At 36.5% G+C, this 144,179-nt stretch overlaps 1 protein-coding gene and 1 long non-coding RNA gene across 4 annotated transcripts; both read right to left on the bottom strand.

Moving 5' to 3' along the window:
* Positions 1–32,176: 32,176 nt before the first annotated feature.
* On the bottom strand, positions 32,177–93,751 carry LOC128147493 (heparan sulfate glucosamine 3-O-sulfotransferase 1-like). 3 transcript variants are annotated; one of them, XM_052800108.1, is made up of 3 exons: positions 93,609–93,751; positions 33,757–36,404; positions 32,177–32,620 (listed from the first exon to the last, which is right to left on the bottom strand). In XM_052800108.1, exon 2 carries the CDS (start codon positions 36,283–36,285, stop codon positions 35,356–35,358), a length of 930 nt encoding a protein of 309 aa, XP_052656068.1. In that variant the 5' UTR covers positions 36,286–36,404; positions 93,609–93,751; the 3' UTR covers positions 32,177–32,620; positions 33,757–35,355. The 3 variants fall into 3 exon arrangements, with proteins under 3 accessions (XP_052656068.1, XP_052656067.1, XP_052656066.1); XM_052800107.1 differs by lacking the exon at positions 93,609–93,751 and adding an exon at positions 92,981–93,268 and having other exon boundaries at positions 33,324–36,404; XM_052800106.1 differs by lacking the exon at positions 93,609–93,751 and adding an exon at positions 92,981–93,268.
* A 10,392-nt stretch (positions 93,752–104,143) lies between these two features.
* Positions 104,144–121,082, bottom strand: LOC128146724 (uncharacterized). The gene is made up of 3 exons (XR_008236828.1): positions 120,578–121,082; positions 114,465–114,569; positions 104,144–104,330 (listed from the first exon to the last, which is right to left on the bottom strand). It is a non-coding gene; the product is annotated as an uncharacterized LOC128146724 (long non-coding RNA).
* Between the last annotated feature and the right edge of the window lie 23,097 nt (positions 121,083–144,179).

Here is a 144,179-nt window from a genome sequence, read left to right as displayed (position 1 = left end):
AGGAGCTGTGAAACTTACAAAGTATGATTTTGTTTTGATGCAAAATCCTGCAAGTGAGCTGGAATTCATGGAACTCAAGGTGGCAAGGAACCTTAGAAGGTTTAACATGAGGTGATCACTTAACAGGCTATTAATATTAAGTTTTACCCAGTCACCTTTGCTGTTGAGCCTAGTAATTTTGTTTTACCATAGTTTGTCTTTCAAAAGATTACCTAGTTTTGACTGAAATATCAAAAGATGGGACCCTTCTTTTTCTTGGTGATTCTGCCCCCTTCCCCCCCAATTAATCACCTTGTTTAAAATGTTGATTTGCATTTCTCCTTTTTTCAGCTTCTCATCATTGGTTCTTGTTAGGCTGTTCCTTAGGAATTAGATAATTCTCTGCTAGCTAGTGTTTTCTCCCCATAAAGATACTTTGTATTGCTTTGTGATGACTGAAGCCCAAACAGCTCCTCAGCAGCTGAGTTAGAGCAAAAATAAGACATGCATTCCAGTTCATCACTGATAGCTGCAAAGTTAGAAATTCAAACCAGTATCAATATTTAGTTCCAAACTTTTCAGTACAAAACATTTTTTTTTTGTCTTTTCACAGTATATTGCTTTTCATTGAAAGCACAAGGATTTCAGTATTTAATCCTATTCAAACAATTAAAAGTTTCATTGTCTATTTCTGGCAATTGTCTTATGTAAGGTATTTTCTAATAAAAATGAAATTATGAATTCAGAAAAGATTAAGGAATTAATTCTGAATATTCATTTAACTATTGCCCAAGAGAGTGAAATGGACAATTATGGCAGGTGATAATGTATAGTCATGATTTCCTCTTTTTAAATGGTTATTTAGATGGGAAATTATTTAAATATAGACTGAGTATTCTCAGCCTCGGTCTTGATTTTTATTTGGGCCTTAACCCGCTTTCCAGTATGAGAAGGAGCATTTGTGTGTAGTTAAATACAAAGGTAGCTGTTTCATCATTCAGTTGAGTGTTCTAAGATCAAACCAATTTTGATCCTACCAGTTCATTTTATAATTTTTTCAAATGCAGCCTGCCAAATGACGTTGCTGAATGAAATAATTAAGACCTGCTGTTTTCAGCCTTGTTTTATTTTAGATGTACAGCCATCTGAATTTTAAGAGAAAACTGCCTTATGGATATTACCCGAACTAGCAGCTGTCCAGAATGTCTCAGTTCACCTCTCATCAAGAAGGCATAGTTCAGAAAGAAAAAGAAAAAAAAAAAAAAAAAAAAAAAGGCAAGCTTTTTGGGTAATCTGGCTTTGAGGAACAAAGGCAAAGAAGTGATCAGTACTTTGAAGAGTATTTACAAGGGGGTGCTTTCTCTTGTTGTATCCCTCATGGCCAATGTAAGAGAGGAAGAGGCTGCTCTGCGGAATGTGTATCAACTGTTCAATTTATTTCATTTCTGTTTTTGCCAGGATCTTTTCTGCACCAAAATTTAGCATAGTCCTTTAGTCCTGTTACTGCCCAATAGTGTCTGACTGTACAGAGGAAATAATTTAGTCATCCTGTTTCAGGACGGATTTGCATTAACATTGGAGCAGGCTGCCCAGAGAACTTGGGCAGTCTCTGTCCTTGGAGGTTTTCAATACCTAATTGGATAAAGCTCCAAGGAATTTCTTCTGATCTCAAAGCTGACCCTGCTTTGAGCAGGAAGCTGCACCTAGAGACCTCCTCACATCTGTTCCACCTGAAAGTTGATCTTTGTGGAGTGGTGTTAGTTGATCCATTTTATGTGATAGGGCTGTAACATTGAGCTATATCTGTAGGAGAAAAGGGGTGCATCTTGGGATTGTTCCACCACAATGATCACATTTGAGTTAGCCTGATCATTTTCAATATACCAGTGATAACTTCTAAGGGTTTGAAGGAGAGTGAATTGTGAATTGACCTAGAGATGGTCACTGCAGAGCTGATGTTTTTGGTGGGCTAGTTCAATAGCTGGTTGCTGCATGTCCTGAACTTTGTAGCTGAAAGTCAAACTGCATCTCTAATGTTGCTAGCTCAAAACTTTTCCTTTAGTAAAATGAAAAAAGCAAAGGTGACTTGCCCTGTCTTTTATTTTTGGGCACATTACTTCCAAACTGGAACAAAAGTCACAGCATTTAATCCTTTCTCTTTTTGCAATTGTTATGTACAGCTTTGCTTAAAAAAAAAACCCCAACAGATTTATAACAAAAAATAAGTATTTCCATATACCTTGTCTTATTACTTTTTTAATATATGAAGATAAATAGCCAACTGTGATAAGGCAAAATTGTTATTGTGATTGTGTTTGTAATTCATTTTTATCAGAGGTTATAAAGACTGATTATAGTGGGTATGTTATTGCTGAATTCTATAATCTCATAGGTGGTTATTTTATCATTTTTGGCATGTTGTCTTTATAGGGGCTTAGTTATAATAGAATTGGCTTTATTACAGCAAATAATGAATCAGTTTAATAAGATTATGCTATTTTGAAACTTGACATTTAGCTCAGTCTTGTTTTTTCAATTAATCACAGTATGGTAATCTTTTTCAGCTAAGTTTCTTCAATTATCGTTAGAATGAAATAATTTTACATGCTGCTGAATTTTGCTATTGAGAAATTCAAACTGTAAGCCTCAAATAATTTCCCAGTTGCAGTAAAGATCAGGAGTAGAGTGGGCTAAATACTGGCTTAATATTCCCCACTTAGCTTCTAGTTGTTCTATCAAATGATCTCCCAGTTCTATCTTCGAGTGGCCCTGTTCTGTTATCATTGACATGTCCTTAATTCAAGAAAGATCGTAGTCCAAAACATTGATGAAAGGGAAATGGAATGAAAAGTGAGAATACTTTATGGAAATATTTTTTGTTATTTTGCGGGGCTGAGGAGGTGGAAGCATTTTCTAAGTTTGAGGGAGACTGCAATTTTAGTGGCAAACTAAGCGAGTATGATGTCTGTGGACTAGCCTGGCTTCTCCAAGTGCCTTGGTGAAATATTCCTGCTCCTTTACTGTGTCAGTTTCAACATGGCTTGTTCGACTTGATTTTTTTACTTTTCTTTTTTTTTAAGCACAATAACCCAGTAAAGTCTGTCAGTGACAATGAAAAAATGAATGTCTTTTAATCATGACAGTACACTGCTTGGACAAGCACCAGAACTGGGGAATAGGAGGGAGCAAGACTGTATACATGGCTTGGAAGCGGAGCTAAATTTCACCAATAAAGCAGGATTTGGAGGCACAGTTTGAGGATAAAGTGACACTTCATGACTGATGTAATCTAACGGCTTGCTATTCTGAGAATAGGTACATTCTTCCTCAACTGTTCTAGCTGCATGATTCCACCTTTTCCCTCACACCAGCTCTAGCACTTTACTGATTGTGTGATAAATTGGTTCAAGTCTTTAAATCATAGACAAACTATTCACTTTCTTTTCTTTGTTAGGTTAGTTTTCTTCTGGTTCAACAAGTTGAATTGACTCAATGCAGGGTATGATGTGTGGGAGAGCCAGAACAAGCGGAATGTGAAAGGAGGAGAAAGAACCATGTATATATAGTCAGAAGCAGGAAGAACAAGATCCCCCCCTTTTGGTAGTGACAAACTAGTAGATCAATTCAAGACCTTAATGTCTAACTTAATCCTATGCTGTTATTTTTTGCAACAGCCCAACAGTGGTTTTCATAAAAAAATAATGCTTAGTTATTATCTTTTATTTCATTTCAAAGTTAAATACTGAATGTTGCTTTTTCCTGGCCCAGTTCTGGGTAACACACTGATTTGAAAGTACCTGTATGATCCCCTTTGCTAGCTCTGGCAATTTACAGAATTTAACAATAAAAATTCTCAGTATGAGCATGATTTCTACTTTCTATCCTTGGTTTGATTTCTGACGCTAGCAGATGGCTTCTTAAAAAGATAATTTGAAATGCACTTTTTTCTATCATTTGAAGTCATATCTTCATATCTTCCTTTAGATATAATATTTAACTCAGTGGCTCACAATATAGCGTAACTTAGAATTGCTAGTGGTCCATCAACTTAGTTACTGTGACAATGATCCAGTGAATGCAAGAAGTCATAGATGTGCTCAACAGCATAATCTGTGTATTTAATTAACAATGGGAAAACCTTTCTGATTTCAGAAGCAGCATTTTCTTCCAGTTTACTCGAGAGGTTGGAAATACGTATTTTGAATGTCTGACTGTAATATGGTAGAGTGTATATTTATTAATGGTATCTAAATCTGAAGAGATTCCAGGAAGACTGGAAATCTACTGTGCAGAATACAATGTCTGACTTGCATTTTCTTCTTTCCAGTTTGCATAGTTAGTATTATCAGAGGTGCATTTGCCTGATTGTATTGTTACAATGAGACTTATCTAGGACTAAAAAGCTGAATATCTAAGAATGAAGCTGTCTGGGATTTTGGAGCTGATTAGAATTAAGTGACCTAGAACTGAGGTTCCTTCTGTATGTGATGATAGGATTACCTTTGAGCTAAATTATACAGAGAGTTAAGTCCATAATCAGAATTAAATGTACATGTTTGTTTTAACATTGAGAACTGGAAAATACAGGAAGATGTTTGGTATTTGGAAATATTCAAACAGAATATTCATCAGCTCACAATGATAGTCAAAGTGCTTATTGTAGAAGTTTCTGATAGAATAAAGGACTCAAGCATTACTTAATTTAAAGAATGTCAACATTCCACAGACTATGTGCTTAACATATGTAGGCCTAAATACTCTGCTAAATTGATGCTGATGGGAACAGGTTCTTCAAGAAAGTGCATATATAATCTATTCTGTGGCCTTATTATCCAGCTGCCCATATCACAGGCTTTGAAGCAGATCACATAGAGTTTGTTCAGCTGAGCTGAAGAAAGGCTTGTAGAAAGGTTTTTCTTTGACAGAGCTAGGGGAGATACCAAGGAGAGACATCCAAACAAGTACAAAAACATGCCCTAGAAGCCTGTAGCAGTACTTGGAGAAACATAAAGATCAACCTGTGAAGAAAAAAATAGAACTCACTGTGATTGAACCCTCAGTGCTTGGTCTGTGATTCAGGCACCTGTGATAAGCTATGGTGAAATTCTGAACTGTCCCATGGTAGAATTGTGTGGGAAAGCTTTTCCTGTGCAGTTCAATTAACAACTGAAACCAAATTTGAATATGGTTGATGTGATAATGTCAAGTCTGAGATTCTTAGGTATTGGGTTTGTTTTATTGGGTTTGTATGTCTTTACGTTCAATGCATAAATTGATTTAAACTCAGGAGCACTATGAATTGGATGACTATGCAGGGAAGTGAGATAATCTGACTAAAAAAAAATATAAATGCACATAACTACAGAAAATCGCTAAGTAGTTTGCTACTTAGCAAGTAAAACCAGATGATTGTAAAACCCCATCTTTTCATATGAATTAAATTGTCCATTTGAGCTCTAGTGAAGTCTTTAGAAAGATTAATCTTGATTTAAAGACATCAAATCACAGACAAATAATAAATGTTTCTAACAGGCAATTTACCTTCATGATTAAGATCGTGTGCCTTATTCTCATTTGAACTTCAGCCTCCAGTAATATCCTAGGAGTCAGTTTTCACTCTTGTTTTCTCACTTCATGGTCTCATGTTAGGTAGATAGGAGATCAGGGAGGTGATTACTTCTCAAACAAAGATGGGACACTTTCTGTTTACTGAAAAGAGGAAGAGATTAGCTCCCTTTACTTGACCATAGTTATTTTCATAATTTATATTAATATAAATCATTATGAATCATTTACTAACAACCACTGCAGTCATAAATAATATGGCCTGTTCAAGGGAAATTTGCCAGAAGAGAAGGAGCTGAATGCATTATAAACTACTACTATGGCTCTGAACAGTATTCTTGTTAGGCATGTATCTGGGTCTTCACGTGCATGCTTATTGGGAAGACAGAAGAAATATTAACTTTCAAAACTGAATATATACATAATTCCATACCAGCATGGGACATTACATTAGCAAGTAAATGAAGCATAGATTTTAGAATATGTCCTGCACCTTGCGAAATACAGCTGAGGCAATATAATTTCTAAATTGAAAGTTTTGACGATTGTAAATTACATCACTAGATGGCAGTAATAGCCAAGTGAAATGAAATAGCCATCTGCAGTATCTCGGGGTTTTATTTTGAATTTAATCTCTTAACATCGAATCTAGATATAAATGTTAGGCATGACATTCTGCTATGGCCAAACCCAGGTCGGATATAAATTATGATCATTCATAGGTCTGTTAACAGGATATAAGATACTACAAAAGGCCATTCGCAATGCTTTCTAGGGCTTTGAGGATGCTATTAGAATCTTCAACAGCCAGGAAGTTGAGTGCCCAGTGTTCAAAGCAGCTGTTACTTCCCAGGTCTCAGGTGCTATGCACAGTATCTCTGTGTGTCTGAGGGACAAAATAATATTACCACTACCCTTTTCATATATACTTTAATAACAGTATAGATTAGGTGAGACTCGGCTTCAGTCTCCCTTGCTTGTATCTGAATAGTGCTTTCTTCCACAAGAAGCAATTGGAAAGGAATTAATCAGCCTGTGAGTACAGGTAGTAAAATCAGCCCTTGAACCTAAGAGGATGTCTTTTTTGCTGCCTCCAATGACTGCACGAGGAGCAGGTAAGTAAGAACTATTAAAACAGCCAAGCAGGACAGGGCTGAGATTCAGTCCCAAGTAAACCTAGAATCAGAGACAAATTCTGGGCTTTCCTCTGTGTTTTCTGTTAACAACTTACCGAGAGCTGAGAGATCTACTGATTTATTTTATTTTATATTTTCCTCCTCCCCTTCTTCTTAAAAGAAGTCAGAAATACACTAACTAGTGTACATTCCCAGACTCAAACCAAACTTCCTGAGAAGAGCTGAACTCAGGCAATGAACCTGCTTTCATGTGAGCATAATGACCTTAACAAAAATGAAGGTGCAGCAAACTAAGCCTTTGAGTGGACTTTTAATAGCAGAAAGTCATTCTGCCAAGTTTAGGTAAGGAGGCTTTACGCATCTATTCCTCCCCTCCCCCTATAAAAAAAACAGTATGTAATTACCAGCATTGAATCTAGCAGCAGGAAGTTAACATTTCACAGAGTTTCAAAATGCAACTTGATTAGCCTTTCAATGTTAAAACTAAAGCTGTGAGAGCTCAGGAATATCTGCCAGCTCAGCAGACTCCTGGGTTTGTTTGCTTAAAAAAAAGTTTTTGCTATTCCTTTTGCTATCATTAAGGTGAACTTAGTTAAAACAATCAAAAAATAGAACAAATTTAGGATAGCTTGAGGTCCCTATAAATTAGAACAACAAAAGATTAGTGAGAACAAAAAACAGACTAGAGGGAGAGCTTCATTTGGTTTTGATATTTAACATGTATAAACACAACTCTTCTTACACAAGAAGCTGGATGTCTGAGCCCCAGAACCTGTACTGTAATTCTGATTTGCATTGACACTGCAATTTACTTTGAGGAGGAGATAATTTTGTTTATATTTAAATATTATGAACTGGTTTTATGTTTAAATATTATAATCTTGCCATGCATCTGCCATCATAGGGTCTTCATTTCTTTTGTTTTTTACTACAATCTTTGTTGTAAATTTTAATGTCCATACTTAAAGATGAATGGTCTGTTTCATGTCTACTGCAATTTAAGTTATATGTTGCACTATCTTTTGCCTTCCCATGACAGGGGTATGAAGAGTTTTGCACTGTTTATTCAACTGTTGAATTCCCCGCTGGCATGGGTCTGATACTGCAAACTGTAATTAGTAAGATTAAGCCAGTCTGCATTACTTCTTATGTAGAAATTATCAGTGTAGATGTGTATTAGTTCCAGAGAAGCTGTAGAAAAGATTGACATGGCATATTTTCATGAATATTTTCACCATCAACACTGCATGAGTGGTTCTAGTCCCTGACCTCCTATTCCTATGATGAATTTGTACTTGCCTGAGATGGACAGTGTATATGCTGTCAGTATATATCGTCCAGAGAGAGAAAGAAGTATCTTTTCTTCTGTCTTTTCGTTACCTTTATGCTAGAGGTTACTTGTAAACTATATTAATTAGAAAAACTGAAACGTATTGTTTTACTATAAGCAGTGACTCTTGAACCTAAAGTAATAGACAAAACCAGTATCTAGGATATATTCAAAAGAAAATTTTCATGTTGAGACTTTACTTTTTACATCCATTGATTACAGGGTTTTTTTGCATTGCTCAAAGACCCAAAACCCTGACACAATGAACTTGAGGGTTCAGAAGACACAGTTGTTTGAGATTGGCTGGGTGTTGAATTTTAGAGCAGAAAACTCACCCCTTCCTCCAGAGGATTTTCATAGATACAGTCACATCTTTTACAGTCATATAAAAGACAAACTGAAATTACAAATAAACAAAAATGGCCATTCAAAATGTAAGTTTAATCTGCAGTAAAATTAGACTGTACAATCTTTCTCCTAGTTCAGTCCTGGACAGCATGTAATTTGTGATAAATGGTGGGGAAGTAGCAGAGAGACTGTAAAATCTCCCCATCGATTGCCACTCAGCTGCAACTGTTCATAGGCATACATACATACGTAACAGAGATATTAGTTGTTGTAATCTTCCCATTTAATTTCCTTTTTTCTCCTCAGTCGTTTCTGGTATGTGTTCAACCAATCAGTTCTCACTTATATTTTGGTCCAAACTAGAGAAGTCAGCCTAGAAGACTGACCTCCATATTTTCACATAAATTCAGCTGTTGGCAAGTGTTGACATGGCACATTGCAGTACTATGTACTTGCTTAGATCTCAAAAGCACTATAGCTTTAGAAGATTAACGTTTTCTTAGGCTAGTTGCTTTGCTGATAAAGCAAAGTAAGTTGCCCAGGACAGAACAATGCAGTAATTAATCTCTTTTGCATTTGGAACCCGAGTTAGCATGGCTATATCAGCACAATCTTGCATTCTTCCGTGTAGGCTGACTTTCCTGTTGTGGAAAAAACTCCTGAAATTTTTCATGTTTCTCTGCCACGAATGAGTGGCATGGAATCCTGGCAAGGAAGAAATCAATAGCAAAAATTCTTGGAGGTTGTTGCTGTCAGGGTGTTGCCACTAGATGCCAGTTTCATTTTGTTAGTGAGAAAGAATAAAGTGATATCAGGTGTGTGCCTTTTGAAGCAGAGGTACGGTCAAAAGCACAGCTTTATGTTCTCTTTGCATGGGAGTGCAAAGGAAATTAATGCTTGGGTATTATAGTCCAGGAAGCTTCTGTGTTTCTGCATAGAAACTCGGTTTCTTAGTTTAGGCACCCAAATTAGGTGTTTCATATTAAAGCATATAACTCCTGTTAGCATGGAAACTGCAAATTAATTTTATGTCTGTTTAGCTTTTTCCTGGCCTGATGATTATACACACCAGCTATTTGTTATCTATTCTGTTTCTTTACACTGTCTTCCAGACTATGTAAAATGTTCTTTCCCTTTATGGAAAGACCTTCACTTTTTCTGAGGCTGAAATTTCTTTAAATCAATCTAGCTGAAGCATAGCCTTTTAGCTCTGGTTCAGCATCCTACAGGCTCTTCCTACAGCTTTTAAGTTTGAAGTCAAGTCCTTTATCACCCTGTTACCTTGGAATCTGCCTGCTGGGGCTCATACTCTGCTTGCAACAAATTTGCATGACAGCTTTTTTTCTAGGATCTTTACCTTTTCTTTTAATACTTTAAAGGCAGCCAAAGAGATTGAGAAGCATTGTGCCAATTTAGTCTTCCCAGGAGAAAACCTCCTTATTCCCTACAAATACTGGTGACTTGATGTTCCTGTAACAAAAAATTTCTTCTTGCCATTACCTTCATTCATTGTTTGTGTATCTCATTTTCCTGGCACAGGAAACGGGCTGCAGAAAGAAACCATTACACGCTTGATGCCAACCTCCTGCACTGCCTGTCACCTCACTGAGGGAATTGGGATGGGCAGAACATAACCCATGGTGAAAATAAAGGAAGCTGAGATTTGCAAGTGGGAGTGGGTAGGAGTTTGGCTTGACCTGAGCCTGGGGAAGGGGGCAGAAAGATGTTTCTGTAAGTGTTTGTTTAATTACTTAAATTTTCTTTTTCCCAATACCTGAATTAGTGATTAGAAGTTTGTGTTAATTGGCAATAAATTAAATTAAGTAAAAATAAATTCCCTGAGTGTTAAGACTGCTTTGCCTGTGACAGTATTTAATTTCTTCAGATCTGGAGGCAAAGTCCACAAGGAAACTTGGGTTCATAAGTTCCGCTATACTTTGGTTTTGCTGCCTAGTTTGCCTAGGACACCCCAGTGGTACAGAGTTGGAAACAGCTGGGAACAGCTATTTCTGGACACTCATCTGAGAATAACTCTTACCTAGTTTACATCCTTGGGCTAACCCAAAACTTTGTCCTCTTGCCAGGTGACAGAATTAAGAGTTTCAAATATTTTCATGTGTACTTAGTTGTACTCTTAGGAATTGCCTCAGATGAACTTTCATTCTGTAAGTGTACTATGAAATTTTAATCACCAGACAATCCTTTTCTGCCTTGAATCCTAATTCCCCACTGGTTTGCACCTTGTGTATTAATTTGCACATATGCAGAGTGAAATTAGGTGTTAAATGAAACCAGTCCAGTTTGGTAACAAATTGCATACCCTTTGAACAGGTGTAAATTATCGTGATGAAATGTAAAGAGTAAGGAATTGAGCCCTTTGTGCCAAAATGAAGTGATTTTGTCTGATTGCTTTCCCGTGATGTGGAAAATATAAAACATCTTTTTCCTGTCTTTATAACTATGAAAACATCTATGTATATAATCAGATTATACCAGCCAATAATCAACACTTAAGGCCTGAAATTGTCATCTTTCTCTTTCTTAAGATATTAACAACCAGTACAGTAATAGTTCTTCAAAGAAAATCTTTTCATTTGAATAACAACAGTTCAGTGTAAGCACCAAAATTTTTGTCAAAATAGCTTTTTTCTGAGATAATGAGCATTGATTACTAAGTGGGAGTGGTATCCTGTGGCTTCCAAAACTAATATTGACTGTATTCTGATGAGTAAATTGCACTAAAACCCATTTTTTATATGCACTGGTTTTAATGTACCATTTAATATCAATTTAGAAATCAGTCCTTAGTGAAAATAAGTATTTACAGAATAATAGAAATATTGGTTGGAAGAGACCTTTGAGGGTCATTTAGTCTGACCTCCTGCTCAAAACCAGACTATTGCAAACTCTAGATAGTCAGCTGTGGCTTCTTAATGCAAAAAGGGGGCATACAGGAAGAGGAAACATGAATAGATGCCAAAGGAAGATGCTATAAAAGCATTGCTTAGGGATGAGATCTCTAAGGCCAAGCTTAGCTGGAGCTAAAACTAGGTAAGGACATAAGAAGTAGCCATAAGTGATGCTACCAGTATGTCAGTAACAAAAGGAAAACGTAGATCTGTTGATGAAAGGGTCTAATCCTGTATTACGCTATTTCTGAAGCTTTTCATTTGCCTGCAGTTGACTAAGCAACAACATAAGCATTCTTGATGGCTAGATTCACAATGCAGGATTACATTAATGAATCAAATACAACTACATTATTTTAGCTAGTTGTTTTACAACCTGGTTTTAATTTGCAATATCAAGTTCTGTGTATGTCAGTAGGACCAGAAATGGATTTTAAAAGTTTTCCTTTTCCCTATTCCTCCTTTGTGACTAATTATACCTCGAGTTGTTATAGCACTCTACATCAGAAAGGAAAAAGTCATTTGTTATCATCATGACAGGCATTGCAGTTATAAAAGTTGTATGTTTCCTGTTGATACTAGGCTATAGCTCATGAAAGTTCAGCTGTTTACAGCTAAGTCAGTGCAACTATGTGAATTTCTATCAGGTAAGGATCTGGCCCCTAAGAAAATAAATCTAAAACAAGCTTCAAGTTCCTAGGTGATAATGCTTTAACAGGTTTTTATTTAGGCTTTTGGATATTTTCTCATTAAAACAATTAAATCAAAACAAAGTAATTCTGATGTTTACAAAGTACTTAGCATTCAATATCATTGCTTTTGTAACTTATTTTTTCCCCATTGTCTCAACTTCTCTAATTCATTTCTTCCTCTTGTCTGCCAGTAAAGGTCCTTCCCCATCCTTAAACAAGAAGGTGTCCAAACATCCTGTTTGGTACTCAGACCACATTCCCTTTCTCAGTGTTTTCTGTGCCAAAAGAAAATGAGGAAGCAAATTCTCTTGGAATTTGGAAAGAAACTATCTCTCTGGCTTTATTCTGAATGCTGCATTACAATCCCTTTGTTCCTTTGCTCCTGTACTTGGAAAAGTTTGAATTTCCCAATGGTGTCAGTATTGGCAAACATGTTAAGTTACTGTTAAAAAGGAATCCCAGTAGAGATTCTTAAATAGCTATGTTTTTTTGTTGTGAGATTGTTTCCATCACTATAGGTCAAGCCCATGGGAAATGACTTTCAGCAGTTTTTGTGCATACATGTGCTTTCTCTCTCTTCTTGTGTTTGCTTATGCTTTCTCTCTGACACTCACATATTATTAGCCTTAATTTATAGAAAAAAAACTGAAAGCTTTGAAAAATAAATTATGGAAACTGGAACATGCATCTGACAACAATAAGAACAGCTTTCCTAATTGAGTGTATCTGTCCTTTATTAAGAAATAAGATGTCCTGTCTGTTTTCTAGGTTTTGTGGTGTGACTATTTAATGTTTATAGCTATTCATCAAATATTATTTGAAGTATATACACTTTGTGTATAAAACGCTTTAGATGAGTGCCTCATGTTTCCATTCTCTGACGATGTTCTACAGCCAATGACTTAATGATATCAGTTGGTTAGCGCTTAACTCTGAATTCTTCATTTTCAGTCTATGACTGCAATAGGGGCATGCTTTCTTATCTGTGCATCATGACAAGCAAATACACTTTCAAAGCTTACAGTTCACTCTCTTGTTTGTCCTAAAAGTGAAAGGCCAAAAATATTCTGAACAAAGAAAAGCAAAGAAGTCATGAACGAACATCCTTTTGATCTTGCAGCAAGGAAGGAAAATTAATTGGTAGAGCTACCAAAGGTGGGCATAAAAAGGGAATACCACTAGAAAAAGCCAACTGAACTACTTCAGCTAAACACTTGGCCAGTTACTTGTATGGCTAAGCTGCTAGCACTAGTTTGAAGTCTTCAGAGGGATAATGGCCTGAACTTTACAGTTGCTTGAATTTGCAGTGTTTTACTTGTAGGAGTCGGTCAGAAAATCAGCATTGTCTCAACATTGTCATCAGGAACATGAACAGTACGTTATCTGACAATGGCCTGTTTGGAGCGCAGTGGCCGATCCCAAGAACAGAACGCGTGGTACAAGGCTCCGTTAAAGATAACCGCACAGCTACTGTCCAAAAAGGATGGATTGCAATTGTTACCATAACATCGATGAAGAAATCATGAACTTTAGACGAACTTTGCTTCATTATAATACCAGAACACACCTCCAAGACTTGCCACGCCTCGGACACTGACCCTGCGCCTGCGTGATAGCCTCGCTCGAGAAGGGCGGAGACTCCTGAGGCAGAGGTGGAGCAAGGTGTGTTACTAAGCGTAAAAGATGACTTCTGAACAACGGAAATTTGAAGCTTCCCCACCAAGGACCATGACGATCGACGACGCAGCATTAGCTGGACCCGGGACCGTTAGGACGTCTTGAGATCAGCGGTGGTAGCTATAACTTCTCTTTCTCCTCTCTCTAAACTTTACTTTAATTTTCTCCTTTCTTTCACCCATCTCTAACTATTGCGTGCCTCTTCACAGGCAATACAATAAAGTTTTACTGTGTGATTATTGCTATCCCCTTTGGTGTTGGTCACCTTAATTTTGCACTTCCAAGATCGTAGCAAACGAACCATCACGAGTCCACCGAGTGGACCATGACATTACTAAAAGTAAATATTCTAAAAATCCCAAACCAAAGTATTAAAAATGTTAGGACCACAAGTCTATTCTTGTTAAAACTCATGTATTTTGCCAAGACTTTCAGTGAAAACAATCAAGCTTTTGTTGCCTCTGGTGATTATTATGTTGCTACTACTGTAACACTGGTTAAATTAATCCTGATAATGCCTACAACCCTAGTGGTTATATTGTTCTAAAACTACTTTCAATATGAATAAATGATTGGAGCAAAAAATTGCATAGGTATTTAGAGGACAAGTACTTTTAAAAATGTGTATTACACTCAGTACCATAAAATCACATTAAATGCAGCAGGTTTTCTGTCTGTCATCTAAAAGAAGTTTATTAGTTCCAGAGTCTGCCATGACTAAGAGCTGTCATTTCTCATCAAGTCAAGCTCTGAAACCCCAAAGCTCAGACAAGACAAGGTGACTGTTTTGTCAGAAAAGTCCCTGAGGGCGTTGGGGTGATTATCAGACTCTGAAGGGCAGCCTAGTTCTTCTAGACAACTAGCTTCCTTAAGGCCTGTTTTTCTAGGAATTAGCACAGATCTGCTTACTGTGGGCTTCATAGCAGATTAAAACATCTTTCCAAGAGTCAATCAGAGCTTTTAAATAAAAACATGACAACATAACTTAGAGGAACTCTTGGCAGAACTCGACAGCTTGGTGTCATTTGAGTATTTGAATGAAGACACTAGTTGACGTGCAAGCAGAGTAAAAACTGCAGCCAAGAGAAGATTTGGACAAAACTCCTGTAGGTATATTTTGCAAGGCATCTTCAGAGTGGGTAATCTTTTCAAGTGCATTTAGACTGGGGGGAAAAGGAAAGAACAAAAGGAATGTGGAAGACTTAGCCTTCAGTAAATTCATATAGGACACTGGAGGAGCAAGAGAACAGACACCTTGAAAACTGATATATGTTTAGGGCAATAGTTAGTAGGGGGCTGGGGATTTTAAAATTTTTTTAAATTTTTGTTACTAACTCCTTGAGGAGACAAGGCTTACTTCATAATGCTGTCTCTGTTTCTTTCCATCTGGTCATTGCACTCATAAGAACATTTGAAATGATAGCTACTTTCAAGCAAATTTGAAATATACTTAAATTCCTATGAGATCTGTGGAAACTGGCACTTAGATGCAGGAAATTTATTCAAAATAACGTCCCACTAAAGGAAAAGCAGGCAGAATACACCTGGTTCTTTGGAATAAGGGTAAGGTTCTTGTAGTGAGTAAAGCTTGGTAGGGGGACCAAAGGATACAAATTCATAGGAAGGCTCCATTACTTCTGCTGTTTATGATTTTTTTTTTTTCTTTGAGAATACTTTTCTTAAATTCTGTGCGACAGCTAGGAAGGAAACATGTAAACTTTTAAGATCACATTCTTCATGTTGGAAAGAGATTGTCTTATAAATACTCTTACATATTTTGTTGTCTGCAAATTCAGTTTTGGACTATACTCCTTACTGCCATGTTTAAAGATGGACATTTCATGGAATAAAATTTTGAGAAATACAAACTGTAGTGAATCGTATTATTAATAAAGTCAAAAGGTGCTTGAAATGTTTATCCATTAACTAGTTCTAAACTGGTGATCATATTTTTATAGCCTTAATACAGGCTTATCAGAAGTTACAGCTGTTATTTGTCTAGAATATAGAATCATAGAACAGCCCAGGTTGGAAGGCACCTCGAAAGATCATCTGGTCCAACCTTTCATGGGAAAGGGAGCCTAGATGAGATTATCTAGCACACTGTCCAACCGCATCTTGAAAACCTCCATTGATGGGGACTCTACGATGTTGCTGGGGGGTTGTTCCAGTGAATGAAATGGTCTCACTGTATTAAGCTGTGAAATTTCTTTCAACTATTAATAATCTGCCTTACACACCAAGAAGATCTTTCAAGGAATTAGATGAATTTCTTTCCCTGTAGTTAAAGTCTGACTAGCTAAGCCTAATTATTCCAGTTATTACAAAGTTTAATAAACCTGTTAAATGCAAAGAAATCTGTATTTCCCATTTCCTGAATTGAAAGGTATTAGATGAAAAAAAGATTTATTTCATGAGTTGGAAGGTTTCTAGGTTTGTTATTTCTGGAGCGAGGCTTGAGGAAAGCACAGAGGACTTGAAATTAAGACATGCAAAAATTGAATTTAAAATAGAGGCAGTTGTTGGTAATACAGTTATGTTTACACAGTAGGAATAGCTTATTAAGGAGATGTCATAGTGACCGCTTCCAGCAAGTGTGGAGTAATTGGCTTGAGTGGCCACTTGATGTCATCCTGGTGCTACAAAATTTGTCTAAAAACCTTTGATTCAGGGAGAATGATTGTTTCAGTGAACTTGGCTCATCTATATTCCTAAAATTTTTTTCAGTTCTCTGCAAACCTTTGCTTCCCCCCCGCCACGGTCATGCAGAATCTGTTTAAAAGCTTTCTGATGGAATGCTTAGTCTCTTCTTTTTTCTTTGACTTGAAATAGCTGCAAATTTTTCAAGAAAATGTGACTCTCACTTATCCCTCATGTAACTAGGTTGATATCAATAGTTACGTTAATTCGGCCCAAGTAATCTATCAATGCTACATGAAAAATGTGTAGGAAATCTTTCAAGGGTTTGAGTGATGGTTTTACTTCCAAGATCATTCAGCTGTGTTATGCCACCCCTGTCCCTTTTTCTGACCAACAATAGAAATTTACATAGACAGTTAAATTGTCCAAGAAAATTTGTTCTTTAATGTTTTCTCCTTGGCATCCAACTTGATATAAAGGAGTAAAAGATCTCATATGATCATTGTGCATTTCTTTGTTAGGGAGGGGAAAGGGCAGAAAGGATGTCTGTCTCTTAGATAAACTTAATAGGATTCAGAACAAAATTTTATATGGGCTTTGTGGGAATTAATTTTCTCTGACACTTTTGCCAGAGTAAAATGTCCCTGATCTCTTGAAGTATCTTTCTCCTACCACTCTTCCTCCTTCTACCTAGGCAGATTCCCTAGATCAAGTAATTTTATACTGTTTTTTTTTATTTCCTATGACTTCTTCTTTTCTCTTAACTCATTCTGTTCTTTATATTGGTTCTCGGTTCAGTTGTAAAATACTTGCTTTGCGAGACTGCCACTTTGTTTTCATGACTACGTTATATTTACAAGAGATTACAAATTTGTGTTGTCATTTGAAACTTTCACAAATTCTATCTCATCGTGTAATCTAGAAGATCATTTACAGTCTATAAACTGATACAAGAACATCTTGGTTTTTAAGTTCAAGGAATGAACAAGTGCATGCACAGGCTTACTGGTAATCTGAGAAAGCCTATGTAAGAAACTGGTAGTTGTATTTCTGTACATGTTTGTGATCCCAGTGCCTTCGCTGACAGTTGCCTAAGAAAGATAAAGCTGAGACTGAAGGAGTCCAGATGGGTGTTAAGAAAGCGATTAAAGGTATAGTAGTACTTCTAGAGGAACAAAGAGAGACTGAAAAGAATCAGGATAATTCAGTCTGAATAAGGTGAATAATAGGGATTTGACTGAGGTGAGAAGATTAGTAAGAAATGACTACTGTATTCTTTTTAGCTCTGTCTCAAAGTATGAAGTAGGGAAATAAAGTGAAATTAAAGGACAAAGGCACTTTTTTCCTAGAGTAGAATCATTCATTGGCATTTGCTGTTTCAGGAGGTCATTAAGACAAGTCAGGAGCTGATTGTAAGCTGCCTTTTAAGGGTTCATTAACAGAAATTAGTACAAATTTTTTCCTTTGAGTACTTTGCAGAACACTACTGAATAAATTGGATACAGGTTCAAAAACAAGGACCTAGAGCACAATGGCATATAAAAATAGGAGTTATATGAATTAGAGAGAATAACTCTACTTGAACTCCCACAATTATGGCCCCAACAACTGTTTTGGTTGCCAGAGTGGGGATGAATATGGTTGTTTTCATCCAAGTTTATAGAAAAAATTCTTCATTTGTTCTTCTCATTGACAACAATTTGGGCAAGATTCATCTGTTCAAACTTGAACACTTCCAGTGTAAATATTTGCAAATGTTAACTCTTTTGAAGATTTCAGTGAATGGAAATAGATACTTTTAGGGCATAATTTGTATTATCTTGCATAGATGTCTAAAATAGGTCAGATGAACTGTGTTCTAGAAGTGAATGTTTTTTCCCCTGCTGCATGTTACTACTTATTGAACAAATCTAGACAATAAACTTATATGCATGTAGCTACAATGTAAGCATCTAAAGTTAGGTGAGATGAATCTCATATTGATCATTGCTCACAGTTGCTCACACTTGTCTTTTATAGTTGCAGTCTTGCAAAACGTTAAGAGAGATTATCTACAGCCTCTTCTGCTTCTACTTGGTGCCTCCATTCCATAAATTCTTCTATATTCACTCCTGCAAAAGTGCTATTACAAAATCATATAGCTTTTATTATACTTGGTGATGGGTTTCATCAGATGTTTATGGAATCAGTCCTCTGTTACAATACAAAAATCAGTTTTGCACTTACAAGTTAAAATTGTAACTACAGCGAATTGTGTTCAGTACAAGGAATCATGATGGGTATAACCATAGAGACCTTATATATTTTCTGTCAAATTTTGTGTTTAAGAACTAACATTATGATTGAAACAATAGACAAAAGTGTAGCTAGGGGACTAGCAAATAGAGGTAATTACAAGAGTGTAGTTAAGTGATTAACTAGTATTTACTCATAAGTTTTGCAGCTCTTTGCTCTTATGACTAGATGTTCCTGTACACTGGATGAGAACAATGTTGAAATTGATCACATGTGACTGAAATTGCGCTAAGCTTCAAGATCAAAGAACAAGGACAAGAACAGAGACTTCAAGGACAGCCAGCAAGAACTTCAAATGGGTCGGTGGTCGCAAAAGCAGCCTTCGACTCAAATGGATCCGTCATTGCGCATGATCGGATGTAGGCAGTACTAAGATAATCAGTTGCAATCATTTTTATGTATATGTATACTAATCTGATTAATATGCAATTAGTTATTCTATATAACCTGTTAGTGCTAAAGCTGTGGTATGCACGCTAGGTGGAACTATCCCCCGTGCATCCAGCGCTGCAATAAATGAAGTGCCTGCTTCTTAACTTCTCATTGCTGTTAAGGAGTTTTCTTCCGGATTTCGGCAACATGTTTATATTAAAAGTTTTAAAATGGGACTGTTTGGGGTCTGCTAAAACCATTGTGCACAAGAGTTGGCTTTTTTGTGTTTTTCAAAATTCAGACAATAATATGTTTAACTGACATAAAGTCTTAGTGAATTTCCAGTTGTTGCTAATCCACATGGAGTTCTCATCTGTCTAATGGCAGTCTGCATACTGTAACTGCATTTTGTAAAATATACCTCTGTTCCTGCAGATTGGGTGTCTTAAGATTGAATCTCATTTTTGCAATAGCTCTTTTCTGTCATCCTAGCCATCAGGAGAAACTCAGAAAGGTGTAGATGCAATTTGATACGATGTATTTCGCCTGAATGTAAGTGCAGATGAGAACCTGGCTTCTAATGGAGGCAGATGGCCAGCCACCAAAAGCATTTTTAGTATCACTTTGATCATATTAGTTCAGACATGCATGGTTACTTCTCTGTCTACTTTAGGTTTTGCGTGTGTTTGATTGCCTTATAATCTTGAATGATTCATCTTCACTACGCTTCCATAAAACAGGAACGCTGCATTTCCTAAGTGGGGGCAACCTGTAGTTGTTCCATAGCGCCTTATATATGCTGGAAGGAGAGTGTTTACCTAGGGCACTATTCCATTCTTCTGATTGATGTCCTACAGAAAACCTCTGGGATTCAGGGAGGCTTAAGTGACTTGTCCAAGACAGCACAGAAAACAGAAGTCTTGCTGTATCAACACCTTAAGTAGTGTTAGAGCTAAATGTTCCTAGCTGTGTGTAGATGGTTATTAATCTGTTACTGCAAGATTTTGTCAGTATTGATGAATCTTAACCTTTTCTATACTTCAGTAGTTTAGAATATTTTTCATCTATCGAGCAAAAACAGTTTAAAAATTTGGCATATGTAAACTTAGCTAATTTAAGCATTTAGATGACTTTAAATAGTTAAAATTTATATGTCCTGAATTAATAGAAATCTGAAATGAGATAAGATTTTCCTAGTTCATACAAAGGAGAATGAAAGCAGAGAAATGACAAATTGATGTATGAGAAGCAATATATAAGATGTAGCTGATAAATTATCTTCTGATATGTTAATGAATTTCAGATAGAGAAGTTGGCAATATGATGATTTATTGAGATTTTAATAAAGTAAATTAAAAATTGAAAGGTGATCTGGGTGAAAGAATCCCCAGGAATCTTTTGAAAAAATAATTAGGAGTTTGAACATTTTAAGAGGCATTTTATAGACATAGACCCTGATATTCACATATACACACATTTGCATTTTAAATAGATACATCTGAAAAATCTACTGAGCCTACAGTCAGTACCAGTTCTCCTTATACTTACATAGAAATCACAAATTTTAAAATACTTATTTAGAAATATGTACTGCAGTCTTGTATGTGGTAAAAAAATCCATATTTAGTGCTAGACTCTTCGGCCACCCAGAAAATCCTGCATGCCTGTTTGACACTGATGAGTAAAGATAATACACAGACACACGCAAAAATACTTGAACAAATTGGATATTTGTGATTAAAACTTAGCTTTAGTAAAAAGGAAACAGGTAGGACTTCTTCAAGAAAAACTAATTGTGAAGTGCTATTTCTTCTGTTTTGCTTTCTGACAAGAAACATAAGCAACTACCTGTAGAAAAAATAAGAAACTATTGCTGTGGCAGGAAAAACAGTAATTGTAGCTGTCAGCTCAGACTGCTAGTCATTCTACTTAACTGGGTGAAACTTACACAGCTAAGATATATCTTTAAGAACAGCCACCGTGGCTTTAGTTTGTCTGAAAAATGTTCTTATTGGCTCAGCATCTGATTCAACATATTTCGTTGTTAATGTTCATATCGTCATTTTCTATCATTAGAAGCATATTATGTAATATAAGTTTGAGACCTAATTCTTATCATACAAAATATTTCTAAAACCATCAGTATTCTATTTACACTACAGTGAGTATTCAAACAATATGGATTAATCTTGAGGAAAAAATCATCTGATATATCTAAAAATAACAATATAACGGATTAGATTCAATGCACTCAAATAATATATTTACATAAAATACATGAGAAACACTACCCCATTTAATCTATCTAATGTTCTCCTTATATGATACATCAATTTTTTCTTTACTCTTTACCTCATTATTTCTTTTTTAAAATAAAGATCTATTTAGCATTTGTTGATCCCCACCCCAGCATCTAAGTAAATCTGCATATTACCACAACAAATTTTAACTTTTTCCACAAGAAATATGGGCACTGTTTTATATGCCCCATGTCTGACAGGAATGCTTTTAATGTTGACTTCTGCTGTGGGGTTTGAAATTTGTCTTGGTACAGAAGCTCTGTTGAATGACTGCTTTTGCAGTAAGTGAATGCATGTCTTTTCCTCTCTCCCTTCTCAGATGTTCCCAGTAGTTTGATTCTACCACCCCCACCCCTTATTGAAAGACATGGATCCATTGCATTTAAGAAATTTGGATGATAATTTATTTTCTGTTCCATTTTTCTTTGTCAAGGTTTATCAGTAGATCAGACTGATAAAACAGCACTGATATGCCACTACAGAGAACAGGCTACCTGCCCCTGGGGACGTTTTGCCCATAGCAGAGGTATAGGCACAGTATGGCTGTGTTCTGTCTGCACAGTTCAGGGAGCTGCTTAGGGAATAATACAGTCTTTGTGACTATGTATTGATTGGTGCAGAATTACGTACGTAAAGAATGCTAACAACGGTTCACATCAATAGAGGTATTGTCTGCAAAGGGAGTGTAGCTTTCTTATTTTTATTCAAAATTCTATAGCATCAGGTAAAGAAATTGTTCCAACAGCACTTGCCTTTCTGTTTTGCAAAATTTTCCCTGGTTAAACATGCATCCAATTTAACTATTGCTGAAGGAAGTCACAGTAAATTAACAGCTGGCTGGTAAGCCTGGAGCTTTGAAGAGAAAACTGCTCCTTCCTTTTTACAAAAAGCTTTGAAACAATTTAGTTTCTCTTTAGTTATTTGGTCACAGTGATTGAGGTATGGATAAATTGAAATAGATGTGAATTGGATGGAGGAGAGATTACGATCTACCAGCATACACTGCTGGCTTCCAAAGACTAGAAGGAAATTTCACATTGTAATTTTTTACAAAGTGCCAGAGTACAAGTATTTGGTTGAGGATAAACTAAAAGATTATCGTGAAATTGTTGCTTCCCAGAACTTTAAAAAAATTTGATCTTTCATTTGTTAATGGGTTTATAAATGCAAACTCGATGTCATTCCCATCTGTAACAGACTTGCTAACTTCTAGGTGGTATTCATCAAGAAAACACAACTATATTGACTATTAAATCAGACATTTATTAAACTATGTAATTTATACTTCATTCTTGTAGGCAGGATGCCTGACAGTATTGCAGCATGAATATATCTCTAATCTGATTTAACTCCTTTCTTGCATAAACATAAAAGAAAGCTTCATGACCGAGTAATAGCAAAATCCACATGAAATGTGGATTATCCAAGTAATCTAAAGAATGCTGTAGGGCAGAGATTGAAAATTTGGAATTTCTGTTTAAAATGTGTAGGAGTTGGTCAGAAAAACTTCATTGTCTCAACATTGTCATCAGGAACATGAACAGTACGTTACCTGACAACGGCCTGTTTGGAGCGCAGTGGCCGATCCCAAGAACGGAACGCTCGGTACAAGGCTCCTGGAAGGTACCTGGCTAGAGCCGTCAGAGATAACCACATAGCTACTGTCAAAAAGGATGGATTGCAACTGTTGCCATAACATCGATGCAGAAATCATGAACTTTAGACCAACTTTGCTTCATTATAATACTAAAACACACCTCCTGGTCGAAGGCTACCCGCCTCCAAGACTTGCCACGCCTCGGACACTGACCCTGCGCCTGCCTGATAGCCTCGCTTGAGAAGGGCGGAGACTCCTGAGGCAGAGGTGGAGCAAGGTGTGTTACTAAGCATAAAAGATGACTTCTGAACAACGGAAATTTGAAGCTTCCCCACCAAAGACCACAACGATCGACGACGCAGCATTAGCTGGACCCGGGACCGTTAGGACGTCTTGAGATCAGCGGTGGTAGCTGTAACTTCTCTTTCTCCTCTCTCTAAACTTTACTTTACTTTTCTCCTTTCTTTCACCCATCTCTAACTATTGCGTGCCTCTTCACAGGCAATACAATAAAGTTTTACTGTGTGATTATTGCTATCCCCTTTGGTGTTGGTCACCTTAATTTTGCACTTCCAAGATCGTAGCAAACGAACCATCACGAGTCCACCGAGTGGACCGTGACAACATGTTGCACAAATCTTTCTAAAGAATAGGACGTCTCATTATAAGGGAAAAAAGAATGTAAAGAATATGTATTACTGATTATTATCAACAAAAGAATATATCCCCTAGATTAAAAAACCTGGGTGTTCATAGAGTTTGATCTAAATGTTCCAAGTTCCTACCATGAGCCAAATTCAAATTAAATTAGCAGGAGACTTTGGCTTTGAATTATGCCATTTAGCATAAAATTAAATGAGGATCTGATGAGTAGAGGTTGGCCCCTGTGATTTATAACTGTTCACCTTACGACCTTTTTGTATCATCTCCTCTCTGATACTGCAGATCCAGATAGTTCTCCAGCTAATTAGCTAGAAAGAGGAAGTGTGTGATGAATCTCTCTCCAACTTTGCCAACTTCCATGTTTGAAGTTCAAGTGTCAAGGTAATTGCTCTTTTTTCCTCAAAAGTTTCAGCTATTGGAAATTTGGGAATATATTAGTGTAAGTGTCTTGGCTTATTATTTTTTAATTAAAGAAAATGCCTATGTTTTCTGGTTGTAGAGAAAGAAAGCATGGATATATGACACTAGAACACCCTTAAAGCTTAAAAATGGAAGGTAAAAACTGAAGAATATAAAGAAACCTGTGATTTTTCTTTCCATCTCCTATTTCTTTGGGACTGGCTTATTTTTTTAAGCCACCTGTGATGGCAGATGGTGCCAGCATACTTTTGAACTTGGTTATCTTCTTGCCTGTTTTTGCCTAGCATCGCACCTCACAAGGGTCTGGTTTGGTTACTATACTTAGGTGTAAAGCACAGTCTGATTTACCAAGCGTTTGAGAGCAAGATGGCCTGTTATCATTAGCATAATCTATATCCAGTTGCAACTAAAGAAGACATGCAATTGTTTTCCATTTATATGACTGAAGTACATGATAAAAAGATGAGATTAGCTAAGACAGAATCCCTGCAGATTTAACTTCTCATGATTGGTTCAGGCAGGAGGTCTGAGGAAAGTGTTATTTCCCTAGGCCTTTTGCATGGTGATGAGGTACCATTCCTGCAGGTCAGCAGGTTATGCAGTCTAGGTGCTGTTATTGACCAGCGGCTGCAATTCAAGGACCTGAAGCCACTGTTAACTTTATTGCAATGAAAATGAGATCAAGCTCTGTTTGAATTCCCTGATGGTAGTCATGATGCATATCTTTGTGAAATGGCAGACAGATTAAAGAAATACATGCAGTACATTGAGCAACTTGCATAAATGATCCGTTGCCTGCAGCTGGTTCACTACGTAGTTGTGTGTTACTGTTGCAAGGAGAGATTAGCAGAAGGGAGCATGACTCTTCACAATGTTTTGCTATCTGTCTCAGCTGCCTGGTAGCCCAAGGTTTAAGATTTTTCATGTTAATATTTAAAGTCCCAAGAGGATTGCATCCCAAGTGCATTTTTGAGCTTCTGATGCTCTGTATTCCATTTCAGTCTTGACGGTTAGGAGAGAGAGATTTTGGGCCTGAGGGCTTTCTGAAATGGAATAAGCTGAGAGTGTACAGTATCTTTTCCTCTGGAGTACTGGGTGTGTGGATTGTTTTCCCTCCAGAGCTCAAATGTGTCACAAATTTAGTATATTTAAAAATACGCTTTCCACCTATAACCAGAAAGCTTTGTGCAACAATACTTTTAGTTGTAATTATTTCACTGTTAGTAGTTATGATTTAAAGTAACAGACTAAGGAAGACAGACTGCAGAAATGTTCTAATCTTATTAAAGAGTCATCACTCTTTGCCTTGGACATTGCTTATGAAAAATTATTAATTTGACTTTTTCAGCTTACTTCCTAGTGTTTTTGAGAATCTTTGAGAAGCTATTATGCTTGCTTATTTTAAATCATAAAATATTAAATACTTGAGACAAGATTTTTATGCTCTTCACTTGTAAAATGCACAAAGGGCAAGCTACTAAAGAGGCTGAGGCTCTTTTGCTAACGGTATCTTTATTACTCTATCTGTATTTCATCTGCCTGTCATGACTACAAGACGAGTAAATCCGAATTCATCCTTGCATCCAGTGAAATTCTGACACATTTACTTATCTTGAATAGGATATAACTGTATCTGAGGTCCTACTGAAGACACAGGTAGTGTGAATAAAATATCAGAATACAGCACATTCAAATCAATGGTCCAGATCTGCAGTCTTAGCTCAAGTGTTGTGTCTGTTACAGGTAGAAGTTTTTTCTGGTCAAAGGCTACAGAATCAGTCTTCCATTTGCTTTGCTTATTTTGATCTTCCTATCAATAAGGTACTGTAAATGCTAAAATGTTTATTCAGACTTTTCTATTGCTCTTACTTTTGGCATTGTATTATACTATGTATAAATTGGTTAGATATAATCTTATAAAATTTTTCAACCACTACTACACTTAAGTCAATTGTGTAAAGTATGGCAGTTGTTCTTGCCCAGCCTTTTACCACTTAAAAAGAATACTGCTGCACTGTCATTCCTTGATATTCAAAAAGATATAAAGGATCACCAGTGAACAACAAAGAAGTGGTCAGTGAACACAACTTTTAATCAGCAGCAATAAAAAAAACTTTAGGTAGTTCAGATAAAATGCTTTCAGAAGTAAAACAAAACTATTTAAAATAATTGTGTTACTGTTAGTGTTGAAAATACTGTATTTATATTTATTTTATGAACTGGTGGTTTAATCAGCACTGAAGGCATATTGGAAAGTGTTAGAATACATACTGTCATTTGGCTCAGCTTTAGGCAATTATACATGTAAACATAATTACTATGGTACTCTTCTTTTTAAGCATATTGGTCTCAAGTTGGTGATGACTGAATCTGCAATGTGTTTTCCTGACTTTTTTTGAATTGAATTAATCCAATATTAATTTATTTTAGATGTGCCAGAAGCATCATCCTATTACTAATAAGTTGAAACAGACAGCAGGAAATGCAGGTCCCTTCCTAGCATTGCCAGAATGCATCTCTGTGTGTATCCAGCAATCTGGGTGATATGTTGACAGAATGAGGCCAGCAATGCAAATAAAGGAATTCCCCCCCCACCTCCTTGCAGTTTATTGCTTGCCATCGACTAACTCACTGACTAGAATTTCTACAGAAAAATCAAATTAAGAGAGAAATAGCTTCTATATTAGCATTACTATCAAGTGTTCAATTTGTGTGTTAAGGGATAAGAGTATTATGTTTCAGAAACTACAGTTATTTCATTTGGCTTAGCCACTTAAGACTAAAGTAGCATTCTTTATGTATATACATTTCAGGCTAGATCCACAGCTACAAATTAGAGTAGTTTTACTGCAGTCACTGTAGCTGACTGAAGTCAGTGCCACTTTACATTAGAGGAGCACATGAATCCAAATGCTTATGTTAAATATCAAATTAGTACTTCTTTTTTAAAATGGAAGGTGATTTTTTTTTTTCCTATCCTCCAAAAAATATCCTTAATCATTATGCCTGCTATGTGTGTTAGGATTAGCTATTTTGTCTTAATTGCTTGAAACTATGTAATCTGATTATCTGACATACTAACACAGCACAGAGACAAAATTTATTTATTTTTGAAAGCCATAGTATATGTTTCAGCTTTTACTTTTCTCAGATCAGGAAAGCTCAATTTAAGATCAAAACTATATATTCCATGAAAAAGAAAAGCCAGAATTCATTAATAAATGAAAAACACCACAGAGAAGAATTTATAGATAGAAAAGAAAATCAAAGATAGTGGGTGACTGGCGGTGAAGTTGCGTTTATGTGAAATAAATATCCTGGGCTTTAGTATTAACATGAGGTAACATAATCCTGTTCCCTTTGATCATAATACACAGATGATCAGGATAGGGAGTCATACAAGCATATATAACTGTACCCAATACTTATTTGATAAAAAGGAGTCACAGACAAAGGACCCTAACAAGATAACAAGCTTCTGTATTTTCTGGCTCATTGTATCTAGTAGCTATGGAAAGCTGGATTAGTATATTTTATTCATACTTTTCTGGGTGGCTGTTTTTGTCTAGAATAATTACCATCTGTGACAACTCGGTTTTTGGACAAAAATAATGGAGGACCCAGTAGCTAGTAAAAGAAATTAAATGGGGCTTCCAAAATTAGTTTGCTGTTACCAATGGAATACATACTGCAATTTGGCAAAAGTCTGTCTTGCGGGTAATTTGAGGGGGAAAAAAGGCACCTATCTACTCATTTCTACACAAGCACCTTAAGAACTGGAAAAAAGATTTTTCTCAGATTGAAGCCTGAATGTCTGTTTGATGGAAGGGGGAAACCACTTTTCCCAAACTCACAAAAGATGTTGCAAGCCGTCATTTGGATAGCTGAAGCAGCCCTGATCTCTCTCTCTATAATCTGGGGCATACAATACTCAGTGTGATTCAGCAGGTACCCATATTAAGTGACCATAGTTTTATTTCATATGCCATTTTTTCCACTCATGTGGAAATATAAGACTTAGCTATCACCCTACCCAATCTTTGTACTTTTAATGCAAGTGATTAATATTGTGAACTCTGCCTATATAAAATTGAAATCAGCTGGCAAAAATGGTATTTGTTATGAAAATACTTTTTCAAGGGAGAGGTGGGAGGGTGTGACACAAGGTATAAAAGAACTAAAAAGAAAGTGAACAGTTTTCTAATGCTGCTAATAATGTAGTAACTTTTGAATGGTAATTTCTTATTTAAGTCACTGAAACCACAGTATTTTTAACTTAAGATGAATTTGAATTTTAAAATTCCAAGTTTGTTATTAAACAACGTAGGGGAGGCTTCCTCCCCCCCCCTCCCTAAATTAAAGGAAGTGAAAACACACAGAAAGTTTATTTTTGACAAGTATGAAAGGTAGTTTACTTGGACCCTGTTCTGCTGTGCTTACTGTACATAAACAGGCCCTAAGTATATAACCCATTAGCCATTTTCTTCCCAGAGAATCTGTTAATCTGTTTTATTCATTTTGTTGTACGTACACTTGAAAAAAAACTTCAATCACATAAACATGGGTTGTCTGGCAAACACATAATGGATGAAGCTTACTTTGAATCTGAGAATACAATACCCGTTGTCTGCAAGGTGAAAATATTAAGAGCAGTATATAGTGCTAGCTCACAGAAGATGCCTAGTGCATGGCCTAAACAGACTTCAGTTTATTAATACAACAAATAATAAGTCACAGATAGCTCATACTGGAACGGTTGCCCCTGGTTCAGTATGCCTTCAACACGATCACTTTAGTGCACAGCTGTAGATTCTGCTTGGTTTTGGTTTAGACTGAGTGTATTTTGCAAGCTGTGTATGATGCATGAGTGCGTGTGTAACTATAGCATATGTTGTTTATGAGCCTTTAATCTTCACTCAAGGCAGCAATGCACCCCCTGCAGTTTACAGTGTTCCATCTGTGTTACTTGTCTTGAGTTGGATTTGTATCTTGGCAGAGTATAGAAAAGGTATCTTCAATCTTCTCATGACAGTTGCGCGGCATTTTTCTAGGCTGACAGTCCTTGTCAAATCAACAACAAAACCGCTGCATCTAGTGCTGGTAATTTTCCGTAAGGAATTTAAAAATGCCCAACACTTAGTGTACAGAATTGTTACTTCCCATCCAGTGCTTAGTAGCACTGCAGCATTTCACGAAAGGATAGACATAATATATTCATCCTGTCCTACAGTATTGTAGTATTCTCTAAGATGAAATACAGTGTTTTGAAAATGTATATTCATGTATGTCCCTAATAGCCTAATGATCACAAAATTAATTCAGGCGTGTAGAATACTTAGATAAATCCCTGGAGTCGCATGTTACTTAGTCCTGTGCATCATCTTATCAGGCCAGTCATAATTTTCGTTTGTAACTGTGCCATATTATGTCAACAAATATTTAGCAGAAAAGAGCCTTCAGCTCAGGTTTTATTGCATTATAGTTGTCCTTGCCTTATTTTTTCCTATCGCAAGTTTGGCTGATACATTTCTAATAGAAAGTTTATGATGGAGCAAATTACATCAAAAGAGTTAAAAAAAAAAAAAAAAAAAAAGAAAGAAAATCTTAGCCAGTCTGAGTGGCAAAGGGAGCGGATTCTTAATTACCTGTGCTTTCCTTTTATTACTGCCATCTGATTTAGATCTGTAAGTCAGTGCTTTAGAGTAACAATGTATGAGTTTAGACTAACATCCTTCAGAATAGGAAAAACTATAACATAGTTGTATTATCTAATGAAGAGAGAGAAAATACAAAGAAATTGTTAAACTATTATCAGTTCCTATATAAAAATGTTATTCACTGAGAACTGTAATAAACAGAAGTAATAGTCTTAATTCTGGTATGATAACTCTCTACTTTTATTGCAGTGTGACTCAAACCACCTTTTTATCTCAGAGGAAACAATACAAAACCAGAGAAATGTCCTTTGAGAGAAGAACTGTACCACTGGTAAAGAGTTTATATTAAGATGTTTTTCTTTAAAGGCTGAGAGGTTTTTGTAATGGAACTAAAAGGACATACAACGTAAAAGTGTAAGACCATTTTGCATCAGAAAGTAGACTTCATAGTGCTTGTTACACGGGCTAATACATGAGATACTGTACATTTTACATCACATCTGTTTTACCAGGGAAGTATGATTTATGTCAGTCTGGTTTTAATCTGTTATATTTTCCCTAAGTAGCAGATTCAACTTCAAGTACTAATTTATACTTTGCAGTTCTGTTAGTATCTTGGCTTCCAATAATTTTTGAGGAATTGTGGTAAGTTTATGTTACTGTTAATTATCCTTAAAGACATGACAATTCCTCTATATTCCTCTACAATCACAGAATGATACTGCAGTCTTTTTATCCACTCTTGGTTCTAACTTTTAAATTTGTTTTATAAAATAGCAAAACAGCTTAGTCACATTGAAACTTGAAATAATCAAAGTGGAAATTATTTGGCCAGTAACTAAATATTGGCCATTAACTGCTAGTAATGATTAATGTGCTAGGCAAATTATTACCGATTTTAATTCTAACGTGTCCGTTCATTTCTATGATAAAATTCAAGCTTTTGAAGGAAATGAGGGATCAGATAGGGATCAAACCCACAAGTATAGAAAATAATGATCTACAGATGTATAATCTTTTAATTAAATAATTTAATGTTCCTGTCTCTGCAAGGAAATTGCAAGGAAATGTTATTGTGGGCATTGTTATTGTGCAACTCTTACTATGAATCAGGGTATTGGGGGGGGGGGTGTCTTTTTTTTTTTTTTTTTTTTTTTTTAAACTGCGCTCCTATAAAGCAAAGTAATAACCTGTATTTTTGGTTTTGACCACACAGATTAAACAAGAAATTATAGGGATTATGACAGTATTGAAATTTTTGTCCAACTCATGACAACATCTGAATTGACAAAGGCAATAAGCAGTCAAACTTGCTGGAAGCAACCCAGTTTTTAAATTTCTTTTTGATGTGCTCTTGAAATGTGCATGAAGACCAAAAACTCTGTATGCAGATGCGCTTCCCTGTAGTAGTCAATCTAATCTTTCTTCAATGCATTTTATAGTATTATCTATTGGCTTTGTATCAAAATGATGCTGAAGGAGTTGATGTGTAGCAGCATACAATGATGTGCACCAAGTGTATGCCCTCTGTAAAGTTCTCCACAATATTGCCTATGGATATTAAAAAAAGGTCTCTGCTTTAACAGGTATTCTTTAAGAGGAACTGTTGCTCTATCACAGCTGAGCTGTGAAAGAAAAGACCAGAAGTCAGCCCAAGGCCTTTGAGGAGCTAGATACAGAGGATACAATGCAAAAACCCAACCCTCTTCTGGTAAAATAATGGGGGTGAGTGCAATAGAGCAACCTTTTTGTTTTCTTCCTATTAGTTAACTACTAGGAGCTTTTTGGGGCAAACCCCTAGCTCTTAAGTTTCCCAATGCTTTTTCTTTATGTACTAGAGGTAACATATATAGCCTGTATATAAAAAAACCCAAACCTAATATTAGACTCATCTAAATATTAAGTATGAGTGTGCTGCTTATTGTGGCAAAGGCTAAACTGATCCAGTTACAGCTGCAGTTGCTTGATACTGCTAATTCCCAGTGATATTAGATCAAAGCAACTATAACTATGGCATTTTAACTAAAAGAGGAAAAGAACAGTATTTAAAGTGAAAGCTTAATGTTTGTGGAATGCAAAACAACATCAAAGAGCTGCTCAAAGCATCATAAATTCTGCAGTAGTCTTACACATGTGACTGTACTGCCTGTTTCACATGCTCCCAGCAACCTTTGAAAAAAAACCTGCATGATCTCTTTAAACAACCTTCCCACATGAAATTTTTTTTCTGCAAACACCTCTTGAGTATCAGATAATGAGATAAAAGTCCTTTGACCAATTTGGAGAAGAATATTTTATGGTTTGCTATCAATTGTGGAAATTCATAAAAGATATTTGTAATTTCTTAAATTGAGAACTGTCTTGTTAATACATCTTCAAACTGATTCTCAGCCTCCAGTTCTTTCCAAAATTTGAGTAGTTTTGAATTCCAAGTGCCAAAAAATGAGTACTTTTTATTTCAGTGTTACGTGGATCTTCTACTGACCCCCCTCCTGAGGATGATGGAAGGAGTGTTATCTTTTGAATGGAGAAGGTTAGGGCTGCATGAGATAATATTTTTCAGACCACAAAATGAGAAACTGATTGAAACGGTTCGTAATGATAAAATATACTCTACTGTATTTATTGAATTCTGTTATGCAGAGGTTAAGTTGCATCTTTGTACACCATTTACCAAAACAAAACTTCAGATGAGAATCTTGACTTATGTAAAACTAAACCAAAACAACCAACCCCTCACCCAAATTATACTATGCATAATATATTTCTTCTGGTATTAGTAAACTCTAAAATGATCATTGAATTAATTTTATCAACTCTGTTCTTCCCAAAAATGCTGAGCAGGAATGAAGAGTGCTAACAAATCAAGTAGATATATGCATCACTAATCCATACAGATCAGCTCTCCTTGAAATGTAAATTCCAGAAAGGGACCTGCATTTTCAAAGATGCATACAGCTTCTGCCAACTGGTGTTCCCACATTCAACTCATTTAAAGATTAGCTGTAAACTTCAGAGAAGAAAGAGAAAGACTTGATGCCTGCAAGCATATAGAAAGACATTAGATTTTTTTATTTCATTTTTTTTCTTGGAAGCCTGTGAAATTGAATGTGACAAATAGACATGTGAACTCTTCAATTACTGGCAACTACCTGAAACCTTTGTTGAAGTATACATTGTTTTCAAATTAGTTTCTTGCCAAAAAAAAAAAAAAAGAAAAAGAAAAGAAAACAATCTTATTCAATACTATTAAACAGAGTCATCATTGAAAAGAAGAAGAATATGGAAAGTTTTGGAATGTATAAGAAACAGAAAGCAATGCTGAAAGAAAAACTACAGTCTATGGTAAGCTGCTGGTATGTTGCTACCTTCAATACTGTATTTCTGAAATTAGTGGACTCGAATGAGTTTTGTTCATCACTGAGATTGCATTGGTCAGAAAGAACAGGCTATGTTAAATACTATAGGGAATCTGGATTTGGGGCTGCTGTTATCAGATAAAAATGTAGTGCCCACAAAATACAAAGTGTTGGTCCAATATGAAATCACCCTGCTGATTCAGAGATAAGAATTTTTCTGGGTTAACTTTTTACTTGACAAATGACAAAGAACGTATTGTTAGGCTACACAACTGTAATTATTACAGTTTGCCTATCCAATGTCCTTGTAAAGATGGTGCGTAGACCAGCATAAACATCCTGTTCTTTGGCTAATTTGAAAGAAATGCATTTGTATTTCCATACCTGATTCAGATCAACCTTGTACTTCTGAGTAGTGGCCAGATCTGATCAATATTAATGATTAAGAAGACACAATCTCAGAAAACGTGGGAGACGTAAATAACGATTTGGGCCATCTGTAGAAATCAGAGCTGTAGTAAATAATCATACTTCAGAAAGATAACTTCAGAGGTTATTTATATGCTAATGACAAATAAATATAATTTTCTCTCGTACATATACATACAAGTAGCAGAAGAGATAAAGAGTAAGATTTATTATATTATTTTTAACATTCTACATTTATTGAGGGGAGTATTTGATGAAGGCTATTTCCACATAATCTGGCTGGGTCTGATTCTGTCCAGCTTCAGTGTTAATACTGCTACCTGCCTAACATCTAAGCAGCCCCCTCATAAAGTATTAGAAGTCTAAAAATTAGTGCTGCAATACATACCTTTTAGCCTGTGAAGTGGAAGACTGAATCCCATGTTGGGAACATAATACTCCTATAGGCTGCACAGTAGCTTAGACAGGACACAGATTCAGGATTCTCACCAGGGTTAGGTGGAGTTTGACACTGCGATGCTCAGAGTGGACCCACACAACCATAGCTTACCAGTGTCCGGAGAAGCTCGAAGAGGAATGCACCTAATGAATGCTTCTACTAGGGCGTGCACCAGAGTTTCTGGATTGCAAGGTACAATTTCAAACAAGCACATCTGCAGCTGTAGTTCTATCTGGCACCACATTTAACATTTCAAGTTGATTTTCTTCTTTGGTATTGATATATCATAAAATGTTTACATGAAAAAGGAGAACAGACTAGCACAATAGTGTGAAACAAAATAAATATTAAAAATAAAACAATTCCTAATGCAGGGGTAGAGGTGGGTGTGGTTTTTATATATAATCTGAGTATGTCATACTTAGCATATTGAACACTGTGTCTGAGATATACAGTATAACAAGATGTTATTTTACCTTTGAGAACATCCCATGATGTGCATTAGAAATGACAAAATAAAAATACTCCATGCTTTGCAGGGCAAGCAAATAATTTTTTTTTTTTTTTTGGACAAGAATCCATGTGCTATGCCAATGGAGATATGTAAACCAAAGCTAGGAGAGTAGCAGAATAACTAGTCACAGAATACAAACATGATTAATATGGTAGTACTAATGAAGAGCTTTTCCATTCAAGAGGAAAGTGACATAATTTATATAATCAAATAGTTGTACAGTTGCCGATATTAATAATTTTTTTGCATTAATTTTTTTTTTAAGTGCGTAGAATAACAGTGTAAATTGAGGTTGCCTGGGATATTTTAATGTCTTTACATTCAGAACTCTCACTTAAAGCTTCTTCAAACAGTTCATATTCTTAGTTTGTTTGGAGATAATTTTTTTTTTTTTTTTTTTTGCAAACCCAGGATAGTAAGAGTGTGGTTTAATACTAATGATATACAGACAGGGATCTTCTAGTTCACCTATTCAAAATCATAGATGAAATAGATTCCTTTTAGTATTAATTGATTAAGCACTTCAGCATATTAACAGAGGATGAATTATTTATTGGAGCCACTACGTATGCCCCTGTTTAACATACGATTTAACTTATTGTATGAAAAATTCTAGAAATCAACACCACTATCATTGTGTGTGATATAAAAAATACTAACAACAAAAAATACAGAACAGTTAGAATAATACCATTTCAAATATTTACATTTTTTACACTGTTAGAAGCAGTAATTTTTTCCAAAACAGCACAAATCTTGTAACAGGTAAGTATCTGAAATAAGTCCGCTGAAGTTAATGTATTTGCATGGTGAAAGAAAGATCAGAATATGACTCACAGTAGTCATACAAATACATGAAACTTACTTTTCCCAACGTGAAGGGTACCGTTTCAGTGAGTTAACACATGTGTTATTCCAATGAAGCATATAACCAGTATGTTAAGTTCTCATAGTACCAATCTCTACAGTTTAGAGAGATATGTTTGAAAGACTTTGTTTCAGGCCCTTTTTAAGAAACATTGATTCCAAATGCATTAATGCCAGTCAAAGGAATGATTAACCATTCTGTAAAATTTTGCGTTGTGCTCTCTGAAGTAAGAATACAGTTGCTCTAAAACAGTGTCGTTCACAAGGGGATGGGGGCGGCCTTTGGATTCATGTAAACATCTCTCCCTTCCATCACTTCTAATGCAGTAGAATCCCTTGGTCTGGTTAAAATAAAAATTAGAAGACATAATCCGTGAAGGAAGATTTAGAAATCTTTCAACTTTTTGTAATTCAGGAAGAGGGTCCTTGATTAAAGTATTGCCATCCACTATGTGAATCTGATCCAAACTGAAATGCTTAAGCCACTTTTCCATATGAACATCATATAGACTTCTCTGAATAGCTTTGTATTTGGTATTAAGTGCTCCATTCTTAATAACAATATCTTCAAAAAGCTGAACAGGCTTGTGGCTTTCTACTCTGTTGTAATATACTTGGGTATAGTCAGATATAACTCTCTCAGTGGGATCTCTTAGAATGAGCAGCAGTTTAATAGAGCTATTCATGTCATGAATTCTTCCTGGAGCCTGTGGTGATGTAAAATAGCCTGGTGTTTTCTCAATTGTAATTTGATTTCCATAAGAAAATGGCATCAGACTTCTATACCAGTCTATTCCTTTCACATAATTTTCATCCCAGTCAAAGAAATGGACTTCTGTAGCTGCTACCACAATATTAGGATGAATATCCAACATTTCCAGCAACGCCCTTGTCCCTCCTTTACGAACTCCTATGATGATTGTCTGAGGTATTTGTCGGCTTGTGCCAGGAGGTCTCACCTGTGCCGAATAGTGTTCACTTTTATTGCTGAATAACCCTACTTGTGACTTCAGTGTTTCCAACAGTGCCCCATGCTCAGCAGGAGCACCCTGAGCATGAGTCAGCAGAAGATAAGCTGACACTAGTAGGAAGGCCATGTGGAGAGGAATAATTAGTTCAAGGTAATGTTGTGCTTGACTAATGAAAGAATAGGAAAGTCCCCTCTCCAGTTGGTTGGCGGAACCCGTGGCAAACACACAGCAAGTTTCTGAAGCATCTACAAAATAAAATAAGACAAGTCAGTATTTCTAAACCCATCACCAGTTGGAAATTCAACTCACAATTCAATTCACAAGTCTAATCTGTGATCACAACAGAAAATTTATACTGAAGTTACTCACTTTCCCTGACTTTATTTCAGAAGAACAAAAAAACCCAGTGTTTCTTTTCCTTAGCCATAGGTGACCAATGATGGATACTAACGCTTCAACAGCTTTTATCTCCTCTAAGCAGAACATTAGAATTATTTACCTGATTTTAAATTCCTGGCCATTATTTGCTTGCTTTGATTTCCCTAGTTCTCTTCTATATATACCATATACTTCTCTTGCCATATATACCAAACCCAATGTTAATAGCAATACCAAAGCATTTTGGAATGTCAATACCTTTCCCCAAATTCCCTGCTAGAATAGTATACCCTAATCTAAATAATAGCACTTGATGGTGGTGCATCCATTTGGTTTCCAGTGAGCTATGGATCATACAAAAAAGGTTCTGTTTACTTAGACACAGAAAACAAAGCACAGATATAGGCAAAATTTTGGAATTTGAGCCCTTAGTACAGAAAACTAACAGTGTGGCAAAACAAGAGTGAAGTGTCTGACTTGGATCAGTGGGGGGGGGAAGAGAGACAGGCTGGATTCTTTGCAACTGTTCAGGTATTGTGACATGTAGTCACTTAAGTGTTGGGAAAATCTTAACAAAATCAAATCTTCAGATAATATTCTGCAGTTCCTCCAAAGCTCTGTATAAGAGATACCTAGATGCTTTCTGGGCACCTAAAAACTTTGCAGGTAAGCAAGTCTGGTTGGAGCTGGATACCTTCTTTTTCTTAATCCACATAGCATATGATCATTTTAAGGAAGGGGTGAATGTTAAATCTCTTAAAAATCTGAAAAAAGCTTTACGCTTGCATGTATGTGGACATGCACGTGTAAGTGAAAGAAAATGTCACTGTAGCTGTGTTGCTAACATTTGAAATCTCTTGGGTAACTCTCGTACATGTTATTTGAAACAGATCGCTAACAGATCTGCCAAGAAGGCCAATCGCATCCTGGCCCGTATCAGGAACAGTGTGGCCAGCAGGAACAGGGAGGTGGTTGTTCCCCTGTACTCGGCACTGGTGAGGCCGCGCCTCGAGTACTGTGTTCAGTTTTGGGCCCCTCACTACAGGAAAGACATTGAGCTGCTGGAGCGTGTCCAGAGAAGGGCAACCAAGTTGGTGAGGGGCCTGGAGCACAAGTCTTATGAGGAGCGGCTGAGGGAACTGGGGCTGTTCAGTCTAGAAAAGAGGAGGCTGAGGGGAGACCTTACCGCTCTCTACAACTACCTGAAAGGGGGTTGTAGTGAGGTGGGTGCTGGTCTCTTCTGTCAGGTGGCTGGAGATAGGACAAGAGGAAATGGCCTCGAGTTGAGGCAAGGGAGATTTAGGTTTAGATATTAGGAAAAATTTTTTTACTGAGAGGGTTGTCAAACATTGGAATGGGCTGCCCAGGGAAGTGGTTGATTCACCATCCCTGGAGGTATTCAAAAAGCGAGTGGACAGGGTACTCCAGGGCATGGTTTAGGGGGCATGGTTAATGGTTGGACTTGATGATCTTGAAGGTCTTTTCCAACCAAAATGATTCTATGATTCTATGATTCTATGATCATAATAGCAGTGATAAAAAATTCAGATCAATGCAACACCTGTACTGGAACCACTATGCTTGGATTGCCTGTTTCTATGTCTGAAAATCTTACAGGACAAATCCTCACTGAGAGGATTGTTGGACTTCATCCCACTTCTGAGCAATTTTAACAATTTAAGATATGTAGGATAGATCTATATCCTTAAATTGTTTTGCTTTCAGTATACATTGTGGAAACAAGCTATTTCATACAGTGAAGCAGCAGTCATTTTAAAAACAATAACTGTTTTTGGAATCTGTTTGAGTTATGGCTCATATTTTAAAAAGTAGTCTCAGAAATAGGACTACTTCAGCTCCTTCTCAGTTCCACTGTCACTTAGTCTCTTTCTTTTTCCAAATATATTGGTCATGGTACTTCGCCTCTTAGAAGTGACCTTAGAAAACACAGCCAATTCCCATTTGTCATGGCTCTGAGGAGCACTCAGTATTTCTATTTAAAAATTGTTTACTTTGAGGCTTACTTTACAGACTTAAACATTTAACATAAGAACATTTTTGATAATAACAGTCTAGGTAATGTAGCAGATTCATTAAATCTATTTTCTAAGTCTTATTAAAACCTACTCCAGCTTCTTGGATATCTAGGGAATGACTCATTAGCCTGAATGAGCTCTAAACACACAGATAGATAGCAAATATTAACCCTAAAATTGCCATTTAAAAAATAAACTATGACCTTTAGTGAGTAAATCCGTGGAGACCATTCCCTGTTACATCCAAGCAAATCCTAAAGGGCAACTGCTTCTTCAAGAAGAGCACAGCTTGAACCAGGTAAAGTGTATGTGAGCATACACTGATTAAATACTGGAACAGTCCAAGTACAAATTGGCTTTGTAATCAGAGACTAGAGAAAATACTGTTCTCCTTTACAAACCTGAAAGGAAGTTTCATTTTAAAGGTCACAAGTTTTTTACTAAGAACTTCACATGGAAATTCTATTTACAGTTCTCAAGAGCAGGGAATGCAGGCATTTCTGTGGCAATTACAGGACAGAAGAACAGATACATTTATACCAAAACCATCTGTAGTTAATGTTTTTCCGAATGACTGCTCTTGGATGGCAAGTTTGGGAAATGGTAAACATGCTATTTAGTGCTAAGGAATCAAAATGCATTCTGCTATAATGGCCGCTAATGTTGGTTTCGAAAAGCTCTCATAGAATGTACAACACTGACCATGCAATTTGAGGCATCGCACCCCAGATGACTCCTGAAATACTGGCCTTCAAGTGTTAAGCATGTTTGTAGGCAGTGACTCTGCTTTAATGATTTCAAGCCAAATTTCTGGTGATTCACAATATTCCTAAACAGTCCATTCTGAGTAAGGATAGAGCTATGCATAAGATGGTTTTGAAAACACTTCCTTTCTTCTCTGAAGTAGGACTATATGGCAGTACAGCGGCTTTCCAGACCTGTGATGCCAGTAGGCTGGGATTTGGGAGGCGGGGCAAGGGAGCAGGGAGCAGTGAATCTTTCTTTTAACCCGTTCTGAAATGCCGGTGTTAATTTACTTTCTATTAATCTTCTTTTTTAAATTTAAATTCTTTCAGGAAGTTTGAAGAATTGTTTTTGTAAATACCTTACAATTTTTTTCAATTTACCGTTACACGTTATAATGTGTATACACCTGTATACATTAGATTACAAGCACTTTGAAACTAAGGCAAGACCAGCCTGAATGTTTGCCAAGCAAGAAATACCTCACAAATACCAAGGTAGAGACATATAGTTCATTATCTAATTTACATTCCAGAATTATCCCATCTTGAAACAGTTTTATGAACTGATTCTCAACAGATATTTTAGGCAACTTTAACCAGAAAGAAAATTATTTTTAGAGATTTTGAGAAGTGTTCTTGAGACTAACTAGGTTAATATCTTAAAAAATAGGTGGGGAGAGAAGAAAGAAGAAATTTCTCTGAAATAAACGAAAACCAGTGTAAAAAAAGATACAAAAGTATTTGAGACTGGGGACTCTGCAGTAATATAGACAGAGGTATGTTCTTCCTAGATCTGGTGATAGATGAAAAAATGCTCAAATTCACTTTTTAATTTTATTTACACCCCCCCCCCCAATATTGTTTTATTCCTAATTAACGGATAGTGATCTGGTTTGATGCACCTAAGAATCCGGTGCAAATACTGTCATTCAACGACGCCTGGAAACTGAGTGAGAACTTCATACTTATAACTAAGGAAAGATTGGTCTTCCAAAATTTTCTCAGGTTCGCATGTGATGTAAGTGAGAGTGTGTTTAAATTACCTTCTGAAATCAGCAGTTCTCTATAAAACACACTTAGAAAGCAAGTAACAGAAGAGATTCTGCATTTTCTATGGACCAAAGTATTATTAGCATTTTTGAAAATGATGTTATTTTAACCAGTTTGCAATTAATTAGTTGTTTTATATAGTGGAAATTTCTTAGAGTCATTACTAGAACAAAACCTTACCCAGGAAATACTACCAGAAATAATCAAATTCAGAATGTGCTGTAAAACTGGTGCCTAAATAGATCAAAATTGCCTTTGGGAGCAATTCCATCAGAACAACATTCCAGCTGCAGCCTAAGATATTTGATTGATTTTGATGAAGCTCTAAGATGTTAGATCCTGTGGTTAGGTTATAATTGCTACATAAATGTAAAGGGTTTAAAGATGATTTATCAAATATAATTGGAATGTTATTTGAATAATTTTTGTGTTGCTTTTCTGCCTTTATGCAATTAAATGCACATTTTTAGAAGATATGAACTTCTTTTTATAATGAAAACAATATATTTTACATTGCTGCACTGCACACTCTTTGAATCTCAGAGTATTCCTAAGAAATTAACCCCATGATACATGGTCAGAATTATAGTGCCTTATTACATGGGTTTTTTCTTATTATTTGGTAGTGTTGGTGTTGCTTAGTAACATAAGGAACATCAACAGATATGATACTTATTAAAACAGAAATGAAGTTCAGAAAGAAATTCATGCTGCAGAGAGGACTAATTAAGTAAATAATACCTTGGGCTCTTGTTTGTTTTACTTTTTTAAAACCTTAGACTAGACTGAAGATGCTAATACGCTGCCTGAAAAATCATTTTAATATTGCAGAAATGTTCTAAAGACCCTTAACTGCTGCACTCTATTGTAAAAAAAAACCTTCTAAGTGCCTTATGATTTATCTTGCTTCAGGGTGAAGTACAACATCATAGGGTAAACCTAACTACGTTATTATTACTAATTTATAATGTTATTAATTCCTAATAATAGTTTCCACTGGCTGTAATGCTTTTCATTGGAGAATTTCACAGCACTTTGTGTTAATGAACTGTCTGCACCCTGTTAAGGCACCATCCTCATGTTACAGGAAACAGCAACTTACCAACCTATAGATCCAGTTCAGGAGTGGAAATGCCTTGGAAAGTCAGGGTTAATGTGACCTGCTCAAGGTCATCTAAAAGGTTTATAGTCCAATCAAGAATAAAAACCCCAGGGCTTCCAATTCCCCTTCCAATTCCAACTTGTGCCATTTCATGGCAGCCTCTCACACCTCTTATGGTAACTTAGACTTGGGTTACCTGCTGAACTGAAAAGCAAAGAGATTCCTCAATGCTTCAGCATAAGATCTGAGTATTTTGTGTAATATGGCAGTTTCTTCCCACTTGCCCCCCCCCCCAATTGAAACAAAGTACAAACTCGGGATTTCAAGGTATTTGTGCAGAAATACTCGTGGTTGCTACTGAAGACTACAACAAGGGGAGGTGGTCAGAACAAGTATAACAAAGCACCAATTTTTGTCTTGATTTTTAAAAATATATTTGGATTTTTAAAAGTGTACTGCTTTTCCTGTTTATTCCTATTAGATATCAACTCATCCCAACACAGAGATCAGCCACTGAGAAGAGTACAATTCAAACATTTTAAGGCCTACTGGCACATGGATTTGTAACAGCTCAATTACATCTCTATAGTTGAGAACAATATAAAAAAAGCTATAGCAGCCTAACTGTATTCACAACCAAAGGTCATGTAAGGTCAACTGTATTAGGAATTTTTTAAAAGAAAACCATACTGTGATGACAGTTATGCCGGTGTAAAGTATCCATATACAGACTGGCTTTTATTCTAAATAACAAACCCAACAATAATACAATTCTAAAAGTTTTCAAGTATCTGAAATTAGGCTGTTTTTTTTCCTTTGGTAAAAGTAGGGCTAGTTAAGTAGCAATAATAAATGCAAATCTGCTCTCAGTATGGCTTATACATTTTTGAAAAAACAGGCAAATGAATAATCCAGTGCATATGGGATACATTGCTTAATACAATCCAGTATCAATTTATTCAAATCCAATAAAGCAATGACTAATTCTATTAAATCTAAGCACTAAATGTTAGATGTAGTACAACTATCAAAAGTCTTCTTCATAATACCTTAATTCTGGTTTATAGAATAGTTTGTGAAATAAAAGTACATTTAAAAATACTTCACACATGTCCAATGGTTGAACAAAAAAAGTACCCTCTTTATTATGAAGTGAAAAGAAACAAAATTCAGTTACTTCTATCCACACAGGTCAGATATGCCCAGACTGAGTTCAGGAGACAATGAGAGCACATTTCTGAGTGTGAAAAATATTTAAAATTTTGAAAAAGTTTCCTACATAGAAACAATTGTGAGCAGACCTTAATTTTATTACAAGCAGTGCAATTACTTTAGGTTTATGTTAGAATGAGATCAATGAGAAATAGTTGCAACTGAACATGTTTAGAGCTGTATCCTATAAGTTTCAATGAGATCTGATTCAGAAGAATGCCAATTTAACTAGGCCATGAAACTAAAGACTATGTGTGAAAGGACACTTATCCCAGTGCATGATAACCCTTTATCTTCAGATAGGGCATGAAACTATTCTGCTACACTTTCACTCTATACTCTGTTGCCAGATTAAGTGTAATAGCTAAATAACGTTCCCATGATGTCATTACTGGGCTTTATCAAAATCTGTTAGGAGAGGTTAGTTTCCATGAATATACACCAACTGGACATGAAGAATACCTCCCACCTGTAATCATGGAAAATGTCTGATGCAAACTGGAGAAAGCAAGAAAGGTTGAGCGTGAGTAAAATATGACATTGGAGTTTTGTAACAGAGCTTCAAGTTGAGCTCCAGTGATCTCTGGTTATACAAGGAGTAGAGGACTAAGAAAGTACAAAAAGGACCACAGATCCCAGAGTCAAACAAACATTGCAGCAGTTCATATTGCTGATAAAGAACATTAATTCTTGTATGCACTTAAGAATTTTGTTCGCTTTTGTTTTACTCAAACTATGGACACATTTTTAATAGAGAGATGTACTAAGAATTCTTAAATGAGGCACTACCTAAAAAAACAACCCCACAGACTTGTCCCAAAGTGCTGTCAGCTCTCCTAATAACTCTTCTGGAAATGAAAGAGTCTAAAGGTGTCTCTTTAAGCGTCAATATAAAAACTTATGTTATCCCAAAGAAAGACAATGACATTAACATTTTAAAGTCCTAATATCAGCAGTGAATTTATTTGAATGAAACTTTTCTAATGAGATTGCAGTTTTATAACAGCCAACAGTTACTACCTTACAGGAATAAAAAAAGGAATAAAAAAGAAAATAGCTTTTTGGTGAGTAAAGATAGGAGCTGCAAAGTAACAGCAATTGGCTGCAGGCTTCCCTTCTACCAGGTACACAGACTATAATGGATAAAAAGGAAAGCTAAGAAAGGTTAGCATAAACTATAAACACATTAAATCATTGGCAGGTGATATTAGCAGATAGGAGTTTTGAAAAAAGTTTGCTTCCCTAAGGCTAGTATTATATTTTCTAATTCCCTTTTCTGATAACTTGAGACAGAAAATTGTCTGACGATAATATGACTGCAAATATATAGCAGTACCTTATATGAGGTAATATATACAGTATAAATACACTAATATATTTCTGAGCTAAATAAACCTTCTACAGCTGTAGCCTACATGTTTATATTTTATGGTATCTATGAAAAATATCATACTCAAACCATCCACATAAAAGTTACTGAATTACAATTTCATAAAGGCCCTTAATATGTTTAGTCCATAAAGCTAGATACGTTCTAAGCATACCTCTAAAGAGACATAAAAAAAAAAAAATCCGTTCCTATTAAAATGTAAACCATAGATAGTGGTCAGATTAATACAGATGACAAGGCCAATTTTATATGTCTAATCACTCTACATATCACATTGGCATATTTCAAATGGACCGCATTATCATTTTCTTGTATTAAACTTACACCTCTGATTGGTAAATTGAAGTGACAAAGATGCCATGCCAGGTCTTCAGCCAAATAAGCAGTAACTGTGTAATTATAAAGGTATAAGCTGTAACAATGTATGGCTGATAACTAGCTTTTGTGTTTATTTCTACAGATCTTACTAAGGTAAAACTTCAACTTCTCTACCTCTGGTATAATTAATGAATGTTATTCATTTGCCCACACTCACTGTCACAAAGAACGTCTTAATACTCACCGATGTTTAGGAATTTAAATTAGAATTTGCTGCAGAGGATTTAGGAGAGACCTGTCTTTCAAAGGAAAAGATTCCTCAGAGGGTCAGAGAGGGCAACAGAAGCATTCAATAGGGATGAGGACAGGTTAGCTCTCTGTTGTACAAACCAGCAAATTCCTACAGGACATCCATGTCAAATAGGTGATCCTAGAACCTGTTATGCTCTCTTGTAAAGAGCACAGCTTCCTGGCATTAAAAAAAACCAACAACCAAACCACAAAAATAAACCCCTGCTGATCTGAACTGGTGGGGAATCTAAAGCATTACAACTTCAAGGACTCCAAAAAGGGAAGACTTTTTCTCACAGGAGAGTTTTTCTGGGCAGAACTTGTCAATATTATACCTTACCTTTTTAGCACTGCCCCTCTGCAGGGCGAGAGCACTCCAGGCATCATCGCTCATCAGATATTGGCAGCTGCATGGGAGTGACCTAAGACAGCCACGAGTGACATGTGAGGAGCTGGCCAGGGAGAGAAGCCACAAAGCAAGTGTCTTGCAGGCAAGGAGGCTCCTTTGTCCCCACCTTGAATGCCCTCCTACAGTTAAGTACTTCAGCCAAGTCTGCTGAGCCAAGGTCAGTATCTTACCTTCTGTTCACAATACCTTTTCGAAGAACTTTTCCAAGGTTCTGGTATTAGTCTCTGGGAAGTAGTTATATGATGCTGACTGATAAGAATTGCTGTATTTGGTCTTGTATAATTCCTGTATTATGTCCATTATACAAGGCATGAAATAAACTGATCCTTCCCTTGGTAATAAGTGCTACTATCCAACAATCAGCAGATTGGAGACCTTCTAATGTAAAATTCAGACACTAAGAAGGAGCCAGCTTCTTGGCTCAGGAATATACTGAAAAGCACAGGCATAAAGTGAGCTGAGAATTCACCCACAATAAAACAAAGCAGCTGAAAGACCCGTCAGAGTTGAAATGATCTGGCCTTGTAAAGGATGACTGAACAAAGTTTAAGAAGTACTTCATTACTGCGTGCAACCAAAGGACATTTTTTTTTTTTTCTGACTACAGCTACTTCTTAAGTACTTGATATTTTTAATAGTTTTTAGTTAACTCAGGATTGTGAAAAATAATGCAGAGAAAAACAAAAAACAGCTCAGGAGCAATTTATTTTTTTAAAAGAGTGACTATAAAACAGAGGATGTGAGGGAATATAGAGAAGCTGAAAACATAATTCATCTAGACAATTAATTTAAGGCTGAAAATCTAATTTTGAAATTTTGGGTACTGGCATAGGCCCTGGTAAGAGACAAGATCAAGATAAAGATCAGAGACAAAAGGCCTGAGTAAGTATGAATGTTTGATGAAATAATAGAATTTGCAAAACTAAGAAATATACCCAGTCCATATACTGAGTTTACGCATGCTGAGAGACTTTGGGTGTCAAAGAATACAAAAAAAGGCTCAGAGTCTACCTTTGCTCAAAGTAAATAAACATGCAGAACTTACAGTCAGAGACCACAGAAAGCAACTGCCTAGCAATTCTTAAAACTGATTAATACGGAAAGTAGTAGAAAGGCAAAACTCTGTCTTGCACTGGTAAGCAAATCCTTGCTAACAAAGAAGGTAAATATAATAGTATAATACAGAACAGGCAAACACGTTAGAAAAGAAACAAGTAGATAATACTCTTCTTGAATAAAAACTCAATTAATGTCTTCAACACATATCCGTTATCGAGTTACATGCATGTTCAACCCAGCAGGCAGCTGCAGAGACAGAGGAATGAAAGCAATTGAGGAAACATTTGAAAATGCCTAATAACCAGAGTACAATACAGAAAATAGACATTAATAAAATGGAGTTGGATAGTGCTGAATGTAAGACTAGAGAATCTTAATTCCCTGCATAAATGGTGGTGTAATCTTTAAAGATGTTGAGCATCTGAAGCTTTTGTATCTCTAGAATGGCTGAGAACCCCACTGAAGGTTGCCTGTTCTCAGACACTGATACAACCGTTTTCCAACTCAGCAAGATGGAAGAAGCATACTCAAGTACGTGTAATGATTCTCTGGCAAACATTTGCAGACTACCTATTTGCACGTGATGACATGTCCAAACCTTGCACCGTTTCAGAAGAACTTTAAATTTTTAAGAAAACTCAAACACACAGTAATTCAGAAAGATTAACATGAAATTTAGTTAGGGAAAGAGGATCTCTGCTGAAATCCCAGAATTACTTATCAAAACCTATCCGTCCTCCTACTCTCAGCTTTTAGGATCTCACTGTTTGGTCATTGATACATAAAGTGGTTTGCAAAGTATAGTCATAGTACTATACCCCTCCAGTCCAGTTTGTGAAAAACATACACTTCTATTTAAAGCAACATCATGTTTAATTTTGTGGCAATAAAGGATTTTTTCTGCCTTCTGATTATGAATGTTCAGTCCTCTTAACTTAAATATGTGCCCATAGGGGAAAATAAATCTGGATTTTAAATTTAATTTGTAACTATAAAATATGGAATAGTTATTTCTGTTTATAGCATGCTAAAAAAGGTAATGCAAGTAAGCAGTGTAAGGTACTGGTTATTGATGCCAGCTCTGTTTTAAAGCAATTGTAATAGCTTTTCCTCTCAAGGGAGGACAGTATTTCTTCTAGAAACTATAAATTGTATATATTATTTTACATTTTTAATGCTGAATTTTTATCTTACATTTGTAGTTTGACATTTCTTAGCCAAAACATTTTCACACTCATGTCCCACTTATTCTTTACAGCATCTATCAATTTAAATACATTTCAAGTAAAAAGAACATTAATATTAAGAGCAGGTTAAATTTCTTCCAGAACCTTTCTGTCCAGGGGGGGAAGTCTGACATGGATGTGCTTGGAAAGCTGTCACACTTACTGATGCCTTAAAGGCAATTATAGTCAAAATAAAAAGTCACTTACTCTGAGCTTATAGATAATAAACAGTTCAGAGCAAAGTTTTGAGATCAGGATCAAGCTGTTACAATCAACACTGAAGTGTCAGTGTGTGAGAAATAAAAGGTTCAATTATTGAATGTGAATGAGTCAATTCCTATACTATGGAGCTTACCAAAATTATATAAGAAATTAGAGAGTAGCACATCAAAAACATTCATAAAATGAAGCTATTTTCCCTGACATTAAAAAAAAAAAAGACTGATATAATTACATTCACAGACTGAGAGTGTTTCAGAAACAAAATTTCAGTCAAATTTAAAAGTAGCAGGAGAAATAAATCAACAAGTCCAACCTATTTCATAAAACATTATGGATCTGCTGTGTTCTTAAGTATGCAAGAGAAATTGAAGTATTTTAAATTATAACATGTAACCAACTACTACTAAAAGCACCACAAAGCTGGCAGTGAAAGAGGGAAGGAGTGGAGAAAGCAATGGAAGTTACAAAAAAGCAAAAAATTAAGCATCTGTAGGCAAAACCATGTTATTAATCATTTTAATGACCACAGTTAGGTTCTATATTTGTGCAAATACACACACACATATAGCACACAGAAATAAAGAACAGGCAGTAATAGAAAATAATATAGTCAGATTCAAGAATTTAAATTACTTGGGTTCATGAGCAATGCAGCTTGATGCTGATAAATGTAGATTATAAAAGTTTACTGCAGACAGATAAATGTGTAAACACTGGAAACATGAACAGAGGTTCAAGGACAGAAGAACTTAAATTTGTTATAACATATCTAACCTTAGGAAAATTTAGATTCTACTACAGTGCAGGTATGTAGGAAGGCAAAAGTGGTAAGGATGGTATCATGGTTGTGATTGGAGTGGAGACTGAATGAATCTGAGTTCAATTTCCACATTTTCCTGTGGGGGCTGGAGCACAAATACCTTGGACAGTGATGCCATAACAAAGTGAGACAGGGTTTGAATCTACAGTTGATTACATGCTCTCCAAGTAGAGCAACCTCCTCAAACTCTGAGATTATTCACATGGGGAGTTAGAGCTCAGCAGCTAATGTGTTGTAAGAAAGCCGAGGTTTAAATTTTAAAAGTAATTTCCCCTTGAAGACAAGCCTTGAGTGAAATTTTTCAGAGGCATTTACACTGGTCTAATTTTAGTCTCATGGAAGTCAGCCATAGAATAATTTACTTAGTAGCAAAGTTATGAAAGTCATGAAAGTTTTGAAATATTCCGCTCTCTTCCTCACCTTGTGCTCTTCAGAATTGTGTTTCTCAACTTGCAGTCATATTACAAAGGCAAATCCAAATACCTTGAAAGTCCAGGTGATAGAAAGGTGGAGGCAACTATAAAATGGATTCCTTAAGATTGTAATGGTGAGTTGCATTGCTACAGCTGAACAGTAAAGGAAATGTTGTCACCATGCATGTTTAGAAATATATCCGGGTGTTCTGGAGGGATTTTTAAATGACAGAGTTGACAAACTATCAAGCACTATCAGCCCCCATGTTGAAAGATAACAATTTTAAAGCTATAAACAACACTAAAAATAAGTCATCAACACTAAAAATAAGTCATGGTCATTGATATAAATTGGGAGAAATTACATTGAAAAAATTAAGAAAAAAGAAGGGAACCATAATATCTAAAATTAAACTCTCCCATATAATTCAACACATATCCCTTTTTGCTGAGCAAAATTTTTACATGGCTTTTAGATTCCATTGACCATGCAAGCTACATAGCACAGGGAAAAGAACAGGTTGACGTAGTTTTCTTGACTTTTGACAAAGTACTTGACTATTAGTTTCCAGGTAAAAGGCAAAGATTCAATGTAGATTAAAAAAATAGCTCAGAAACCGAAGTGTAGGAATGCACAGGAAATCTTCAGCATCCGGTTAATTCAGAACCTCGCACCATGCATCTCTTCAGAAAAAGATACAGGCTGAGAGTTTCAAAGGAGCCTAAGGGAGCTTCAGTTACTAATTCATTTGAAATTTGAATTTCAAATTAGAGATGGACACCTAGGTCCCTCAGACTTGCTATAAAGCCCTACCCTTGGGATTCTTTGTGAAACACTCAAAAATCTCAATGAAAACTTCAGCTTGATGCACAATAGTGGACAAAGGCAAGCACACTATTAGTATGCAAAAGCAGCGAGAGAAAATGCCAATACAATTTTAATGCATTTTGGTAAACTAATGGTTCAGAGTGACTAGAACAGTGTGTTTCGTTCTGGTCAATCTCTCTCAAAAGAGAAAGGGAGGTCAGAGGTGGTTGTCAACAGAAGATTGCAAGCATAAATAATTTGTTAATATAAGGAGAAAAATACACACATCTTTTGACTTACTTTCTCAGGAGTTTGTACTTTGACTGCTACATTAGATAAATGAACTAGGATAACCCTTGCTCATCCCCTTGCAAGTTCAGGAAAAACATTTTTCAGTGAAACAAAAAGGCAACAAAATTAAAACTGACAAAGTTACATGCTCTGAACAATGGACAATTAATCTAGGAGTGTCATTGCCACTAAATATTACTGAAGACCTACGTAATGCAAACAAAAAAAAGAAAGAAAGACCAACCAACAAGGAAAAAGGACATTTTAAAGCTGTATTTCAAAATACAGTGTTTAGTGTCTTAAATAAGCAATCTATTATAAAATAGATTTTACAAGAGCTCAAGGGGAAACAGAATTCAGTTTGAGAAATCTGCACTTCTAGGATCATAATGACTAGGGCATAGATCATATAAAATATGTAACTACTTATGTATTTTAATATATTTTCCAAAGAAATTTCATATAAATAAAGACTAAATAATTTTTAATATGTTTGGAAGCATCTGTTTACTTTGTTGACTTCTGTGGAAAGAGGGGTAGAGAAAAATCTCTATTTCTGACTAAATAACCATAGTTTCCACTGTCATAGCTCAAAGCACAGCTTTTCATGTTTCACTAACTTCAGTGAAGACAAGGAACTATACTATTAGAGCATACAGTTCAACATTGATATTGGACGTATAAGCAAAGTAGGATGACTTACAGAAGACAAGAAAAAGGACAGCAGCATGACAGACTAGAGTCACATGCCAGAGAAGAGGCTGTAAATATAAAAAATGAAATAAGCTAACAGAGAAAGTTAGGAACTCCTTTTACATATTACAGATGTCAGGGCACAAAGTAACATGATTAAGTGATGAATCCTAAACAATTGTCTTGTAACAGTCTTTAATGAATTTGACGATGTTACGCTGTGCAAAGAAAAACCTAAAAGGGTACATGGTAACAGTCACAGTTCGTTTAATTGTGGCTTGGCTTGTGAGTCATGTTTTCTAGACTTCTGACCGTTCTCACTGATCTCTGGACTCTGTTGCTTCATATCCACATCGATCATAACACTGAATCCTAGGCCTGTTTCCTCTGGTAAGACCTCACTCACACAGAGAACAACCAACCACCCCACTTGGCTTCCAGACTATGGCCCACGTAAATAATCCTTACATTCTTTTTTGCTTGGATGGCATTAATTCTTGGGCAGTTTCTAATCCATCAAATTACATAAAATGCTTCTGTGCAGCACTTTTAGCTAGTCAATAACTCCACACCTGGGATTTGTACAGTTAAACATTTCTGTTTGTTTCTACTTGTGCTTGTCCCTATTAAACTGCAGCCTATTTTATTCAAACCCTTTCTTCAATGTAGCAACAACATTTTGACACCCAGTCCTCTCCTCCACTGTGCTTCCGCCCTTCCTCGCTTAGTGTCACCTACATCTCCTCCATCATCCAGGTCATTAATAAAAGATGCTGCATATTGTTTTTCTGATGCTTAAAAATTGTGTAGTCCAATGTAGCTTTCTGCCAATAAACACTGAACTCTACAGCACAACTCTCATTCAAGATGTATCGAAAAGAAAGTACAGGAGTTAGGTACAAGGCAACAGTTGATATGTGATTAAATGCAGAAGAAAAGGTATGAATATATGCAGTGAGTAAATTAAAATATAATTAGCCATGAAAGGAACATACTTTCATGTAACAATAACAACAAAGACCTAGAAATGCTATGCCATTCATCTCAATGGAGATGTTAATTTCAGATTAAGTCAAATTAAAACAAACACACAAAAGAAACAAAGCCAGCTCTCCATCTCTGAAGCTACATGCAAATTGAAGCATGCTCACATTTGGGCAGCAGTTTTAACTGAAACATTTGTTAAGCTTAATCTAAGAAAGGCTATACTTGATTGGACCAAGCATTTCACTTGACCTGTATCCCCTCTCTAGCAGTGAGCCGTCATGGACATGTAAGGGAGTGTACAAACCCAACGCAGACATACAGTGATTTTTTTCCAAGCATACTTTCCCAGCCTCCAGTGAGTCTGAGTTTCAGTGGCTCTCTGAGACAGAATTATTAGCTTTATAGTCCTTAACAGATAATAGTAGTAACCAGTCTTATTACTTTACAAATCAATGTAAACTTGGCTTGTGGCAAGGAGTTCCACAGCATAAGTATATGAAACATGAAAAAATATTTCCTTTTGTTTAATTTAAACATACCACCTACTAGTTTCATCTAATGCCCAATGTCCTTGCAGTAGAACAGTCAGTGAACAATCACTCATAGTCTATTTACTTGCCACTCATGAGTTGATAAACTTGTCATAGCCTCCTTCAATTTTCTTCTTCCCAGACTGAAAACTTGTAGTTCTGCTTGTTCCTTGTTTGAAAGATTTAATCGTCCTTTACTCATCCTACTCATTCTTCTCTTTACCTTTTCAAGGTGCAGGTGCACCACTGTGACACTGCTTGTAACCATGATGTTCTCTACTTTTTGTTCTATTTCTTTCTAAAAATTTCTAGTATTAAGTTTGCTTTTTTTTGACTGCTACTATTTTCATAGCTCACAGTGAATACACATCTCTGAATATATAATCTCAGTGAAGTTCTTGAACAGTAATTGTCAGTCTGAAGTCCATTCTTGGGCACAAAAAGGTTTTTTGGTTTCTTTTTTTTTTTTTTTCCCTTTGAGAACTACTTTACATTTATTTACCATGAATTTTACTTGTCACTTTATCACTCAGTATCACTGAGGTGCTTCTTTGCAGTTGGCTTTTATTTATCCTATTCTGAATAACTTAATATCACCTGCAAATTTTGCTGTATAAAGACAGGCTTCCTGTTCCTGGTGCATTTGAAATAATGCTAGTCTTATGTCTTTAACAAATTGTTTTGTAAGCTCTTTTTTAGTCTACGTTATTGTGGGTTTTATGTTTCTATTATCCTTGAATAATGGAATAACAGGCATGTCTTCATTTCTTACTGATTTGTTGGTGCCTCCTTGTAAGAAGGTTTAGCCAAAATCTCAATTTTCAAACAGTCTAAACATATACCTGTTAGAGATGTATCAAAAGTAGCTGAATAGAGCCATTTAAGATATAGTCAAATGAATTAGAATAATTCAATGGAACCTTTTTGCATTCTAGAGGATTTTAATTTGGTACTTAAGTCCAAGAGCAAAGACAAGCAGATGGTTCAAGATGCCAATACACTGCTTTGGAAGTGGTCTAGATGAAAGCATTCTGCAGTTCACTCGTTGAGATTTGATGATGTTTTTGCAGTAAACATCCTCTACAATAAGCGTAGGATACAAATCCCACCTGCCAGTAAGAATTATTTGCACTGAATTAAATAGCTTTGGAACAGTTCATAAGAATGGGTAAAATAATGTTAATAAACCCATAATATCTTTACTCCTGACATTTTATTATTTGGTTAAGACTATGCAACTTCTCTGAAATCAAGCTATGACTCTATCCACTGTTCATTCCAAAACACTTAAGCACACACCTGTTTACAGTAAAATGACACCCATCATCTACCTTTATCCAACTATTGTATGCTCTCCATGATCTTTATCTCTCCTATTTAACTTGCTCTGCACTCTCAGCATTTACCTTCATGGCTTCACCTTTCTCCTTTTGTTCCTGCACTTTATTCCTCCCACCTTCTTTTTCAGTTCTCCCCTTCCCTAGTCCCACCTATCTTTGCCTTTTTAATTACTGTTAGAACGACTTACACCAATGCTGCTCAACACAGTTTATTAGCAAATACAGTTTTCAGTTGCATGCAAATTTGCCAAAAAACTGTCAGCTAAAATTCTCCACACTTGGATGCCTGCCCAAGGTGATTTTTTTTTTTTCTTGAAAATGGCAACTTACTGAGCTGAGCTGCTTCCAAGAATGAAGCTGGGGAAAAATCACATTATTTGTTCAAGTTATAAAAAAAATATATAGCAACTTGCTCTTTGAGAAGCTTTAGTGTTGTTTTGTTAAACAGGACTTTTGTAATATAACAATTGTCAGCATTTTACTGAGCCCATGAAAATTTCCCTCAAATTTAGCCAAGTTACAGAGTTTCTATTAATTTCTGTTTATACACATACAACATCTTTTTTTAAAACCTGGTTGCCAAAACTCTCTGAATCACCCACTGCACACAGCCTGCTCCACCTTCCCATGGCTTTTTTTACCCCAAACCTGCCCCACCACTCTGCACAGCAGCTGCCAGGCCCAGCAGGAAACCCCTGTCATGGGCTCTGTGCTTCCTGCCTGGCATCCAGGCTGTGAGCCAGCAGGCACACTCAAGTGCACTGCAATGAAAAACTGCACAGCACAAGGGAGCATAAAAGCCACAAGGGTGCTGAAGAAGCCAAAAGGAACAGACAGAAAGGGACGAGATGCTTGGAAAGGAAGACCAGATGTGTTTCAATACTACCAGGACCAAACAGGAGCTGGAGGCTTAGGTGTTTGTAACCACCAACAGCCCATTCCCTACAGACTCCAAAAAGTGAACCCAAGAAAGGGAAAACCCTTTCTACAACTAAGAGAGGTTTCAAGCTTTTTAATTTTAAGAGGTTATACCCACATTTTCCCCTATTTTATTTTTAAACAATTCTTAGATATGGTTGAAATAGGTTAATTTTGAGAAACATTCAGCTTGAGCTAGATGATTCACCTGGAACAGTTTCCTCTAATAGCTGATAATTGGAGCATTATGAAAAACTGGAAATATGATGCTATTAATATGTGGAATGAAATACAGGCACCACTTCTAGCTTCCTCTATAGGACAGGCACTTGCATATAAACATTTACAGACCTGTCCGTGCTAATACCTTGTTTGATCACTTCTCTGAGTTTTCTGTAGGCTTTTGAGTGAATCTACTACCTTGACCAGTCCACTGATGTCTGCAAATCCTGAATCAACAGCTTCCTCTGCTGTGCATGAAGAAAACAATTATCATGAGCATGAGCAATAATTCATATACACATCTAAATTCACTGCACATAGGATGCCCACACACTGTGTTGTTGGAAAATCCCTAACAATAACGTGAACTTCTGAATTTTGCATTCTAAATATTGACCAATGTGTTGCTATTTAGAGGCATTATTAAGACACAGCTAAGATGTCTAAATTGTATCCTGATTTATTTTTGTCATCCTGAGCTTTACTTCTCTATCTCTACTTCCACTGGTTGCCTCCATCATGTATGGCATTGTGGTTATATTTTAGACTGCTAGCTTTGTGGCTGTATCATCACATTTAAAGCTTCACCACCCCCACCCCCCCCAACAATATGCATTAAACAAGTACTACTAAGCACAACAGAAGAACTGAAAGAGAGCAAAAGGACTAATAGTCTGAGGTATTCCTACATCATTCAACAAAACAAAATAACAAATGATAAAATGCAATTTAGTCTTTCATTTCTGCTAACCAATTGTGAGATTTTAAGATTGCACCCAAATTATAGGTAACTGCTGCATTTATGGGTTTAGCATTTCTTTAAATGATTGCATAGACGGCGGCATCCCCACATTCCCTTAACTACCTGTGTAAAAGTAATATACATGTACTTAAAGGTTATTAGCAGTCTGTAGAAAAAAAGTACATTACTGTCCAAAAGAGTTCTGTTTTACAGAAGAATCAAGGAAGGAAGAAAGTATGCTTCAGAGAATTAGTTAATATATGTCACAAGAACTCAATTGAGGGTGGAGCACACCTATATGAGAGAGATGATATATACCCCCAACAATGGTGAGATAACTAACAAAATGCTTGTTGTATCTGCCCATGCAACAAAATTCATACTGTATGAATTTAGAACATAAGTATATCCTAAAAAGAGAAAAGTTGAACAATTATTTCTTGGTGGTAGTCTTGTGTAGCAAGAGTAGTTCCAAGATCTCTCTTATCCATAAGCTACTTCAAAGATATGACATCATGGAAACTCCATTTTAAACATAAGAAGTCTTCAGCTGTCTCTTTAGGATCTGATGCCCAGTGAACCTTCTCATTTTCTCACAGTCCTTTTGCAGTTCTGAAGAAAGAAGACATTTAATCCAACTTTGAATATTCTTAAACCTGCTCAACTTTACTGCCATTTCTACCTTGAAATGCAAGATTTCAAGGATTTGTTTCTATTCCCATTCTAACAAAACCTGCCCAAACCAAATTTGTGTAAACTGATTCTTCTTTATATTGCAAATAAAATTACACCTGCACTGAACCTTTCTTCCCCCAAACCCCTGAAGCTTGTTTGCCTAAACTAAGGACTTTACTATTTCTTTAACAAAGCTCTTATTTTTTTCTATGCAATGTAACTTCTTTTTTTTAAAAATCTAATTGGTGGTACATTAGTAATTTGCTCCACTAGCAAATTTCACTGAATATTCCAAATAAAATATATGAACTAGAACAACTGAAATCAGTGAAATAAGCTGGTCAGTATACTGGTCGTATGTAAAGTTTGCTTAAAATGGTCACATATAAAATTTAAGTAGATTAATGCATACAGATTCAAGGTTCTTCAGAAAGTAAGGAAGTTAATAAAAATCACTGACTTTTTGTTTCTCGTTTCTTAAAACAGAAGAAAATAGTTTTTGATGCTATTAAAATGTTAGCAGTTTATGCCTTTGTCAAGATTATTGCAATGTATTTAGGGTTCCACAGTGTTTAAAAAAGCATTAACATAATACTGACTTTAAAAAAAGAAAGAGTGCTTACCTGTTGACACATAACATTTTAAATGTGTACAGCTGTAACCCTTTTCAGCATGAGAAGATAAACATAAAAAGTCTCTAATGTAACACACATTTGAAGCAGAATCCACAAAAGACCATTTGGTAATTCACAACTTAGTTCTTGAAGATCAGTTGTCAGTACCTCAGCTAACTTTTAGAACTACATTTTCACTTTTTCTCTCTATTCAAGACATGACTGAAGAGAGATATCCAATAAAGCTCTTTCTTAGCCATGTTCTTGAATTTAAGCACACATTAGAATTCCTTGAGGTAAAAAAGTCATACTTAAGTCTAAAAATGTTTGCTTACATTATTTTGTTGTCCAAAGTTTCATCCCCTAACAAAGACAACCAAGCAGAATATGTATATAATTATTTCCATATCACGCTGCAATTTCAGCAATGTCTCCTCCAGTGGACATATCTTCCACATCAAGTACTGGAATATTTTAACTAGATTGTTGTATCTGGCACTTGGACTTCAGCAAGTATAAACCTTTAGGCTCATGTTAATAGCTCACTTTCAAAACCCATCAGAATTGCTGACACATTCTTATTCAATACTTGATTAACTGTGACGAATGAACACCCAGAACCAAAAAGGCTCAAACTAGTCATGTTCTATAAAAATTAGATTCAGAAATATACACACAACAACATTTCAGGACTCCATAGAAATGGAAACATAGGGCAACTTTTTCAGAAACTTCCAGTATATTTTAATGTTTCAGTTCTAAATAGACAACCTTTAATATCAAAATCCAAGTTTTCACAAATGCAAGACTTCTACAAATACAGCCCATATTAACAAGAGCAGCCAGGTACACATCACCTGATAATAACTATGCCAAACAGCTAAGAAGAGAGGCATATAAAATGAGTAAGTACTTTAACAATATGTGTTTAATATTTTTCAAGGCAATAGAAAATATTTTCTCACATTATTTTCTTTGAAAGTGAATATTTGCTTACGTGCTTACCATTATCAGCACTTATTATTTTAATATGTCTATCGGAATAAGAAAGTTAATCATGCATGTAGATCTGAGGTAACAAACAGCTTATGTTACCTACATGTTACCAGTTTTTAATCTTACTGATGGAAAATGGTATGTAGTATGACAAATAAAAGGAAATGCTTTAGTCCCCTGCTGCAGGGACTTTCACTGACCTCTTAACTATTCCTATACTAAATTGCTACTTCATTTTTAATGAGTATTCTATAAATGTAGTTGTTTGTATTCTGAATCTGCAAATATTGCAAAAATTTTGAAAAAGGGGTCAGTTGCAAAAACTAAATACTTGCAGTCCATTGTTATACAGTAGTATGTAAAGAGCATTCTCAACAACTAATGTTTAATAGTAGACATGTATTTTCATGACAGAAATATTAAATAATAATATCAAATACTATTAACTTAAAAAAATCAGAACTCAGTAATATTCTGGGGGAGTCCCATCACCCAAAATAATAGATGTCTTCAATTGACCAAAACCCAACAAACACTGACATGCATATGCACAGATACAAATTGTTAGTAGGCTTGAAAGATGACTTATGGTTAAGGCATACTTCAAGAGTCAAGATAGCAGAATTCTGTTCTACGAGTGAAAATACTGCTGTACTTTCAGAAGAGGTTTAATTTCAGTTAACTCTAGCAAGCTTAGCCTAGTTTGGATGAAAGAAGCCACACTGTTTCTCATACCAGCTAAGTTATGTTAATTGTAGTGACAACATATACTGGAGACCACTACTGCAAAGCCATATAAATGCCAAAGTTTTCAAATTGATGTTCCTTCTGCAGAAAACCAAAATGGAAACATTTCAATGTTTAACAAAAATGGTATTTCATTAAAATATGTTTGATGGGCCTCAGTTAGGACACTAATATGGGCTCTGAGAGAACAGTCAAGTATCTGATTTGTCTGATTGAGAACTAATTTTCCATCATTAGATGTTCCATCTCAATTTCTCAGGACGATGACTCAGGTTTGCTGCTTCCCAGGTCAGGATTAAGGTGAAACGACACCAGGGATCCTTTGACTCACAAAACTCAATTTTTATTTGCTCACAACAAGAATTGATTGGTATGCTCACAACAGAAATTGGCATGAAACCATGTCAGTAGACTGGGTAACATGTGCTAACCATGCATCACCAAACATATACTACAGGCCTTGCTTATCTGGGAATCAGTTCAGGGCAGACAGTAAGGCGAGCCCTGCTGTTGGGTCAGGAGGTTCAGAGTAGACCCCCTTGCTTTCTAGACTCCTTCTCAGAGAGGAGCCTGGGGGTGGCTGAATCCGCTCTTAGTCCCAGACTTGGTCAACGGTTTATGTCTAAAGGGATTGGGTGTAGGGATTATGGAAAAGGAAAAGGGAGAGAGAGAGAGAAGAGAAAAGAAAGATTTCGCCGGTCCTGCGTCCAGCGTTGGTTCAGTCAGCCGAGGGGTCCGGTTCCCGTGGGCTTGCGCGCCCGGGACTTCAGTTTGTGTCCTTTTATCATCCTTGCCCCTCCTTCGGGCGGGCATTAGGCTAATTGGGTGTCATGAGCGGTTTGTGAGCCTTTGGGCTTGGGGGTCGTTTGGGGAGTAACTTCCCCTTCCCTGCATGGTGAGCTGTCCTGCTCAGCACATCAGAACAGCACATCAGAGCAGGGAGCTGTGCACCCTCCAGCACGCCCTCCCCCTTCCTGTTGCTGATCGGCTTCTCTTCATCTGTGGTTCCTTGCTAGGCGGAGTTCCTTGTTATGCAGAGCTTGTCGTTAAGCAGAACTTGCCCCACCACAATGTTTGAGACATTAACTCCTTCAGTCTCTCACGTTAGACCACAACACTTACTTAAGGAATAATGCTTATATTTTCTCCTCCTTATCCGCCAGCTTTTCCGTCCTTTTCTCAAAGAGAAACATCTTACAGAACAGCATACCTTTTCAACTCCGGTTTAATTACCACCTGCCTTGGGTTTTCAGTTTTTGAGCTTGGGAAATTGATAATGAACTGCAGACATAGCTGCATAGGCATAAACATTGTTGCTGCCATCTGCTGCCACCTATAGTTTTGAAGAGTCCTAAAGGTAACTGTACCACTCACGCCATCAACAGGACAAGGCATACAGTAAGAGGCTGCAAACATACGTTTTTAGGAACTTCACAGAAGAACAGTCTGAACAAGCATGTTACTTGCATCACCAATTAGTAAAGGCTAACAACTCTGCCAAAGGTACCATCATTGTCTGGAAGAAATAAAAGCAATGTTCTTCAATAAATGTTATTCCTTTAAGCAGCGTACCTTTAGAATTCTAGCTCTTTCATCCACAGTTATAAATGCACAAATGGAAAATCTGCAGCACAAGACAATCCGCTGTGTAAAGCAGTACTTGTCATTGCAACTCTTTTACACTCCTTAAGATCGTGCTGAACTTAATAGGACTTGTGAATCCTCAGCACCCTGCATGGTTGGGAATTCGCACTAACCTCACCTCTCCACTGTCAGTTCTAACATTCAAGTCTCCTCTTGGGCAATGCCACTCTTTCCTCCTCGTAAATTTGTCATAAGAATACTTTGTCCTGTCTTTACGGATGCATTCTATTTAAAACATATTTTAATAAGAAAAGTTGATTTGGCAAACTTTCAAGTCTTGATCTATGCTGCCTTGCTTTTGTCTCTTCCTTGCACTCTGTTCTTTATCAGTCTCAAGGTAGATCTTAAAATGCAGCATCCAATTAAATGGTATTTCAAGTTTCTGTAATTAATTAGGAACTGTCCTCCTTTCCTTCCTACTTATACACATAAATCCCCCAAGCTTAAGAAACAGAGTGGGATAAAATAGCACAAATAAACTTTCATAACTGAGTAACATTTATATGCATGTATACAATATGTGGCATCACAATGCCACAGAATCACAGAAAACTGAGGTGGAAGGGACCTCAAGAGGTCACTTAGTCTGCCTGTCTGCCCCAAGGCAAGATCAACTATACTGAATCTATTCGTGACGGATGTTTGTATAACCTGATCTTAAAAAATTTCCAGTGATGGAAATTCCACAGCTTCCTTAGGCAATCTACAAAAATACAGTTACAAATTGCACCTTTATTCAATGTAGCAAAAAGTTCTTACTGACACTGGTCTGCAGGGTTAATCTTTTGCCAGTTTTAGTGCACAATATGGCACTCTTGAATTCATACAGATAATAAGAATGCACACATATCTCTGTGACTAGGCATACAAAATGTATGTTGGTTTTCAGTTTTATAAAAAGAGAAATTCTGCATAACTGATCATGACTGCTCTTAAATTAGTAAGACTTCGTAATTAATCAAGGTACAAATACACTGCATTCTCCAATACAGTGTAATCTGTGTGCTAAATAAAATTATGTATCTCACTTTCATATTATTTTTGTACAGAAGGATTGAGATGCATTCATGTACACACATATATGTATACACACAACCCCCCCCATGGGTGGGCTGTGATTTAATACAAATGTATAATGAAAGTATTCCCAGGGGCCTAGGTCTGTTGAAGCCAAAGGATCCAATGATAAACAAATTAGCACCTTCACAAATGAGAATTCTATGGTCAAGCCAGCTGGCTCTTGACACTTGTCTGCATTCTGACTAGCACTGAAGGGTCAATATAGCAGTTTATTCACAAGCATGATTTGGGAATCCCAGTTGCTCGTAATTAGGATGTAGACCTAATTCTCTACTAACAACACAACAAACAGCAAGATTTTATTTGCAAAGGCATCAGTTCTTTCCAGAATTTAATACAGATTAACTAGGGCTTCTAACTTTCCCCCCCCCCCCCTTTTTTTTTTTTCTGCTTTAAGAGAATAATTTTACTAGACTGATTAAAATTTTCATGGTGGTAAAGAGTGAAAGATCTTGCTGTTACAAGAAAAGGAGTGCTTTAAGGCTTTAGTCCTGATACCTGGAAGAAAAAGGTACCAAAAATGGATCCAAAACTATTTTGAAAAGTGGAAAAATGAACAATCTCTTTTTTGCTTTTATATCCCCTAGAAAAAAGTTTTGAACTTGCTGAGTTAAATATTGACAACACTCTACCAATAAGCATGTGTGGGCTTTTTCAAACAGCTGGAACATTATCTATAGATTTTTGCAGGTTCACAAGCCCTGGGCTCACATTTCCAGTAAAAACTGCTGTCTAATATACAAAGCTAAATGCCCCAGGAACATTGAAGTGAACATATTCTGCTGTTTTAAGCACACCAGCAGTCATTTGTAGAGTTTACATGACTTTCTTGTCAATACCTGCTGGTCACAGTTGGTGAAGAAGCAGTCTCTCTTATGATCTGCTTGCTAATTAAGCATGGCAGTAGCCATTCAGAGTGAAATTTTCAACAACCTGACACACAAAAGGAAAGAATCACATGTATTCTCAGAAGGCCTCAATCTTTAAATCATTTGGATTCTGTAGTTACTGCAACTTAAAGATAACAGAAAATACTATGCCAGATTAGCATGCAATTTTTCTGATAAACTATAACATACTGTATATAGGACAGATGCTTTAACCCTAATGTTGCACAACATAATTGTTTAAAAGAAGAAAAGTTAAACAGATTTGAAGCTATCACAATATAGGCCAAAAACCTGCATTGTCTTCTGCTTCTCCTCATTTTCTTCTGTGCTTCATAATCTACCCTTGTCTGTTGCCATCTTTCATTTATCATCATCCAACTGTACCTTATTTCTGTTGTCAGATCCTTTACTTGCAGGAGGATTGCAGAGTTTTCTCTTAATGATGCTTTTCTGCACACATAACATCCTAGAAAGTATCAGCAAAGCTATTTCATTGCCCTATTTTAAATTCTTTGTTTTCTTGGCCTTCAAAAGCCAGTTGCTCTTTTGCTGAATGACTACCTTCTAACATCTCCTTGTTTCCTCATGTTACTCCTCCTTCTTGGTTTGTATCCATCTGTTGTCTCTTAGTTCATGCTTAGATTATAAACTCTTGTAGGCAGAAGTCTTTGGCATTTGTACAGCCCCACCCAGTGGTCCTAGGCTTGAATTCCAAGACACACTGTAATACAGTAAAAAAAAAAAACCCACTAGTTTTCCTCCAACAGTTGAGATTTCACTATTTTGTTAAGCCCCTTCTGTGCAGGGAGGACAAACCTGGAGTGGCTGTTAACCAAATCTTACTACTAATTAAGAACAGGGTGTTTAATCTGAGTAGGTAATTAAACAGAATACATCAGTAAAAGTGAATCTTTTTTGCGAGAAATCTTCAGATGGCAAAGGCATTAGTAGAACTACCAGAGGTGACTGAAAGGCCTCTTCCCCCTCAGAGCAAAAACCCACTCCACAAGGAACAGTATCACATCCAAGCATGTTTTTGATCATTTACAAGCCATGCCCAAATTCTTTAAATAAAATATAATAAATGTTTCTTTGTATCTAGTTTGTGGTTGCAACTTTTAAGTTCTTGTCCACCTATGCCTTATATTCATCTTCTCCTCTGAAAATGGACATTTGACATAATTGTAAAAAAATGTACCTTTTGCAATTTTGGACAAGAAATATAGCATTAAAATATAATTTTCAAAATACCCTAAGGACAAGAATGCAATAGAAGATGCTGCTTGTAAAGGCAACTGGCACTGAAAAAGCTTAGAGAGTCTAGTACTTTAAAAAATCTGAAAAGTGGAGGACTTTCCCACATGTCTGGTAATAGAAATTAGACCTGAAACAGTAAGATTCTAGTAGCTACTGAATTGCCTTATCTACCTTAGTAAGGTAATAAAAGGATCCACAGTTGCTAATTGGCAACAATGGGTCATGTTCCAAAAGGAGAGTGTTAGTGGGTGACAAGTCAATGCACACAGAGAAGACCTCAGTCCACCACAGTAGACTGTTTTTAAGAAGTAACTGTGGTGTGCCCCTTTCCACTATAAATAGTCCTGATTTTACTTTGGATATTGCAGGAGGTGAGGTAGCTCTCCTGCCCAGACACTGTCTAGTGCTATTAATGCTTAAGTTCTATAATATACTTCTGCTGGGAAAAAGATCTGATATTGTTATTGTAAATCTGATTTTGAAGAAAGTAATACTTTAAAAACTACATAGACTTTATTTTGAAGCCTAAGTAATTTTTTTTTCCCATTAGTGACAAACTAAAGATCCCCTGACAGATAATAGAATAAAAAGACTTCAGGAAAAAATATTTAAGACTTCATTTTAAAGACTAGTATTCTTTCCCTACCCTTTGGCCATTTTTTTTAGTTTCTTAATAGTAAATGAGGTTGAGCTACTAAGCTGCCTGGAGAGAATACACAGTAGAGTTAAATAAAGAATCAAAATCCAGATACAGTGAAAAATACAATTAAAAAAAAAAATCTACGAAAACTTTTTAATTAAAGTCTTCCAAAGAGTTAGAAAGCCTTTAAATTTCAATTTGATGAAGTTGTACTAAAAGAGATCTCCCCCTGTTTCTGATAATTTTATTTCGCTTTTCCACTGTAAACTTTTTTCTTTTTTTTTAAATACCTTGTCATTTCATCGTTATTTATTCTTTGAAATAAGAATTTCCTCTTGCACCTCTTGACTGAAATTTTGGTTGCACCTATAATGAAATATTTTCTGCTGTGGAATACTTGCAGCATGCTGCCAGTGATCACCCACGCTGAGAGTCAATATTCCAAGTTTTCACGTGCCGGCAAGTAAAATGACTTGAAATGTCCACAGACAAGTTTCCTTGCTACTCCTTTTCCCCAAATATTTGTCACCTCAAAGGAAAACATGAGCAGAGAAATGAATGTTGGAGTAGGTGATCCAGAAGAGATCCAGAAATTGTCTTTTAAGATTAAAGAAATCAAATTCAAATAAACTGTCAGAGGGTAAATGGTCCTTTAAGAGGCTTACTTGAGGAGAATTACTTTTCGGAACCCGTCTGATACAAATTAATTTGTGTTAGAAGCCTGATATTCATCTCCATGAAATTCCTTCCTCTCTGTTCAAATCAGACTCTTATTAAACCCACTGAATAGCACAGCAAATGCAATAGTCTAATGAAATCTCTGGGACTTTCCTTACCCTGTAGCCCAGCTCTCAGAAATCAGAAGAATTTTATCTGGCCAGATGAGAACAGTAAAGGCCATGGTCCCTTTTAAAACATGTGTCATTCAGCTCCCCTCCTCCCATTGAGCATTTCCTCCTCTTGCGATCTTGGGATTCCACAGCAATTATCAAGAGATGAAGCTGAAGAAAATCTATTGCCTCCATGCATTTAAGACAGTGAGTCTCTCTGCCAGGACATGTGAGAGGGAAGGAGTAAGCTGCACAACAAAAGCAAGGGGATTATCAGCTTCATCCCCTTGTGTTTAAAGTGCTGTCTGCTCTCTGTTTGAATGGTAGCAAGACTGCCACAAAGCCCCTATCAACTTGTAGTATTTATATGTGTATTTTTAATAAGCATTTGTAATAAATGGAAAATGGTAAAGTTCGACTAACAACTGCATTACAAGAGTTTCTAGTATAATGTGATTTCTGTTGTGATTATAAATCTGGTACATATAGCACACATCACATATGGTCAGTTAATTAGTTTCTGAAGTAAAGCATGACTAACCACCATCAAATGGCATGTAAAATTATAACTATGCCATTTACTCTCCAAGAAGTATTTAGCTAATTTTATGCCCCATTTTTGGCTTAAAAATTTTTCTTAAATTAGGGTACTTTGTTGATTGTAACTGTTGTCCTCTGTGAAATATACGTTGAAACAGGTAAACATAAAATGACACAAAATTAAGCCAATTTCCATAAACCAAAGTATTCTGGCTGCATCCTGCTGAAAGGTTTAAAGATCCACCTAAACTACACCACAGACAAAAGTAAGATAGGAAATGTTACAGCAAGCAATGCCGTCAAACAGTAGCCTTACACATGAAATCCTCCATCAGAGAACAAAGAACAAAAAGCCTTTGAGCTCCTTGCAACATCAACTGCCACTTACTAAATATCAGTATATTACTAACCATGTTTTTAAAAAATATGTCAATAAAAAAAGGTCACAAGAAAGCCACCAGGTAAATTTAACTTTTTTTTTTTTCTGTTTGAGACTGTTGCACAAAGGAATGTTATCTCTGTGCAAAAATCCAACACCTTTTTACGAGGATGTAAGAAGCACACAGTGTTTTGCGTAAAGCTAGTTTTTCCCTGAGTAAGAACTTTCTGGCATAAAACTAAATTAAAAAGAACAGATGGTTGCAGGAACATAGTAAAAAAAAAAAAAAAAAAAGAAAAAAAGAAACAGATATCAAAGCATCACCTTCTCTTTCCCTAAATTTTCCCTGAAAGAAGTAGAACAGGAAGCTTTAAGAAGTTTAGATCATCTAATCCCCATAAGATTCAATCAAAAAACTAATATACCAAACACTTTATTTATAAAGAAGTGCCAGATGCTCAACATGGGCTAATCTGGACACTGCTAAATGGTCTAAAAAGTCTTTACTGGAAGTTATTATTTAACATAGAATTCATCAAACACAGTTTGGTTGTAAGTCTTACCTTGTTCTCTACCTGCCCTGAAGACATGGCATTGCCGGTATTCATTTGCCTATGGAACATTTCCAAAAAAATGGAAAAAAATACTGCTACGTAAAAACCAAGAAGTATTAATAGTGTGCATAAAAGGAAATGTATTTTTAAAAAAATATAAAATTCCTCACTTTCAGTCATTTTCAGTCATTTCAGTTGTTTTTGTATAGCTCTCAGACAGCATTATCTCTGGAGAGAGCATGGGATTACACTTCCAGTCTACATCTGGGCTTGTTGAAAACTGACATCTTCTAGTAGCGTAAAATATAGTTTATAAACAAAACAGCCCCCTAAGAGTTAATGTAAGACCTACAATCATAGCAACATTAGCAGATATACATGAAGTTGCCATGTATGCTCACATCAAGCTGCAAAGTGCACCAACAACAGCTTCAATGCACCCTACATTAGAGCTACTACAAGTGTGAACTCATTATTGCATGCACAGGAAGTCTGTTCCCTTGGGGGAGCGAACTGTATTTACATCTTTATAATCTATATAAAAGCTTAATGACTTCTGTAGCCTACGTTTGGACACAGGGATTTACTTGATTTGACCTCAGTCCAGGATGAGATGAGGTATACCTATCCATGGATACTGTGAATATTTCCCATTAAAACTGACACATTTGGAAATGTAGCATGGAAAAGTCATCAAATGTCAAGACATTTGAGCAAACAGATAAGCTTAAGGAAAGAAGTTAGGTCTGGCTTGAATCTTTTATTTGTATTTAAATGTGTGCAGATTCTTTTCTGCAGTTAAATAATGATTTTTTTCATATGCACAGTCTGATCATGAAAGTTATGCTTAGTATTCTGCAGTAAAACAACATTTTAAGGAAGTTATAAGAATATCAATTTCATTCTAGTCCTTGATGCTCTTAGAAACAATTATAAAGCAGCAAGAATTTTAGAAAACAACTGTTAGTATTTAATTTTAATCAGACATCAAAGTTATGAGAAGTGTTGAAAGCATCAGAAGTTTCTCAGAACAGCTCAAAACCCTTTTCATCTGACTAATTAAAAGTACAGTTACCTATAATTTTAACAATGTAAAATATGGATAACTCCAGTAATAATGACTATAACATATAATCTATTCTGTGGCACATCTTCAGGGCTTCAAAATAACAAATGAGTTACAGCTGTGAGTTAGGATGCTATTAAAAATACTGACCCATGTTACTTTTTAGAATCTATAGTAACTACTAAGAGCTTTTTTGTGCTACAGCAGTATCTGTACAGGTCACCATAGATGGAAGGAAACTAAAAAAAAAAGAAAACTTGAAGATTGGGATTGAAGAATGTGCAATTAAAGCATACTCGGTATAATTTCATGTCTCAAATATGTAATCTTCTAGCTAGCCCTGCACTGAGCCATTGCAAAATACTTGAGTCTGTAGTAAAAGTGATATATTCATCAAGATTCATCAACTATATTTTAATTTGAAAGTTGGTGAGTGAAGGTGTATATATAAATACAAATAAAAGATTATTGTGGCGTATCTGGAGGGTAGCCTTGTTTATTGAAACAATAAGCACTGTTCTTTACCACTGCTGATACTACTAAATCACTTCAGCAGTAAAGTTTCTATTCAGAATTAGTTACTTGCCTGAAGTTATAAAACATTGCCTTTGTGCATGTATCATGTTTCAAAACAAATCACTAAGTGAAGCAGCTCAAAATACTCTGATGTGCTTGTAACACCTTTAATGTAGCTCATTTTTCTGAATATATTAAGGAAGAAAAATAAAAATTTCAATAACATCACATTTTTTATCTATATTTATCAGACAAGGAAAAAGAGCCTAACTACATTACATTTAGGCTATTAAAAGGTGCATAACAGGAAGTTTATGTATTTATTTACTTGTAGAACTGGTAGGGATCACTGTCTGTCACAATTACAGCCACAGCACTTCATTCCCAACTAGACTTTACCAGTGTCTGTTAGCCCACAGCATGGACTGTGGGATTCATTCTTATCAAACTGATGAATCTCATTGTGCCATGTCAGTTTTCAGTACCACCAACTGCTCAAGCACATAAACATCAGCAACTAGCAGGTGCTCTGTAATACTGTATGCTATAATTCAGATCTTTGCCCTACACTGTCCTTCCTGATTTTCATTTTAGGAAATGCATTTTCAGTTTCATTGCTGTGTTACCTATTAGCAAATGCTAAAAAGGTGCTGCCTGAAGCCGTATCCAGTGTCCCAAAAGGATAAGCTGAGGAAAAGAGGGGCAAAGTAAAAACAAGTCAATATAAAATGTAAAAAAAATTTTTTTACAACGTATTAGAAACAGAAGGCAATCTGGTAAAATTTTAGACAATGACAACAGGAAGTAGCATATATTGTAATATTATTGTATATTTTGCTCCAATTTTCCTGACAACAAATCCTAAAATTTAAAAATAAATTATGACATCTGGAGAGAGTTTAAATGGGTTATTTTTAAAGTGATAGATGAGATAGGATTGAAGCATTCTTTAAAACAGAGTTGCAGGTATAATAGTAATTAATCAGGATAGTAAGAGACAGGGAAAACTGTGAATTAATGATTTTTCAACTTGGGAAATTTTTGTTGTTGTTTCTAAAAATATTTTTACAGAACAAAACTGAAAGATGTGAATGGTGCTTCTATGACAGTGGCTTTGGGGGCAGAGACAGTACCTTTTTCTCCTCTCTTTGAAGAAACAATTAGAATAATCACATTTCAAAAAACATTTTAGAAACCTAAAAATTCAAGTTTAGGTTAAAGACATTTCCTCAAGAACATCTACCTCTCTATACACCTATCTCTAAACCTCAGTACATGGATTTGCATTTGCAGTTAATTTTCTGGGAAATGCATCAAAACCAAAAAGCCTGAATAAAACCTCATTTACATTTACATTTAATGGCCAGGATATCAAAGCTTTAAAACTTAATAAATGAAATAGTCAGCAAGTGATTTCCTAGAAAAGCTTATCAATACAGGAAAATACCTTACCTAACAGAGAGTCATCATAGATAAATAATAAGAGAACAACAATGAAAATTCACTTTCACCTAAAAATATGTTTCTAAAATCCAAAGGCAATCTTCTTCTATCTCAGAGCACTATTATCTCTTTCATGGCTAAAAGAGGAAACTTGACAGTACCAGAAATGCTTCTGAGCCAGATTTGTTCTTATTCAAAGATGGTTTATACTTTTTTTTTTTTTGCAAAAACACCTTTATCAAATCACTCCACTATAGATACAGATTCTGATGCCTCTGTAAGTGAATAAACCCCCAAAGTTAGACCCTTCTAACCATGAGTTTCATACCTGAAATATAATCTAGGCTGTTGATACGTATAACACCTCATTTTGAGAAGTTCCAGTAAAACTGAAGGGTATTATTACAGAGATAGTTTCTCTCAGCAGTTGACTTACCTTTGTGCACAATTGTAAAAAAAATTAATTTTGGAAGATGTTGCTTACTCCCAGTCAAGACAATGTGAAGTTGACCCAGATATCCTTGAGTGCTAAACATACACAGGAGTTCATCTCAAAAAAACCCCACACCAAAAAAACCTAAAGAATATTATGGCTACTGAGAGGTTTTGAATCTATGTAAAAGATTCGGCAAAACAGTCTACTGCCATGGGAGCTGTCAACATTACTACTTTGGCAGGGGAGGGATATATGACAAGCATACTAAATTCTTTGGGTTTTGTTACCCAAGGAGAAAATGAAAACCATAACAGAGATACAATTCTTAATGGTACCAGTAGATTAACTGTCACTTTTCTAGCCAAGTAATCAAGGATTAGAGGTTTAGCTTCTGAAGGAAAGTTTTTGTTTCTAGTTTTCACTATTCCCACAAAATAAATTCCTCATAAAACCCTGCCATCCAATCTACTGGAGACATATTTCCTAATGTGAAAGTAGAAGCCTGACAATCTTTGTGTGAAAACTTACATGGCAGACATGCTATGATAGGAAAATCTCAGTGTAAGGTTTTCTCTCTGCTGACTCTGCATTTATATTGATTTGCTTAGTTTCCCTAGGATTACTTCACAGGTGGGGAAGTGATCTCCAGGCAGAGAAAGGATGGTCTCAGAAAGGATTTCTTACACAGAGCTTTGCCTTAGGATATGTCACTAGTGACATGCAACATATTTTATATATATTTTTATATATATATATGTATATATGTATATATATCAATTAGCCAGACGATAATATGGAATGGCTGCAGGTTAAAAAAAAAAGAAGAATTAAAGAAGTATTCGCACTGATTCTCTCCTTCCATTTTCATCCGTGAAAACATTTTAGACTTGTTAGATGATAATAGCTAAGATCACCTCTTTGGGTGGCACAGGGTTGAAAAATTTTCAATCTCATACTCAAAAGTTCTATCTACTAGGATAAGAGGCAGGAACACTTGACCTGTCTTCAGCCAAGTCTGTGAGAGGAAAAAAAAAAAGACATTTAAAAAAACAAAACAAAACAAACAACAACAAAACCCAAACACCAAAACCAGAAGCACCATCTATTGAAAACTGCTTTCCTTCCCAGGTTCTGGGAGGGCAGAGACCTCCTTTGTAAGGAGGAGACAGGTATAGATGGGGATAGAAGGAATGTTCTCTTCTCCCTAGTTCCATAATTTAATTGAAGAGTTGTTCTTTAGGTATTTAAGTTTGCATGAAATGAGGATCTTCTGTGTAATCAATGCAGATGGTGTTCCTATCTTAGTTGAATCAGTCTCTGAAGCCACCACTGCCTATGAAGAGCCTAGACTCCTAATTTTAGCTTTATTAGGTGCCAAAGTTGTAGGGCACAAAGAGGGATGTTTGTGTAATCACATGATGGAACAAATTATCTCTGACTAGTTGGCTTCAGCATTCTGAATTCTAATGGATCAGCATTACCTAAATATGGCCCTTGGCATCTTCAGCTCCAAATGATTCTAGCATGAGATACAACTCCCCAAGATTACTTTCCCAAATAAGCTTTGAGACATACAGAAACAACCCATACCTAAACAGTCTTCAGTTCACCTCTGAGGTACTGAAGGATTTCTAGCAGCCCAGAAAGTGAACCGTACCAGCAGGCCAAGGGAGGTGATTCCCCCCTCTACTCTGCTCTGGTGAGACCCCACCTGGAGTATTGTGACCTGCTCTGGAGTCCTCAGTAAAGGAAAGACATGGACCTGTTGGAGCGGGTCCAAAGGAGGGCCACAAAAATGATCAGAGGGATGGAACACCTCTTCTGTGAGGAAAGGCTGAGAGAGTTGGGGTTGCTCAGCCTGGAGAAAAGAAGGCTCTGGGGAGACCTTATTGTGGCCTTTCAGTACTTCAAGGGGGCTTATAAGAAAGATGGGGACAGACTTTTTAGTAGGGCCTGTTGCGATAGGACAAGGGGTAATGGTTTTAAACTAAAAGAGGGTAGATTTAGACTAGATATAAGGAAGAAATTTTTTACAATGAGGGTGGTGAAACACTGGAACAGGTTGCCCAGGTGGTAGATGTCCCATCCCTGGAAACATTCAATGTCAGTCTGGACAGGGCTCTAATCAACATGAACTAGTTGAAGATGTCCCTGCTCATTGCAGGGGGGTTGGACTAAATGACCTTTAAAGGTCCCTTCCAACCCAAACTACTCTATGATTCAATGATTTAAGATACCAGTCCTATTTCATTACGGCAGCAAAAAGTTGATTATTCTTCTGAATCCTACCTTGGGCCCAGAAATCCCGGCCTACTGTGGTTGCTGCCAAGACTTCCTAGCGTTGCCTGCATCTCAGGCAACTATTTGTGTCTCTTGCAACATCACTGTGTTTCCCACTCTGAAAAGCACTACTTCATTTTCATCAATTGTTATCTTGAGTTCTCTATCACTCTCCAGTATCACAGGACATTTTCTTCCTAAGCTTCTGAGTGAGTTCCTTAGATTGACAAGATCATTAGGATTTGTGCCAATGGTGAATTTTGGGTCTGGCAGTAATGTCAGGATTTTGCCCAAGACCCTAATCTCAATCTATGATCTGACCAAAGACTCTCTTAGCAATGGCAAAATAGGCTTTTCCAATTGACATAAGCAACAAACTCTTCTTTTTTGAGTGCAAGCAACACTGGACATGAAAAATAAAGCACAAGTTGATTAAATTTCTGTATAAGATGTCCACAATGAATTCTGATGATCAAGTGGATTAAGAAACAACCAAAATCAGCAAATGCAGTAGAAACAATTTTTTGGGAAAAAAAGACTAATTTCTGTACACCTTACTTCCTGCAGGCATCTACTGCTTGTGTACAGAGTGAAACAGTACAAACATCTTCCCTGTGGTCAGAAGTTTTAATTCTGATGCTTACTTTTACACTGTAGTTTATTTCCTTTACATCTCATGCTTTGTGTTGTGCAGGAGTCTAACACAGGTGACAGATTCTGTGCTTGAGTTCTGGCTGATCAAGGTAGCATGGAAGGATGGTGTATGCACAACAAAAGCACTGGCTCCAGTCAGACCATCTTCCGGAAATTTTCCTTCTAGATGAATTAGTGCATTAGTGCTGAATCACAGTAGTAATAGCAGCACAGAATGTTGATACTTCAGGATACATGCTTGTCTGCAAATAAAGGACTTAAAACACCATCTTAGAAATGTTTGGCAATCCCTCAATATACACTACTTTTGCAATTTAGTAATTAATCTGTAATTCTGAATATCTTCAGTTACAAGCCTTAAATCTTAGAACACTTCTAAAAATCTGAGTGCATTTTCAAATTACTTTATTCTGTGGAAAATTTAGCTCAGGCTGAAATTGAATAGTTATCTTAAAAAAAGAAAAGTCTGTTTTGATTTGTACACCTAACAGAATAAACTTCTACTTGCCTTGCCATATAAAATCTGACAGATATGTAATCAAAAAACAAGAATAATTTTTGGTTATATGATGACTCAGAATACTTTACCTTTTTTCCTATTGGAACAATAGGAACTGATTGGAGACATAACCCACAGGTTTTACTGAAATGCTTAACTTTACTGAAGTAATTAGACCTAGTGCATTCACAGAAGGAAACAAGAACATCAAGATCTTTTACTCTCATTTCAACAGATACATGCTTCAAAATAAAAGGCAATTAATTAAGAACATATGGTTTAAAAAATTGTTTTCTTCCAACAGTATTTTAGCTATTGTTCAGTTGGCTTCCATTAACTTGCTTCTCATCTCTATCATCATGTAAAACTTACTTATCTATATGAGATTTGAGATATTTCCAAATAATAAAAAAACCAAACCCAACCCCAAAACCTCCCACTCTAGACCTCCCTCACAGTAAAAAACTATTTTCTTTTGTTCAGATGGAATTCATGTGTTTCAGTTTATGCCCATTCTGCCACTGGGCACCACTGAGAAGAGTATGGGTTCATCTTTGCACTCTCCAATGAGGTATTTATGAACACTGATAAGGTCTCCCTGAGCCTTCTGTTCAAGCACCCACATCTATGACAGAGATTTAGACACATAGGATGAATTGCCTCCAATACCTTTTTGGTATCAGAACCACAAAAAGGGAAGCCAATCTTCTAAGTGAGACAGAGTACTTAAACATCTATAATGTTACTATTAACAACAAAGGAGCTTGCCTACAAGGAGGTCATCACAACAGTGGAGCCAGGTTCTTCATAGCGTTGCATGGTGGGAGGACACAAGACAACAGATGTAAGCTGAAACATGAGAGATTCTGACTGCATATAAGGAAAAGTCTTTTTACGATGAGGACAGTCAGACATTGGAACAGGTTGCCCCAAGAGGTAGTACAGTCTCTGTCCTCAGACATTTTCAAGACCAGACTGGGAAAACCCTGAGTACCCTGGCCTGACTTCAACACTGACCCTGTTTTGAGCAGAGGGCTGGACCAAAGTAACCTCCTGAGGTCTCTTCCAACCTGAATTGTTGTACGAGCCTATAATCTATGACAGAAGTATTCACAATTTATTTTTAAGGAACTGAATAAGGTCTGAGCTAGCTCTACTGCTATTAAACCAAAAAAAATCCAACCAGAACACCCAATATCTGTGTTATGGAAATACACACAATATGACCACAACACACTCCTGTAAGAACTGTATGGGAATAGGAAAAAGGGTCTTACAGTAGAGGTAAGTAAGATAAATAGATATTAAATGCTAATTCTGTAATAAGTTCCAAGTACCCACACATACAGTAAGAGTCAAAATGGTACAGGAAACAACATTTTTAGTAGACGCACATCGTTATCTTGCACATTAGCTATGCTGTAGATTACAGACTCTCATATTTTTAAGCCAGCCTAGATAAAAGATCATATTACCCACAGCTCCAAAATTATCTACGTTTATAGAACAACATAAAAAACCAACATCCCATTCTGGAAGAATTAATCTCTTCCCAGTTTCAACATGACTAAGATTTTTTTTTTTTTTGACAATATAGTTCTTGTTACTGAGCAGTTGTGTAACAAGTCATATGCAAGAGGCACATTCAGTCCTTTCCCATCCAATACCTAGGCTGGCTTCTCTGACATTTCAATGGAAGCAGGTGCAAGTCTTTCAAAAATGAGTTAGAGTGCACTCTGCAGATTTAATAACTGCTTCCCCAATGGACTAAAGTGCTCCTGGTGCTCTAAAAAAATAAATGAGAAAACTGAAGTTCTCTAGAGATCCCTTGGGACAATTACTCAGATCAGAGATGGAACGCTTCAAAGCATGAAGAACTTGTCTTTTCCATTCTTATCTTGATTATTTCAGCAGGAAAAGAGTTGGTTCTTGCTAAAAGTGGGATCAGCTCAACTACAGCTGACCTAAACAGCTACATAAAATTACAGTGTTCTCAAGGTTTCTTCTGATTAAGGAAAGAAACAGATGATAGAACTTGGTGTCTGATGCAATCTTGCTTATTTACAGAGAGTGTTTAAGTTCCACTTTTCTTAGCATGACAAATCACAAGTAGGCAATTGTTTTCTCTTCCTTACTACTCATCTTCATCTACCATTCCATCTGAAGAGCTCTCACAAAGCAGTGTCTGAATTCACACTTTTCGTTTACGCCAAGTCATTTATGCAAGGTCATGAGCATTTGGCTCATTTTCACCTTTGTGTCATTTCCTCATTTCTCCTAAGAATTATTCAGCAAAACCCCTCAGCTACATCTACTGTTACTTTACTGAGTGACATACCTTTGGTTTTGTGCTTCTTAAATGAAAGGCAGTGGCTCACCAGCCTCAGTTAGCATTGTTACAAATAGAGTTTAAATTAGTCTGTCATCCTACCTAAGTGTGAAAAATAGTGACCCCATGCTTCTTCAGGGAAGAATTCAAACAGTATACACCCTTAAATACTAAAGTGCTTTTACTATTTTCCTGATTGTCCACTTATGCAGCTACTCTCGACTACTGTGATTGTAGTACCCAAGAACTGCACTAAATTACTGGATCCATTTCTGCTTTTTACTCTAAAGGTGCAAGCAACAAAAACTATAACCACTCTTCTGTGACACTTCTGTTATATGGAATTGTTCCTTTGTTAGCTTTCCAAAGAGATAATTTTTTCCTTCAGTGGGAGCCTACTCTTACTGTCAACAAATTCAAACAAAACATACAATAAAGGAATAGGGGTCCTTTCTAGAGAGACAAGAACTAGCTAATACAATCCTGTGCTGTGCTATGCTAATACTCTACTCCCACATTAATCTTTCTGACAAATAGAGAGGAAAGACAGCATATACACCAAGATGATATATAAAAACCTAAAAACAAAGGTTTCAATTTAAGAATTAGAATGTCAGGGTGACGTTTAGGGCGTGCAGTCTGTCTTCCATGAAAAAAATATTCACCATTGCTGTCACCAAGAAAAAAACAAAAAGAGAGGGAGGGATAAAAGGGAAATGGCTATTTTATTTAAAAGCAAATAGCAAGAATTTCAAGCTGAACAGGTGTTACTTCCTTACACTAGCCTCAGAAATGACTGAACACAGAATTCATTTAAGATGACCACAAATGAAGAGCAGGGAAAAAGATGAGCATCTGCCACAGCCAAACCCCCCCACTTTCTAATGTGAAAGAACTGACTATGGGGGGTATGCAAGATTAACTTCACAAAGTTAATTTTGGGTGTCTCAGATTTTATAATGCCAGAGTTAAAATTGCTCCTTTGCACCATGGACATTTTACAATTTCTTTTTTTCACCCTACACTATCCTCAGAGTAAGACAGTCAGGGTAGGCAGACAGCATATATTTAAACTAGAATTTGGCCAAGGTTCTGGGACTAAAACCTTGGCTTAAGGCTCTGTCCTTCCTCCTGACTTCTAACACTGGTTCAACATCAGCACTATAGCATTATCACATTCTTACAGCATCTATGTTTTTCTCCAGGAATTGGCTATCACTGCTAGAGACTGTTAATTTCTAACCTCAGCTATCTGTCGACACATGGCTGCAGATGGATTTCAGACACCAATTATATGGATGATAAAACACTAGCTTTCCACAACAAGGCTCTACAGTTGAGCCCTTCCACACACAGCTGCTGGCCAACTGTTGATTATTCACTGCAGAAAGCTCAGCTTTTTCACTGACAGCCAATCTGAGCCCCATCTTTTTGATTCACCAATAATATCAAGCCCAGTAGATGCAAAACAGACTCTCGGTTCTTGTGTTTTGGGCGCCAAATGCGGAATCTGGTGAAGGGCAAAGGCGGCCATACTTAGAAATGGAGTGCAATGTACAATCACTTTTTGGTCTGTAAGAAAGAGAGGCAGGCAGGAAAATGGATGCCACTGGGCTCTGTAGGCAAAGGCAGTCTTCTTTTATATTGGTGTCATATGGAGAAACTGGATTACCACATAATAACAAGTCCAATGAGCACAGTCTATGAGAGTAGGATAGAGCCTAATTCATCACTGGATTAATCCCAGACATTTCTCTTACCTAGACTCCATTAAAACATGGACATCTATCTTTCCACCCTATTATTCAACATGTTCCACACTCTTTGCTCCCCCCAGAAAGAACAGTACATCAAATTTTTTATTGTATTCCATTTACTCTCTACTATTGTCTTCAAAATAACAGTTTCACATGCAGCAGGTTAAGTCTGCTATTTGGCAAGAAGGTACAACAGTATTTTTAACCTGTCTGCATTTTCACTGGGAGATAATGTGAATCTATGACTTGAGCGCACAAAGTAACTATTCTCAGACAAATGCACACAGATAGGATCTGAGGTCACATCAATATAAGAAAACTCAGGAATATTAAACCAAATTAAATGCAAAATATATTGATCCATGTGTACACATATTTCTTAAGAAATAAAATGGCCATTCAGTGAATACACTGAATGGAGACAAGGAAGAATTGTTATGTACCTATTGACTTAATATGATTTAAATAAAAATGTTTAGTTCAGTTTAACTTTGAATGCTCCCAGGTATATACGAGTTAACAAACTTCTATGTCTTCAACTTATTTATGCATATAACTCTCACTTTTCTTTTTCCCCAGCTACAGTATAGCTGTACTGAAACAGTGCTTTATACAGCAGGTATTCTTCTAACAGGTCCTTCTATCCCTCTGCTGATCAGCACACTCCAAGATTTTTCCATTCAGTAGACACCCTCCATTTTAATCTTGCCCCAGAGTAATATTACATATCTGCATTTAACTACATCTGACAGTCATTTGCCTGAATACTTTTAACTAATCTAAGTTCTTTTGTACAAAATGTGACTGTATTGTTTCTCCCAATTTAGCATAATTTGCAAAGTAGGAAGCTTTTCTTTCAATACCACAATCCAAATATCACCTAAAAGTAATTAACAGTTTTCCCTATGCCAGCTCCTTAAAACATTCTTCAACTGAAAAAAATACATTTCAATATATCGCCTTTCTTCTGCTGAGGTCCTTTTCAAAATTTGATATGCCATGGGCTTCTTTTAAAAAAATGTTTGTCTCACTTAACTATTAATCAAATATACGGAATGTACTCCAATATTAAACAAACACCACTCTCAAAAGTACACAATGCAAGCTCAATTTAAGCAACTGTAACTTCAACCACATAGAGCTCTCTGGATTTCAGCAGAACTAATGTTATGTCTGCAAGTACTCGTGCTAAAGTATCTGGTGAAATCTGACAATTAAAAACCACTGTGTTTCAATTACTAATGTAAAGAAGGTCTATTACCTGACTTTGGTGAAAAACAAGAGGAAAAACATCATTAAAGTAATTTATTCTGTTTACTTATAAGCAAGTCTATGAAAAAGCATTGTGAACATACATTAAAGTAAATGAATATATAGGACTAGATTCTTTAAGCATGAAGTCAGAATTTGAAAAATTGACTCCTTTAAAATCAATGTAACTTTCAGAAACATTAAATATCAGTTGTCCATAAATAGTTTTTTTTAAATATACCATTTGGTAGAACAAAACTGAGAGCATCCAAAATTACTAGCCAGTTCTGAGACTGTGCTGGTAGTAGCACTATTGGACATTCAAATCTGTTCTTTACTTCACTCAAGTGTACTCTACTAAATAGACAGCTTCGTTGCCATCTAAATATTTCCCAGGTCTTTTCCCCAAATAGCACGTTACAGCAAATCAGGTGATTTCCAGCTCTTGCATTGCAACCCCATTTGTCCAAGGAACTTAAGGAACCAGACACCACACAGCCTTCTTTCTCTCTTGGATGCTTTTGGCACACATTAGCACAGCTCTCCTAGCTTCTTGGGTAATGCCAATGACATCATTCTTCTCCAACTGCCACAGGAGGCATTCAGGAGACAATGGGAAACCAAGAACAATTGTATTGCCTGGAGGGATCTGAACATAAACCTTCCACTATACCTGCCCACACATTTTCAGATGCTGGAGGAACATCAGGAAAACAAGGTCCATTCCTCACTTATTTTGGGAAAATATTTCACTTTGCAGGCATTAATTAACTAACCCAAGATCAAAGGTGAAATTGTCTCTGAGGCAACTGCCCTTAAAGACAGCAAGATCTGTGGTGCAGTCCACTTCTTCAGGGGAGGGATATGGGCACTATGGCTGTATTCTCCATCTCGTTAATATTTAAAATAATAAGTTTCAGCGTAAAGGTCCAAATCCAACATTCTACCACAAAACAGTCTATGAACTAACTGTGTGGGTACTCTCCCAGCAGGTAGAAGATGTGGATTCAAAAGCACATAGGAGACAATCCAGGTTTCAAATCCTGAATGAGTCCTGTGCTTGCATATGCTGTGCTACTAAATTATATACCACTGTCATAGCTAGTAGCTACTACACAGAAGTGAATGATAATATACTGAACACAGCTTCAGAAAAAAATGAACTACAGGCATCTATATCTTTTGGCACCCAGTTACTTCCAAAATTGTTTACTTTAAGATTTGACAAAAATGTCCCAAATTCAAAGTTCATTTACATCTAAAGCTCGTCAGCCAAAGATCTGTTCACCAAGAAATACGATGCTATACTCTACAGTTTCTCCTGCACCATAATAAAGACAAGTTTCTCAACATTAAATGAAAAAAAAAAAAAAATGTACCCAGTGCAATGTATAAGCAAATTGTGGCAAGACAAAGCCCTGATTCTACCTAATTTACTGCAATACAAATACCAGGTGAGCACCCGAACCACTGAATTATTGATTTTGTCAAAATACAGGTGAACAGGCAGAGTTTTGACAATCTGGTGTCATCTACTGAGAAACATTTCAGAAGAAATTTCCATCCCAAGCAGCACTAATCAAAACCTGCAGTTCAACAGGGTTTGAGGTTTCATTTCAGAACTCATAAAACCAGACCTGGGAGACTTGAAGATGGTGAAGAAGGACAAGCAGAGAGCAAAAACAGAACTGGAAAGCAAGTGTGAGGAAAATAAAATTTAAAAAAATTAAAACAAAAAAGCCACCAAGCCCACCCCCTGCCCCGCCAAACCCACAAAACCCCCCAGAGAAGCCAGAAAAATAAAGCAGAAATATGCATCAAGGAAACCACAAAGGACTTAAAATCTGAAAAAATAAACTGTATAAAAAGAAGTCTGCACTAGATATTGATTACACTTAACAACAAACAACAGGAAACAGGCAAATGAACAAGAATTCAGAACTCATAAGAAACGTAAAAACTGTAACTAAAAAGAAAATGTGATTAAATTACACTGAATGTTCCTCCCTCTTCAGCACAGAATAAAGCATCTTCTAAAAAAAAGACCTGCATTATATATTAAAGCGAGGAAGAAAAACCTTATCATTAGCAAAGAAGTGGGTGGGACCTTCTGCTGTACCTGTCTGAATAACGCTGAATGGGCCTTAGAAAGGATTGTCTAGTTATTTTGGGGGAAAACCACTTATAGCCCTTCCCATCTCACTCAGACCTCCTAAACTCATTCCCTTGACATAAATAAAAAGGTACCAATTCATAAAATTTCAAATAGGCAAAATGTTTTCCTTATGACCTTACAAATTAGATTGCAATATTCAATATTCACTTTTCAGAGTCACCCCACATTAAACAGCTAAGTATTAAAGCTAAGTATTAAAGCTAAGTAGGTATTTACTCAGCATCAAAATTAGAGTAAGTTAGACATTAAGAGGTCAAGATGGAGGTATTTTATACTTGGATACTTAGCTAACTGGAAAGTAGAATTTGTGTTCTGAGGAATTCTGAAGCTTCAGTAGTACAAGAAATTATTCCACTTAAGAAGCAAAATTTCTTAGATAATTTGGAGAAGGGGAAAGAAGTTTTCCCCAAGCTCTTTGTTAAAAGAAAAAAGAGATTTTCCATCAAGTTAGGTGAAACAAACTCCCCTAGCTATACAGATTTCCTGCTGCCAGCATGGTAAGCGTTGCCTTACAGCTGGGATTCCTGGGACCTGTAGTTCCCTTAAAGTTAGTTAGGAGTAGGAAAGACAGTAATTCTATTAGACAGAATTAATACTTTCTCAGGAAATAGTAAGCTGTAGTGTGTCAACAGATACATTCCCTCCAAAAGTTTCTGATCAACCCTACACTGACACCTAAGATTCCTTCATTCCTCGTGTAAGTACATTTTTAAGTGGTAAAAACAAGCTCAGCTCAATTACACACTGCAGTAGGTTTAAACCACTGTACATGAGGCATACTATTCAGTGAAGACCCATATTGAACATCCCTCATTCAATACCTACAAAACCAAAACTTAATTCTAAGTTACCCAAAGCTTCCTATATAACAACTCACTGCGTATGCTTTGGTTGCTCCATCTGTTTAAAAAAAATAAGATTATAATAAGATTGTAAAAATAAACATTGTTATAATCTTATTATCCTCATTAAAATCTAGAAATGAAAAATTATAAAGTATCTGGCTATTATTAACTGTACACAATGAACACATTTCATGGGACCAGGACCAACAGCACATGACTGCACAATCAGAGACTGGGTCAAAATACTAATGCATATATAATAAGCTATATGCAGAGACAATTGGTATTTTTTGATTCATAATTTTTAAAAATTACTCAGCAATCCTAAAATTCTTCTTTCTCTGAACCTTTTTACCAAGGAATCTTTTATAGATAAATGCAAAATCACCTCCATCAAAACAAGTACTTGCAATTTAAGACCTAGACAGTTATTTCCTTCCTCACATATATATACACAAATGATTATTTCCATTTAATAAATGAGAATACCTTAGGATCACAAAAGTAAATTAGAAACAGCAGAGCAGCCCATATTTCTTTATCTACAGTATAAAGTAACGATCAGCTTGTACAGGAGTAACATGTTAAAACATGTATAGTATTATCCTATAATTGGCCAAACAGTTAATTACCTTAATCAGTATATATGATACTATTTGATTTTTTTTAAATGGAAATTTTACACTCTGAATATTAGAGTTTTTGCAGAAACAAAACAAAATGCTTTAACAGCATTTCCTTCCAGTGCAAGCTAGCACAAATTTAAGTATCTCCCAGCGGGCAATATAGAGCTATGTTCGATGCCTGTGTATTTGTATTGGCTTCCATTTGATTAAAGGAAACTGCTTCATTACAGAAGCAAAGTAGAGCAACTCCTTGGAGTATTAAAGCACAATATTCTGTGCATATGACCACACAAGGATTAAAAAGAAAAGAGATATAATGCTCTTTTCTGAATACCTGATTACCTGCCTTTGAAGAACGACTCTTTAGTGAAGATTTATATTATTTCCATTTTCTAAAACACCATATGTAATTATCATAACAGTCCTCTTTTCGAGATGAATTTAGTTTTGAAATTCCTGTTTTCTATCACTGCCACTATTTATGCTATCAGGATACAGGAGATAAAGTACAAGCATAAAAAGCCAACCATCAAGTATTTAAATAAATGTCTTAAACTTCCATACTTTTGCTGAGGGGAGATTAAAAAAAGGGTAAGAACAACAAAAACATTCAGCTCTCTAACCTGCTAAAGAGGCCTAATCTCTCAGGATTTTTTGCAGTGTACAGGCATGGATGTTACTTTAGGATCCAGAAACTTGGAGCTAACATAAGAATGCAGTAGAGTATGAAAATAACAAGCCTTTTCTTTTTCTTCATTCTCCAGTGCACATGTCAGATTTTGAATTTAGAAAACCCTAGAAGCACAAAAAAGTCTACGCACTGTAAGGATATTTCATTAGTCTACTACAGGAGGGGAGGAAAAAATATCACGGCCAGAAAATCAGTGATGCACAGATTACGAAAACTACTGGAAGACTCAACATTTAATAGTATAGAAATCAAAGCTGTAAAATGAAGCTCTGTACATTAAGTAAACAGATTAAAAAAACCCCAACAAAATACCATCTAACTAAACTGAGCTATTTATTTACAGAATAAACTAAAGGTAGCATGTGTTACAAAGGAAGCAGAGTCGGATCTTTCTGAGACTGACAGAACCTAATGTTTGGGGATTAGGTCTAAAAGATGTCCAGCTGTTGCAACCTAGAAAAAAAAATCTTAAATGCTTATTTTCATACTGCATCTTAGGAATCTATCACTAGAAAGTGTCAAAGTTGACAATTGCAAATAATTTTCCATCTTAAAACTTGACAGTACTTTCCTTCATAAATGGTACAATGGGAAACATGGCGGTGTGGGAATTAATGTGAGGCAAGTCTGGAAGATACTTGAGAATCCGGCTGTTATGAGACATGAACTTTTTTATCCTGAGAATTATCTACGTTTCCTTCATATATGACAAGGTCACAAGATACAATATTTCATTACAATATCTGTGTAAGGCTTATTTTAAAGAATTAGTTTATCTAGAAACAATAACAAATTCTGAAGTTCCAGTCAAAATTTAATTTTTTGTATTTTGTGTTACAAACTGTTGTTTGCAAGGCTTGACCACCTTTAATTTAATGCTTCCTGTATAAAATGCACAGAACAGCTTAGTTGACTAATATGGCATTTTTATGGCTATGATTTGAACTAGTTAAGCCACGGAAATAGATGACAGCTACCTTCTTTTTAATCTTACTGTTGAAGTAAAGCTGTAAACCTTTTCCTTCCAGAAATAATCCTCAAACTGATTGCTGTCAACTGATTGCTGGAGGGAAAGTCTGTCAACCAAGGAGGGTGGAGACAGGAAAGACAAGCTCCCCCTTTCCATGTGTAACCACCTTTCCATAAAAATGGAAGCTAAAACTGACATAATCTTTGTAAATTAAAGATCTGTTCTGTATGAACCTCTAAAAAATTGTTCTGTATAATAGCCAACACATTAATTCAGGAAAAACTACATCTGACTAGACTCCATTATCAGAGACATGATGTTATTCAAGTGTTCAGAATGAAACCCTGTATTTTTGTTCCTTAAAAATGAAAGCGTATCTTCTAGGAGCTGATTTTGGATACTGAGGGATATAGTCTGCCCTTTACACACTTCAAACAAATGTATATCAATATTCAAACTCCCATCAGATTTCTAGGTCTAAAATATATTGGCCCTATACTGTTCATTTGTTGAAGATCACCTACCTGCTTCAGAGGGTGCCATGATCATCATTAATATCTATAAAGAGTTTTGTACCTAGTACGCACTATATAAATGCTAAGTTATGACAAGGACAGAAGTAGCCCAGTTTCTCTCCAACCAGAAACTAAAAAATTAAGCTCGGTATTTGGATTACTTTATTCACTCATGTCTCTACTAACTGATATTTTGCCATTTATCAACACAATCTATCTCCCTATTACCTTGCTTCAATTTTTTTTCAGATATCCACTAAGATCCCATTGTAAATAAATACAATCTTAGAACACATTTTCTACAGTTGATCCCTGCAAAAAAAAGAAAGTCTTCTGTTTGCAGCTTATACAAAGTTTAATTAGGCATCTTTTTTTCCCTTTAAACAAAAAGGTAAGACTTTACTTGCAGAGGCTTAAATGTAATACACAAAATGGTTGGTTAGCACTCTGAAGAATCATAGTAGGGAAAAATATTAAATAATTTTCTCCATTGTTCTGCAGGTAATGTGTAACATTTTACCTAATAACTGTATCTGCATCTTTTATAGCACCAGTTGAAAAGGATTTGCTTTGCCTTTCCAAGTTAAACAGACGTACAGCGTTAACAGGAAATTTTAGACAACAACAAAAAGAAGAAAAAAACCCCCCAATTATTTTTCTGAAATTCAGATGATGAGCGTACACATTTATATTGAATTTGGAAATAAAGGCTAGAGCTGCATACTTGCACAGGTGGCCATTAGCACTTTTTTGATTCCTACCTGTTCACTGCAGCTTAGATGCCAAGAGCCATTTCTCTCCAAATTCTGGAGGCACCCTGAGATGCCTCAGCATCACACAGAGAAGTAAAATTCTTCCATTTTTCTAATGGAGTTCCTACAGGACGTGAATTCAGAATCAAACTGCTAAGACTGGATTGCTTCTCAAAATCAGTGTCAAGGAATTAGTTGAAAGTATAGTTAGCTCATCACTGTGTCCCTAGGACACTGTACCTTCATTTCAAGGAGAAAAAAGAGAATCAGCAGTTTCAGTATTTTAAGTACTACCTTTTGCAGTATTCTGTAAATGGAAAGCTTTCATTTTGATGAAAAGGTTCCTTCTCCTCATTCTTCTATGCACGCACACACAAAGAAAACACAGCTTTTTAGCTAAAAGCAAATGCACCAGTGACTTGATAAGCCAACAGAAAACTCCTTCTGTTCAAGCAATATTGAATATTTTCCTGAGACAAAGCTTGATGCTAGACCAAGCTTAAACAGAGGACTGAGCATCACCCTGGAAATCTTAAGCTTTGCTTACAATGAGGGCAGTCCAGTATCTCTTCTGCTTGCTGCTGCTGGCAAAGGAAGTGAGTGTGGCATAGCAAGAGCAAATGTGGAATACAGATGCAATTTTTCTCAAGCTTTTTTTGCCATCTGAAGCAAGCATATATTTAAAAGCCCTTGCATTTTTCTAACATAAGTTGCACAATAGCTTCAGCTGAATGAAAGGCCATTCAGACTTCATGAACTTCAGCCATAGCCTGATTAATTCACCCCCATTTCATAATCAATTTCAAGACATTTCAAAACCTTCATAACTGTATCAAGCCCAGAGGGTCCTTCTCCCTTAAAAATGAGGAGGTGAAATAAATTTAATGCAAAAAAATGCAGTGTCTGCATGACATATAAAATAATACTATCTTTCCTGTGTCAAACATGGTATGGGTAATTCACGCTCATACACTAAAACATAGACAAAAGGACAACTGTCAATTAGTGTGTGTGTACACACATGTGCCACTGCTATTAAGTCAGAACAAAGAAGGATGGTGAAAAGACATTTTTATCTGTTAATTATCCTGGCCACACTGCAGTAGTAATCTACATTATTACTGATGAAGTATGGAAGCAAAGTGAAATGAAAATTGGTGAAACTGCTGGGCTCAGAGGTTTGTGATCAGTGCCACAAAACTCAGCTGGAGTTACTAGTTCAGTTACTAACTCAGCTGGGCCAGTTACTAATGGTGTACCCCAAAGGGTTGATATTGGGGCCAATGCTGTTTAACATTTTCATTAATGACCTAAATAATGAGATTAAGCGCACCCTCAGCAAGTTGGCAGACCATACAAAATTGGGAGTAGTTGTCCTGCCATTCAGAGGGACCTCAACAGGCTGGAGAAATGAAGTTCAGCAAAAGGAAATGCACATTCCTCACCCAGAGAAGAATAAGCCCATGCACTAGTAAAAGGCTAGGGACCCACCAGATGGCAAGCAACTGGGCAGAAAAGGATGTGGGAGGTCCTGGTGGACAAGAAGTTGAACATGAGCCAGCAAAGTGCCCTTGCGGCAATGAAGGCCAACACGCTCCTCAGCTGCATTATGAAAAGCACTGCCAGCAGCCTGAGAGAGGTGATCCTTCCCCTCAGCACCAGTAAGGTCACATCTGGAGCACTGTGTCCAGTTCTGGGCTCCCCAGTACAAGAAGGACACGGACACACTGGTGTGCATCCATTAAAAGGCCACAGAGACAATAAGGAGATTGGAATAGCTGTCATATGAAGAGAGGCTGGGAGACTCTAGCCTGGAGAAAGCTCAGGAGGGATCTAATCAGTATGTATAAGAAGACACAGACAGACTCTTCTCAGTACCATCCAGTGAAAGGAAAAGAGGTAGAAGGTGTAAACAAAAATACAAGAAATTCCATTTGAACACAAGAAAAAACATTTTTCATATGAGGGTTGTCTAACACTTAAACAGCTTGCCTAATGAGGCTGTAAAGTATCCATCCCTGGAGATACTCAAAACCCAACTGGAGATAGCTATTGGCAACATGCTCTAGGTGACCCTGTTTTGAGCAGGTGGATTGGACCAGATATCTCCAGAGATCCCCTCTACCTTCTCCAGTTCTGTGATTCTGTGGCTATATATCCACGTGCTCTTTTGTGTAAGCAGCTGCATTACATATATAAAGGCAAACTACTGCTATTTAGCATGATAATGTTAACATCCTATCCTGAATTTTCAATGTATCACTTATATGACATACTCTGCTTTCTTATCTACAATTAAAAATTTTAAGTATGAAGTAAGAGTAATACTACACCATCATATTTCCATGGAAATCTTGTTACACTTCGGGGATTAAGCAAAATCAACACTAGTGAAAGGTTTAAAAAAAAAGTTGCAATGTCAAAAAGCAATAAAAGTAAGATTAATGCAAAATACTATTTATAGGTTAAAAAAGGAAACATTTAAAAAATACAGTTGTTTCAAAACCACACTTTAACTTAATTAATGAAATGTACCCATATTCTTATTCCAGGTCAAGTTATTCAAGCCAATGCAGCACATATGTCCCATTAGTAGCTTTTCCACTTACTTCATATTTCAGTTAGAAACATCTATTTCATTAATACAAAGGGCTTACCTTTCTTCTCTAGGCTTAAAAACTTCCTAATCTATTTGTTAGTTTTAGCCAAAGGGGCTTAACTGATTTTTTTCCCTATAGAAATTTTTTCAATATTTGAACAGAATAGATTCTTACATTAATAATTGGAAACTTCTAAATATACATAAAAGGGTAATGGCTTTTTGAGGCTACAGACAGAGGTGCAGTCCTGCAGCAACATTAGCAAGAGATTCTGGTCAATTCCACAGTTTCCGTTCAAAACTTTGTAGGCAGCAGGAAGACTGATAAAGCTCTGGTAACTGTCACTTGTTTCACAGATACCAGTAGAAATAAGGACTGGATTGAAAATAGGAACCCGCTTTGAGAGACAAGAAAAGTGTACAAAAAATAGACAGACAACCCAGCAAAAAACAGAATCCTGGAGAGATTCTTCACTTTTGAGGTCAAGGAAACTTGGACATAAAACTGAGAAAAGGGTTTCAAAGTCCTTTCAAAAGCAAGACATAATTTTCTTCTGTGGAGCCACATGAACTAGCTGTCTTCCCAAAGTGATATCTAGGGAATTAGAATATCTTTATATAATTTCAACAAATTTACTGATCACAAACATAGGTCAGTCTGTTATTTAACAGAATAACCTAAGTAAATTTGAATTATACAGTCACAATTACTACTTTCCACTTCTATAGTACATTTTCAGTAGTAATTCAATGATTTAATTTTCAAGTGCTGCCCATGTCATGAAAATCCCACTATATTCCACCTCTCTCCTGTTTTTGTGTTAAGTCTCAAGAGAACACCATCTGAGTAGCTGAACAGAATGGACAGTAATTTAAGGGGGGAATGGGTAAAGAAAGAAGCAATAGGGACACAAAGCTGACCTAGGAAATTAAACCAAGTATTAAAAAAAAAGTGTTTGGATCAGTCCCCTGATCTCAATGACAGTGGCCTTTGAGCTATTAAATTATGCTTCCTCCCTGGATTATTAATGGATTGGCCACAGGGTAGGGAATTTACACAGGACCTAATATCATCAGCAGAAATCTATAAGGTACTACTCCTTTTAAACAGTGAGTAGCAAAAAAAAGCTAGATCTAAGTGGAGAGTATGTTGGAGAGTAGCAAATGTGGTGCTTAGGTGTAAGAAGAAAGCAGCAAGTGACCTAGGCTATTGTTATCCTGACTTCAATGTATGAAAAGTTGGGGTTTTCTTTTTTTCAATTACAAGGTAATTAAGAATAAGGAGGACAATTAAAAAAAAATCAGGATAATTTCAACATAACTTTGAAAAGATATGTTAGTCTGGAGCAAGTAAATTAACTGTGAAAAGCAAATATTAAGGCAAAGGAAATTCAGACTCCAATCTCGCCAGATTTCAGTAAAGAATTTGATATGGTTTCACCCAGCAATTATTTACTGAGTTGGAAAAGATAGGGTGTAACACAAAAAATGAAGTGAATATAAAACTGACTAACGGTGACATATTGAATGGACTTATTTAAAATCTTTCTTCAGACTCACTTTATTTCCTGTCTATGAATCTGAAAAAAGATCATAGAATCATAGAATCATTTCGGTTGGAAAAGACCTTCCAGATCATCAAGTCCAACCATTAACCATGCCCCCTAAACCATGCCCTGGAGTACCCTGTCCACTCGCTTTTTGAATACCTCCAGGGATGGTGACTCAACCACTTCCCTGGGCAGCCCATTCCAATGTTTGACAACCCTCTCAGTAAAAAAATTTTTCCTAATATCTAACCTAGATAGAAGTGTTTTGATAAAAACTGGTTACAGGAAGCACTCTTGATCCAGGGCAGGCTCTCGCTAACTTACAGAATAAATTGGAGAACCATTGGGACAGGCATATTAGAAATGGGAAAACATTTAGCAACTCTTCAAAGCCACATGATTACAAATAGCAGAATTTCTGTGATTACATGGTGTCTTATCATTTGAGAGCAACAGGAAAAGAGAAATCATACACCTATGTCTAGTTTACTGCAAGAAGATTAAGCCAACCTGGCATACCTGTAAATCAAACTTGATCTTCACCAACATCTGATAAAGTATTTTCAGTAGACCAAGTGGAGCGTTAGCACTATTATTCAGGAATTTGAGGAAACACTTCAGGTACAAGGTATTTGATGCAGGTGAGGTATGTTCAGAATTCAGGAGAATCAAGTTACTAGGCTCTGTATCTTCCTATTTATTCTGTTTTACAAGACAGACTAAAAGGTGCTTGCTCTGCTTGTTTGATCCTAGCACACAAAAGCTGAGGAAGGCACATGATCAATGTTTATAATTTATTGAGGGCTACACACCAAGGAAGGAGTTGGTTTTAAATAACAATATTGAGATACTAAAAATTAGGAATCAAAGCATATATTTAGGCTGGAAGTTCAAAGAAAGTTAGTAAGCATTAGGAGAGAGATTTTGAAACATCTTTCCAGAAAGAGCAACAGGGCAAAGTACTTAACCGGCTTTAAGGTAGACTGTGGTGACTTTATGGCTGAGATTAGATAAGATTGTTGCCTGACTCAGAAAGGCCTTTTATTCAGCCCTGAATTACTATGATGAAGAACTGCTCCCTATTCTGCTCTCCCTCTTCCCAGTCTTTTTGTTCCCTCTATTCCCACTAAAGTTCAACTGGGGCTATGAGAGGACTACATGCAATTTTTTATCTTTAAGAGAAAACAGTCTTAAGACTTAAACCCCTACCCCTCTAGCTTACATATTTTTATAGAATGTTGCACCAAAGCAGATGACTAGAAGCTCTCCTTGAGACCAAAAGATTTAATCAACAACTAAACAGAGAAGTGCATTGCGAACATACTGAAATTATATTACCTCTTTAGGTCTTCATTAAATATTTGTCCTCTTTGCCAGTTTAATGGATTCCTGCTTACTATATAACCAGCCAAAAAAGAAATTTGATTGTACTCTGCACACACATGCCTCATATGCTGGGCCTACCCTTTCTACATTGATGTTACTATCCAAAAACTTCACATAAGCTTCTGTTAGGACATACAGCTACCCGCGCCCCTTGTAACATACTACTTTTTATGTTAATCATTGAACAACCCATTCAAAAGTTTTCTTATGGCAGTGTGTAATTAAAAAACAGCTACAGAAAATAGAGAAGGCATATTCACGTGACTACAGGTACGGACCAGTTGCCTCATAGTTATTTTGTATAGCATTAAGAGAACATTAAGCAATGTTGCAGACAGCTAACTCTTCTCCATTCAGCTCCTTTCAAAGCTATGTCCATCAAGAAATGTGCAGCACTATGGTTTCGTGATACAAAAAGCATGCTCAGCCTGTTGCAGATGTTGAAAAGGTAGGTGGGTCTGTCATTCATTGAAGTCGCCAAGCCCACAATCCATTGTATCAAACACAGTCAAGTCATTACTGTATGCACAATGAAGTCAGGTGACTAAACACATTTCCCTACATCCTTCTGGCTGACAAATTATTTTTTCATTTTAGATTAGAAAAGAAGCAAATGCTTTTCTAATGTAACTTGATCCACACTTTGGCAGCCAAACATAAATTTAATTTAAAAATGTACACTGGAGTGAAGCTTAAGCAATGACAGAAATTGTTCAAACCCCTAATTTTTCAGAACTTCCATGTTATCCATGTATGATCTATGTAGCCAAAGCACTGGCCAGAACAATGCTGGTTTCACAGAAGAAGTATTTCTATTACAGTGCTATCTCAGACCAATAACTGTCCACCACTTAATATACTTTGGCCACTTTGGGGACTGTTGTTCATGATAGCATTTCCAGTTAGAGATAGAAGAATCAGAGAAGAAAACAAATTGCTATCCTGTCCAAGTTCAAAGATAAAGCTAACAAAGTCCACCTTTATTGACTGTCATTTTACCTCTACCATCTCTTTTTCTGTGATAAACCAAATCCTCAACAGAATCTCTTTTAATTGGTTTGTTATAGACTAAACCGAGGCTTTCACCTTAAATGTCATAAACTGTTGTATATGTGAGTATGACTTAGTTCAACAATGACATGCAGTCTTGGATTTGACAGAAGGACTCCATTTCAAAATTTTTCTTCCCTTCTGACTAGTCTCCTTTTGAATTTTTGTCTTTTTATTTCTGGCTTGTGCTTATTTTTGGCTCCCTGATTCTGTTGCTGTAGAACAGTGATTCGAAAACTACTGCATATACGCTTGGTTTCAAAGTAAGCATATTGAGTGGTTAGCCTAGCTTATATGTTCTTGCTTACCTCATAGATTTCTGGGTTATTATGAGTTTATTTTACTAGTATAGCCCTCTATTGCCACACACATACACACACTTTTACAATAAGCTCACAACTTATGAAACTTGCAAATCACATGTGCTGTTGAGGAACACAAGCTCCTTAATTCCCTCATTCTGATGACATTGCTTAATGCGATGTACAGTCTCCATCTATAACACACAACATCTTTTTAATCAGAAGGCAGTATTTTTACATAATTGGAACAAAAGAACTTAATAATATTTGCCACTTAATAATATGATCAAAAATATGTTAGGCTACTAAAGCAATTAACCCCAATCTAAATTAGTTCTATCTGAAATGACAAAACCTCAGTCTAGTTTTGCCAGCAACAAAACTAGTCAGATATATGAAAATTCACTGATGTCATAAAACTAAAGTATTAATAACTTCCACAATATGAAACCATGACCTTATGAGCCTAAAACCCCCATTTCCTAATTTATGGAGAAATAGCTGCCACAGGAATAAATAGCCCTAAACACAAACATCTTACTGAAGAGTAGTTCTCCCCCATTTAGCTCATTTAACAGGCAAGTGTCAAGAACTATTACAGTACTGTCTTAGGAGGAGTAAGCTAAATTCTTGGAAGTAGCTTATCACATTTAAAAAGTTTTTTTCAAAGGATGGAAATAATCAAAGCAGACATCACACAGATTTTAGTTGCCGCAGTTGAGAAAGTCAACATTTTCAGTGGCAGTTGTGGTCTCCCTAGTCCAAGTTTCCTCCATTCTATATCTCAGAAAATATGGTTTTGCACAGACTAAAACTGAAAGTAAAATTCAACAGCCTGGTTATTCTCAATCCTTCCGTGTGTAGCAAAAATAAGAGGACATACGTGATTCTAAAGCATCATCCTTATACTGTCAACCACTTCTAACTCTGCAAGAGATTTCAGGCTATAATGTGTAAATCATTACTACATGCTCTAATGGTACTTTCTATTTAATCAGGAAAGAAGAAAACCCCCCTCTAGAATTACAATAAATAACTACAGTTTAGTTTTAAATGAAATTATGTAGTTTATATCTGACCTGAGTTTCAGTCTTTTCCTAGTGGGAAATATAAATTCAGCATTTGGATACATAATCCTACAGCTCTCAGAAGCCGACTCCACCGCGAACACTTTACATGATTTATAGCTCTCCTCCAGATTCAGATGACAAGTCTCGGCGGAGCAGGTGCAACGGGGTATTTTTTCCTTCCTTCAGAGATCATTGCCTCGTATGTAAATTAATTAGCAAGTCTTCATCACTCTCGCGTAAGCGGGGAAGATGAAGCTAATGGATTATCAGTGTTTAATTTCTCACACGGAGCGGGTGACCCGGCAGCCCGGCGGAGGGAGTGGGCTCGCTGTTGTTACTGCTGAAGCCACAACGTTTTTGACAGCGTCAGCGGCGATGAAAGTGAGCCTGGCTCCCGCGGAGTTATGCCAAGAGAGCAATTTTTAAACCACGGGCAGAATTTGGGGGGGAACCTCCGCGACGAGAGGCGAATACCCCCCGCCCCGCCGCCCCCGCCAACACGCGCATTTGTCCCCCCCCCACCTCCCGGCAAGTTAAAGCTGCCCTGCCAGCGCCGCCGTGCCCCCTCCACACCCGCCAGCCCTGCCCTCTTCCCTGACTGCCGGGGAAACGGGGAGCGAGTCCCGACTCCCTTTACCTCCTCCGGAGCCATGGAGAGCGGTGCGGCCGGGGCCTCGGCTCCGTGCGGCTGGCGGCGGCGGCTCCCCGCCGGAGCGGAGCGGAGGGGCCGGCGCTCTCCTCACTCCCTCACCCCGCCGCGCTACGCCTCGAGCCGGTGGCACAGCCCGCTCCACATAAATGCATTAACAGCAGCCACATCATGATTAATTCATCAGTCCCAGTGACCAGAGGAGGAGGCACGCGGAGGGGAGCGGGGGCTGGGGAGAGGCAGGGTGCACGGGAGCCTCCCTTCGCCCGGAGTTCAGCCCCCCCCCCCCTTCCCCCACCGGCGCAGGGCTCCGCCAGCGCGGAGGGAGGAGAGGAGAGAGGAGGCTGCGCCGAGCGGCCGGCTCGCCGCGGCTGCCCGTGCCCTGCCAGGTCTGAGGGAGAGGTAGGGGGACTCCTCAGGGCAGGTGACCGGGCGATCTCTACCCCCCGCCCGGCGCCGCCGGCACCCCTGGCAGCCCGGCCGGCGCGAGCCGCCCGCGCGAGCCGCCCGCGCGGGGAACCGTTAGGGCTTCAACGGGCGCGACACGCGCGGCCTCAGCCCGCTGGCGGCGGGACCTCGCCCCGAGACCCGGGCGGGCAGCGGTCGGGGAAGGGTGAAGTAACCGTGGGAAGTTGCGAAGGCTCCACGCCGCGAAGGGGCTTTCAGTCGCCGCTCAGCTGAGCGCCGGGGGGGGGGATTCCCCGGTTCAGCGGGGAACAGGCCGCGGTCGGGAGGTGCACCCCTCGCTCATCTTCTCGCTGCCAGCGGCCCGCCAGGTGCCTTGGCCGTGAAGGAGGGCCGCAGAGCCCCGAGCTGCCTGCTGCCAAGCACGGAGGGGATGAGCCGGGCAGTGCAGGAATCCCTGCCGGCAGAAAGGCCACTGAGCATCCATGTGGCCGTCACCGCATTAGCAGGACAGGGCTCATTTGCACAAAAGTAGCCAACCCCTCGCCAGCCTCGGTAAAAACAACTGTTCGGCCGCTTGCCAGTTGCTAGAGCCAGGTTTCTCCATGCAGCAGACCACTGGTGGGTACGTGAGCTTGCTTTGGTCTGCTGAAGCAGCAACGCCGACTCTTTCCCCAGTCCTCCAGCGCCGATCTTGGCACGGGGCTTTACTGGCCTCTCTTCTGAGGGGCAGTGCTGATTTCTTCAAGTACCATTTGTTTAAACTTGCGGTATGCTGGACTTGGAGTTTCTTCACAGCAGGGGTAAGGAACCACTCAGATTTTAAGAGTTGCAGAACAGCTGTTAAAGGCAGGAGCTCGTTTGCGTTTCTCTGCCTTTATTTTCCACTCCAAATATAGGTAGAAGTCCTGCAAGTCCACCATCCCCCTCCAATACTTACTACCAGATGCACTTAGTCTGCAACACCAAGCAAGAGACACTTGCTCTTCCAGCCACCTTTTCTTCTTAGTCAGGTAGCTCCCTTATCAGGTGATGAAATTTGTGTAGAACAGATGATTTATGACCTATTTATTACCTCCTCACCTCATCTATAAAACCAGGTTTGCCTACCTGGTAGCATCATCATGCTTCAAGGAACTGTATTTGAATAGGATATTATAAAGGTTTAACAATTCTTTATTGATTGTGTGCCAGGACCAAAAATTTCTCCTGTCACCTCTTGTGGATTTTAGATTAGCAAAGAATTTTCAACCTGACACAGCTATATATAGAGATTCCCAAGTTTCAAACAGAATTCATAAGCTTTACATAGAGAGATCCCCCAAATTGTCACAAGCTGTTAGTTAGATAATCATAGGCAATGAGGATTAAAGCTGTGTAAGGAGGAAGAAGAAAATGAAATGAAAAGGTAGAGTGCTTTTGTGGGAAAATTTCATTTACATGACACTTGATTGTTATTTTTCCTTTCGCATTATGCTGTAGATTTTGCGTTACTTGTATACAAAAGAGTAATTACTCGTAAATCCACAGCAGAGGTTGCATTGTGGTTTGCACTTATAGCAGGACTAAAGTCTCTCTGTTTAATACTTGAATGCTTGCATTTAGACTACACATTTGGCACAATTACACTCGAGAATTACAGCCGAATTTTCTTTTTTAAATAATACTTGCCTTCTGCAGAGAAAAATCTCGTCATCTTTTTCAAAATTTTCACATTTTCTTCACATTTGTGAATTCTGAAGTTTCCCATGTATATTGCAAGCCATTCTTACTGTAGGATAAGAATACAGGTAAAGCCAATTTTAAGCTTTTAAAATACAGCATATGACATCATCCCATTATTTGTCACAGCCCAATTGATTTTGACAGAGATTTGTCAGAGAGCTGTTTCTGATTTTAAAACTGTGTGTCCTAGATTAATACTCTGATGAAACGAAGTTTTCTTTTCATTCTGGTGTCTGTTTTTCAGGTGGATTTCATTTTCTTCATTGTTTTCTGACTGATTCTGGCTATATCCACCATATTACTTCATTGCACTTAGTACTGGTCTTCTAACACAATCACATAACATTAGTTGGAACTGTTCTATCTAGTTTTTATTGAAAAAAATATCAGTTTGTCAGAATCAAAAATTTCAGTTGAGTACATCAGTTTTAGCAGTAAAAAGTAAAAAAATGTGGGACTTGAGCAAAACTTGTGAATCACCAATCAAAACTCTTTGCTTTTCAGCAGACTACCTTATCTAATATCTTCTGTAATCCAGTGGTTCATCTTAAAACCAGTTTGTTTCACTGTTCCTACTAAAGGCAGTGCCTGAACGTCACTCCTCTGATTAGAAATTCTCAGTTGTTTCTCTCTCAATAATGTTCTTAAGTGTTAGTTTCTTCTGTTCACCATTTGATGTATTAATATACAACACTCAGTTTTTATTTAATTGAACCAGATCCCTTTTTAATCTCTTTTCATAAAACAAGTTCTGTATTTCCCCGATAACATCTATGACCTATTACAGTTTGAATTAGCGTGTCTTAAACACTGATGGACAGATTTCTATGGCATTCTAGTAAACTCTTACTAGTAATGTGCATAATAGCATTAAGTCTCTCCATCTCCATTTAAACACTGATAAAGCTGAGATCGGCCTTACTTTCTTTCATGACTTTCCTATGTTGATAGGTTATAGTTTGTCCTGTGCTCAGTACAAACAACAAATTTTTCTCATGCTGTACAACTTTTGCCTCTCAAACTACCAGATTATACCAAAAGTTTTTCTTAGGCTCTAGTGTGTAATCTGGAATTTTGTTACCCTGTAACATAACACCATTTCTTGGCTCCAATATCATGGGTGTGCTGTTGACAAGTTGGGAATCAACAGTAAATTTCATATTTTCTTTTTTTCTAAGATTACTAGTGAAATTATTAAGAGATACTGAAATAATAAGACTGATTCTTAAAGAATCTAGCATATTCCATGTTATGCATTGATCTCTTTTCAACATAAGCCCTCTTCCTTTTGCATGTCCTTATCCACTTCACAATTTGTTTACTAGTTTTCATCTCGTCCATTTAAATAGTTGCCCATATATAGATGCCTGCTTCCAGGTGGCTAGTATTAAACTCTGGAAAAAGCAAAGCTGTTAAATGAGATGGTGGATGAGGTGTCATATGGTTTTGAGAGAAGAATAAAGGTACAGTATAATTAAAAGCATAGAGGAAAAAAACACGTACTGCTAGCCTGGTGAAAGTCCAGTCTATCTGCTGTGCTAGATTTCCTACTTACAAATGGCCTAGGACTATGCCTTAAAGAAAAATCACCATGACTAGAGAGGGGGGAGAAAGGACCTATTTTCAATGGTTTTCACTTGTTTCTTCTATTTTTGGAAATTCTTCAGATTCCTTATCGCAGAACTCAATTGCATGGGCAATTTTATTCGTGAGTCATCTCAGTGACTTTTGTAGAGCTATGTACCTATAAAACTATTCAAAATTTCAAACCCTGGATATCTTACATTGTTTTTATTTATTGAAGTACAACTTTATGTTTCTATTACATGATTAACTGATGCCTTATTGGTATTAAAAGATGGACAGATTTATTACATATGGATGCATAGTTCTACTACTGCAACATCTGAATTTATATGGACACAGATTCATTGGAAATATTTCAAGTAATATGTGTGTTCGTATTGTGGATCACTTCAAGTTTCAGTGCTGTCACATCTAAACATTTAGTCTTGGTGCATCTCTGTCAAAGACTGGATGAAATCTTGATCACAGAAAAATCAAAGAAATTCTGCTAATTCCTTTGTCAGGGCCAGGATTTCATTCACTGAATTTTCTCTGAGGGTTCACTGTATTTGACATGAAATTCCTAATTACAGTAGCTTATATAAAATATAAACATGGACTTTTCTATATTTTTTTTCTAGAAAATGAATTGTATTTAAGGAAAAATATTTTATGATAGGATCAATCCTGATTTAGTAAAACTAAAAGCAGATGATAGTAGTACAGCTATGTGAAATATCGCTGGCCTGAAGGCCATATGACATTTTCTTGATTCAAGGCTTAATACTCAAAGTTTGGTCACAGTTATTCATCCACTAAGGTTCATGAAGTTGGTCTGATTTACGACTAATTCTGGCCACTACACAGCAACTGTGGTTTCAGTTGCATTATGATTGAGTATTTGTTTCAGTCTGAAGCACAGACTAAAACTCAAGGCATAAAGGGTGTCTTTTGCCTTAATTTTCAATTAATTTTTAAGTGAATTAAACATCTGACAAATAACAGGGCGGATCTACCTTTCTGTACTCAAGTCACTAGAGTTCATTAAGAGTGAATTTGACTCAACATTTCCTCATTCTCCAAAGACATTTCTTCACAGCTTTATAACAAAGTGAGATTATCTAGACAAATGTGTATTTCAATCTGCATAAAACTTACAGGAACTTTATCATATGAAACCTCAGGGCTTGACATAAGTGGCATCTGGTATTCAATACAGTACCAACCTTTGAAATACTCCAGAGAAGTGCATCTTCTCTCATGTTTGTTTAGTAATTGACTATTGTAATTCCTGACATCTTAATTATTATTAAATTACTTTTTCTCACTGAAGCCATAAAGACTGTTAGAAATCCTTATTAACAGTAAAGCAATAGACACAAGTTCCTGAGAGGACATCAATGGTGTTGAAAAATGACAAATTTATTTTCCAAAAATGGGGCAATTCTGTCATTCCTGAAGGGTTAACTGAGGGCATTGCAAACAAGTGTAGATAATTTTTGACGCTGAAACACTTTGCCATATACTCTATTTCTGATTTTTAAAATTGCCCTTGATCTTAAATAACCCTCACTCATATGTCCATTGCATTGCTCTAAATTGTGTCACCAGAGGCAGTGAACTGAAGAAAGAAAAGAGAGAAAATAGGAAAGGTGAATGAACAGTCACAGCAAGGAATAAGATGATGATCCAAAAAAAGACATTACTCCAAATTGCTAGTCCAGCTGAGTTGTACCTTCTGCAGACTAAGAGCAGACTGTAACTAAAAGTAAAGTTGCTTTTGTAGTTCTCTCACCCTGAAAACAGTCCAAAATTATCTATACACAGCTAGGTAGGGTAAGTTGCACACAGGGCTGATGTCTACAGTACACCATCTCTGAACATCCTCGTGAAGCTGTGCAATTACCCAAAGAGTAAAGCGTGTTACAGACTTGCCCTTCAGAACCTCGATGCATTTCCTGCTTCTGGTGGAACAGACATGAGATCACTGGAAGGAAAACTCACCACACCACAATGCTGAACCAAGACCTTTATTGTTTTGCTAGCCCTGAAGTTTCAGGTGAAATGTAGTTTATAATGCTGTAAAATTATAGGTCAGGTAAACCTCATTGCAGCTCTTGGGTATAGCTGTCCCTCTTCATTTAAGATAGATGTAAGAAGTCATTATGCTCCTTTGCAGAAACAAGTAGCTGGAGTGACTGTAGTCTCTAAACCCCAAACACAATTACATGTCTCTGTACAAAACAAAAGCTTGAAAGAGCCAGCTCAGAATGTGAATGAAGTGGGTGGAGTGGTTTTGCTGTTTTAAGCAGGAAATAAATACAAGTGAAACAAATAGGGGCTATGTATGTAGGACATACGTAAACATGCAGAAACAGCCAATATGTAGAAGGAGCTAATGTCAAATTACTGCCAAAGAACAGGTACCCAGGAGAAAACATAGACAGGTTTTGGGCTGCTGCGACAGACTGACATGGGTTGAATCTCTGAAGAAAATAAGCTCTTTCAATATGTGTAATTTCTGCTAGGCTCAAGGAAACAGCATTTTTTTAATGTTGCTTTTTAGAAACAGGACTGCACTGAAAAAAGATCAATCTCTATTAACGGTTCCTTCTTCTAGTGGGAATAGTCTACAAACCCCCAAATTTTGACCAGCCGTTGGGCACAATAACAAAGCTGTGTGACAGAGTGATAAATCTCAGGTGTAAATATACATGCTGTTATTAAAGTGATAAATCTCAAATATAAATATACATATCGTTATTAATTGATTTACAGAATTCTCATCTCATATTTTCAGAGGTACACCTTCCTTTAAGGTGTCCATAAGAATTGCTTTTGCTTTGGGAGCTGAAACTGGTATATCTAGCTATCATTAAAATACCCCAAAGACCTGCTAAATCAAAAAGACTTTCCTATACAGGAGAAAAAGTTTTTAATTCTCAACTTTTTTCTGAAGATTTAGGTGTCTGTAACCTCCCTAACAACCCTACATCCCCTCTCCAGCAAGTCTAGGAAAAAATAAGAGAGAATGTAGGCAGGTATCTTTTGAATTTGCTCCCCAGAGCCTTGAAAAAAACTTAGAAAAGGAGAGAGCCTGCAGGGTAGTGGGCTGAGAGGGGCTTGGAGCAAGCAATGAAGGAATACTCCATTGCCTTGTTCAGGGAAATAGGATTTTATAGTTTCTTATAAACAACAGGATCAGCTCAAAGAAACAGCCATACAAGAGGACAACCTGTCAAGCTTTGACCCACTGTTCAACTGAGTACATTCCTGACTGATACAGACCAGGAAACATTTATCTCAAATTATTTTTCCCAAAGCAAACCTTGAGGATAATCCAGATAGTGCAAGTGATTAATTTTCTCAGTGCATACGTAACTGGTGACTTCATTATTAATCAGTGGGGTTTTTTCTATACCTGTAAATAAATGAAACAACTTATGTAGAAGATGCAACACACTTATGAATGAAACATTCCCAGTGTGAAAGAATGAAACATAAATATTTAAAATGGACACCTCTGAGCTTTCATAAATCTCACAGTATCAGCAAGGACTCACAAACTCTTTAAGGTTAACACCAAAGTATGGAATGCATTCTTTTTTACTTTGGTATATAAATGTACAGCATATTGTATAATGGTCACATTGGGGCAGTTGGTCATTACTGTAAATAAGGTAAGTATAGATGTTTAAAATAAACACACACATACGAATTTTATTCAAGAGCAAAAAGAGTGATCTTGAAGACAACAGTGATTGCTCAAGTACTCAATACAGAAAAAAATTCTGCCTATTAAAAAAGCCTATGAATGCCATGCTGGAACTGCTCAAAGGTCCAGTACTCTGTCTCCAATGTGTAGTTCATCTACTTTCCTATCCTTGGCCACTAGTAGATGGTTAAAGAATAGAAAGAGTGTGTGTACCAAATGGTCCTTTCAGAAGAACATCATCCTACCTTCTGGCGATAAACAGTGTAAAGGTTTTCTGAAACAGAGGTTCTGTACCAACTTGTCATGTTTAATAGCAACTGATGGATGAATGAAGAAAGAACAACATAAGCAATGATTTAACACTTACTGAAAAGGAACAGTGGCAGCTACTGAATCTTCAGTGCCACTACATACAGCACCCTGGGTTTTCCTCAGAGGTCTCCTATCTAATTACTCACCAAGTTCGACCTGCTTAGCTCGTGAGATCTGACAAAATCACAGCCTGAGGTGGAGCAGCTGGGATTTAACTTTTATTTATGAAACTTAATTAGGAGGTTTTTTCCTTCCATTTTTTTCCAGCTCTTCACTGTTAAAGTCACATAACACCCTACATATGCACATACAGACACATAAAACAAAGAGTAAAAGCAAACCACAACAGTCAGTGAAGTTACTTGCTATAGAAATAGCGGTGCTGGCATTAGCACTTCAAAGGGAAAAGCTATTTTAAAATTTAACTGCCTGGCAGATGCAGCAGATACAGAACAGGAACCAAAAAGAGGTAAGGAGGGAGGGAGAGTAGGAAGAGGAGAAAATGAGTGGGGAGGGATAGGAAAGCAGATGAACCATACATTAATTCAAGGTAAAAATAGCCAAACTCTGTACTGGCAGTGAAATGTTGGCAACGCGGAACCCAGTAGCAAAATTCCCATTGACTTCAGGGAAATCTATCTTTCATTCTGCATCAACAGTTTTACTCTTATGTACTACAGTGTGTCAACACAATTCCTCAATTTATTTATTTCCTTTTAGTTCATAGTTGCCAATCATTTATTCTATAGTAATTCTACAAATACTGTGAAGTTGTCGCGGCTGAAACCAGGACAGAAGTCAAGAAGGAAACTGACACTCCCTACTATTTTCAGTACCAGATGGGCAAATCAGCACAGAAACCTCTCAGTTTTTATGGCATAAATTGCTATTCACACCGATGGTATTATACAAACCGTAAATAGCCATTCATGATATATTAAACTCCTGTATTTCGAAGCAACTGGTATAGAGTTTCAGCCCCCTGATTCCTGGGATTTGTTATCATCTACTACACTGCTGAACTCCAGATGCAATAACGATTTCAAAGGGAGAGATTTAAAACGGTATGTTCAGTCTGTAATGCAAGATATATGGAATGGTTAGCCAGTCTACATAGATGCATAACTGATTATTCTTCAGGCTGAAAAAATATTCATGGAAAAGTATTTTATATACAGTCAGTCTGATTGCTGTGGTAACACTGAATAACCTTAGCTGGCTCATTAAATCCATCTATGATAGAATTTTTTGTTGTTGTTCTTTGCCAATAGTAGGAATAATCATGTAGATAAGTCATTAGGCTATTACAACTTTGTAATTTACTCTTAGATCTGTTCTGAACAGAGTTCAGATAGCATGGTTAAAAAGTTACTATCCTTGCCACTGTTGTTCAGACGATTGTTCAGGTAAAGTGCATTACAGCAAATATGAGGAAAAATCACCATGTCAAAATAAATTACAGGGCAACCTTTACCTTGATATCAACAGTCCATTTTGTAAGGACTGCATGACATCATTTCACATGAAGCTTTGGAGTAAGGGAGATGTATTCTTCTCAGTGCTCCTAAAACAACTATGGCAGATGCATGTACTTTTTACAGTGGGGAATCAAACTCCATGAATCAGGTAAAGTTTTCTGAGTGGCATACAGGAAGCGGATTCAAGCTCCTAGCTCCAAATGCATCTACCTTGTGGAGAAGCTCGGAATGCAGGAAATGGCAAAGGGTGACCCATGAACTTATGGGATCATAGTTGAAGAACTGTACTTGGCCCTTTATAAGGACTGTAAAAAGATGATGGAACTTTGCAACTTAACTGAAGAGGGCACAATTCCAGTTTAGGCTTTTTTGGCAAATTATTTTCTCTCTTTTTCATAAGCAGGAAAATGAGAACAAAGTACTCTGTTAAGAAATAAGAAATACCTTACCAGTTTTGTTTGTTTGTTTGCTTTCCTGAAAGTTGCATTTAAGCTTAGCTTTGTTCACATAGGTGCTCAGAAAATGTTAGATGGGGATTTTATTTATCCAGACATTATGGAATGGTCATTATCCTCTTATCAGGATGAAAACTCACTATGATATAAAAGATGACAGTAAAAGATACAGAAGAGACTAATGCAAAGAACAGGGTAAATCCACTGTTTTCAAAGGAAAATGTGAAGTCTTATCAATCAGCCAAGTGAAGCAGAGACTGATAGATGATTATGTTAACAATAATCATATCCCATACCTTTATCTTATTCACTCCATCTTTTACATGTTTCCTCCTGCTTACTTCTCCAAATCTGTAAAGTTCAGGCCATTTAAAGTTCCTTTATCTCTATGGTTGGGTTGACAGTTATTTAATTAAATTTAAAAAAATCAGCGGTTTTGCTCCATGGCCTCGAATGTTGAAGTCCTTGGCTGAAAAAAAAGCTTGGTAGCAGATAAATCTCAAGGAAAAAAACATTTAAAGGAAACGCCCAGGGTTAAAAATAAAGAACTGTATCTAAAATGCAAATTATTTAATTCAATGTATAAAATAATTTGGCCTTCGTTTTCACATGTGTAGCTATAATTATTCTGGGTTAAATGAATCTGAGGAAATGTGGAAGGTTCTAAACATAAAATTATGAAAAAATATTACTTGTATTACTTCTAAGTGAGCTAGTTACACTTTGTTCAGCTCCCAAACTACTTTATAGGCTGACTCCATTTTATAGTCACCTGGAGACTGAATCTGCTACAGCTCCCTTAATACATTGCAGATTTCAAAATTAAGAGTCTCAGCTCCTTGAAGTCCTGCTTTCCAGTTGAAAACATTTTCAGCTGTTTACACATGCATCATGAAACGGACCTCTCACATCTGTGCCTACATTTGTAGAAGTCAATTGAGACTTTGCCATTGACCCATGACAGAGGAAGTTGAAAACATTTGACTGAATTGTTCAAGATTTGCATCACAAAATCAAGATCGATATCTCTTGGTTTGAGGCAAACTGTCCTTGCCTGAAACAGCCTAACTACAAAATATCAGAAAAGAGGTGAACAAGGAAATACACAGCTTTTTATAGGTGGGGAATTGTGGAAATGACAGTAATTAAAACAAAAAAGAGTGGCCCTTGACTTCATTTATTTTTTGATATTTGGTCTCTTGGCAATAGTTTTTGATATTTCACTTAGATTTTTTCCTTTATAAATGTATATATATTAATTGGGTCATTTTAACACATCAGAGCACTATGGGATATTTTAACTAAATAAAATCCACTTCTCTTGGGGTCTAACTCATCAAAGAAGCTTACTCAGTAAAGATTTTAGTCTTTAAAATAACAGGTTGACATTAAAAGAATGACTTACCATACTTGTCAAAAAAAGAAATCACCTAAACCAAGAAAATAACGGTATCTGTATTTTGATGTTAATTATCTCTTTTGTTGTGGATTCTGCTCTCAAACAATAAACCTAATCTTCTATTGAGCTACCTTGCCTTCAGTTTGGGATACATAACTCATGTCACAGTCAATTCTTTCACAGCTGTGCCTGTAACAGTGGAGACCTGCTTAATTAGACCTCCCTCTCAAAAAACCAAAGAATAATTGTATTCCTGTGGTTTTAGGTACCACATAATGTTCTAAAAACAAACCAAAAGGCATATAAGCAAAATAAACCCTCTGCTATTAAGACATAATGCTTCATAGGCAAAGGCTACCATGCAGGTTAACACAGAAAATAATGGATCTGTTTACCTCAGAAATTTTTGTAGATGGACTTAATTGCTTGTTAACTCTACAAGTAGAGATAATAAGAAAGATTTAAAAATATGCCCTCAATTTTGACATGTCCAACCTATGCAAAACTGAGGCCCGATGATTCAGAGTGCTTTCAAAATCCAGCTGATGTTGATGTGGTAACTGTAGGTACTCATGCCCTAAAAATATTCTTACACTAAGTATAAGCATATACTAAATATAATATTCTAATATTAAGTATCTAGTATTTGAGACATCAAAACCAGAGGCACCTTGTCAAAATTTTGTTTGGTACAGCAAACCTCGTGAACTCTCTTTACGTAATCTGGGTCTTCTGGTGCCATTATACGAGCAAGATCTAACAAGCACAAAAAACCCCAAACCTCCTGAAAATTGTCTTCAGTCATTCCCTAGCTCAATTTTGCTGGTTTTAAATAAAATGTTCTTTTTAACGTTTTTGAGTTCGCTTCCAAGAAACAATTCCCACACTCTTACTCAGATCAATCCTCCATAGAAAGCATTCTGGAGATTCCAAAATGTATGTGCAGTTGTCATTGGGGATCCAAGATTGTCACTGGGGATCAAAGCTGGTTTGGGGAGCAGAATGGTGGTGCACCCTCAGGAACTGTAGTGAAGGTTTATGTTATAGCATTCTTTTAAACAGTAACGGTTCTAAAATAATTTCAAAGCAAGCCAACAAAAATCTACAAGTGTTCTGTGCTGTATCATTTATTCATCAGATCTGCCACTAATGGCAATGGTAGCTTTGCATGTATAGCATTTGTTAACTATTTGTTAATATAGATGTTTTAACTTTATTAAACATACTTAAAAACCATACATACAAGAAGTAAGTTTTAATTTTAGGGGTTTTTTTCTCTGGATGCTTGAGAGTTTTGGAATGCAGCATTGTCCTATGTATCCGGAGGACTCTGTATGAAAATCCTCCCACAAGGGAAGTAGAAATCTTCTGATTAGAACTAACTAAAAGACTGAGTCCAGGCCTACTGAATGACACACTAAATCAGATGATGTTGACAGAGGTTATATCTACACCATATTTTACCACCGGATGCAACTTCAGCCTGCCTACATTTTTAGCTGATTAGAGGAAATCATCTTCAAAACAGAAGCCATGGATTGCTGTGATATAGGGTGTTGTAGCTATACTTAGTGTTGTGCTACTGAAGCTACATAGCTGCTGGATGGCTCATATTTAGTGAGAACTGGCTCATGTTGCTTCAGAGAATGGGCAGGCAGAAATCATGTTTGCCTTTAAAAGCTCATATAAATATACTTAACAGTGGAAGAAGAACTAATCTCAGAATTTTTGGTGAATATGACCAAGGCTTATTTTTCTTATTATGTTTTTAAAAATTATTATTATATACCTTATTTTTCTATCTGCTGTGGAAGCAGGCATCAAAGTTGAAAGTAAATATATTCACATGGCATTTTGGTCCAGTTCTAATTTGGGTCATTTTGCTCAATTTATTCACAGATGTTAATTTCATGATGTATGCAAAGCCATGATGTAAAGCAATACTTAGATACTTAAAATAGAATTTTAAAAAAAGTAGATTCTGCTCCCTCCCCCAAATTAGCCAAGGATAAAGTGATACTTTTCTTTGATATGATACATAATTTATGATGCCAAGCACATATGCCATCTGTTGACTGTTGACAATGACTAGAAATATGACATTTTCAGGAACGTAATAGCAATTAGAATATTACTAAAATGAATTGAATACAATGGGCAATTATGGTAATTATGTAGATAATCACAGAAAACAAGGTATACTGAAGATGTATTAGTTATTTGGTTTACGTCTTTAAAACCTGCATAATTTGCAAGAACTCTTTTGTCTATTTAGAGAACGTGAAGGAACATTTTATCACTGTGATTCTCAATACATATTTTATAACTGTGTTTCAAATGTGTTTGAGCATGAAAGAAAAAGGGAGGTACTTCCAAATATCTGCACCCTAGGTCTTTCTTATAAATGAATGTCTCTAAGTTTTCATTGCTTCCTCGTAAGTGCAGTATCTTTCAATAGCACAGAATACGATCTATGGGACTGCAATTCATATACATATGACAAAGGGAACCAAGATACAGGATGCTGGAGTGAACCATCTAAGCTACATGCACAAGGCCACTGAAGTCATGACAAAAATTTCTTCTTGTTAGTGGGAGCACCATGGCTACTTCTGGACCAAGTGGCCTATCAATAATAGATTAATGGTCTTGAGCTTCGACATCCTACTAGCAGCTGTATTGTATAGCATGCTTGAATCCACAAGAAAACAAGATCTGATTCTGGGTAGAGTTACTGTGTGGGTGTAGAGACATTTGGATCCAAGGTACTAAGGCAGGTACATAGCTAACAAGGTTGTATCTCAAACTCTGAACAATCAGTGAAGTTCTACACTGGAAAACCTTTCATTTCTTTTCAAAGATTAACACATTAATAACACCTGTGGTGAACTAAATGGCTGAAATCCTATTCTCATTTCAGAGGATGATAAAGCTCCACTTGACTATGCCAGGAAACATTGGGTACAAGTACTGAGCTGTACATTCTGCTGAAGAATACTGACACCTCTTACCTGTTGTTAAGGCTTTGAGTGATTTTTATTGAGTAAACAACTGAAGTGACTCAACATTTATAGAAGACAGAGCATGTGAACAAGGCTTATTTCTTATTTTGGCTAGAAAGCCATGTGGCCTTACAAAGGACATTTATTCTACCTGGCCCTCACTTAATCTATAATCCCTAAATAAGATTTTCTTCATCACTCTTGTCTCCCTAAAGTATCAGCTCGTCATGGCATGCAACTTCTCATACTGTGCAATTGCACAGCCTCCAGCACAACAGAAATGGACCTCCCAGGCTCTGAGGTCCTGAAAATTTACATTCAGCTTTAAGCATGTGGAGGTATGGATTAAAAAAAAAAAAATTAAAATATAGGCTTAAACAGTTATGCACATGTACTCCACATATTTTTCATAGCATTGTTGCTTTCTAAATTTGTAATAACCTTACAGTAACTCCCTCTTATGCATATTTGATGTGAAACAATACCTCTAATAGAATAGTTGAAATGAACTGTGGTAAGTCCCTTTTAGGTATTTTTCCATTTTGCAAAGTGACCAGAAGTTGCAAACTACCGATTAGGTTCATTTAGATGAGAAGAGTTTACATCTCAAGGCAAAAATAAACAGTCCTAAAGTTTAGGTGAAAGAAGGAGAGATTTTAAATTTATTTATTTCCATTTCTATCTTCGTGATTCAGCTAACTAAAGCATTCAAGATCCAAGGCTGTACTTTAATCTGGGAGGTTTTTTTAAGACTCCTGGGATCTCTGGGAGGGATCTCTACAAAGAAACCTTGCTGATTCTTCAAGGACAGCTTCAAGAAGTCAGAGTTCTCAAATATTGGCCACACTATTCTGTGGTCAAGAACCACAAGGAAGAGCCCTGCTTATGAGCCAGGTTCCTCTTTATGATGGTCTACCCCTGTAGCAAGACCTCATTGTCAGTCCCCTTCTCTGGAACTGCTCGTGTCAGGAGATACTTTCCCTGTCTTCCCTTTTTTCCTGGCTTGAGTATCTTGTCAAACTCTAGTTTTTACAGCTACGTTGGCAAGGTGGCACCTTAGGCCTGATAATGATGAAGGAAGTGAGATAAAGGTTCATGAAGAAGTCCAAGAAAATCCCAAGTAACTTTTATGATGTATCATGTCAAAGCTCTGTTCATATGAAGTTTCAGGTATCTGTCACAAAGCACTCAACCTCAGCAGGCTTTGATGTGCATTCAGACATCATCTTGGCACAAAAACTTACAGTGAAATAGAACTTCCTTGCAGCAATTATTTTCTGCTTTGTAGAAACAACACCTCAAAAAGACTCCCGAGAGTGAGCTGATGATTGTGTGGCCTTTTTCTTGTTAAAGTCAGAGTCTTAACATTTTAAAGTTTTTAATAAGCATTTTAGTATAGTTTGCTAGCATGGAAGCTGCTCATTATGAGCTAATTGTTTCAAAGAGTTGCTGAAAGTGCTTAAATGTTAAATACATGCTACTGTAAGCAAATATTCACAAGTCTTTCAAAACAGATGTTTCAGAAATGGTAGGCTGTCTGCTCATGGTAGCAGTACACAAAGGACATGAAGAAGTGGGATTTAATAATAAATATGCTCACAACTACATGTATGCTAATCCACAATGTTTCTTTTTTTTTTTGATTTTCAATTAAATGCATAAGGCAGCAATAACCCTAATAGTTTTTATAAGGCCAAGTTCACTGCAGACACCAGTAATTCCTGGCTTTCAACTGTTCTCCCACTCACCCCTCTGCAGCTTTCTTACCCGCTCTCTCATGCCTCGGCAGGGCCTTCCCAGTACCAACACCCACTCACACCCCTTGTTTTCTTCTGTCAGCTAGCACTCTGCATATTGTCAGTCTTTGTGCACACACCCTTTTTTTTTTTTCCCTTTCTGTTATTATTCGTTTGGGAGATGATAATTTTGGTGTCAAGATATCTTAAACTCTGTAAGGCAGAGTAGCAAGGTTGGATAGGAAGACATTAAGGGTACCATCCATTACAGACAACTGCAGAAATACTAAAGCTGAGATTCTGCCAAACACATGGCAAAAGCTCCATTGTCCTCTCTTTCGCCTTTTGTTGTTGTTTTTCCTGATACATCCCCAAATCAATAGCATTCTGTTGATTGATTCCTCGAATATTGCCTGGTATTGACTGGCTAGGACATTCAGCAGATACTGCATTACAGACAGACAGATGTTATCACATTGTTAATCTGGCCTTACAAACTTTAAGAACTGGTATTTTTTACTTTCCTATTTTTACTTTTTATTCTTGTAGTTTTCAGGTTTGGGGGGTTTTTTGTGCTACCTTGTTTACAGCCAGTTTTCTTTGGCAATCTGATATCTGAATACCATGTGGTTTTATTTATGATGGATACATTTGCAGTATTTAAATATTGAACACAAGATTGAAACAGAACTAATTGCTGTAGTTCAAATCTACTGTTAATTTATATCACAAAGTTCCAAGAGAGCACATACAGTACTACAGCATTATACTTAGCCTGAGCTTATTTTTCTACTTGCTGAACCTGGAGTGGTTTGGGTTTTTTTTTTTTGGGGGGGGGGGGTTGGTTGGGGTTTTTTTTACAGATGACTTCCTATCCATCTCTCTTCCCTGAGAAAGTCTCTCAGCCTTTTACTATACTGGAGCTAAAAAGATTCTTCTGATCTGGTTCCAAGAGTGAATTAGAAGAGCAGCTCTGCACAGACAAGCAAAACCTGACATCCAGTCTCTCTTAGCTACGTTTTCCTGTACTTCTACATTTTAACCATTACCACTCATTTATTGTAAACTGCTGTGGCTTTTGATATACCTAGAGCTTCTTAGCTTGTCTCCAGAAATTTCTCATGACCCTCTACTTCTGTTCACAACTGTGCCCCTCCCCTCTTTCTATTATTATACCTTTTCTTTTCATGGTGAACCACCCACAAACTATGTGAGAAGCTCAAAATAAGAAATGGAGTTTGCTGAATCAGCAAGTGCCTTGAAAAATGTTATTGAAAAATACTTTGCTGCTACGGCAACAAAGAAGGAAAAAGTTTCTTGCCCAAATGTCCAAATTACACTCTAGGCTCCTTGTAATATGTGTATATTCATGCACTAGTTTTCTTTGTTTAACATTTGTATTGAAGTATACCTTGATTAAATATCCCTTCAGTTAACTCTCTCTGGTATCTCTAGAAGATGGGACTGAACTGTTACAGCTTATTCCTGTATTTGATTTGTCTGCTGTAAACAAGGTATGCCAGCATATTTACAATGACTAACCTGCTTGGTTAGAGTCAGTAGAGAAGTTGCAGAATGTCTGAGCACTCTTTTGCAAGCAGAACTTTACCCATCACCATGGCACAGGGACTCCTTTTTTTTAAATTTGAAAATACCTGTGTTCAAAGCAGAGTTTGAATGGCAGAGCTGAATCAGAAAGGCCAGTCATTTTCTCCCCATGGGCCTTGCTCCATTAGGAAGCTATGAGAGTAGGCAAAGATTTCAGTGCCTGAAGAACTGAACTCTTAAAACTTTTTATCATTTTATAGAAACACTGCTGAACTTAGAGAAAATATTCTCTAATAGTTAGCTTACTTCACCAACCTGATCTGCCACAAGAGGGCAGAGGCTTATGTCACTCAGCTTCATCTACTGTCATATAAGAATGTCAGGGATCTTTAATGGGGAAATTTATCATGGTTTTAATAACCAGGGAGCAAAATGAAATTACATTAACTATTTTTAAATGGCTTTAGGCTAAAAAGCCAAACGCAGCAACACAACTCTGTCATCTCTACTGCAATGAATACAGCTGCTGAAGTTTGTTTATAAGGCTTTAATTACTATGCAATTATGCAAAATGGGGGCTATATAGAAAAATAATGTGTATGGAGCAAGGCTTTGTTAGTTCGAAACACGTGTCAAGCCAAGATACTGAAAATTTTATGTAAATATGGTCAATTGTTTCATTGCAATAAATGGAGTAGGAAGGTATTAGGAATCCAAAACTATTACGCCAATTTTATGGGAACTCATGCTTTGGGTGTAAACTACTTCATACCCCCTTTCTCTTTGTTCTAATTTTTTTTTTTTAATCTAAAGATAGATGTAGAATAAATTATCTGCATTTGATTAGCAAATGCCTCACAGTGAAATAAACTTATCAAGACATTTAGCAAGCTGTACTTAGTACTTCACACATGTATGCTCCTCTTAATTAACTCTTGCACTTTACTGGAAAAAGAACGACTGGAGTTTGTATCCCTAAATCAGCAAAAAAGATGAGAAAATATTTATCTGAAACTTGATCTAGTCTTAAATGATGTTCCAGATTTTTTGTCAGTAAGGAGTTTGAAAAATGCTAGTTTAACAATACAGTTTAGCTGGCAAAAATGAGTGAATCTGCTGCTATAGGCATAAATAGGCCTTCGTTTAGAAGAGACAGTATTAGAAACAATGGATACATGATGCTCTGACTTGCTGTCATTACAACACACTGCTGTGACTTGTGGCTGATTGGGCAGTAGCGAAACTCAAATCAATACAATAACGTTATACTTACATTCTGCACTGGTACAATGGTTTTGATGAAAAATGAGGAAATGAAAAAATCAAGCTCACTGTTTCCACACTGGGGTAATTTCCATTGCCTACACTGGCTTTGACCGCATCAAAACTTGTTATAAATAGAAGCTGATGGAACTATGACTTAATGATTTGTGGGTTTAGATTCCCCCACCCCCCTTTTCTGCTGTTGCTTCATGAAAGAACAAAGTAACGCAGAATATTTTCTCAACATAGCAGCTTGTATACCTTTCTTATAATTATATTCGGATTTAAAAAAAATATTTCCATAGTTTATCAGCTGATTTAACTACTGAAATGAAACCTTCGATATCGATAAGTGATGCATTTGTCATTAGCACACATTGCTTAAAAAGAGCAGGAATTTCCCTTTCCTCTTACAGATATTGCAGCTGTAAAGCAAGAGCAGTTCTTGCCTGTCTCAGTTTTTTTACTAAGTATAAGCTTAGTAAAAGTCTATGCCACAGAAGCAAGCAAAAGAGGAAAAGTTAATGCTCTTTGCAATTTAATTAAAGTATATTCTAACAAAGTACAGATTTCTGCATAGTAAGATTGCTACAACACCCTTTCTCCAATGCCTTCTTAAAGATACTGTTAGACACAATTGGTGGGAGGAGATACAGCACAAATCCTTGCACATTTACAAGCTCACAAAACTGATGGTGATGATTGTAATTATCAAGGACAGCATGAAGGAGGTAGTTACAAAGTTCCATTAAGATAACCGAGTTAGCACATTGCTCTGTCAAAAATGAAAATCTACCCATAAGAGGGGAAAAAAACCCACAACAGCCTTTTCTCTACCTTAAAGAATTTGGAAAAAAATTAGAAATACCCCACATTTTTCTTCTTAGGTAAGGAGATTTCATATTCCAGAAGCTGGATTGTATTAATTTCAAAAGATTTTAGGTGAGAATTCTGTTGCACAATTCCATGGCCACTTACTACTCACCACGGCCTTTAGATTATACCTTGGAATCTCTTGTCCTAGACCATTGATAAAATGGCTCAAAAAAGTACTCTCCATTAAAGCTGCTGGGGACTTTAAAAAGTGGGGGTTTGTGCTTTTGCGATTGGAAAAACAGACTAGTCAGCCATCTGGGAACCTAGATAACCCACAGTCCCTGGCTCTGCAACTGCCCACAGGCTACTAAGCAGCCGGTGAGGTCAGGTGAGCTGTTGAGAAACTAAACAGGATTTTGTCAGAAACTTGTCTGGTTTCATTCAAAAGATTCATCACAATTAGTACATTTCCATTTTCCCCTGACAAACCAATACTGCCTGATGGAAATGTTCCATCAGAAATTTTCCAACCAGGCCTAGTCTCTGTTATAAATTAACCTGTGACAGCACTAACATGGTTAATGCGGCAGGGACAACAATCAAAAGACTGAATCCAGCTTATTCTCCCATTCTTAGACTAGGCCTTGGACAACTGTTACTACCATATCAGCTGTATTATCACAGTTGATCTGACTTATTCCTAGCACTTGCAAGAATACTAGTACCTGAAAGGCCATTTTGGGGGGAACAACAAATGTAGTAATAAACGGTGACCAAACAGCTTCCTTAAACTTAGGATAAAAAGAAAGGGACAAAGTATTTCCACATTAGGCAGCAGCAAAAACTTAGGTGGCTGATTCCAAGAGGATGATCCAGGGAGTAAAATTTAGGTATACCCAGGTTCCCTCAGTAGTAAATACAGACAGACAAGAGACTCAGTAGGCTGGCTGACAAAAACCCTTCTGTGCACAGGGGGGATACCCAATTCCAGCCAATAAACCACTGTGAGCATAGCAATGAGCCTAAAACCTCACCAAATGTACCACTGACAGCATGGCATATTAAGGACCTCTATGCATGTGGGCTCTACAGACTGGAATAATTTTCTGAAGACAGGCACTTAATTAGTCAGGACTCGCTTTTTCTGGAACTTAGCTGGCTGGTGATACCTGCCTTTTTCAAAACAACTCACCAATTAGGCTGATCTGTTCAAAAGCATCAACACCGTGGTTTTATTCTCCTTAGCCTGTGCAAATTCAAGTCTACGGCTCCCACTTCCCAAGTGTACATCCCAGCCACCAGAGTGTGGGAAAGCTACTTAAAGCAATCACAAAAATCAGGCCCAGTATATGTTAGTTTTGGATTAGAATACATCAGGAACTCTATTTGCATAGTTTCCAAAAATAAAACCATACAATAGACACCTTAAGCTCTTCAGTCAGTCTTCTTCCAATGTCAGGAGATGGTACATTTTGCTGAGTTAAAATCAATTGTAAATTCCCACAGATTTCAACAGAGACAGGTTATCACTGCAAAACAGTAATACCAAAGACAAAGAAATGATATAATGTATTTTCCTTTTATAACTGGATTAATTTGTACTTTATTCATATTTTTAAATGTCATTTTTATATCCAGAAGGTCAGCTATCATTCCTGTACCCTTTGAATAAGACAGCTGTGAAGGGGACTGATTAAAAAAACCCGCTGTCATTTTAATGAGGTTTCTATTCTCGATTGGTTTTCTCCAAGAATCTTGCACATGCATAATACCTTACAGCCAGGCCTGACTCCTAGCTGTTATAGAAGACATCCATAACCCTTCACAACAATGTAAAAGACATCTTTCTGCTGAATAAAGTCTGCCAGTTTTATTAATCTTTTTGCCACTTAATATGCCTTTATATTAGATATCTACTCCTCACACTACTCTCTTCAGACATTCTAATTTCTCTGAAACATTTTCAAAAACCTAAACTGGAAAATTCCTTCCCCAAAGATTTAGTATCAGTGAAGCTGTAAACAGCAAAGAAGGATCTGAAAGGACTCACCTGTTGCAAATTTAGGACAGTACCACAGCAATTAGAATATCACAGTGAACTATGAAAGAAAGTGCTGAAAAAAAATTAAATTGTTCTGAACCAGTGATTTAAATGAGAGTCAAATTAAATTCACAAGACAGACTTGGCCAAAATCATTGTTAGGAAAGGACAAAAATGTTATTAGTAGAGTTATATCTGTGATAAGTTTACATTCACATTTTCAAAAATATTTAAGTGACATTGGCAATTAATTGTATGATAAGAAAATCACAAGTGGCTCAGTTAAAGAAACTAAGGAAGCTATTACCCTTTCTCAGGTAAGATGCAGGAAATAACAGTGTGACCACTCCTCATTGGTTTCACTGCAAAGTGAAATGGGTTCACTTAAACTTTAAGCAAACCTGTTCAGATTTCCATTGAAAGGATATGGAAAACACAGACTTCATTGCTGAATCTTAGCTGAGCCACCAATAATTCCCACCAAAGGGAGTGAGAAGTTTTAAAACTGCAACACTTGTACCGTTTCTGTTCATCAAGCAATGCCCTAAACTCCTGTTTAAAAAAAGACCTTGAGATATCTATAACACACAGTGAAAAATTATGTAAAGACATCTGAAGTAGCCCTTAACAGCTCGCTTTTTTACTGGAAGCTGCATGTTACCACAGTGCCCTGCTGGCTACAGTCATACGGTTACACTGATCTTCCATGACATGTAGGCTCTGAAATGTCACAGATAACCTGTGTCTACAATGGCTGCGATCTTCCTTTTGCAGGTGGGTCTACAATTGACCAATACGAGCTAAAGAGTGGTCGGAGTTGACTGAGGCTGGAAATGTCAGAGAACATTCTCCCCCAGTACTTCTGGATAGCTCTCTCCATTTGCTGCTGCTTCTGCGGTCCTGGACTGCAATAGAAAAATCCTCCCTTTAGGATCCAACCCAAAAAACCAAAACATGCAGACACCAGTTACATTTTGTGTAAGTGTGCCATGGATTTTGGACCTGACAGATGATATTCCTTCAATCTTAGAACTATCTGATTCCAAACTGATATCAAAGATATGCAATTAACAGATACTGCTGTGAGCAAACATATTCTGTCTCTGTCTCACTAAAACTAACTATGCCAGTATTACAATTTAGTTCATTTGAAAATATGTAACTCAAGTAGCGTTAGAGAACTCAAATCAGTATTCTTATACACATAAATGTAAGAATTTTCAGTAATAAATTGAATTCATAAAGTGTAAAATATTATCCACTGCAGAGCTTCTCTTTAAGGGAAGTGGTGATTTTAGACATTGTTTGCTATATCACAGTAAACTGAAACAGTTGAAATTATTTAATTTTGAGAAGATCCTTTCAAAGCTGCTAGGTCAGTGCACTTGCAAGTTGTGACCTGATATAATTTTCACCCTTTCTCGTCATGCTGTTAGTTCCACTGAGAGGACCATATTTTTACTCTTCTATTGAATTAATTTTAACAATGAATTTCAGGGTTGTTGTCTTAACTCTTTCATGGATTCATAACACAAACATTTCAACCTGTTGTACTAAACAATTTTTTTTTATCTGATGCACTGAACTATTTCAATAATTGCTCCTTTGTGAAGCACTATGAAAACTATATATTAATTAGCACAGCTCATACATTTCACCAAGGACATTGTTTTTTCCATTTGTGGTAGTATGATCAATGTCCTCAAGTAAACAACATTTAAATGCAGACTAAAATGAAGGCAAAATAAGCTATATAAACCCATACTGTTTTGTGTAATAGCATAGAAACCTATACAACTAGAACAATCATTGAGAAACCTTTTAAAGATTTTTCAGACTTGATCTTACCTAACTTACGGGAACAGTTTCAAAAGAAAATATATCTGATGTGTTAATTAAAGTTCAATACAGGCAAAAGAAGTTACCCTTTGTAGCTGGAATAGATTTAATTTCAAAAGATACCAATAGAAATAACACAAGAATGATGTATCAATGGCTAGCACACTGAGCATTTTAGAGAGCGTTGGGAGGATTCAAAGTACTTTCCACTTTCAAGAACTTTTAGAACTAAAAATTAACCAGAAATATAATTTGATCAATATTCTTCAAACTTACATAAGCAAAGGTTCTTGCCTGAGAATAATAAAAAATCATTGATGTTCAGAAGACTACTGTTTTTAAACATCTGATCAAGTGAGCAATTTGAGATTGCAATACAACTCCAGTTATAAATCCTTAATTTACAAGACTTTCCCTTGGAAACCTGGGAAATGCTGATCTATTACAGCTTTGAGTTTGGGGCATTAGGAGTCTGTGCTACAATACTATGATCTAATTGTTTTAAAGAATCAATCATAATGCTATAGACCAACAGTGAAAATAATTTTACTGAGAACAGAAGGCAGTTGGGAGATCCTATGAAACATTAAAAAATGATAATTATGTGGCAAATGTCACAAAGACACAATAAAAGCAAGACATAAGAGATTTCACCCATCACTGAATTAATTAAAAAACCCCACAAAACCAATGAATCATTACTACAATTTCTACGCAGTACAGTTCAGAGGGTTATGTTTCAGCAGCATGTGTACTTGTCACCCTCATTATAAATCTTCTTGTAAGGATATGACCTTCATTTAAGGTTACTATGCTTGTGTTCCTAATTACAGAAATTCACATTTTCGTTCACAGTGTAATATGAGCTTTTAGCTTTCTAGAGTTATTCCAAGCAAAGAGAAAAATTTGTTGATAGTGCCTGAACTCTGATGGTAGTTGAGGGCACAGTATCCCTAATTTTACAAATAGAGATATACAGGAGTGATTTTATCAAAGCAAATTCACCATGAATGAATAAACTTGGACCAAATCTATATTGTCCTGCAAGATTTAAGAATAATTTACTTCTGTGCCAAGTCAGTGTAATGCATGATCAAAAGACAAGTTTTAATATTCCACAGGGCATCTGTGATTTTAGACTATGCCTGACAATAGAGACTCAGGCTCGGTGAACTATGTTACTGCATTTAGCATATACTTAAGTATACACATAGTAGCCTGTGTTTTAAAAACAGCATAATCATGACTGTGAGCTGCTTCATTCACTCAGTGCACTTAGCTTGGCTGAGGACAGTAATAATGCTGCCTTCTTCCTGGAATATAAATGATATTTAAGGGACTTCTACCACCTATGATTACTGGTTCAGAACAAGCACAGATATATTTACACAGCCTTGCTTTGTGTTGTGTGGCTCATCCAAAATTACTCAATCATTTATACATTGCCAAGAAAGCAGTTTTCAGCTGACCACCATAAACCCCAACGTGGAATGCTGCTTTACAGAATTAAAATAAAACACAATTTAATAGAAACCATAAGAACACCTCAGGGACACCCTGCCCCACCCCCCTACCCCCCCCCCCCCCCAACCCCCCCCAAAAAAACAAAACCAAAAAAAACCCTAAAAAAACCAAAACCACCACAACAAAACCCAAACCACAACAGGGCATCATATTTTAGAGGAGAAAGCAATGGGAACAAAAGCTGGCTAATATATTACCTCACACTTGAGCTTTCTGCACATTCTCTTAACAACTGTGATTTCTGCTATATTATTATATATATATTATAGGATCTGTAATATCCTGACAACTCAGTCTTCAAAACTCTCTGTGCCTCTTGCTCTAAGAATTCTAGCCAATTCTTCTTATAAAGTTCAGTTTTCTTACAGAAAGCAAAAGTTACTGAATTATCCCAGCTACTTTGACAGTGCTTTGTTAGCCCAGCTTCATTATCAAAAGTCCACAGACCTGCTGTGAATGCCCGTGAAGGAGTTGGGGCAAGGATCCTAGGTCTGCCTAAACTCCACGTAGGAAAAGACCCCAAATCATCTAAGTCATGCTATTCTCCTGATCTTTGACTAGACCAGCCTCTAGCACAAAGCTGCTTGAAAATTTATTCCCTAATCTCACCACCAGCTGGGGATTGCCAGAATAGTTATATTCAAGCCCCCCATGGCAGGGGGATTGGAACTAAATGATCTTTAAGATCCCTTCCAACGCAAACCATTCTATGATTCTATGATCTCCAACACCTCTTAGCAAAATTTTGGTCAACCAAGGATATGACCTGTTAGTTCAGCTCTCCTTTTCTTTGCTGCTGCCAGAACAATGCAAAAGGTACAGAATCAATCCTGTTCTTTTCTTGGAGCTGGTTTCTTCTAGGAATGCTTCCAGGAATGATCAGAAAACTGATCATTCAGGAGATTCTGTTAAACCAATGGGAGATGGGTGGAAAGCAAATAGTCCTGTAACATCCAAATTACCTGTAGCCTGTTTTAGAACAGTGAGTGGCCAGAGGCTTCCTCCAGCATCTCAACTTCCTATTTAATCTTCTTTGATTCAGTTAAAAGTGATCAGGGAAGAAAACATAAGTGAACTCTATTCTCTCCCTCCAGCATCTTTTTTCTCCCTTCGCAGGCTAAAGACCCAGCTCCAGCAACTGAGTGGAATTGGTCACTGTTTTGCTCCCCAAAATGCTCCCCAATGAAAGTGCAAATGGGATTAAAAAAATTAGTTCAGATTAAATATAACATTAATAAATAATCCAAACCCAGCTCTATATAAAATATTAAGTTGCATTACTTTTACCATTCATATAACATAGTCATTGGTGTTTTCATTCAGAAAGGTTAACAGCGTACGTAAGATGAAAGTTAAGTCTCAAAATAGTGACAAATGCTATCATCATGCTTGTAAATGAATATGGTAGACAATGCTGAGATAAGAGTGCTCTTGCCGCTTTGCATTTCCCCACTTTACCCAAAGCATTTACAATCACAAATTCTACTTTTCCACTCATCTTGTTTAGGCTTCTTTTATAATTATATTTGTATAGATGAAGGTAAGCTTTCAGTGTGAAAACATTTTTACAGCAGTTACAGCATTGCATTCATTAGAAACATGGGCTCATATTAGAAAATAAAAACAAAATAAATTTATTTGCATTTTCCTTATGGAAAAGCAAGTGTTTATCAATTTCTATAATAAAGTTCTTGTAGTTTTCTCAGTTGGGTTAGTTATCTAATTGCCATTTCTACCTTTGAAAATCTTCCCGTAAAGCCTTAAGTAATCTACCTAGAGACAAGGTATCATATGTAAACAGGTGGAGAAAGTAATTTAGTTATCATCTCTCCGTCTCTGTATGAAAAGCAAAGCACATTGGCATCTCTAGAGAAAGAAAGAAGATAAGGACACTGGAATCAAATTTGGCTTAGTTTCCTTTGTGGACACAAAAGCATAGCATGCTTCATAAAATATAAACAAGTCTCTGGAAAAAATAAGTGCCTGTTTTTGTAGGAATTTAATGTAACAAAACTGAGCATAAAACCTTATGGAAGGGGAAAGTGATATTTATTTTAAATAAAACTGGTTCTAGTCATTCACACTCATTCTCTTGGATTTCACTCACTCACATTCTTGTATTTTCATGCTCACAGGCACCAGGATGTGTGTATCTCTGGTCTGGCGAAGATCTCTGTGGTCTGGTCAAGATCCCTTGTACGAGCATGGAGGACAAGTGATGATTGGTATCAAGACCTTGCTACATCTCCTAGGTTCCTCTTGATTGCTGACAATGAACTGGTTTTTGGACTGGCTTTTTAACCCTTTTACAAGTCGAACAATTATAGCACAGTCTTTTGCCTCAGAATCTTGCTTACTTCAACCTCTATCATTTTGAGGTCAGGTTATGGTCCACTGTTACTGTTTCCTCATTTTGGGTATCTGTATGGGTACAGTCTGTCCTCCTGTTGGGATAACAAGGGGGAACTGCTTATGCAATGGGCTCTAACTATATTGCCATCTTTCTGTTCTCAGAGTGAAGGTTACCTGCAGACAATTCATCCATGCTGTGACCCTATTGAAACATAACCCTTCTAGTCTTGCTGCAAAAAATCAAATTCCTCAGTGTCTACTGGTTTTAATGCTATCAGTCAGCTCCTTCTTTATTGACACAGGCCTTTTTTTTTTTTTTTTAACCTTTACTCCGTATTCTTTCTTGTGATGCTTTCAAACTCAGACATTTTAATTCATACTAAATGCTTAAGTTCTAGTATTTTTGTTACAGATCTTTCTACTTGGCTGCTTTAATTAAACAGGTGATGATAATTTTCAAAAACTGAATCTTATTCTATGTAGTTTTCAAACACAGGTAAGTATTTAGATAAAAAAGGAGTAATCTTCATCTTAACAGACACCTTCACAGCATGTGTGCAGTAGTTACTTTTGTCCAAGTGCACATCAAAACCCAAACCTCACTGCCTTTAGAATCAAATAGACAAAAAGACACATCTCTCTGACTCAACCTCATGCAGCCACATTAAACATCACATGGTTCCCTCATGCCTCTTCTCAGAATGTGGAAGAAAAGAGCAAACAAGGGAAAAGGATCAGCATACAGAAGCACTCTCCAGGACAGAATAACAGAATATTCTGCTCTGTGTAAAATTTGGACTGCCGCTAACTGATAAGAGGTATGACTATTGTTTTATTAACAATTTCAATTTTAAAATTTAGATTTCTCCAAACTGGTTTAATAGTGTAGACTAGAGCTCTTTATCTCTGATGTATCATTTAGGAATCTTGGGACTGTTGTTAAATTTCTCCTAGCTATATCAATTGTCCATATGCACGTTTGATTGATTATACAAAGAAAAAATATTAAAAGACAGCATATCAGGTCAAACATTGGGTATGAATCTATACCAAGGTATTAGCCGGTGATTACTTATTGGGCATTTCTTGTTCTCTACCACAGAACAAATGAAACGGAAACCATTATTTCTCACATTTCATACAAGACTATATATATGCACACAGGAGATACCTATCTATCTATCCTGTGCAAAGAAAATCTCAGTAATGAAATAACCAAACAGCAATATTATATGCATCATGTGATCCTGCACCTAAGTTCCTCTTTGGAAGGGTGCTTGGGGAGAAAGGGAATGAGGGAGGCATGATTTCTGTTCATTTCCTGTTGCTGTAAGGTCTAATACACAGTGCTGTGGATGGCAGAGATTGCTGCAGGATGCTTCATTCTTTATGTTGCTTATGCTTTTTCATAATAGTCAAGGATGCCTAGGGCTCAGCATAGGCACCTCTTCATCTGTTTGTATGAATCTAAATAAATACATAGATCTCATAAGTGTGAGACTTTCCACTCTCCTGAGACTTTCTCCCTATTGTTCTTTATGAAATGTGCATTCTTGCAAGCTGTAATTCAGAACTATTTTGCCTGTGTGCACTTGTTTGCATTCTGCAGCAGTATGTCAATTTAGCTTAGTTCTGAAGATGTCTCCATTTTAGCGAACATGGGATATTATAAAGAGTATTATTTAAACAATGTCTCCATGGCCTATTTTGGCCTACATCCTCTGAGGTAAATGGAGAATCTATGAGGGACATTAAAGAGAATGGAATGAGAAGATAGTACCTCTGGTTTTCTCTATATACATATCATTTCCTATGGTGAAACTATTGAAAACAGGTTCCTCCAAAGCTTCTTATGGCCCTACAGAAATGCAGAAAACCCAAGGATGTGATATTTTCCTGAGCAAAACACATATATTTTCTTTTGATCTATTTTAAAATAGACACACAGATGTTCAAATTATAAAAGGGATCCTGACAACCTGCTGTGCAGTGCTCAGAGAAGCAAAGTCTTGTTGCAAAGCATATTTGATCACAGCCCAGAAGATAATTCTCTATCCTGTGAACCTATCCAATATGGCAGGGTAAACAAAACTCTGAAATGAATATTGTAGAAGAAAGGGTTATCGTTAGGCTATCTCTTTCACTACCAGGAAGTTCTACTTTACTCAAAGGTGCTGAAGGATTGGTCATGGGAGAAAATCCAAGATGTGCCATTCCTTAGTGCTTCTGTAATACAGTGGACACTGTGTTCCTGCTGGGTCAGCCACACAGAATGGCTCCTCTGAGTTAACTGCACTGAAACAAGGCATTGCACCCAGAAGACTTAATGGTGGCTCAGCGTTGAAACTGAGAGCGGTTGGGAAATTTGTACATATTTTCTTCTTTTTCACTGACATTTCATTTTTTTCAACTATCAGTCTCCCACAAGCCTTATTGGTACATTTACCGGTTCCAAAGTTTCAGACTAGTTCAGTGCAATGAATCTGTTGCACGTGTAACGTGTTTATAGAAAAGGAAAATAATATAGAACAGACCTCCACCAAGACAGTAAACACTGAATGAAGAATCAGAACAAATCACTTTCTGTAGAAATATAGAGCTTAAAAACAACTATAAAAAAGCTTAGGACATCATTCAATAGAAATGAATATCTATTATCAGCCTAGATAATAAAATTTTGTTTCTGTTTAATTTTAATATAGGTCAAGTAAATGAGCTAGAAAAGATAATTAAATAGTGTGGCAGTTTACTTAAAGGAAAAAAAAACCAACAAAAATTAAAATTCAGGCAGCCTGTGGTTTTGAAGTTGGGTATTTCATAATGATTGCCTTTCTTTTGGGGGTATATGCCCACGAGTATCACCTTAGTGTTGTGAAGTAAGGCCTAGAGCAATAAATGAAAAGAAAAATCAGTGTAGTAGGAGACTGCAGCTAATAAATATTTGATCAGATACACAAATTCACACAGTTTGATAATGCCTTGAGGAATTTGCCATCATTTATTAGCTCCTGCAATGTAAATGTATGATATTATGTTTCTTAAGAAACAGCAAGCCAATAAACAACTATTAATCTTTTCAATCAATTATCTTCTAGAAGTATATACATCTGAAATACTATTAGACTTATATTTGTGTGAATAATAATAAAAAAAAATACAGAGAGGTGCTCCTGCAACATAGAAGCTGTAGAGTCGTTCATGCTTTTCTGAATAATTATACATTTTTCATATAGGAATAAAAGACGTTTTTAACAGTTAATTTACTTTGGAAAAAAAAAAATCAGTCCTAAAGTAGAAAATACCAGCTTCCTGGAACAGAAACACCTCTGGTCACTGTTATCTTCATTATTTAGAAGTTAAGTACTACTTTAACAAAACACACATGGGACAGTACCCACTGAACTCAGGAGTAGCTGAAAGAGTAACATCATTCAGAATCAGACTGTACACCACAAAATATGTTTTTCATAGTTATCTTCACAACACTGTGGAGTACTAAGATATTCCTGCGGTGATGGAATCTTTTTACAGTTTCTGTGTTACTGTAGGTCAGATAGTGCTCCTGCATTTCTTACCTTGCTGCAAAGTAGTGATCACACTGAAATGTATGGGCCTGCTATGAGACAAAAGTACAACTTAGACTGGCCTTAAGAGAAAGAACAACTCAGTGTTTGTGATACAGCACACATCGTTACAGTGCTACAGAAAGATGGTGAAAAAACCTGCAGGTGTTAGGCAGCAAGGTGAGCTTAAAGAAAGAATTTTCTATTACTGTTGTATTGGAAATAGAAGGAAAAGACTTTACCTGTTCATTAGTTCTTAGGATGGATTAAAACTCCAGACATCTCATTACCAATACAGCAACTGGGGAAATCTAGGGTGTCTTGATGTTTAATGTGGATTTTTCTGTATGTCTTTAAAGATGTTCAGTAGTCACACATACGGTGATGTTTATGATCCATATCATGTCACCCTTTACCCTTGTAAACTACCCTTGTAGTTATTCCTTTATGGGGGGCTTTAAAGAGGAAAGATCTTTCTTTTTAGTCATTCTAAAATGTAATCATGAACTTAAATGCATTCCAGTCTGAATAAACTCACCTTAAAATGAGCACGAACAGTACATAAAAAACATTCTTCATCTTCACATTTCTGAACGGTACACTTTTCTGCCTATGAACCCTGTATAGTCCATGTCTGCAGGACACAACATGGCAAATGCTCCACTTCTGCAAAACTAAAATTGCTATACATGGCTGGACTTCTTACAAATCAGATAACACTGGGAAATCCTAAATGGTGTTGGGAAGAACTTACTGTATGAATTGGTGTATGTACTAGAGAGTTTTCATACGTTTCAAATTATAGTTTGTGCTATTCAATCATAGTTAGCCACATGACATTTTTTAGGAAAAAGAACGGTTAACGTTTTCTCCACAGTGTCTTAGTCACTGAAGCTGTGGGCAGAGCATTGTAATTTGTTAATTTATAGTCTATGAAATTACATGAATACATTAAGTCCCACACTGAATTACATGCATTTTTTTCTCCAAATCGCACCTCTATCAAAACAGGTATTAGCACAGGGGACCTCAAAGTTATTTTGTTTCATTGTATGGAGTGCAAGTATTTTAGGGATTAATATTAACAAAAACAAACTGCAGACACTTTGAAATATTTCTACTCCTGTTAAACTTGCACTAAAAAAAAATCTGTCTACCCATGACAGAAGAAAAAACCCACAGATCTGGTTCCATTGATTGTCATGCACAAAGGTAAGGAAGAATTAACGTAGATGAAACATTCCTACTTGAGCTGTGCAAGCTGCTTAGACTCTAATTCTTAGAGATTCCTGCAGATATCTATGTTGGTCTGCTTGGGGTGCAGGTAACAAATGATACATTTAAAACCATTTTTCCTTTGTTTTAAATACAAAGACTTCATGTTGTGTCTGGGATCAAAATTTTTGCAATCATATTCCATGTAAACTTTGCATGGCTTCACAAATTTGGAGGAGTCCACTATTTTTGATAGGCAAGTATAATGTTAAGGAATCTGTCTTGATCAGTAACCTCAAGCATGAAGAGGATTGATTCGATGTTTGAAATGTACAGCAATTTTAGTTTTGCAGAAGCTGGGCAAAAAGGGAGTCAATTTAAACTGCTTAGAAAAATAGTAGTTTATCAACTACCTGTGAATATTTTATACAAATAAAATATATATGCACATTTAATTTTCCTAAAAGTATAAATTGCAGTAATAAATAGCTTACCACATGCTGAAGTTTAATTCCTAAATTTCTCAAAAGCACAGGAAAGATACTGGCAGAGACTTTTACAGATAATTCTGTGAGTGAAGAACTCAGCTGCCACTGAAATTCAATATCTACTATGTACTCCTTTTAATCCCAGTGAAGATTCCTTCAGAACTAAATGTATATTTCAGCACTTTTTACACAGAGACAAAATCAATATAATAGTTTGAATACACACACAAAACATGGTCCTACAAGTTAATATTTAGCAGTATAAGAACCCACTGAGGCCATGCAAGAGAATCTTTAAAGGAAATATACACAAAGGGGCTAATAGCTTTGAACTTCATGTAAAAGATGGCATCGTAATTAAGCCCTAGGTGTGTCTTGTATGAGCCATAACAACATGATTGTTTAGAGAGGAGATCCTTTCACCTGAATATGGATGGTACAGATTTTTCTGTGCTTATACACAAAGAAATCAGTAAAGCTGGTTTTTGGGGGTTTTGGGTTTTTTTTTGGCGGGGGAGTGGTTTGGGTTTTTTTTAACTTAACAGTCATACAAGACAAAAATTAAACAGGTGATAGGAGGTGGCACAACAAATGGATTGAGCATTTTTTAAAGGTTAGTAACAGTCTCGGGGCCTAAAAATATTCTTTAAAAGTCACTGTACATGATGTGCAATTAGATGGGTGAGATTCTGCATAATGTGGCATATGTCAGAGATAAGATTCCCTGCAGAGCTGCTTTGACTGCAGAATATAATAGATGTGACCTTTTAGGGTCGTAAAGATAGTAGTACAGTTAAAAAAATCATACATTTCCAAGTATTTCAAAAAAGCTCTAACCACTTCAAAATAAAAAAATGTGTTGTCCCAATAAAGTTTAGTCCAGAAAAAAACCCAGAACTAAATTCACCTTGGTGAGCTTGGTCTTGCAAGGTCCCTAGGGCCCTGGAGCTAGCTTTTAAATAGGACAGGGCAAGACAATCCAATGCTTTCTTGTGATTGAGTTTTATTTCAATAATGTCTTTCACTGTGGTTGCTGGAACTCAAAAAAGCAACAGATAATACAAGGAAGGAGTAATTGCTATCCTGCAAAATTATTTATCTCTTCTCTGAACTTGAGCAAAGGGCACCAATAATGTGGCTTTAAATTAACATTAACTATCGTACAAATATTAAGCTTACTGCCTTTATTTGCCTGTCTTGTAAACTGGTAGGTCTTCAGAGTGAAAATAGTTTTTTGATTGAGAATACTCAGTACAAACTGGTCAAATAAGGTTTCACAGAATTTGATCACAAACCTTTCTCTGGTTTGTTTCCAAGGAATTTCTTCATATTAGTAACAACAGTGCTCACATAACTTGGTGAAAAACTTGTAGTGATAGGAGAGACTGACTATGGACAATGAAAGCCCACTGAAGCTGATTACAGCCCTTCCAACAATTTTAACAGGCTTTGAATCAGACATCTAGGGAGGGAAAAACATGACGGCACTGACTGCAAATACGATAGTGAACATGGACTGCCTTAGAACTGGACACTGCAGACAATGCAAGAGCAATTGCAGCTGAGACTCTCAACTCTACCTGAAGATAAGCTGTAAGACTTACTGTGTAAGGCTGGAGGGTTGATAAGAAGATACTGAAGTTTTCAAAACTATGTAGTATTAATGAAATAGTTACATGTATGGAAAATATCAAGTTCTGTTTTAAATCAGTTTTCATTTGCTACCCTGTATGGTCTTAATTGCATAATGAAGTAAACAGAACATCTCAAATGTGATTTTTACAGCTACTGTCAGACTATGAGAGTTCCTTTTGCATTGTTTCACTTATTCTTGGCATCAGAGTGGGTTGATAATTATTTGAACTACACTAGCAAATAAAATTCACTGCCTTTACCACCTTACTAATGAGATGTGAACAAACAGTGAAAAGGATTGCCATGAGATGGACACACTGATCATCTGTTTACCCAATGTGGCACTCAGTAAAGGTAGTGGAAAGCAAAGCATAAATTATAGGATCTGAGAAGCTTTGAAAAACGCATTAACATCTTCTCTGCTGCAGCTTCTGCAAAGGTATCATTCTCTCAAAAAGCACATTAAACCAAAAGAAGTGTCAGGACATGGAAGGTATGTTTGGCCTGAGGGCAAGTGCCATCTGGCACTCATGTTTAGAATCAGCGTGAAGCAGTTAGAGAGTTTTGTAAGTAAATGTTGTAACAGGAAAAATTATGATGCATTTCAAAAGAAAGTCTAAGAGTGACAGCCTTTAGACTTTTTTTTTGTTTTAAACACTGTGTACATTTTTTAAAAGGTTGGTGCATGATTTTCAAATATCACTGCACATCTGTGCATCAGTGCATTGTTTCATAAGCCCTGGTCTCTTTCAGTGTCTTAGTGACCTATCATTGCTGGAATCTCCTTCATCTTTAGAAGTTTCTGAACTGTTCTGAACTACCAGTAATTGAAATGTCTTTGAAGAAGACATCATGATGGAAAAAGTATATGTGTTCCACGTTGTGAAAGATTGCCTAGCAGTAGAAATATGGGAACTTTACTGTTGATAGTGGAACTGGTGTGAAGCAGAAAGCTTAAGTTTGTGGGTCACATTCATGTGAGATACCATACAAACAGTTGGAGAATGGTTCAAGCAGCTGGGAGGGCACTAAATAATCAATGCTATGAAGTAAGGAGGCAAACAGAATACAATCCCAATTTCAGGTGACCTCTCAAATAGTACCGGAGTATATTAGCCTAAGCTGAATTTTATGCTGTTGCAACTTGACAGTTTCTGATAACTAAGCTAGCTCATTTACAGCTAGCTTGGTTATCATTGTACTAGATTTAAATCTGCACACTCATAAATAAACTGAACTGATATGACAAAAAAATACAAAGTAAAAGAGGACGTTTTTTCAGTTGCTTATATGCAAGTCTTATGAGACTCCATAACAACCAAAAGGAATTGGAAATTCTCATTGTGGAAAAGGAATTGGACATAACTGGCATTCCTGAGACTTGATGTGATGATTCATGACGTGAATGCTAATATAACCGGTTATTGCATATTCAAAAAAAGTAGACTATGTAAAAGAAGAGTAGATAGGAGAAACATTGTACATATTCAGCATTCTACATCCATCTCTTTTAGAATTACTAGTAGATCAGAAGCATAGGCTTTAAAGGCATCTAAAGGAATATGATAACAATGCCAAGGTAGAAATCTATTACAGACTATCAGATGAGAGTAAGATGAGTTCCTTTCAAAATGCCTGTCAATAATGTGTGCAAAAAAAAAAGAAACCTATTTTTACATAAACTGGGAGCTATACATTGAAAGTTTTGTGTATATGGCAAAAGAAATATTTACTGAATGGAAAAAAAAAAAAAAAGAACTTTACCTAACTCAAACTCAAAATAACTCTTTTGGCCCTCAAAATCGTGGATTAAAATTGATTACTCTCAAGATAGGAGGTTGGTGGTTGCCTGGGAAACAGTGATCAACACCTGATTTCTTTAAAAGCAAGAGAAAGAACAGGATGAATCTTCTCCCCCATCATGTGACAGAAGAACCATGCTGGGTTGGGCAGGGTTAGCGTAGGAAAGAAGGCTGCCTGGTCCATGCCTTTACATCCTTGGTCTTTACTGGTGGCAACTTTCCTAAGATGCTGAAAGTTATGCATGAAGTGACTACAAGGAAAAAGTCAATGAAAAATGATTTGATTGTGAGATAGTGGAAGGCCAAAATGATCAGTATGACACAAAAATAGTTGCTTTAACTATGGCTTCAGCTTTGATTAAAGCCTATCCTGGCCAAAGGCAGCAATTTTTAATACAAGTCAGTATATTAAAAATAGGAAAAGAAAACTATTGACAGCAGTAGAAACCAATTTGGAGTTTACTGACAAGACATTAGGAAAATGGATGGCTGACAACTTAAAAGGGAGGATCTTTTAATCTGTAGTAGGAGGAAAAAGAAAGACACCTTTTCAGACAGAAAATGTGCAAATGTTAGAGATGAGATAGAAAATGTATGAACATTCAGTAAACATGTTTGTACTGTATTTTGGAAGAAGTTTGATAATATGCTTAAATCATCTAAGCAGGATATAGGAAGAGATGTTAGACAACATTTACTTAGAACTGGTATTTTATAATCAAGATGCCCAGAGTATCCCTGCCCAAAGGACTTGCATGAATACACAAGATCACTGTGTTCCTAGTGCTGCCAGAAAATTTCAGATGCCTGGAAGAAACCTAATGCTGTATCAGTATGGGAAAAAAAAAAAAAAAAAAAGAAAAAGAAAAATTAGGGGGGATGACTATAGGGTTTTTTTCAGGCCGGTTAGCCTGGCATGAAACCCATGGAGAATATGGCAACACTAATTTGGGAGTCAACTGACAAAAATTACACGTGGAAAACAATGTCAGCCGTATTTACAAACATGGCAGGATTGAATTTGCACATATTCTGTCTTGTCAAACTACCTGATTTCATTCTTCAATGAAATTTCTGACTTAGTTGATAAAAGTAACTGAACAGATGCAATAGCCTTTGTATAGCATTTGAATCAGTACTGGAAGATAATGTGATAGTAAATTAGCACAATATAATATCTATAGATTGTACACTAAACATAACAAAAACTTACTAATTGAAGGACTAGAAAAAGCATTTCTGATGGAGTTCTTCACATATCAGTATAAATCCTGAAGCTATACAGTACTTTCACCAATGAGGTAAAAGTGAATAAAAAACTTCTAATAAAATCTGTGGATGATGGAAAGGCTAGAGAAAGTAACTAATGATAAAGGCACAGCAATCATACATATCAATGCCCAAATATTCTGTATATGATAACACTATAACCTCCAAAGCTGAGCTGGTCACATAAACACATAAGACTGGAATAAGACTGGGACTATGCAGATATAACAAATCAATTTTCTATCGATTCTGGAAAAAAAATGATGAAAATGTTTGCATTTTTATCCTGCCCCAAGTGTGCTCTTTTCAGAGACAAAAATGTCAGTTTCATTTGGACATGCATAGCATTTCAAATACTAAGCTGTCTTGATTTTACATGGTTTTGTTGAATTGAAAATTCAAAATATAAAATGCAAAACTGCGGATATAAAATCTGAAGTATTTTGAATGAGAAAAATCCAGTGTTATAATTTTTTAAAAGATTAGTTATGGAACAGCTATATTATTTTCCACAAAATGCTCTAGAATTTCCCAATACTGTACAGTTAAAAGACTGCAAATTTCAAAGTTCAAGATTCTTTCTTGTAGCATTTCTGTTTCACATAAGACTATTTGAGGACCATTAGCGCTGCTTGGGATTTTTATCTTCTCTTGGTACTCATTAGTTGCCAGCAAACTCTCTTGCACTGGTTGCTGTGTAGCAGCATATCTATATTGTTAGATATGTTGACTTCATTTAGTTGACTTCAGAGTGAAGGATGGAAGCTCAAGTAAATATGCAACTTTGAAGTTTCTAACATCTTTTCCACTGGGGGCAGAAGCATAATTTATCTTTAAATTTATGTGCATAACATACAAACCAACTTCCCCATCCAATAAATCTCTCAAAAACTAAACACCTTGTATTTCAATAGTGCCATGGATAACTACACTAAACCTCACCCTAGATGTGGCATCCACAGATGCCACATTTCCACTCTCCTCATTCCCCTTTTAGGAACTGTCAAACAGAAAAGATACAGGAGTCCCATACTTAGGGGGGAGAAGCATGTGCCTTTCTGCTTGTAGTTACCTGCCGACTTCCTAGTAAACTGTGAGGATACCTGAGAAAACTACAGACAATATCTACTTGCGACTCCAACTTTTGTGGCCTGTGCCCTTGTTCTTGGTATGCATCACATCTATCTCTGTGGTATGATATAAAGGCATACCTAGTAAGGAAATGCTTCCTTTTGAGATTCTTCACCTGAGTTCACATCATTTGAGGTATTCTACCATCTGGATCTGCGGAATCAGTAGTACAGATCATCCTCATTCTTTTTTTTCCTTCTACACATAATTTTCTTTGCTACTGCATATAAAGATATACAGATTTAATCATCATCCTTAAGCAAAGAGAGTTCTGTACTTCCTATCATGAAAATAAACATAGGTCTTGCACTTGTATTTTATATGAAGCAGAGAGTTCAGAAGAACTAAGATTAATTATTTCAAAAAAACTCAGAAAAACCTTAAGCAGAAAGGACTACCTGTGTACAAGGACTGATGTGGAAATAAATTAAACAGACATTTTTCTCTCCTGTTTAGAAGAACTATCAGAATTGTATTCCTAAAGACACTGACAAAACCCAGAAACTTGCTTTGATATCCTGACAGCTTCTTTCTATTACTTTGGTCTTACTTTCCCAGAAGTCTGCTGGGAAAATCCCTCATCTACCATGCCTCTTCAGCTTCTCTGCCTCATCTCCTTTTAGTATCCTGGGTCCTGCTAAGTGATGACAAAAATGCAGTGAAGGTGCTAGTCACCTGCCTAATGGTCGCTACTGCCAAAAGTTGACTGACAGCTTTGGAACAGAAAAACAAATTAAAGTGGCCATATGTATTTATTCCTGGCTACAAAAGAAATCCAAAGGGAATAATAACTAAAACACTTTAGTCTCAGAAACTGTTTGTGTCCAATTTTCATCAACATTCTCTATAGAAAACTATTAAGAGAAGTGGTTTTCTTAGTCTTCTAAATTACTCTGACTCCATAATACCATTGTTTAGATTAATTTAAATGAATATGAACTGTTGATGCCCCAATTGCCTCACAAGTTAAGTGTCTTTGGTTTAAATTGTCCAAGTAAAAACCCATATTAAGTGTCTAAGTACTATCAGTGTCTCTAGTGTCCTGACAGAAACAATAACAAAATAAGCTGCTGTCAGGTCAACAGCTTACTCTTTAAGGATGCCCTATTTATTTTTGTTCATCATGTAATAATTTGCAGTTAGTTACATAGAACAGATACTATTTAAATGCTATATATATGTATATATGGGTGCAAAACATCTGCATAATGTCTTTGGGGTATATTTTGTTCATCTATAACACCATGCTTTCAAAATCCCACTTCCCTGTGACATTGCTTTCCAGGTTTTAAAGGTTAAAAAAAACTCTCAACAGTTTATGACAAATGCCTCATAATGGTGAAATACCTGCCCCTCAGGGGCTTGGTTGTTTGCCAATTACTTTATAGCCAAAAGCAATGGAAATTGCTCAGTACTGCAGATTCAGCACCTGAAATACACCACCTCCAAGAAAGGGCAGGAACAACCCTAACTAACCAAAGAGTTAGCTACCTGGTGCAAAATGTAATTTTTCACTGTCTTTTTGACAGATCAAAGGTCAAAGTAAGGAGAGGGATCATATGTACCTTCCACTGTATTTTGCAGTGTACAGGTCTCTGTACAACTCCATAAGTGAAGTGTAAAAACATATTACATAATGCGGCTGTGTGGTGTCTAAGGTCTTCTTCACAGTTCTTTTTTTTTTCCAACAAATCACTGGATAACCTCTCATGTTAACAAATAAAGTCTTACATACAAGTTTCATCATATAAGATCTTATAATTTTATCTGACTGTACAGAATTCTGACTTATGTTGCATTCTTCCTTGATCTTCTCATATATTTCTGTCTTCAGTCCTTTTACCCAGCTATATGGAAAACACTGGGAATAAAAAAAATATACATTGATTTTTTTGAACTAAAGTCCTGAATATTTATTATGTATTTGAAGATAATGGACTGTCCATGGTTGAGCATGACAATACTGGCATGCCTGACTTGCATACTTGAAAGTAATTTTATGGGGAATAATAGCCAGTCTGAGAGTTAGCAGTGGGTGGTACCTACAAGCAGTATTGCACTAATAGCTACTAATGGCCACTGTTAACCCTTGTCATCGATGTGAGCTACACAGGAAAAAAGACCTACTAAAGGGCAACAAACCTGAAGTCCAAACAACAAGAATGCAATCTATATATTACAAGCATCATCTCCTTTAATTTTCGGTTATTTAGCTAAATTATGCTTTCACTTTATACCAATGCAGCCTGAGTTGACCAATATTAAGTGACAGGAGAACTTGGCTGATTAAATTACTTTAAGGTGATTCATGTGGTGCTAATAGTGTAGGTATCAACAACAAATGATGGTGAATAATGAAATGGAAAGAGACAAATAACATTCAGTTAGCTGAGGCTAATTTTGCTAGCAAGTGCTGAATACAGTCCATAGCTATTACAGTGCTGAATGAAATGCATACAGTAAATGTCTCTGATGCTATAAGTTACAGTTTACATATTACTTAAATTGTATGCAGGTATCCTGTATTCTGAGATGTCAGCAGCAACCTAATTGCCATCCATTTGCTCTAATAATGTTTACTTTGAGAGACATTTCTGAAAAAAAAAAAAAAGTAGAAGGAATTATGCTTGGGTGCACAACAGAGAGGTCACAGGTAGTTGGGAGTATTTACCATCTACTGACTTTAGTTTCCATCTGTGTGTTTTACTGGCATTAAAATTCTTGAACCACCATGATCAAATTGAATCAAAATTGATGAAACTAACACCGCTATAAAATTGTGACATCATCTGATGGTAGCTAAACTCTACACATGGGTGACTAGCATTTTGACTCTGGGTGTATTGCAGGACTAGCTCAGTCTCTGAGAATACAGGGTTTGAATCCCCTCAGGCAGAGGAAGACCTTGATTTTAGGTCTTAAACATTGAGTAGTGTTCTGCTTTCTAGGCATCATATTTACAGAAGTAATTAGGTACATAATTCTCCTGGGTTGCAGTGGCAGTTAAGTTCCCAAAAGATAACTGAAGAATTACACCAAAACTTGTTAAATAAAAGGGGCATTGTCACTACCATGTTGTCTTCTTTTTGTCCTACTCCAGCAGTTAAATTTTAAACAAAGAGTAAACCTATCTGAAATTTTCAAAAGAAAGATTAAATGGCTATATATTGGAGAGCGATACTGGTTGTTGGTCCTTAGTGAACAGTTATGAAAAGTTAGAAATTGTATTCACCTTCTCAGCATTTCCTTCTCGGATAGTTTACTCACCACATTGGGATTCCAGTTGGAGACTTATAGCTTACCTTTTAACTATTGCAGATATCCATAGCATTTCACTTATATTTCTGGATTCCACTCTGGAGTCCAGGCATCTGAATGCCTGCATCAAAATTGCAACTGTAAGTATCTAGGCTCTGTTGTACCTAGTCTGTGATTTGTTGGAGTGAGGTTGTTTTACAGTAAATGGATCTTTTTTACCTCGTTTTCTTTCTTCACCTTATTACCTTCTGTTCTTTCTTTGATAGAAAGAAAAATATTTTTCCTTGTTTTATGGGTGTAATGCCAAATGTTGATTATGCTACTCAGTCAAACCCCAGTGAAATTGTCTAAAATACACGTCTATCGCCTGATCATATTTCATAGGATAATTAGTGTGTTAATACCCAAATACATAGGCATTTTAATTTGTATCTGTAGATACTATATTTCTTTCTGCCTTATAAATATGTGATATTTTCTACAGAGGCCTATTCTCAACATTCTGTATATTTTCTGATACCATTATTGTTTTGTAAGATTTGGGGTAATAATGCCAGTTCACTGTTGATGGTGGCAACAAAGTTTATCAATTATGAATTCACCATTTCAGTTGTCATGGGTAATCCAGTGAAAAAAATTCACTGCTTTAAAGGCAATTCTGTATTCTCATTGCAATTAATTGAAAACTAGGTCAACAGCCACTCCAGACAGACAGTGATATTAAAAGTGGGGGGGAAATGTTATACAGAAATAATTAAGCACTTGCTATATTAAGTCGTGATAACATTCTTTCAACTGTACCCACTGACATATAAATTTTAAAGCAAATTCTTTTGCTTCATGTTACATCCAGTTTCAGGACTGCAACGCAATGAAAACATCACTTTTCTTTGGAGCCTCAGTAATTGCTATGTAATAAACATGCAGCCATACTGCATGATAATGAGTGGACTTATATATAGAAACTAGTAATTAAATTTTTTTTTTTAAACTACCTTAATTGGTAGTTAATTTATGCACCTGATTTTTCAGGTGCTTGTACATACTCATTAAAAATGACCTCCAAGAATAGCAGGAATGCTGAAAAAGGAGGCAGAATGACAGGTTGGCTGCTACTAAGTTTAGCCTTTTTCTGTGTTGGGAAATGCTTTTGTAAGTACTGTAATTATATATGATGGAAACTTGCAGAAACTTTTCATATTCAATGGTATTACAATGCTAGTAACAGACCTGTCAGTATTTCTCTTCCAAATCCCTGTTTACCACTTTGTTACAAAATTCTCTACAGGCTGGAATCTGGTGTGTACCATGTTAGCCTGGAAAAGAACAATATTGTACTGTTTTGTTATATGAAATCTGCCCTTTTTCTCTCAGAATATTAAGAAATTGTTTATTATATTCTAATTTGAAGAAGAAAGCAGGGAAATGAAAGAGTAAATTTGTTTTAGTCAATGCAGAATAAATAGACTAAAAATTTGGTTTTTACATAGAACTGTGAGGCTACATAAAATTAGTTGCAGCATATGTACAATGACGTCAACTCATTACTTTAATACAAACATCCTTAAAGCTTCACACATACTGGCAAGTTGTGAAGCATTGACTGCCTCCTTCAGCTAATAAATACCTTACAGTGGGAAGCAACGCATAAATGTACGTCTTCATTTTATGCAATAAATGCATTGATAATAATTGAGATTTAAAAATACCAATGCACACAGTAGCCACAATGGCTTTACAGACAGAGGAACCCAAAGTGTACATTTATTGTCTTCTGGGAATAAGCCTACCTCACAATACTTTCACAGGCACATTAAAACTTCTGTGTGCACCTGGTGTCAGGGACAATCACTTTCCTTACCGGTAACCCCACTAAAGTTATGTAAATGCACTAACAGAACTCTCACCTGTGCTCTTTAGTCAAGCCAAAATGTGTCCAGGATTTTCAAAGTCTTAAATTACCTTCTCCAATCATTGATCCATTCTTGATTTGCCTCTTACACACTTTGGAATACACTTTCCATGTCAAGGACATCTATGGGGGCAGATTCTATGCTTGGTAAAAGGCAAACACACCCACTAATACTTTTTTAGTTTTCATCTAGCTGTGACTGAATTCCTCACTGCTAAAGTCAGGGGCTGAACTCTGCAGAGTATTATGAAGACAATCTTCTTAAGCTATGTAAAGTCCAATACTCTATTCTGCAGTGCCAAAGGTCTTTAGATTTACTTAAAAAATATTAATTCCAATAGAATGATTTCTTAGGTGTCCTGCTGTATGAACTGATACGAGAATGCCAAGACGGTGGAGTGATCTCAATCTCCGAGTGTTTAGGGGTAACATATGAAGAACAAATAACCACCAGGACACTCTACTCTGTTTTCCCTATCTTTTTCTAAGCTTACCAAAGCTTCATAATTCAAACAGAGATGCTGAACTTTTAGATTATGGGCCACATTTTCTAAGTACTTGTATGGTAACTAGTACAATGGACCATAATTGAGACTCTATTGAAAACTAAACATTAAATAGCAATAGCAATTCAAATAATATCACCATCTCTCTAGAGCACAGTACATTGATTGCCTTGTACTTTTCATAGGATAATTTTAAAAGCAAAATAAAATGTGGATTGATTGTCCATCATATATGGAATGGCATTACGTATAGTACAAGTGTGGCAAAATGTCCTCCAAAGGAAAATGCATACTAATACCTAAAGCCCGCTCTGTTCTGCTTCCTTTTTCATTATAGCTGATGTTTCATTTTAACATATACATTTGAAACTCACTTTGTGTTTTAATGGAATGCTCTGGGCCAAATTGATCCCCAGTGTAATGTTGCATGTGCATGTTAGACAATTATTACAATTTTTAATGGCATGAGTTTGGCGTGGCTGCATTATTCATGTGGGGCATATTGATGAGAAGGTCATACAGGTCACTGCAAGAATTTAAAATACTTCTGCAGTTCAGAAATGTACTTTTTACATATGTACTTTTAAAATGAGTGCTTCCTGGTTTTGCTTTTCTAATTGATGAGTACTAATATTATTTATTTCACCTTCTTTCTATAAGGTCAAATTTCATTAGCTACTATTTGCAGGCTCAGAGTGAAATAAAGACTACAATAAGCTTTAAATTAGAAAATCCCAAATGAACATTCCAGTGATGTAGCAGATTCTCGCTCTCCTAGAAGATTAATGGAGTAGACTTGTAGAATATTTCCTGTATCCTGTGGCTATTCATTTAACATATTCATTATGCTGGACATCGTGTTATGTTTGAGCATTTGCAAGAACCTGCTCTATTTTTAGCAACAAAGCTCCTGTATTTTCTTCATTATGAAAATATTGCTAGGTTCTGCAGGGCTGTCTATAAGAAATACTTGAAAGAGTTCATTATATTTCTGACATCATTATAACAATATCCTGGAGGTATGTTTTATCTGTTGTGACGACTCTATGCCTGTTCTTGCAGCTCCTGCAATAGGGGATGCAGCCAAGGAAAAACAGCATCATATCTATATTGCTTATACATTATTCCTGTTCCCTGTGGAGCTATAATTTTCAGCTGTAAACTGGAGGAACCCAAAAAGGTCTTGCAACTTACATCATGGGCTAGACAATCCACAGGCAGCTCTAGTATTTGGGATGAAGAAACATGATATAGAAAACCATCCCAGAGTTTCATAAGCTATCATCTGACAGGAATAAATGCTTACTTTGAGTGGAGTTATATAGAAAATATCCTTCATTTGACATGATAGCATCATTTGACATGGTATCATCATGGCTTTGCCTTGACTGAGGGCTGAGTGACTGAGTGTAATGAGCCATGGCCAAGAGGACACTGCAAACAAGGCCTGAGCATAATGAGCCTTGGCTGACATGCAAAGAGGATCTGAGTGTAATGGGCCGTGGATCAACAGCTGACAGGAGAATGGTACCTGAAACTGCTGGAAGGGTGCACTGAGATCGCATTGGCAGCTTGTGTCAACATCTGGCTGTAAAGACACTTGGCAGTAGAGGCTGGGGTTAGGGGGGAACACTTATGTGGACACCCAACACAGTGTAGAAGCAGAGTGCCTGAGGTGGAACTGCTATGTGTTGGTGCTGAGCCTCTGCCCAAGAATTTGACAGAGAGACTGGACAGAAGGAGTGTCACGTTCCCCTGGGCTTCACTGTGCTGCCTCACTGGGCTGGTAATTGGGGTGGGGCTCAGTTAATTGTCTGTATGACTGTGAAAAGCTTTTTCTGACACAGCCTATTTGTTGCTCGATCCACTTACATTGAACTTAACTGTGTCACAATGTTTAGTATTCCATTTCCCTTGGCGACATCATTCCATTTCTTTTTGCAGTATTCGAGGATAGAACGTATAATTTAGGTTTCGATCACTTTTTAGAAGCATTGACTGTTACTTGCCTTCAATCTCTCAAATCACATTTAAGAAAACTACCATGGCCTACAGAGAGTAGGTACAAACACCCCAAGAAGAGCTGGAGAAACCTGAATGATTTCTATGTGTCAGGAGCATTTTGTGACATTTACATACAACAGTGTTTGGAAAATATAACATCAGTCAGAAGCAAAGTTTTGAAAAATCCTAGTAACAGATATGAGGCTATGGTTTAGAGGACTAGAGCAACTAGTAGTAAAACTATTGCCAAAGAGCAAACGTCACTTAGATACTGCTTTGAAAATTCTCCTTGTTTTGAGAGTATCCAGAGGTAGCTAACCAAATCCTTTGCAATCAGAAAAAAAGCCCCTGCTGATCTTGCTTTTCAAGAAATTATCCTGTGTAAATTATTGAAAAGATGAGTCACTATTTCCACAACTTCCTGTAAACACACACATATTTCATGAGATCCTGTGGGAGAGGAATATTTTAGAAGCACAAAACCATAAACTCATAATTAACTTCTGTACTTTGGAAACGTCTGACACACATGGGCCAAACTTTCATTTTTTTTAACTCAAGGTTTATATTCTTACTAGAAAGATCAACTAATTTCATAGTACTGTGTTTTAACCATGACTTCTTTAGCTGTGCTTCCTGTCATCAGATTAGTGTATGCCTGCAAACAGAATAGGGTATAGAGAGACCGATTTGTTAATCAAATCCCTTCTCACTCCTTTACTCTTTCCTTTTCAATCCCTACATGTTCTTTGTATCAATCATAAAAAAAAAAAAACTTAAGTGTGGTTCTTGTTAAAAATGTAATTCAAGAATTCAGCATGACCTTTTACATCTAGACCCTGATTTAAGAGCCAACACAGCTAAAAGCATAAGATAGTATGCTGCTGTAGCACATTAAAAGGTCAAATTTAAATGAGTTCAGGTTGAGATACTGTTCTTTATCTTAGGGAGGAATCAATTATAAACTCCAGTTAAATAAATAACTCTCATGACTTTTTCTCAAATGGCATATATTGATGAATTTAAGGCACAATTATGCTAGTATTAACAAATACTTAACGTCTGACTCCTAATTAGTCATACCAGAATCAAGAGGTATTTAATGTTTGCAAAATGAAGTATATGTACCGGTGTTTGGAGGACTGATGTCTTCTACAGTAAAGATCTAATATGTGTGCAACAGTACTTCCCAAACTATTTAGTCCAAAGGGAGATTCCTGTCCTCAGCAAACAGAGTAACTTTTACTTTACACTGATCACTTAAGATGTTTTTAACAGTTAAGATACTGAAGGGTAGACTGGTAATTACCTTCAATGATTCTGTTGTGGACAAGGGCTGACTCTGAATGCTGGGTTCAGAAACTCTTTCCTTTTTCTCCATTTCTTCGCATGAGGTATCTGTGTTAGCTGTGAGGCAGCTAGAGTACAGGAGCCAGGTGGAGCCTTTTCAAGAGCTTTTTTTCCCCACTGTTGCTAAGATAATTCATCTGTTCTGTTCAGATGTTGTAATGGGATTCATTTTGCCTGTGGAGGTTCCCAGCAAGATCAGTGTGTCTCTCTAGAAGTGGCTCTTTATGAAGGAATGAGTGCCATATACCTAAAGTCCCAAATTAAAAAGCACATCTTACTTGTCTGCAAACCACCATCTGAGTGTGCGTACATATATATAAACATATATATGTACACACACACATATATACACACTAAGTAAGAGAAAATGTAAATAATGTGGATAGGGGCTCTAACCATTGTTTCAACTTGTTTATTCTGAATAGCTACATCATGCTTCAGTGGAGTCTGTCGGACTTTTGCCATTGACTTCAAAGGAATCAGATTCAGGCCACTAAAAAAGCAAATTTTTGAAACCAATAATATTTTAAAAGCCTGGCTTTGAAAGTCATGATATGAAGCTCAGAGTTTACTCTCCCCTACGCAGAAATAACCTGTAGGGGGGAGAATGGGACCTTTAGATAATTAACTGTACAGTAAGTCTTAAGCAGCTCAATAGTGCTTTTTATCTTCAAAGTGCTTTTTAAACATTAACTAAGTAATCCTCTCAATCCTCTGAAGTAAATAATTTGGTATTTATTATCCTGGTGAAGAACTGCTATAAATTAAAAGGAAATGCTGAAAATAGTACTTTACATTTTTTTTAATAGGAAAAGGAAAAAAATGCAAAAAACTCAGGCTGTGAATCTGCATTCCCTTGGTACTTACTCCATTTCAAGAGTTACTGCTCCAAAGGAAAAATATAATCTGTATGACTGCCTGTTGCCAGAGATGGAAAACCTACTGCAGAAAGTAGCTGCCTCTGAACTCTACTTGTCTCCCAGACAATTGTACTATTCAGTGAATTTTTCTGGCACATGCTTCAGATAGCCTTCACCGTCATGAATTGCTCTGATTTGTGGAAAGATGCTTTGACCTCAAACTCTCACAGTGGATGAAATTTAGTATAGATAAATGTAAAGGAGTGCACCTGGGAAAAAAAAAACCACAAAGGATAGCTAGAAAAAAAATGTTACCAAACAGGAGTAAGACCCTGTGGTTGTGACACATAGTTCTATAAAAACATCAGCATGATACCCAACATAATTAAAAAAATAAATTAAATGCTAAGAATTATTAGGAAATGTTCAGTGGGGTTTCCTTTTAAGTATATATTTTAGTGGATAATCTTGCCCTTCCTGTATATTTCAATTACATACACAAATGGACTGGAGAATAAGTGTCTTATATAGGATTTCAGGTTTTGGTGTAATTTCTTAGTGGTGGAATTAAGCACATTTCCCACAATGTTTTCCAAGCAAATGGTGTTTCTCTAACAATTATTTGACAGAGTACCACACAACCTTGAACCTCTCAGATTTACAACCGTACTAAAAAGACTGAGAAAGAAGGTAAGCCTACAGGTCTGTAGGCTTATCATCCAACAGGTATGTTTGCATTAGAGAACATCAGCATCACTTTAACTTAACTAACTTTAAACTCACCTACAAAATGCTAGCTAATGGACTTGTGATTGGTATTAGTGGTCATGTTAGTATTGCTGTTCTCTGTTTATGAGGAAATGAATTACAAAAAGTGATATGGAATATTAAAGAATTAATTTGTATCTCATATTTTTATCAACACATCTCTAATATTAATGTATGCACTAAATCTGAATATTAGCTTTACACCCATATGCATGGTAAGAAAAAAAGCAGGCACTTCATCTTTTTCCATTATAATCTTTTATTCTTGCAAAATCATACTTTTCCACATCTATACTGAAATTGGAAAAAAAATTACTCAAGAGAACTTCTTTCCTGATGTTGAGTTTGCAGTTGAGTTTATGAATGAGCTGAGCATCAGGTTTATGCTTCTGTTCTATGCCCTTACCTGTTCTCCTGAATGATGGCAAATAACACAGTAGAATGTTAGGATGAAGAAATGAAAGTCTGAATGAGATACTAGAAACACTTCTGATAATCACATCAGGAAATGATGAATTTACTTCATTCCAGGAATCCAATTTTTACATAGTGTAAATTATGTGTTAATTCTGATAAGGAGATGGTTCATTTTTCCCTTCTGCTGATTGCTGAGGAAAAATATGTCAAAGAATACCTTTTCCCATGATAATATGGCTGATTATCTGGTTCAGGATTTTTCCCTGTTTTGAAAAAAAAAAAAAAGCATCTTGATCAGAAATAATCTAAAAGAAAGCGGATGGATAGGAATGTCACAGTCTCAGCCCAATCCCTGCTCTTCAGGGACTCAGAATCTTTCCAATCTTTGTTTCACCACATTTCAGTAAGAGCTTTAGGCAGCAGCAGAATCTATACTCTAGGTATAGATGAATGAATGTGCCATAAAGATGGTTATAGGAACCTTCTACACAAAGTAGAACAGTGTCATGTAACACAATAATGTGAAGCATCCTCACAAGCAGATCCAGCCTCTATGTAACTTTGGGGGGCGCCCTTCACTTCGTGTTCATGTTGTTGGGGCAGCATTCCCTGCATACTCATAGCTCTCAACTCCGTACCTGAGATAATATTTGGACAAGTATCAGTACTGGTTCTGTTTAAGTTCTTGAGGTGCTCTAGCCATTTACTGTCAAATCTTTTTTTTAATTGAAGGATAATATTAAACTTCAAAAAGATTTAAGAATTATATAATCTTTTTGGAAAAAGATGTTAATTTTTCATGGATTATAATGGTTCTTGTTTATGAACTTGTATAAAAAGGTGAACTTTTAACATTTCAAACTTGTAATTTTTCTTTCTATCTCTATTGCCACTATGTACGTAAGGGGTTTCAGGGTCTACATTCTAATACTTTTTTTCCCCCACTGAAAAGTAGTTAAACCTGTCCTTTTTTCCGGTATTTTCTGTTATGTATACAGTTTTCCTTAACATTGTCATTTTTAATTCAACATTTATTGCTATTTCCACAAAGACTTTCTCACCAACACCTGTTTTCCCTAACATTTTAGCAAATGAAGTTATTTTGATTAAAATGTCAAAAACCTGTAGACATTTTAGTAATATTGAAAACACCCCACTATCTATAATCTTGCAAAATGAAAGTAGTTTAAATTTTAATGGTAGGA

The sequence above is a fragment of the Harpia harpyja genome, chromosome 10 (assembly GCF_026419915.1).
Source record: "Harpia harpyja isolate bHarHar1 chromosome 10, bHarHar1 primary haplotype, whole genome shotgun sequence".
In the NCBI taxonomy this organism is placed as follows: Eukaryota; Metazoa; Chordata; class Aves; order Accipitriformes; family Accipitridae; genus Harpia; species Harpia harpyja.
This window is presented reverse-complemented; position numbering and strand designations above follow the sequence as displayed.

Coding starts and splice junctions, on each gene's coding strand:
- LOC128147493 (XM_052800108.1), bottom strand. CDS start 36,285: ATGGCCTTCCTACTAGTGTCAGCTTATCTTCTGCTGACTCATGCTCAG.